This window comes from Neoarius graeffei, chromosome 12 (genome assembly GCF_027579695.1).
Source record: "Neoarius graeffei isolate fNeoGra1 chromosome 12, fNeoGra1.pri, whole genome shotgun sequence".
Classification (NCBI taxonomy): Eukaryota; Metazoa; Chordata; class Actinopteri; order Siluriformes; family Ariidae; genus Neoarius; species Neoarius graeffei.
Window position 1 is genome coordinate 42,246,470 of NC_083580.1, and position 138,438 is coordinate 42,384,907.

A 138,438-nucleotide genomic window follows, 5' to 3' on the forward strand; every position below is an offset into this window, starting at 1 on the left:
GTCTATGGCTACGTTTACATTACGTCGAATCAGCGGATCATCAGATTAACGTTCTTAAAACGATTCGCGTTTACACTAAAACCGTTAGCCGTGCACACAGCAACACCAATACACGGATACGCTCGGCTCCGCAGGCATCCTGCGCTCCAAATCACTCTGCCCTGAACAGCGAGTGCCCTCTGGAGGGTGCGCACTCCGGCCCTGCGCAGCTCACACAGCGCGCGAGTGAAGTGCACAAGCCGTGATTCGGGACTGAGCCGCTGTGTGTGTGATCCCAGCGCATATCACTTACTACTTGCAAGTGGAAGGATGGCAAGCCGAAAGACAATCATAACTACACAATGGGCAGTATTTGCATCAGTATTTGCAGTATTTTCATACTTTTATACTCTTTAATGAAAGGTGATACAAGGCGGAAGTCCGCGCCGTTTTTCAGCAGTCGCGTCACATGACCAACGGCAGCGAATCAGGAAGGTGGATGTCACAGTGACGTTGTCCAATGAGGATGCCAGCTAGAGCTCAGCACAGCGTATTCGCGTATCTCAATGTTTACACAGCACCGGACCAGATACGATCTAGATTGAATACGTGGACGCTGGCGGATTCCCGTTTCCCGGCTTTTCCAGGTGGTTTAATGTAAACGGACAGTGCATCCGCGAAGAAAACGAGACAGATACGGTCTAATGTAAACGTAGCCTATGTGTCAGCCCTGTGATGACCTGGCGACTTGTCCAGGGTGTACCCCGCCTTTCGCCCGTAGTCAGCTGGGATAGGCTCCAGCTTGCCTGCGACCCTGTAGAAGGATAAAGCGGCTAGAGATAATGAGATGAGATGAGATGAAGTAGCTTCATCTCACATTGAAAAAATGAGAAATCCAACCTTTAATTGAAATAAATTTATTCAGAGAAAAACAAATCCCTCGTCTATAAATAATTATTTTCAATAAAAACACGTGCCACTGTTGTTGAACACCCTGGAAGTTATAGTGAATACAGTGTCACTGAAATATGTTTCCCATTTAAATCATACATTTTTTAGTTGATTGGAGTGTGTAGGAGCTTTCAAGCTGCAATCCATGACTTCCTGATTAACTGGAGTACAAATATGAGGTGTGACAGAGGCCAAATTCACTTAGTCATCCGTCAGCATGGGGAAGATAAGAGAACACACAAACCAAATGAGGAAGAAGTGTGTTGACGTTCATAAGTTGTAAAAAAAAAAAATAATAATAATAAAAAGCTACTTATCTTAAAATGCCCATTTCCACTGTTAGGGAAATAATAATAAAAAAGAGGACACCAAGTGGAACGGTTACAAACTTGCCTGGAAGAGGACCTACGTTTATTGTGCTCTCATGTACAATGAGGAGGATGGTAAGAGAGGTAAATAAAAATCCCCAAGGGTCACTGTTGGTAAATTGCAAGAAAAAGTAAAATCTTGGCATTCCTAGTCTCCAAAACCACCATCAGATGTCACCTCCATGCCAACAGATTATTTGGAAGGTGTGCCAAAAAAATGTTTTCTGTCAGTTAACCACAAAGGTAAGCACCTAAAGTTGGAAAAACTCAATGACAATGTTGACTGTAACCATGTTCTATGGAAGCTAAAACTGGGTCGTCATTGGATCTTCCAGTAGAAAAATGAGCCAAAGCATATGTCCAAAACAACACAAAAATGGTTAGCTGACCACATAATCAAGCTTCTGCCATGGCCACCTTAGTCCTCTGACCTGAAACCCATTGAAAACCTGTGGAATGGGCTGAAGATGAAAGTGCACAAGAGAGGACCTTGGACCCTGGATGATCTGGAGAGATTCTGTAAAGAGGAATGGCCTCAGATGCCCTGCTCTGTATTCTCCAACCTTATAAAATGTTATATGATAAGACTCAGTGCTGTTTTACTGACAAAGGGAGGTTGTACAAAGTATTAAATGCAGGGGTGCCAATAATAGTGGCACATGCATTTTTGTTGAAAATAATTTCTTGATGAGGGATTTTTTTTTCTGAATAAATTTATTTCAATTAAATGTTGCTTTTTTCCCCTTTTTTTTTCAGTGTGAGATGAAGCTACTTCACCAAAAGGTGGATTTTTTTCCCCTGACCCTTTTCACTAATCTTTACAAGGGGTGCCAATAACTGTGGTGAGCACTGTACAGGTAGTCGTCGACTTATGACCGATCAACTTTACGACCATCTGGTTATGACTGGCAAGTGTTTCCCAGCTGAGCTAGCTGAACGCACGACAGTTTCCGTCCCAGCTCCCGGCAGCGCCTCTCGCCGCGTACAACAGCTTCCGCCCCAGCTCCAGGCACATGCGCAGTCTCTCTCGCGCTCCCTCACGCACTCCGTCATACAGTTTCCGCCCCAGCTCCAGGCACATGCGCAGTCTCTCTCGTGCTCTGTCATACAGTTTCCACCCCAGCTCCTGGTTTATGAAACGAACAAATCCTCCCGCCAGCCCGAGCGCTGCAACAGCTGATGACGTAGACGACCCACAGCCAAGCACCAGTGATGCCAGCAGTCACTAAATTTTGTATTTTGCTATGTTTTACATTTGTATTTTGGTATGTTTCAAACTAAAATGTTTTCTATTTTTCACACCTGTATTTTGTATTTTTTGTTTTGCACATATTAAACGAATTGTACTGTACGCAGTGTAGTATGCAGTGTTTGACTTAAACCAAATAATGAGCCAAGGTAATGAAATAAGAAAATGTTAATAAAATAAGACTTTAAGATGATTACAATATCATTACACATCACAATATACTTACGTTCATTTAACATAGGCCGACTTATGACCAGATCGGTTTACGACCGGTCAGTCGTAAACAAACGCAGTCGTAAGTTGACGACTACCTGTACTTTACTAGCTGCTCCTTACATGCTTGCTAATAGCTTAATTGAAGAGCATATATCACATACAACTAAAGCATTAGTTATTTAATCGAACAATTTGGTCTGTGTACACAAAAAAGTCCAATTTTTAAAGTTCAAGGAAAACCCGTTCGCCTCAGTTTGTGAAATTTGGATTCAGCTCATGTTGATTCACAGTTAGGGTTGCCAAATTGGGTTGGTGTAGTCAGTGTCATCTTTTCTATGTGTTAATGTCCCATTCATTTAGGTTGACACTGGTCTTGATCTTGGGAAGGCATGCAGTGATGCAAAATTTAAAAAAAATCCCCTCAAATACATTAAAACTAAAATAACAAACCTAATTTGAAAGTGTAATGAATAGAAAGTACAGATAGTTGTGTTAAATTTAGGGAGTAAAAGTACAAAGTTGTCAGAAAAGCAAATACTCAGATAAAGTACAGATATCTAAAAACTCTACTTAAGTACAGTAATGAAGTATTTGTACTTTGCACCTTCCCACCTCTGCTCAAGCATTGTAGAGTCCTTTGGGGTTTCCATTTCCACAATGGCTTGTACCTTTCTGGGATCAGATCTAATAACCTCCTGACTCAGAATGTGACCTAGATATTTCATTTCTCATATGCCAGTTCTCTTAGTTAAATCTTCAGTTCACATTTCTAGCACTTTCTAGTACTTGTCTCAGCCTGTTGTCATGTTCCTGTCTGTGTTTAACATATAGATTAACAGGTCATCTTTTTATGAGACCATGCCCTCAATGCCATCAAACAGCTGTGACACCTTCTGAATAAAATTATTTCAATTAAAGGCTGGATTTTTCTCTTTTTTCAGTCTGAGATGAAGCTACTTCACCAAATGGTGGATTTTTTCTAACCATTTTTACTAATCTTTACAAGGGTTGCCAATAATTGTGGCGGGCACTGTAGTGTCACAGGCCAAATGACTGTAGGAGCTGGCTAGACACAAAAAGCAGACTCATGTGCACAGGGGTTGAGAAGAAAGATCTTTAATCTTGAAATGTGAAGCACTGGGAGAGAACAGCAGCAGCCAGAAAAAATCTGAAATGGAGAAATGAGAGGAACAGGAGCGAACACCAAACAAGAAGCGTTGAGGTCCCAAACAAGCACAGAAGCAGAGGGAAAAAGGTCACAAAGTCCAGAGCATAACCCCACAGTGGGAAAAAGCTTGCAGCGCAAAAAGCAAAAGTAAAGAGTCCAGAACACATCCATGGTGAGAGAAAAAAGGCAGAGTAATCCAAAAGAGAGAGCAGAGTAATCCCCAAGCATGCAACAAAGTAGCAAAAATAGTCAGAAGTGAAACTAGACCCAAAACAGGCATAAACATGGCATAAGGCGAAGACAATCCTGCACTGACAGAATCTCCAAACAGTATAATATAGAGCTGTAGATGAGCTGATGAAAGACAGGTGTGCTGGCCGCAGTGCAGGGAAAGCTCAGAGAAAACCAAGGAGTGGAGTAAAAGACCAGATCAGGACCTAGACGTTCCTGGCTGGCTCATGACAGTAACATTCCCCCATGGATGCCTCCAGGCATCCCAGATGGGGCCTCTGGGTTCTTATGGTGGAAGTCCTTGAAGAGAGAGGGGTCCAGGATGAAGCGTGCAGGAACCCAACACCTCTCCTCCAGGCCATACCCCTTCCAGTCGACCAGGTACTGCAACCCCCAACCTCGTTGACAGGTCTTTAGCAGCTTCTTGACAGTATAGGCCTCACATCCATCAATGAACCTGGGGGGAGGGGTATTGGAGGGAGGGGAGAAAGGACTGGAGACCAAGGGTCTCAGTTGAGAGACATGGAAGGAAGGGTGAACACGACGCATGGACCTAGGTAACATCAGCCTGACAGTAGTAGGGTTAATAAATTTGGAAATGGGAAAAGAACCAACAAACCTGGGTGCCAGCTTCCAGGAGGGGATTTGAAGGGGAAGGTTGGAGGTAGATAACATAACCCTTTGTCCAGGATGATAGGCTGGGGCTGGTGTGCAGCATCGGTCCACCTTCCTCTTATATAATCAGCTGGAATGTAGCAGGTGATGCCTGGCACATGCCCACACCCTGCGACAGTGTGAAATGAAGGCTTGGGCAGAAGGGACAGATGCCTCCTCCTCTTGCTGGGGAAAAAGCGATGGCTCGTACCCGAGACAACACTGAAACAGGGTCAATCCAGTAGAGGATGAAGGGAGGCTGTTGTGTGCATATTCAATCCAAGGCAGGGCCTGGCTCCAGGAAGATGCATTGCCCAAGGTCAGGCACTGTAGGGCGACCTCTAAGCTCTGATTAATGTGCCCTGTCTGTCCATTAGTCTGAGGGTGGTAACCTGAGGAAAGACTAGAGGTGGCTCCAGTGAGTTTACAGAATTCCTTCCAAAAGTGAACAGAGAACTGAAGACCTCTGACACGATGTCCAGTGGCAGGCCGTGAATCCTGAAAACATTGTTAATAAGTAGTTCAGCAGTCTCTTTAGCAGATGGCAGCTTGGGGAGAGGGACAAAATGAGCTGCTTTAGAGAAATGATCAATAGTCAAGATACAGGTGTTACCCATGGAACTGGGGAGGCTGGTGACAAAATCCATGGCAATGTGGGACCAGGGACGATGAGGTACAGGTAGCAGTCTTAATAGTCCAGTCATGGGCTGGTTGTCAGTCTTGTTTCTGGAACACGTCACAGGCTGCCACAAAAGTCTTGACATCCTTCTGCATAGTTGGCCACCAGAAACATTGCCTGAGGATGAAGAGAGTTCGGGCCACTCCAGGGTGACAGGCGAGAAGTGATCTGTGCCTCCACTGAAGCATCTGGGAACATACACAACAGAGAACAAACAGAACATTAGATGGTCCATTACCTGGACCTGGATCATTGGCCAGAGCCTCCTGAACAACCTTCTTGATGTCAAACCAGGCAGCGGCCATTAGGCAGTGGGTGGGAAGGATAGGTTCAGCAGCGTCTTGATGAGAGTCAGGTGAGAACTGTCTGGAGAGGGCATCTGGCTTGGCATTCTTGGAGCCTGGTCTGAAGGAAAGCACAAAGTTAAAGTGTGAGAAGAATAAGAACCTCTTGATTTAGTGTGAGTTGAGTCGCTTAGCAGATTTGATGAACTCAAGATTCTTATGGTCAGTCCATATGATAAAAGGGGTCTCAGTCCCCTCTAATCAATGACTCCACTCCTCCAGGGCCAACTTGATGGCCAACAGTTCCTGATCTCCTATTCTACAGTTGCGCTCAGCTGGAGTCAACCAGTGGGAGAAAAATGTGCAGGGGTGCATCTTGCCATCCTTAGATGATCTCTGGGACAAGACTACCCCTACCCCCATGTCAGAGGCATCCACCTCCAGAACAAACTGAGCTATAGGGTCCAGGATGATAAGGACAAGTGTAGTGGAAAACTTGTTCTTGAGAGATGTGAATGCATTCTCAGCATTGTTGTTCCAGGGAAAGGGGTGCTTGGAGGATGTGAGCCCAGAAATGGGGGCAGCAATGGAGCTATAATTCCTTACAAATCTGCAATAAAAATTAGCAAACCCCAAGAAGTGTTGCAGCTCCTTGCGAGAGGAGGGAATGGGCCAATCTGAGACTGCCTTGACCTTGTCCAGGTCCACTTGGACCTTACCTGAGGAGATAATGAAACCCAGAAATAAGATTGTGCACTTATGGAACTCACATTTCTCAGCCTTAGTAAAAAGTTGGTTCTCCAGTAGCTGCTGCAGAATCTGTCTGACATGGGACTGGTGAGTCTCAAGTGTGGGAGAAAAAAATCAAGATATTATTGAGGTATATGAAGACAAACTGGTTGATGAAATCTCGAAAGTCATCGTTGACCACTGCTTGGAAGACAGCTGGTGCATTACCCAAATAGTAAGACCAGGTATTTGTAGTGCCCAGTGGGCATATTGAAGGCCAGCTTCCACTTGTCCCCCTGCCTAATGCAAACCAGATGACAGACATTGTAGCGATCCAGCTTGGAGAAAAATTGGGCCCCTCATAGCAGCTCAAAAGCTGTGGACATGAGAGGTAGCGAGTAATAGTTCTTGATGGTGATTTCATTTAAGCCTCGATAGTCAGTTCAAGGCCTGAGAGACTTGTCCTTCTTGACCATGAAGAAACAACCTGCTCTCGCCAGAGGTGATGAGGTACGAATGATGCCAGCTGCAAGAGACTCTGATATATATTTGTTCATGGCCTCTCTCTCAGGGGAAGAGAGGGAATAAATGTGACCCCTAGAGGGAGTAGTACCAGGAAGCAGATTTATAGTGCAATCATAAGGTCAATGAGGTGGAAGAGAGGTGGCCCGGGCCTTACTGAACACCTGACTAAGGTCCTGGTATTCTGCAGGGACATTGTAAAGGTTGATGGACTTGTCAAGACTGGAGACTTGGAGGGTGAGAGGAATCTTGGCAGAGGACAGGCAGGTGGCCAATTAGGGGGTGCTCCAAGAGAGGACTGTACTGTTACTCCAATTCAGATGGGGATTATATGGACACAACCAAGGAAGACCAAGAACAATAGACTCATGAGCATTATTAATGGTGAAGAAAAAGATAGATTCCACATGGTTCCCTGAGACCTTAAGAGTGAGCAGCTCTGTGATGTGGGAGACAGGACTGAGTTCGGTGTCACTGAGAGCCCTGGTGGCTAGATGGTAGTCTAACTTTTGTAGGCTGACACCCAGCTCCTCTGCAAAGGAAGTCCTGATGAAGCTTTGGTCTGCCCCAGAGTCAATGAGCACTTTAACCAGGTGAAAACTGTTCTGAAAGATGATCTTAGCAAGATGCACCAGCCTCTCGGCAGGAGAAAACTGTGTCAGTACACCCACCCGTATCCCTGCTGCTACTGGTGGGCGGGCCCTTTTAATGGGCAATGAGCAATGAAATGTCCAGGTTTGCCACAGTAAAAGCAGGAACTGGTCTCATGGTGGCACCTTCTCTCCTCGGGGGTGGCCTGGGTTCTGCCTAGCTGCATGGGTTCCAGTTCAGGGGAAGCAGCAGCTTCAGATGAGGAAACAGTGACCTGCAGTTCAAACCTGAGGCTCCTTCTCAGGTTTTATTGGTGTAACTGGGTATCCACCCAACTGGCTAGGTCCATGAGGCCATCCAGAGTCTCAGGGAGGTTGTGAGGGATGATTTCATCCACTATGGAGCTGTTTGGTCCACACAAAAAATTGCATCATAGAGGGTACTGGCATTCTAGTCCACAGTTGCTGCCAAGGTATGAAACATAGTTGTAAACCAGCTGGCTGCCTTTCTTGAGCCCCATTAGTCACCTACTTGCCTCCTTGCTCTTGGGCAACCATTGAAAACCTTTTGCATCTCTTCAGAGAATTCCTTGTAGCTAAAACAGCAGGGGGCCTGGCATTCCAAACTGCTGTTCCCCACTCCCAAGCCCTTCCAGTCAGCAGCGTGATAACATAGGCAACTCAAGAGCTCTCAAAAGGGAAAACAGAGGTCAGGAGTTCCATTGACAAGGAGCACTGAGAAAGGAATGAGTGGCAGGTCCCAGGCTTCCCATTGTAAGGCTGTGGGGCAGGCAGGCATGGCTCTCGGTGGGGTTGCAGAGTCAGAATGGCTGTTGGGACAATGGGTGAGCTGACTGGCACAGGTGCCGGTTGACCAGAGATTGCATTCTGAAGGTTCTCCATCTGAGAGGAGAGTTTCTGCATCACAGAGTCTGTGATGGCCATTATGCTCTGGTGGGCAGCCTTGATCTCCTGCTGATGGTAACCCAAAATAGAGCCTTGTTTGGCCAATGCTGCTCTGACCGCTTCCAAGTCTGCTGGGTCCATTCCTCTTGGCAGGATTGTTCTGTCACAGGCCAAATGGCTGTAGGAGCTGGCGAGATCCAAAAAGCAGACACAGGGTGGAGAAGAAAGATCTTTCATCTTGAAACATGAAGCACTGAGAGAGAGCAGCGACAGCCAGGAAAAATCTGAAATGAAGAAATGAGGGGAACGGGAGCTAGCACCAAAAAGGAAGCATTGAAGTCCCAGACAAGCATGGAAGCAGAGGAAAAAAGGTCACAAAGTCCAAAGCATAACCCTGCAATGGGAAAAAGCTTGGAGTGCAAAAAGAAAAAGTAGAGTCCAGAGCGCACCCACAGTGGGAGAAAGGCACTTCTAGTCCCAAAAACAAAAAGGCAGAGTAATCTAAAAGGGACAGAAGGGTAATCCCCAAGCACACAGCAAAGTAGCAAAAATAGAGCAAAAACTGGCATAAGGCAAAGACAATCCGACGCTGAATCTTCCATCCATCCATTATCTGTAGCGACTTATCCTGTTCTACATGGTCGCAGGCAAGCTGGAGCCTATCCCAGCTGACAATGGGTGAGAGGCAGGGTACACCCTGGACAAGTTGCCAGGTTATCACAGGGCTGACACAGAGACACACAACCATTCACACCTACGGTCAATTTGGAGCCACCACTTAACCTAACCTGTATGTCTTTGGACTGTGGGGGAAACTGGAGCACCCTGGAGGAAACCCATGCAGACATGGGGAGAACATGCAAACTCCACACAGAAAGGTCCTCGCTGGCTGCTGGGCTCAAAGCCAAGACTTTCTTGCTGTGAGGCAGCAGTGCTAAACACTACACCACCGTGCCACCCCATCGCTGAATCTTCAAGCGGTATAATATAGAGCCGTAGATGAGCTGATGAAAGACAGGTGTGCAGGCTGCAGCACGGGGAAAGCACAGAGAAAACCAGGAAGTGGAGTAAAAGACCAGATCAGGACCTAGACGTTCCCGGCTGGCTCATGACACTGTAGAATCTTTAACGATTCCTCCAGAAAGATAAATTGAAGAAAGAATACTGAGAAATAAATAACTACATTTACATGTAATGCTAACTTTTTCATGATAATTATTTTTACATCAATATGATAAGAATGTTTACATGATAATTCATTCATTCATTCATTCATTCATTCATTCAAGGTCAATAATCACTTTCATATGCACACACACACACACACACAAACTTGTTCACACCTGCCCACATGTTCCTGGAAGGAAACTGGAGAACCAGAAGTAAACCCACAAGAACACAGGGAGAGCACACAACAGTGATCTAAGATCAGGATCAAACCAGGACTGGCAATCAGCTACCTGTTGCACCACCATACCACTCATGTGTGATAATGTTGCATCCAAAATTAAGCCCAATGCAATCTAAAAGTCACATAGTAACCCGCCAGTAAAATGGACTTTAATTACAGTTACAGTTCATTTACACTTGGGTGACACAGGGATTTTCCACCATAACTTTTTTTTCTTTTTCTTGCACAATCATAGTGATCAGCTGCATGAATATTGTATTAAATTCCAATACATTCCTAGCACCATAAAGACATTTATGTCATTCCACTTCTTATCTCATGTTACATCCAGAATACATCCCAGCCATAACTGCAAAATAAGACTCTATGTTCTTCTTAGCCTCATTATTTGGTCTTGAGTTTGGGTTTGGGTGTAGGAGCAGACACAGGAGTTGGAGCTGGAAGAGGCGTTTTGACTAAAGACATCACAAGATCAACTCTGGAAAAAAAAAGACAGGATAAAAGACCATTAGAAAAAGACTCAAAGCTATAATTACTGTCAGAGGTGCTTCTACAAAGTCGTGAATAAAGGGTCTGGATATTTATCTAATTTAGAGATTTCAGTTTTTTAAAATTGATTTTTGATAAATTAGTTACGAAAAACGTCTGGTCACTTTGTCATTATGGGTTATTATGTATGGACTGATGGCAAAAAGTGCATTTAGTGTTTTTTAAAATTATATATATATATATATATATATATATATATATATATATATATATATATATATACACACTTTCTGACACTGCTGTACGTTTCTTAATTATATATAAAAGTGGACTGTTATGCTGATATTAATATGTCATACTTGATATGGAAAAAGAGCATATTTAGGGGTTACTTCAACATAGACCAAGACTGGCTTAGTTAGATAGATAGATAGATAGATAGATAGATAGATAGATAGATAGATAGATAGATAGATAGATAGACTGGGAGACATAGGCTTTCATTATATTTTTATAACAATACGCTTATAACTTGTTGATCAGGGAAAATAGTATAAATTTTAAAAAAAAATGTATTCCTTCAAAATAACCACAAAATATAATATTTTTACAGACCATTATTATAAATAAAATGTATCTGGTTATGTCCAAAGAATTATCACTCAAGTTTGACTGGTTGAGAACTAATTATATTTTATGAGGAATTTTTATGCACAAGAATTGTTTAAGTCAATGAAATGCCAAGAGCTTACATCTCTGTCGTTTTTGTCACCAATGATTGGACTGCACTGATAATCCTGTCAATCCGTTCCTGTCAAAATTATTGATAGTTATGTCACAAATAGCTTAAGACACTAAATTATTAATCATCTAATTTCCTCAAAATCTTACCTGCTGAAGTTTGTATGCCAGAGGCAGAGAGAATGCACAAATCACACCTGGAGAAAGCAAAGAAAACAAAACATTGTATGTATGTAACTCATCAGACAAGTGAATTTCTAATTCCTTAAAAATAAGAAGCTCTTACCAGCAATCACAAGAGTAAGACCATTGACTTTTACCCCAACATAGGTTAACAGGTACAGTAGAACAATAAACTAGAAAAAATATTTAGAACAGATTATAACTGTCATTTCTGAATTCAATGATGGTCCCATTATACAGACAGGTGAAGATTTAAAAATCAACATAAAGTGTTTTTCCTTTAATTTGTCATTTGTTTCTGCATCTGTTCTCTACAATATTTATATATGTGCATCTATTTTGCTTCTGGAACCTACTGGAGAACTATTTGATTTAGCATATAGCAAGATTTAAAACTACAACCACTGATACAGCACTTAGTGGCTAGCTAGTAACCAAGCTAATGTTTGGAACCCACTACCAAACATGAATGATTGCCAACTTGCTAGCAAATAAGGATGTTTATTAACTAGATAAAAGCATGGAATTTGCCTTTTTTAGCTGCCGTCACTGAAACTCTAGTCTGCATAGTTATCTAGCTATCATACCTAATTTGTCCAGCCAGCAACTGAGCATGAGTGAAATAAGTGTGTTTCTTGAACAATTAACAAAACCTTAGTGACAGAAATTAGGATAATGATATAAGGCTTATATCAGTAAAACAGATGTAGCTGCATGTTTGTCTCTCATCTCATGGATTCTTTGTTTGTTTGCTTGTTTGTTTACCCCGATACACAGAACTGCTTGGATGCCTTTTTGTCTATTTATGCTAATACTGCTGTCACACTTTAGTCTATTCTGTTCTGTTGAGTAATCATTCTGCATCTCTCATGCTCTTTAGAAATGTATTTAGCTGATAACAATCATAGCCAACTTGGCTAATTAAGTAGACTCGACCTAGTTTAACTAGTTTAGCAAAGTAATAACAACAGTACAAATAAGGAAAGATTGGCACTGACTGCTGTTATTTGTTTGTTTGTTTGTTTATATTGCTCTAGATATGTTTCAGCTTGATACATGTCAAACAAATGGAAAATGTGTCATTGTGGCAGCGGGGGCGTGGTGAAGCGCCGGTCTGTGACAGGAGAGCGGAGTCAGGGAAGGTAAGTGGCAGAATCACTTCACCTGAGAGCAATTAACCTGTGTTTGTGTGTCTTCCCAGTGACCGCGCCCTATATGAGGAGGGAGAGTGAGAGCGGAGGTAGCTCATCCCTGAACCAGACGCCGGTTGTGTGTGTGTCTGTTTGGATGAATGAATTATTGTTTAAACTGAAAAGTCTAGCAATAAACGCTATTTTGGAACCTGATCCCTGTCCTGCCGTCCTCTGTGCTCCACCCACACATAGGGAGTCCTACAGTGGTGCCGAAACCCAGGAAAAGTGGAGCACCAACCCAGCAGCCCCATGGAATCCTCCCCGTTCGCCGACCTGGTCCACGCCCTCGCCACGGCTCAGCAAAGCCAGCACCAGGCGCTCGTCACACTCCGAAAGGAACAAGAACGGCGCTTCGAAGCCCTGGTGCTGGCCCAGCAGGAAGATCGCAAGGCGTTCCGGCATCTCCTCGCGTCGGCGGGGCCCACCAGCGCTCCGGCCGCGGGCCCGTCTCCCCTCACTGTCACCAAGATGGGCCCGCAGGACGACCCCGAGGCGTTCCTCACGTTGTTTGAACAGGTCGCCGATGCCTCGGGGTGGCCGATGGAGCAGCGCGCGGCGCGCCTCCTCCCCCTGCTCACGGGAGAGGCACAGCTGGCCGCGCTACAGCTCCCTGCCGACCGCCGGCTGGCCTACGCGGACCTCCGCCGGGCCGTCCTCCAGCGCGTGGAGCGCACACAGGAACAACAGCGCCAGCGCTTCCACACGCTGCAATTGGAGGAAGTCGGCCGGCCGTTCGCGTTCGGCTAACAGCTCCGGGATGCCTGCTGGCGGTGGCTGAGGGCCGACGATCGCGACGCCGAGGGAATCGTCTACCAGGTGGTACTGGATCAGTTCATCGCCCGATTACCAGCAGGAACCGCGGAGTGGGTCCAGTGCCACCGCCCGGCGTCGCTGGATCAGGCAGTCGAGCTGGCGGAGGATCATCTGGTGGCTGTCCCAGCGGCAGGACAGCAGATGACATCTTCTCTTCTCTCCTCTTCTCTCTCTCTCTCTCCCCCTCCTCCTGTGTCCCGTCCTTGCCCCATTCCCCCACCGCGGAGGCGGGGGCCGGCACCACCCCAGCCGGCCCGCCGCACCCGCGGTGTCCTCCCGTTTCTCCCTTCTGTGTCTGTCTCTCCCCCACCTCAGGTGAGTGAGCCCCAGATCACCGGTGCAGAGGGAAAGCCCGGGCCGGTTTGCTGGCGCTGCGGGGAACCGGGCCACCTTCAACAGCAGTGCACAGCAATGGAAGTGGGCGCGGTGGTTCGGATCCCCGATGCACCAGAGGCCGCCCTCGATCGGGCCGGAGCGTATCGCATACCGGTGAGTATCCAAGGGGCTACATATCAGGCATTGGTGGATTCTGGTTGTAATCAGACCTCAATTCGCCAAAGCCTGGTTCAAAACGAGGCATTGGGGGGAGCACAAGGGGTGAAGGGTTTGTGTGTGCACGGGGATGTTCACCGCTACCCTTTGGTGTCGGTCCACATTATTTTCAGAGGGGAAAAATTTATAGTGAAGGCGGCGGTTAATCCTCGCCTTACCCACTCTTTAATTTTGGGGACGGATTGGCCGGGATTTCGGGGGTTAATGATGCGCCTAGTAGAGAGTGGGTCCTGCCAGTTGACAGGGGGAGGTCCCGGTGTCACTTTGGCGGGAGCAGCTGTCACAGAGCCGTCTACGTCATCTCTGCGTCAGAGTGAGGAGCCGCCGGCTCCTCCTCTCTCTATTGGGGAATCCCTCACGGATTTCCCATTAGAGCAGTCGCGAGACGAGACTCTGCGGCATGCATTTGACCAAGTGAGAGTAATCGATGGTCAAACGCTCCCACCGAACGCCACCCCGTCCTTCCCCTACTTCGCGATTTTGAAGGATAGATTATACCGAGTGATGCAGGACACTCAAACTAAAGAGCGAGTCACGCAGCTTTTGATTCCAAAGAGCCGCCAGGAATTGGTATTCCAGGCGGCTCACTTTAATCCCATGGCTGGACACTTGGGGCAGGATAAAACACTAGCCCGAATAATGGCCCGATTCTATTGGCCGGGGATTCGCGGCGATGTCCGTAGGTGGTGTACGGCATGCCGCGAATGCCAGTTAGTAAATCCAGCGGCCATTCCAAAAGCGCCTTTGCGCCCTCTACCGTTAATCGAGACCCTGTTTGAGAGAATTGGGATGGATCTCGTCGGGCCATTAGATCGGTCAGCACGAGGGTACCACTTTATATTAGTTCTGGTGGACTATGCAACGCGATACCCGGAAGCAGTGCCTCTGCGCAATATCTCAGCACGCAGTATTGCAGAGGCACTCTTCCACGTCATCTCCCGAGTTGGAATCCCAAAAGAGATTCTGACTGACCAAGGCACTACGTTTATGTCACGAACACTGCGCGAACTGTATGGGTTATTGGGGATTAAGCCGATCCGCACCAGCGTATATCACCCACAAACGGACGGTTTAGTGGAACGGTTCAACCGCACCCTCAAAAATATTATTAAGAAATTCGTAAGTGAGGACGCACGTAATTGGGATAAGTGGCTCGAACCCTTGCTGTTCTCAGTGCAAGAGGTCCCCCAAGCCTCCACAGGGTTCTCCCCGTTCGAATTATTATATGGGCGTAAGCCGCGCGGCATCCTGGACGTGCTGCGGGAAAATTGGGAGGAGGGACCTTCACAAAGTAAGAATGAAATTCAGTACGTTATGGACCTGCGCGCAAAACTCCACGCGCTCACCCACCTAACTCAGGAGAATTTGCAGCAGGCCCAGGAATGGCAAGCCTGCCTGTACAACAAGGGTACGCGCCTTAGAGAGTTCACACCGGGAGATAAAGTACTCATACTGCTGCCCATGTCGAGCTCCAAATTGATCGCCAAGTGGCAAGGGCCCTTTGAAGTCACACGGCGAGTCGGGGACGTCGACTATGAGGTGAGGCGAACAGACAGGGGTGGGGCGCTACAGATCTACCACCTCAATCTGCTGAAACTCTGGAACGAGGAGGTCCCCGTGGCGTTGGTCTCGGTAGTTCTGGAGAAGGCGGAGCTGGGGCCGGAGGTTCAAAAAGGGATATTGGCATCACGTACCTCTCCGGTCCCCTGTGGAGACCACCTCTCCCCGACCCAACTCACGGAGGTCGCCCAGTTGCAGGCCGAGTTTTCGGATGTGTTCTCGCCCCTGCCCGGTCGCACTAACCTCATAGAACACCACATAGAGACGCCCCCGGGGGTGGTAGTGCGTAGCTGCCCTTACAGGCTACCCGAACACAAAAAAAAGGTGGTTCGGGAAGAACTTCAGGCCATGCTCGAAATGGGCATCGTCGAGGAGTCCCACAGTGACTGGAGCAGCCTGGTGGTCTTGGTTCCCAAGGCCGACGGCTCGGTCCGGTTCTGTGTGGACTATAGAAAAGTCAACGCGGTGTCTAAATTCGACGCGTACCCAATGCCTCGTATTGATGAGCTGCTCGATTGACTAGGCACGGCTCGCTTTTACTCGACACTGGATTTGACGAAGGGATATTGGCAGATCCCCTTGACTCCATTATCCCGGGAGAAAACGGCCTTTTCCACACCGTTCGGCTTACACCAGTTCGTCACACTTCCATTTGGGCTGTTTGGGGTGCCCGCTACGTTTCAGCGGCTGATGGACAGGGTCCTCCGGCCCCACGCCACCTATGCAGCCGCGTATTTAGACGATATTATCATTTATAGTAATGACTGGCAGCGGCACCTGCAACACCTGAGGGCCGTCCTTAGGTCGCTGAGGCGGGCGGGACTCACTGCCAACCCAAAGAAGTGTGCGATTGGGCGGGTGGAAGTACGATATCTGGGCTTCCACTTGGGCAACGGGCAGGTGCGTCCCCAAATTAATAAGACAGCAGCGATTGCGGCCTGCCCGAGGCCCAAGACCAAAAAGGGGGTGAGACAGTTCCTGGGGCTGGCTGGCTACTATCGTAGGTTTATACCTAATTATTCGGACGTCACCAGCCCGCTGACTGACCTCACTAAAAAGGGGGCGCCAGATCCGGTCCAGTGGACGGAGCAGTGTCAGCGGGCTTTCTCTGAGGTAAAGGCTGCACTGTGTGGGGGGCCACTTTTACACTCCCCTGACTTCTCTCTCCCTTTTATGTTACAGACGGATGCGTCGGACAGAGGGCTGGGGGCCGTTTTGTCCCAGCAGGTGGAGGGGGAGGACCACCCGGTCCTTTACATCAGTCGGAAGCTGTCAGTGCGTGAGGGGCACTACAGCACGATTGAGAAGGAGTGCCTGGCGATCAAGTGGGCAGTCCTCGCCCTCCGTTACTACCTGCTGGGGCGCCCTTTCACCCTCTGTTCGGACCACGCGCCCCTCCAGTGGCTCCACCGCATGAAGGATGCCAACGCGCGGATCACCCGTTGGTATCTGGCACTCCAACCCTTCAACTTCAAGGTGGTCCACAGGCCGGGGGCGCAGATGGTCGTGGCGGACTTCCTCTCCCGTCAAGGGGGGGGAGGAGTTGGCTGCAGGCCGGACGGGCGCCCGGCCTGAGTCGGGCGGTGGGGGTATGTGGCAGCGGGGGCGTGGTCAAGCGCCGGTCTGTGACAGGAGGGCGGAGTCAGGGAAGGTAAGTGGCAGAATCACTTTACCTGAGAGCAATTAACCTGTGTTTGTGTGTCTTCCCAGTGACCGCGCCCTATATGAGGAGGGAGAGTGAGAGCGGAGGTAGCTCATCCCTGAACCAGACGCCGGTTGTGTGTGTGTCTGTTTGGATGAATGAATTATTGTTTAAACTGAAAAGTCTAGCAATAAACGCTATTTTGGAACCTGATCCCTGTCCTGCCGTCCTCTGTGCTCCACCCACACATAGGGAGTCCTACAGTCATGTATTTTGTATTTGAAATATTCTCTCCACAAAATGTTAAGTTCTTTAATTCTTCTTAAAGAATGTTAGTGGTTCATATCTGGTCTTTTAACCTAACTGAAAATATTTTTCATTTTTTTTAGATGTGTGTTAGCTTGATATATAACTATGCATATAGCATTAATGTTTTCATGCATTCAGACCTTCAGAGAGTCTATAATACTGTCAATGAAGAAGAGTCTTTTCAGCTCTGTGATTAAAGTAGCAATCAGGAGCACAATCTTCTCCACAACACGAACTGTAGTCTCATCTGTCAAAGTACTGTCCTCTTCCAAACAGGACCTTTTAAGCAATGCAGAAGAGGGAGAGAAAAATGACAAAAAGATATTTTGGAATTCATCCAAACTCTATTAAAGCCAAACAAAATCCAAAAAATAAACTCCTTTATACTGACAGATAATATTCATACAAAACATGTTTGAGTATTCATTTCTTCATATTTGTACCCATATACTGTGTACAGACTGTTTTCTTTTAAAATACAGTGGTGCTTGAAAGTTTGTGAACTCTTTAGAATTTTCTATATTTCTGCATAAATATGACCTAAAACATCATCAGATTTTCACACAAGTCCTAAAAGTAGATAAAGTGAACCCAGTTAAACAAATGAGAAAAAATATTATACTTCATCATTTATTTATTGAGGAAAATGATCCAATATTATATATATGTGAGTGGCAAAAGTATGTACTGTATGCCTCCAGGATTAGCAGTTAATTTGAAGGTGAAATTAGAATCAGGTGTTTTCAGTCAATGGGACGACAATCAGGTGTGAGTGGGCACCCTGTTTTATTTAAAGAACAGGGATCTATCAAAGTCTGATCTTCACAACACATGTTTGTGGAAGTATTATCATGGCACAAACAAAGGAGCTTTCTGAGGACCTCAGAAAAAGCATTGTTGATGCTCATCAGGCTGGAAAAGGTTACAAAACCATCTCTGAAGAGTTTGGACTCCACCAATCCACAGTCAGACAGATTGTGTACAAATGGAGGAAATTCAAGCCCTCCTCAGGAATGGTCGGCCAACAAAGATCACTCCAAGAGCAAGGTGTGTAATAGTCGGCGAGGTCACAAAGGACCCCAGGGTAACTTCTAAGCAACTGAAGCCCTCTCTCACATTGGTTAATGTTAATGTTCATGAGTCCACCATCAGAAGAACACTGAACAACAAACCAGTGCATGGCAGGATTGCAAAGAGAAAGCCATTGCTCTCCAAAAATAACATTGTTGTTCATCTGCAGTTTGCTAAAGATCACATGGACAAGCTAGAAGGCTATTGGAAAAATGTTTTGTGGACGGATGAGACCAATATAGAACTTTTTGGTTTAAATGAGAAGCGTTATGTTTGGAGAAGGGCGGCACGGTGGTGTAGTGGTTAGCGCTGTCGCCTCACAGCAAGAAGGTCCTGGGTTCGAGCCCCGGGGCCGGCGAGGGCCTTTCTGTGTGGAGTTTGCATGTTCTCCCCGTGTCCGCGTGGGTTTCCTCCGGGTGCTCCGGTTTCCCCCAAAGTCCAAAGACATGCAGGTTAGGTTGACTGGTGACTCTAAATTGACCGTAGGTGTGAATGTGAGTGTGAATGGTTGTCTGTGTCTATGTGTCAGCCCTGTGATGACCTGGCGACTTGTCCAGGGTGTACCCCGCCTTTCGCCCGTAGTCAGCTGGGATAGGCTCCAGCTTGCCTGCGACCCTGTAGAAGGATAAAGCGGCTAGAGATAATGAGATGAGATGAGATGTTTGGAGAAAGGAAAACACTGCATTCCAGCATAAGAACCTTATCCCATCTGTGAAACATGGTGGTGGTTGTATTATGGTTTGGGCCTGTTTTGCTGCATCTGGGCCAGGATGGCTTGCCATCATTGATGGAACAATGAATTCTGAATTATACCAGTGAATTCTAAAGGAAAATGTCAGGACATCTGTCCATGAACTGAATCTCAAGAGAAGGTGGGTCATGCAGCAAGACAATGACCCTAAGCACACAAGTCGTTCTACCAAAGAATGGTTAAAGAAGAATAAAGTTAATGTTTTGGGATGGCCAAGTCAAAGTCCTGACCTTAATCCAATCGAAATGTTGTGGAAGGACCTGAAGCGAGCAGTTCATGTGAGGAAACCCACCAACATCCCAGAGTTGAAGCTGTTCTGTATGGAGGAATGGGTTAAATTCCTCTAAGCTGGTGTGCAGGACTGATCAACAGTTACCGGAAATGTTTAGTTGCAGTTATTGCTGCACAAGGGGGTCACACCAGGTACTGAAAGCAAAGGTTCACATACTTTTGTCACTCACAGATATGTAATATTGGATCATTTTCCTCAATAAATAAATTACCAAGTATAATTTTTTGCCTCATTTGTTTAACTGGGTTCTGTTTATCTACTTTTAGGACTTGTGTGAAAATCTGATGATGTTTTAGGTCATATTTATGCAGAAATCTAGAAAATTCTAAAGGGTTCACAAACTTTCAAGCACCACTGTAAAATATCCCTGGACACTGTCATTTTACTTTCTCCAAGGTATAAATATTGTGCTATGAGTACAAATTATGCAAGAGAATCCAAGATTGTGACATAACTTACTCACCACATGACTTACTGAGGCCTAGAGCTAATGGAGACATTGATTTTAAATTGTTGGGTATAAAAGCATTTGGGTGTAAAAATGAGCCCAGTCATTACAAAGGGAAATCATTTTTGCCATCCTCAATCCTACAAAGGATGTCATTTTTACAAATGGAGATTACAAGCAGCGAAATGGCTGCATTTTATCGGCACTGGTCACACTGTGTACAAATTTCGTTTTAGCAGGCACAAAGTGGTTTGCAAAGATCACTTCATGGTGGAAAAGATTACAGAAATGGGAAGAAAAGAAAGGCAATTAGGTAAGTGATAATTCGACTCTTCCATAACTGTAATGCAATCTGTCAAATGCACTTGCACTTTATGCTTTCATGCATAAGATATCTAAATCCCAGACATAGCAGCCCTGTCAATAACTGCTGGCAGTTGGCAATTTTGCCACCTAAAAACGCTCTATCACTGGCTACTTAGTTTTTTCAAAAAAATATTTTTTTCTTTATTTTTATGTGACATCCTTTTGTTTGTTTTTATTCACGGAGAGAAAAGTGATGTTTTTAAATGGCGAAAATTGTGTTTGTACTGTACGATGACAACAGCTATTGTTTATTAGTATCTGTGTCAGTACCACATATGCGTTATCTAGCTGAGCTAGATTTACACTTCATAAAAGTGAAGTCTGTTGATTCTCGTATTTTGTTGTCAGTAAAAATCACATGGTTCCAGACAACTTCTGATTAGATGGCTCTGTGTTACTAAGGTAAACGGTGTACTAGTGGGTAAGCTACGTCACAAGCAGATATCCGGTTTCAGTGCAAATGGCCATACCCAGGGAAGCCTATTCTTAGCAATATTGCAACATTAAAATGGATAAATTGTTGTTATAAAGTTTTATTTTGAATTAAAAAGTGTGGGGGACACATCAGGGCACTTGCCATGATTGGCAAATGAAGTATGGACCAAGGGTTTTGTTTGGCTTTAAGTGCTATCACGGTTACAATACACTACAATTATACAATATACTAGAGTGTCTGAACTTAAGCAGATTTTTGGAACCTCATTTTCTCCAAATTTTGTCACAATCAATTTCTACATCTTAAATAATTATCTCTATTCCATAGCAGTGTTGAATTCTTGAATCTGAACAGAAGGTAATAGCTCATTCACAGGGACTTTTATGGTGGGTGTTTTTAACAAATAAAAATATTTGTAATCATTGATATGGTGATGTTTTCTGTGAGGTTCAATTTATTTAACATTTATATAAGGCCAGTGGCAGCACATTGTAACAGTCAGAGGTAAAGCTTCAAGTTTTTCAACATGGGAAAGTCTTCAGAACAGATGACTACACTTTCTGGTTTCTCAGTAATATGACAAGCTGCATTCTTATTACTTTCAAGAAAATGTGTTGGTACGATTGTTTATGGGTGTTAAAATGTAAGCGATAAAAGGCTATGCTATTGATTATATACTTACTGGAAGGGATTAGTTCCATCATTAAGACGGATCAGGTCCATTGTTTTGAAGAGGAGGCGTACAGGGAGGGTGAAGGCCATGATGCCCAGGCCCAGGTTGGACAACAGAGAGATGGCACTGAGCTGAAAAAGTGAGGCCAAGCCCACCACCAGCCCTGTGAACACCAGTCCTGTTTTTCCCACATTCCGCCAATACAACAGGTCCACAACTGATGAGAGTAAAATAACACATTCTGAATAACAAACAACATGCCAAATAAAGAAAAACAAGAATGCCATGACATATTGGTTTGTCTAAGTGAATAGTGTTCTGTCAAGTAAAGCAACACAATATATTGTTTGATAGAGATTAGTGCAATATTGATCTCTGGAATACCCAAATCTTAAAGTGTATCTTGACCTCCAGTTCTGAGCCTAACTCCACCCACTACATAATTCAGAAAAATGCTAAAAATTGGGCAAGGGTCGGGGGGGTCATAACTCCAATGATGAGACTCAATCGGCATATATCTGAACATGAGCGTGGTTTCACAGATTCCCACTCAAGGACAGGGGACTGGGGGAGGTGGGCCACCCACCTATGATTAGAGGGTGTATTATTATATAAATTTCATGGTGTAGAGAACTACCAAATGGTTGGCTCTATGCCAGCATTGGCATTAAACCAGTAGATGGCATTTTTCAATGCACAAAATGCTCATCTCATCTCATATCATTATCTCTAGCTGCTTTATCCTGTTCTACAGGGTCGCAGGCAAGCTGGAGCCTTTCCCAGCTGACTACGGGCGAAAGGCAGGGTACACCCTGGACAAGTCACCAGGTCATCACAGGGCTGACACATAGACACAGACAATCATTCACATTCACACCTATGGTCAATTTAGAGTCACCAGTTAACCTGACCTGCATGTCTTTGGACTGTGGGGGAAACCGGAGCACCCAGAGGAAACCCACGCGGAGAACATGCAAACTCCACACAGAAAGGCCCTCGTCAGCCATGGGGCTCGAACTCAGACCTTCTTGCTGTGAGGCGACAGCGCTAAACACTACACCACCGTGCCACCCACATAAAATGCTGATTTTTAAAAAATAAAAATGGTAATTCTGTCAATATTAACACTCGCAGTGATGTGTTTCATCACAGTACAGTCATACAATTTAGTTTACAGCTCAAAAAAGACTTTTAGGTGTGCATTACCTCTTTAAATTGTGAAAATGTGACTAGGATACCAAACAATAATTTGTGTGTGTGTGTGTGTGTGTGTGTGTGTGTGTGTGTGTTAGTTATCTGAGCATTTTGACCAATTGCAGAGCTCTCAGATATGCTCTTGAGGGTATTTTTAATCAAAAATGGCATTGACAGAGTAAAAATAGATGAAATTAGGCTAGGCCAACCTGGTTGATTTTCACATATTGCAAGGTACGGTATAATAACAAAAAACAAGAAGCAAGGTATAATAAAGAAAAACATGATTGCAATGTGATGTGTCCCAATATGAAGTGGGTTACCGTTGCCAGACAGAAGTTGATTATTTTCCTATAACAGCGCATCCCAAAGGCTGACAATTTTTTTAAATTTATTAAAGAACAACACATACATTTTTTCTAATATTGTTAAATTTACTGTCCACAAAACAAATTACTTCTTGTTATCATTATAGTACCTATAACCAGTTGTTTCCACACCAGCCTCTCTTTTTTCTCTGTCTTGAAGTTAATAAGGAAAAAAAAACACAGCTTGTCATTTTAATGAGAAACTGCAAAAAAGTGAAGTTCTTGTCCTGAAGGATTCGCCTTGATCAAAAACTTAAAGGAACAGTCCACCGTATTTCCATAATGAAATATGCTCTTATCTGAATTGAGACGAGCTGCTCCGTACCTGTCCGAGCTTTGTGCGACCTCCCAGTCAGTCAGACGCAGTCAGACGCGCTGTCACTCCTGTTAGCAATGTAGCTAGGCTCAGCATGGCCAATGGTATTTTTGGGGGCTGTAGTTAGATGCGACCATACTCTTCCGCGTTTTTCCTGTTTACATAGGTTTATGTGACCAGTGATATGAAACAAGTTCAGTTACACAAATTGAAACATAGCGATTTTCTATGCTATGGAAAGTCCGCACTATAATGACAGGCATACTAACACCTTCTGCGCGCTTCGGCAGCGCATTGATACGGAGCTCAGATATCAATGCGCTGCCGAAGCGCGCAGAAGGTGTTAGTACGCCTGTCATTATAGTGCGGACTTTCCATAGCATAGAAAATCGATACGTTTCAATTTGTGTAACTGAACTTGTTTCATATCACTGGTCATATAAACCTATGTAAACAGGAAAAACGCGGAAGAGTTTGGTCGCATCTAACTACAGCCCCAAAAAATACAGTTGGCCATGCTGAGCCTAGCTACATTGCTAACAGGAGTGACAGCGCGTCTGACTGACTGGGAGGTCGTGCAAAGCTCGGACAGGTACAGAGCAGCTCGTCTCAATTCAGATAAGAGCATATTTCATTATGGAATTACGGTGGACTGTTCCTTTAAAGTTACAGCTTTACTATTACTATTCACTGTTACACAGCTCCAACAATGAAGAATGTTATATACAGTTAGGTCCATAAATATTTGGGCAGAGGCAACATTTTTCTAATTTTGGTTCTGTACATTACCACAATGAATTGTGAACAAAACAATCCAGATGCAGTTGAATTTCAGACTTTCAGCTTTAATTCAGTGGGTTCAACAAAATGATTGCATAAAAATGTGAGGAACTAAAGCATTTTTTTAAACACAATCCCTTCATTTCAGGGGCTCAAAAGTAATTGGACAAATTAAATAATTGTAAATAAAATGTTCATTTCTAATACTTGGTTGAAAACCCTTTGTTGGCAATGACTGCCTGAAGTCTTGAACTCATGGACATCACCAGATGCTGTGTTTCCTCCTTTTTAATGCTCTGCCAGGCCTTTACTGCAGTGGTTTTCAGTTGCTGTTTGTTTGTGGGCCTTTCTGTCTGAAGTTTAGTCTTTAACAAGTGAAATGCATGCTCAATTGGGTTGAGATCAGGTGACTGACTTGGCCATTCAAGAATATTCCACTTCTTTGCTTTAATAAACTCCTGGGTTGCTTTGGCTTTATGTTTTGGGTCATTGTCCATCTGTATTATGAAACGCCGACCAATCAGTTTGGCTGGATTTGAGCACACAGTATGTCTCTGAATACCTCAGAATTCATCCGGCTGCTTCTGTCCTGTGTCACATCATCAATAAACACTAGTGACCCAGTGCCACTGGCAGCCATGCATGCCCAAGCCATCACACTGCCTCCGCCGTGTTTTACAGATGATGTGGTATGCTTTGGATCATGAGCTGTACCACGCCTTCACCATATTTTTTTCTTTCCATCATTCTGGTAGAGGTTGATCTTGGTTTCATCTGTCCAAAGAATGTTTTTCCAGAACTGTGCTGGCTTTTTTAGATGTTTTTTAGCAAAGTCCAATCTAGCCTTTTTATTCTTGAGGCTTATGAGTGGCTTGCACCGTGCAGTGAACCCTCTGTATTTACTTTCATGCAGTCTTCTCTTTATGGTAGATTTGGATATTGATACGCCTACCTCCTGGAGAGTGTTGTTCACTTGGTTGGCTGTTGTGAAGGGGTTTCTCTTCACCATGGAAATTATTCTGCGATCATCCACCACTGTTGTCTTCTGTGGGCGTCCAGGTCTTTTTGCATTGATGAGTTCACCAGTGCTTTCTTTCTTGCTCAGGATGTACCAAACTGTAGATTTTGCCACTCCTAATATTGTAGCAATTTCTTGGATGGGTTTTTTCTGTTTTCGCAGCTTAAGGATGGCTTGTTTCACCTGCATGGAGAGCTCCTTTGACCGCATGTTTTCTTCACAGCAAAATCTTCCAAATGCAAGCACCACACCTCAAATCAACTCCAGGCCTTTTATCTGCTTAATTGAGAATGACATAACGAAGGAATTTCCCACACCTGCCCATGAAATAGCCTTTGAGTCAATTGTCCAATTACTTTTGGTCCCTTTAAAAACAGGGTGGCACATGTTAAGGAGCTGAAACTCCTAAACCCTTCATCCAGTTTTAATGTGGATACCCTCAAATGAAAGCTGAAAGTCTGGACTTTGTGTCCATGTCCATTATATAACTATAACTTGAATATGTTTCAGTAAACAGGTAAAAAAAACAAAATTTGTGTCAGTGTCCAAATATATATGGACTTAACTGTAAATGTTTAATAAATACAATAACATATTAGAATAAAGACATTAATATAAATCTGTGATTTGCAGCTGCACTATTGTCAGAGCTGCTGTTAAATTAATCAACACCTTCTTGTCAGTAACAGCGCTGAAAACCTGAGTTTGGAGCAGCCTCCAAACATGGCTGCTCCAGACTACACTTCCCAAGTGCCACAGCACCCCTCATCACCAGAATTCTAACCTCAACACCTGTCTCTAATTTACTGGCAATCACCTTCCCTACATAAGCTCAGCTCTCACACTCTGCAAAGTATCATTCTGTGTCCCCATGCCTGACTTTACTGAATCGTTTGACTATCTGCCTGACTTCCTGTTATTGAACTCTGTTTATGTTTATTTCTGACTTTGTTCTCTCGCTTGATCTCTGATATTCTGTTTGCCAATCGACTGACCCTTGCCCGTCCCTGACTACATCTCCAGTTTCCCGATTTGGGTTTGCTTACAGTTTGTGACGCACCCGCTCTCCCCTGCGTTTGCATCCTTAAGTGCCTGCACCCTGACACCTCTGTTTAATCAGAATTGAGAATTACATAATAATAATAATAATGTATAAATAATCATAATATATTCTTTTTGTCCACATTTTGTAACTCTGCTGTCAAGCCATAGCTTCTTTGTGATGCTTAGAAAACATTACAATAATCTCAAATGAACAGTAGGATTGCTAAAATTTCTTCATGCCGTAGTACTTAAGATCGGTTCTCAAACCTCATATTAATGGTCTTATCATGCATGAAATTTCATCCTGAGACAAATCAAGGTAATTGAAAATTCAAAGGCAAAAAATGCTGGGATTGTACAATTGAATTATTATAGTGTTTACAAACAAACAAGCAAATGTAAAAGCTCTGTCTGTAGCGATACCTTAGCTGGTCTTGAGTACAATACTTCATTCTCAGCCACACAATTTCCAACAGCCCATATTTTCATGCATGTGGACAACTATAATTATACCATATAGCCTGTGTGTAGCATTAGCCCCAGTAGCACGTATATATCACATATAACAAGACAACAACAATAAATCAGCAGGTGCCTTTCTCACCTTTCTCATTCATAAGAGTGCAGAGGCACATGTTGCAGCAGCTCCGTGTAAAGTACCATTAATATCTCTGCACCTCATATTAAGTTAACAGATCCAAACAGCTGAAACTTGTGATTATTCAGCAAACAGGTGCAAATTTGTGCCATGGCAAGCACAGGTGAAAAGCTAGAGTGAGAGTTCAAACATGACCTCCTGGAAACTCACATATACAATAAAGAAGGTTTTCATTAAGACCCACAGCCTTCTAATGCAGCCCTTAATTCAGGGTAACATGGCTGGGCCAGATTAAATCACTCCAAGAAGTCATCTGATGGCACAGCCGAAACAACTCAAATAGAGGGTCTCACCTCCTTTACTCAAACGTTACATTCAAAAGAAGCACAGTATATCCAAGAGCCCAAGGCATAGAGGTAATCCATCCATCAGTTCCCTTCTGCTTACCAATATCCTGTAAGGAAGCCCATTGTGATGAACTGACCTGTCAGCAGTCTTACTGTATCTCCACTAAACACTGCTGTCAAAGTGCTGCCATACGCCCCTTCACCTGCTCCTACACTTGTAATCACAATAGCATCATATTATCCTCTATATATTATGCTCATTAAGTTCCCCTTCCTGAGTTGTGTGGATGTATCTCACCTTTGCTGGCCATTTCTGCTGTTTTCGCACCAAATCCCCTCTCACTCCTCAGACCCAACAGGCTTTTTTTGGCCACCCCAGCACTGTCAGCAGTAAAGAGCCAACCAGTCCTAATTATATCCCCCACCATTTGGACATCCCGACTTCACACACACACACACACCCACACCCACACCACATGCTGTTATACACAAAACCACTCCCTATTTCACTCTCCAGAGCCACTCAGAGTTTCAGGACTTCAACATGTGCTTGTGTGTAGGGAGAGCTCGAAGCTGTAGTTCTTTAACCTGCAATAATAACAGCTAATCAATGCTCTTCTAGAATTGTTGGTAAAAGATTAAATGTCATCCATTTATAATTAATGAACATTAAAATGGGTCTTGTTCTTTTCAGCAATGACTTGCACACTGGAATCACATGTATTTGTTTTCATTATATCCTTGCAAATGATGGGCTGTATTCAGAGTTAGAGACTTCTCAAGTTATGTTGATATTCAGTATGTGAGGAAAGTATTCAGAGTCAGGTTCCACAGGTACTTACGTTGATTTTATGGGTGGCTCATTTAGATGATTAAAATTAAATAAATCTTCCTTTTATGCCAAACCAACCCCAATGCCTCTGTAGAAAATATGTAGGCCTCATGTGTTGCCTGCTATTTCCAGCTGTGTTAATGTCCTATTAAGACAAATAAACAGAATTGAAATGAAAAGAAAAAAAATCCTAATCAAACCAAAGTTTGTATAAAGTATTGTTGATATTTTATGCTTGTTAGAGGTCCTTTAATCAATACAATGCAAATCAATATCAATAAATATCAAGGGCAATTCTCTAATAACAGTACAAGTGTTTCAATAACTTTTAATGGCAGTTGATTTGCAACATCATTATGATTCATGTATGTTTGAATAAATCCCTCGCTGGATGTGGTACAGAACATGGCAAACTGTGTATCTTGAATCTGTCACTGATGCCTCTTAGATGAAATATTAGTGACAGCTTAGTGCTTTGTTTTCATTTGTCTATAATTCTGAAAATGGCAAATGTTAAATAATCCTGTCATCCACTGGCTTTTTCTTATGGATTGCAAAAAACTGAGACTTCCTTTTCTTTAGTGACTATATGTATGATTGTTAAAAGCCAATGCCCTTTTATATTGGAAAGTCATTATTAGGATCTTGAATTATGTCCACACTATTGTTTGTTCAATTTAAAATTGTTTTTAATACATATCCACAATGCATGGTCTGCTACATGGCCTTCTGCTCTACAATAATAGAAAGAGTTCAAAAGAGAGACAGAGAAAAGGGAGAATAAAATTAAACCAGTGACAGATTGTGCATGCATGTGTAAAACAAGGAGGAGAACAGCAGGAAGGGATTGGAGGACAGAAATAACTCAGCCAATCAGAGGGACGATAGGCAAATAACAGGTTCGGGGAGAAGAGAGGGAAGGGAATAGCACTGAGAGACAGAGCAGGACGAAGAGAACAACAGAGCAATTTGTACAGAACGGTAAAGAATGAGGATAGGTTAGACTCCTAAGCACAGCCAGTGATGGATAGATTATCAAAGAGCAAGATTCCTGGATTCTATTATCTGCTGATGTTTGGAATAACAGGATCAGTCTTTAAGGCAGTCATGCTCTGAAGGCCTTCAGCAGCAAGGCTGCACACAACGGCCAAGGCACAGAGAGAAGCACAGGGGCGGAGGCTGGGTAACAGGGCCTGAGGATTTAGACACTGATCAAAGACACCATGAGAACATCCAGGAAGGGAAGTGTGGAAATGCCAGCTTTTGTCCGGCAGCTGGTGAAGGAGACGGAAAAACGAGTCACCTCTTTTTTTAAAGGGGGGCGTGGGGGAGGCGGAGGTGAGCCAGCTGAAGGTGAAGATGCTGGAGAGGAGGAGGGGGTCATCCCCAGTCCTTACCTTGAACGTCCTGTGCTGGACAAGTATTTTGAAAAGGGCTGTGCCTCCTGGGGCCTCACCTATGCTCTGGGCAGCATGCAAGGCTGGAGGGCCCACATGGAGGACTTCCATAATTACTTCCCCCAGCTGGGTGGAGAGCTCTCTCACTGGGGTTTCTTTGCAGTGTATGATGGCCACGCTGGCAGCACAGTGGCTCAGCACTGCTCACGAAACCTGCTGGAGCACATCCTAAGTACAGGTGAGTTAAAAGCTGTCTTACAACCCATTAGATTGCTTCATTTTTGTTAGCAGGGTGGACTGTTATGAGGTAAGATGTTGGATATGCCTTCTGATATCTGTGAGTCATTGGGAACATCAGCAGTATTTTAGTGCACTTCCTATGAATGATTACAGTAAACTGCATCACTCTTAGCAGAGGAATGTTGATGCATATGCTAACTGGCCTTGATAAGAAACTCAGGACCTTCAAAAGCTCATCATCAGCACAAATTTAATTGTGCAGTTTAGTCTCAACCATCTGATCAGTATCTCAAAGCATTACAGGGGCAGATCCAGGAAAATGGGAAAGGGGGTGTCAACCCATTAAGGCCGGGGGTCCAGGGACCGCCAGAGGCCCCCAGAAGCTCTGCAGTTTTTAAATGCCTGGAGATGTATTTGGAGCTATCAGAGACATGTTGTAAATTAAATCTCTTAAATAAAATTACCATATCAAAATATGTTTTAAAAGTAGGAACTTTCAAAACCATTTTATTAGTCACTGAAAATAATATTGGCATAGTTGCAGGTATATGTGTAGAACATAATTACAACTGAGGGCGGCACGGTGGTGTAGTAGTTAGTGCTGTCGCCTCACAGCAAGAAGGTCCGGTTTCGAGCCCTGTGGCTGGCGAGGGCCTTTCTGTGCGGAGTTTGCATGTTGTCCACGTGGGTTTCCTCTGGGTGCTCTGGTTTCCCCCACAGTCCAAAGACATGCAGGTTAGGTTAATTTTTTTTAAGATTTTTTTTTTTTTTGGGGGGGGGGGTTCACCTTTATTGGATAGGACAGTGTAGAGACAGGAAATGAGCAGGAAAGAGACAGAAAGATCAGGAAATGACCTCGGGTCGGAATCAAACCCGGCTCTGCAGATTTATGGTATAGCACCTTATCCACCTGAGCCACGATGCCACAAAACACCTTATATCAATAAATTATTACTATTTTAGCAACTGCAATCTGAGCTCCTGCTCAGGACATTCAATGTACCGTACATACAACCCTCATTTCATCTCATCTCATTATCTCTAGCCGCTTTATCCTGTTCTACAGGGTCGCAGGCAAGCTGGAGCCTATCCCAGCTGACTACGGGCAAAAGGCGGGGTACACCCTGGACAAGTCGCCAGGTCATCACAGGGCTGACACATAGACACAGACAACCGTTCACACTCACATTCACACCTACAGTCAATTTAGTGTCACCAGTTAACCTAACCTGCATGTCTTTGGACTGTGGGGGAAACCGGAGCACCCAGAGGAAACCCACGCAGACACGGGGAGAACATGCAAACTCTACACAGAAAGGCCCTCGCCAGCTGCTGGGCTCGAACCCGGACCTTCTTGCTGTGAGGCGACAGCGCTAACCACTACACCACCATGCCGCCCCCCCCAAGTACAAATTGTAAATAAAAACGGAATGCAATTATGTGGAAGTTTCAAAATTCCATATTTTATTCAGAATAGAACATAGATTACATATCAAATGTTTAAACTGAGAAAATGTATAATTTAAAGAGAAAAATGAGGTGATTTTAAATTTCATGACAACAACACATCTCAAAAAATTTGGACAAGGCCATGTTTACCACTGTGAGACATCCCCTTTTCTCTTTGCAACAGTCTATAAACGTCTGGGGACTGAGGAGAGAAGTTGCTCAAGTTTAGGGATAGGAATGTTAACCCATTCTTGTCTAATGTAGGATTCTAGTTGCTCAACTGTCTTAGGTCTTTTTTGTTGTATCTTCTGTTTTATGATGCGCCAAATGTTTTCTATGGGTGAAAGATCTGGACTGCAGGCTGGCCAGTTCAGTACCCGGACCCTTCTTCTATGCAGCCATGATGCTGTAATTGAAACAGCATGTGGTTTGGCATTGTCATGTTGGAAAATACAAGGACTTCCCTGAAAGAGACGTCATCTGGATGGGAGCATATATTGCTCTAGAACCTGGATATACCTTTCAGCATTGATGGTGTCTTTCCAGATGTGTAAGCTGCCCATGCCACATGCACTAATACAACCCCATACCATCAGAGATGCAGGCTTCTGAACTGAGCGCTGATAACAACTTGGGTCGTCCTTCTCCTCTTTAGTTCGAATGACACGGCATTCCTGATTTCCATAAAGAACTTCAAATTTTGATTCATCTGACCACAGAACAGTTTTCCACTTTGACACAGTCCATTCTAAATGAGCCTTGGCCCAGAGAAGACGTCTGCGCTTCTGGATCATGTTTAGATACAGCTTCTTCTTTGAACTATAGAGTTTTAGCTGGCAATGGCGGATAGCACGGAGAATTGTGTTCACAGATAATGTTCTCTGGAAATATTCCTGAGCCCATTTTGTGATTTCCAATACAGAAGCATGCCTGTATGTGATGCAGTGCCGTCTAAGGGCCCAAAGATCACGGGCACCCATTATGGTTTTCCGGCCTTGACCCTTACGCACAGAGATTCTTCCAGATTCTCTGAATCTTTTGATGATATTATGCACTGTAGATGATGATATGTTCAAACTCTTTGCAATTTTACACTGTCGAACTCCTTTCTGATATTGCTCCACTATTTGTCGGCGCACAATTAGGGGGATTGGTGATCCTCTTCCCATCTTTACTTCTGAGAGCCACTGCCACTCCAAGATGCTCTTTTTATACCCAGTCATGTTAATGACCTATTGCCAATTGACCTAATGAGTTGCAATTTGGTCCTCCAGCTGTTCCTTTTTTGTACCTTTAACTTTTCCAGCCTCTTATTGCCCCTGTCCCAACTTTTTTGAGATGTGTTGCTGTCATGAAATTTCAAATGAGCCAATATTTGGCATGAAATTTCAAAATGTCTCACTTTCGACATTTGATATGTTGTCTATATTCTATTGTGAATACAATATCAGTTTTTGAGATTTGTAAATTATTGCATTCCGTTTTTATTTATAATTTGTACTTTGTCCCAACTTTTTTGGACTCGGGGTTGTATAAGACAGTGAATATGCCCAGGTAAACTGAGGTAATGTAAGTGGCCACTTAAAGTTAGACGGCTTTTTGATTTCATAAAATCGTTGAAATTTAGTTCCCTCTAAAATTTGGTCATTGTGATGTTTGTTTATTTCTGTAATATCTCACAAAATATCAGGCCATTCTGTGTTTGGGAAGTTATTTAATTTGAGGGGATTCCCTAGCAACTAATATGCATGACATCGCTTGCTTTGCACAGTCAAGCAGACAGAGGAAGACTGTGGGCGAATGCGCAGGTGTACTTTCTTTTGGGTTTTACGGCAGCTGGCATCCAGTGTTTCATTACTGCCATCTACAGGTTTACCTTGACCGTGCACTAACAGTTGCATAATTAAGTTGCTAAAAGAACAGCTGATCACACCGAGGTGCTTGCTGACCACTGATATTTATTAGTTTGGTCCTGCATTTCCTTTCCTTCACAACATAACATCTTTTCTTCTTGCTTTCCATTATTGTAGTCAGTCTTCCACATTTCATTCGCATGCTCACATCCTCCATTTTTCTCTCCTGTTTCAAATTTTTATCCCACAATACCTTACATGAATGGGGAAAGCCCACCACATGATGCATGACGTAGTATCTTGAATTGAGCCATGTTGAAGCAGGAAAAATAGTGGAGACTTTAGGGCCACATGGCCCTAAATTCATTAATTTTTCTATTAAAAAACTTAATAAAATTGGAAGTCTGTGATTCAAATTCAGTAGCTTTTGGTCCATAAAACAAAAATAATTGGGTGTCAGGAAAAATTATTTTTATGACCTACACTTGAAAAATCTGAAAGGCAGTCTACCTTTAAGATAGAGCTTAATACTGAGATAACTATAAACAAAGACTGCAAGAGTTGCATGTCTATCATACAAAGTCAGTAACTGCAGTCTGAGCTCCTGAGTCTGACTGAGATCAGGCCCGGCGCCATGGGGGGGCGAAAGGGGGCGTCGCCCCCTCGTGGCTACAGCCCCGCCCCCTCAACGGAGACTCAGATCACTTAATTGTTTTCTTATGAAAATATAATGTATTATAGACGTATTAATAATTTGCATTTTCAAATATGAAATATTAAGTGGTTGCGCATTGCACAAAAATACATTTCACATAAATCACTACTAAAACTGGCACGGTAGAACAAATCTGATTGGTTGTTATGATTCTTACGTTGCAATCGTAGAATTCAACTGTATTAAGCTAGGATTATTTCAAAAAGCCTGAATTTAATATTAACCCTGTTTTAGACATATGTATCAATCCTAACTACTGGGGACTAGTTATTGTGGGTGTATGTGTGAAATGCTGACACAGCCGCGCACACACAGACCTGTGATAAGGACAAGGGGAGGGGTCGTGCGGGTGGGGGTTTTACATGTACACTTACAAGTGCACTGTCTCTGCAATATGCAGTCAGTTTACGGGAGTAGTCTTTCCCCCACCGAATTAAACGAATTCAATCACAATATTGTGAATCCATTTTCTTTCTTTGTAGGCTAAATTTATCTCCGTTTATGTTGGTGTATGTGTTCATATATGGTCCGCTTTGTGCGCAAATAGCGTAAGAATGTGTGTCGTTGACGTCACCCCCCATGCAGCGGGGGTGAAAATTCATCACTTCAGAGTGTTTAGTCCCCTACACGCCTAAACTGGGATCGCGGATTAAGTGGTTAGCGTTGACTCGGTGCGAGTCAGGAAGGCTATTACTGGTGCAGCCGCGGGGTCTGTTGATTTTTTTAAAATTATGATTTTGGCCACCGAGCCAAGTACCTTAGACTTGCATTGACATTTTGTTTTCATGCCGCGGAGCTATTTGTATGTGTAACGCGTGTCTGTGAGAAAATCGGAGGGGAGGGTTAACAGGTGGGCACGGGAGCTGATAAAGCGCAACTGCCCTGGTAATATGCCACATGATTTTCCCGGACTAAAGCAACCTTCGGGGCCGTGGTTTTGTGGTTGGCGCAGTTAATTGTTTGAAACACGTTGTCAGACCGCCATCACTACTACACACTATATGAAAAAATATTTGCCCCCTTGCGATTTCTAATTGCCCCCTTAGTAAACTGTTCCTGGCGCCGGGCCTGACTGAGATAACTATACAATGATTGTGTGAGCTGCATGTGAACAAGTCCTATAATAAGTCTTAGTTCCCAAGACTCAGGGGATTTCAAACAGATTTTCTTCAGACCCGTTGAAAAAAAAAAAATCAACATCCCTCACAGACCTATCCAGCCACTGTCGGAAAAATCAAAGTGAGGCTCACCCCCAAAATGGCACGTGTACCATGTACATACACAAGGTATAGTAACTACAGTGATACCCTATTAATGAATATGAGCAGTAGTCAGACAGCCGACGTGTGTGTATGTAGTAAACCTGCTGCAGCATCTTATTTTGCCTTGTGAGCATGCATATTAATGATACCATAAACATAAAAGGATGGTGCACACCCTTTACATGTAGTCTATAGTGCAGTCTGGGAATACAGTATGTTATTATATAGATGCATGAAGTTCCCATGCCCTGTTAAAATCCAACAGGACTCTCCCACCTTGCTTTTCACTGTGTAAGTGTCATGTGTGAATAAATCTAAGCTAGGACTTACTATTAAATATAAATTTATACCATAAACTCTTCAGCTCAATCCCACATAGAGATTTATTTTGTTTATGTTTTTAAACCTTATTAATTAAATAAAAAAAATGGCAGGAATATCTCTGTATCTGCAATACTAAAACTTTTTTTTGGATAAATCCGCACCAGCATTAACCACTGAGCCACCACTGTCAGTGTCACTACACAGAACCCACCCCCCCAGCCTTGACCTGTATAACTTTTATACAAATAGAGTTGGGCAAATTTCTACAAACTTTCAAGGATAAAAACATGTCATAATTTGAATATCTTAACTGTCACTTTCCTATTCTCTTTTGTCTTCTTAATGATGGACAACAGATAGGACATATACTAGGTTTCTTGTGGATGGTCTTCACTCATTACTTCAGGAATTTGTGAAATTATTGCTAATATTTATCTGCAAATGCATTATGCAAAATAACCTATTGCACTATGCTTCCTGACTCCTTCTTACAGGTAAGATCCGGGCAGAGGAAGATGTGGAGCAGGTCACAGAAGGCATAAGGGAAGGCTTCTTCCTTATGGACAAACACCTCCATGCAATGGCCTGCCGTGAAGGCTGGGAGCGTGGTGGCACCACTGTGGTCTCTACTGTGATCACTCCAAACCACATCTATTTTGCAAACTGCGGAGATTCACGGGCAGTTCTGTGCCGTGCCGGACGTGTGGCCTTTTCAACAGAAGACCACAAGCCATTCAGTCCTGGAGAGAAGGAACGCATTGAGAATGCTGGTGGCTCAGTCACTTTGCAACGTGTTAATGGCTCCCTGGCTGTCTCCAGAGCTCTTGGTGACTTCAGCTACAAGTCTGTTGAGTGGCGCCCAGCTAATGAGCAGATGGTCTCTCCAGAGCCAGAGATCTCAGTCATGGCGCGCTCACCAGCAGATGAGTTCATAGTTCTGGCATGTGATGGTGTTTGGGACACAATCAGCAATGAGGAGCTCTGTGCATTCATGCACAGTCGACTGCGAGTGTGTACGGATCTACGAGAGGTCTGCTCCCAGGTCATCGACCTTTGCCTCTATAAGGTAGGCCTGTACGAAATAACAGTAGAAAACAAACTGCTAGAAGTTCATCTATTAGACTTCATTTAAACCTATAAGTGGTTTACAGTTTCTCTCTCTAAATAATGTATGACTCCCACAAGACTTCTGTTTCACACTTGAGGACTGCAAGATGGGATTTTGCTAATGAATGCATTTAGAAACCAGCAACACCAATGCTTCATATTTTGTTGGCATGACTGTATTTAGAGCACCACAGAAGTCTGAACACCCACACTTACTCTTTCACAAGTCTATAGTGTCTTAGTCTGATTTGAGCTGGATGATTATGTAAGAGAAAGGATGACCTACTGGATATGAGAGCCTTTGAAGAAGCGTCAGTAAGCTCTATTTTGTGATGACAGTAGCACAGATTCAAATAAATCTGTAAGCCACAAATGGATGATCTACTTTTAGCCACAGGATGAAATTAGGACATTTAATGTAGTACAGTGTAATGTCAGGACACATGGCCAACAGTAAGCCTCACAAGCTCTGGGCACAGCCTGCATGTGAGTCACAGCATAAGAAATGATCACAGAAGCAGTAACCTATGGACATTCTTTCAGCCAAATGGTGTAATGATGTAATCTTAATGTCAAACACTAAGCCCATATACTGGAGTACTTTACTTGTTTTTTTCTTGTATGTGCATACTTATTACAAATTCTACACACAAATAGCATTTGTATAGAGTTAATTTCCTATTAAAAATAATTATGTGAATGCTACAAAAAAATTCAAGGACATAAATAATCATTTCCAGTTATATAGTATGTGAATTGTATTCATGAAACATGGATTACAATTAGAGGTGCAGAATTACAATTAATAATATTACATTTTATGGCATCAAACTGTTACATGGGTGGCACAATATAGTGAGTTGCATTGCTTTAGGTTCCCCAGTTTGAGCATGAGCTTAGGTTACTGTCAGCATGGATTTCTTCAGGGTTTTCTGGTTTCCTTCCATCATGCAAAAACATGCCAGTAAGTGGACTGGCTATGGTAAATTACTCCAGGTGAAGGGCTAACAAAGCTTTGGGCTTAGTTCTTCCATAGTATAACTTCTCTTTGTTGCTCCCCAGGGAAGTCTTGACAATATCAGCATCATAGTGGTGTGTTTCCCTGGTGCCCCCCAGTTTTCTCCTGAGGCACTGCACCAGGAAGCAGAATTAGAGGACTACTTGGAGTCAAAAGTTGCTGGTGTGTAATAAAGTCTATATAATTACACTTCCTTTTTATAATTAGACCCTTTTCTTTTCATTCATTTTAGATATTTCACCAGAGGTATTTCTCAGACAAAAATTAATCTTTCTTTAATAATAGAAGTCAAAAAAGGTTATCCTTATTAACTGAAAGCATGGAGTGGTGAAGAGACCACAACGATTAGCTGTATCACCCTGGATTCAGACCAGATGTGCAATGTAAACATCACACCAAGAGTCATGTCAAGCACTGACCTTAGTCCATTTACACTGGGCATGATTCAGCTGGTTTATGTATAAGCTACTCTCAGTAGAAAGAGCACACTGATTTTAATCTGTTTTAGCAACTCTAGCATTCCAGTAATAGTTCCATTGTTTTGTGAATGAGAGTAACTGTTTAATATTTAATAATTAATATTAATGTTAATTAATATTTAATAAATAACCCCCACCTATAATATATATATATATATATATATATATATATATATATATATATATATATATATATATATATATACACAAAAAATCAACAAAGTTATGTAGTGAGTAAAAATTAATTTATTAAAGTACTGACACCTGTTGAATAGATAGATAGATAGATAGATAGATAGATAGATAGATAGATAGATAGATAGATAGATAGATGGATGGATGGATGGATGGATGGATGGATGGGGTCCTTGAGACCAGTAGTGAAAATGTTTCTAATTTGCATTCTTTTCTAATTTAATACAAAAACTTTCATTACACATTATACTATTGACAACAACTTGAGTAGTAGATAAATAAATATTTGTAAATATACAGTTCTAGCATGTGGATTAATAGATACAAGCACCAAATGTTCCATATACAGTACTGCACAAACGTTCATTATGAGATCATGATCACAACCTATATAATGTTAATGTCATGGTATCAGTATTCAGTTCTAACTGCATCACTGAAAACTGATATGAATTCCTTCTGGACAGAAATCTTCGAGGAACTGAGTGGAAGAGGAGACGAGCCTGATCTCTTGTCAGTTTTGACGGTTCTGGCTTCAGCGGATATCCCTGGGTTACCACCAGGGGGTGGCCTCCAGAGCAAGTAAGGCAATTTGCAATTTTCCTGTCCGCAAAATATAATCAAGCAAGCAAAACATGTTTGCTATCTGATTTTACCATTTCAAAGTGAGAGTGTGTTACAAAGCCATGTGTTCTGTTCAGCCATGTTTATTCAACAACTTTCCATCCCCCCTTTACCACTAGGTGTCAGACTTAACATATCAATACACCTTACTTCTTAAGAAATACTGTAAACCACTGTCAAAGAAAAACTGAAGAACTGCGAACCTGTAAACACATAATGTCCATGGAATGAATTTTCATTAAAATCAGGAATCCCTATATACAACCCCAATTCCAAAAATGTTGTGACGCTGTGTAAACTGTAAATAAAAACAGAATGAGAAAATTTGCAAATCATGGAAACCCTATATTTAATTGAAAATAGTACAAAGACAACATATCATGTCAAGTCAAGTTTATTTGTATAGCGCTTTTAACAATAAACATTGTCGCAAAGCAGCTTTACAGAATTTGAAATACAGAATATCAAATGGGGCGGCACGGTGGTGTAGTGGTTAGCGCTGTCGCCTCACAGCAAGAAGGTCCTGGGTTCGAGCCCCGGGGCCGGCGAGGGCCTTTCTGTGTGGAGTTTGTATGTTCTCCCCGTGTCCGCGTGGGTTTCCTCCGGGTGCTCCGGTTTCCCCCACAGTCCAAAGACATGCAGGTTAGGTTAACTGGTGACTCTAAATTGACCGTAGGTATGAATGTGAGTGTGAATGGTTGTCTGTGTCTATGTGTCAGCCCTGTGATGACCTGGCGACTTGTCCAGGGTGTACCCCGCCTTTCGCCCGTAGTCAGCTGGGATAGGCTCCAGCTTGCCTGCGACCCTGTAGAAGGATAAAGCGGCTAGAGATAATGAGAATGAGAGATGAGAATATCAAATGTTGAAACTGAAATGTTATTGTTTTTTGAAAAATAGGCTCATTTTGAATTTGATGTCAGCAACACTTTTTTCAAAAAGTTGGGACGGGGCATGTTTACTACTGTGTTGCATCACTTCTACTTTTAACAACACTGTAAACGTTTGGGAACTGAGGAGACCAATTACTGTAGTTTTGAAAGAGAAATGTTGCCCCATTGCTCAACAGTTCAGGGTCTCCTTTGTCATATTTTGCGCTTCATCTCATCTCATTATCTCTAGCCGCTTTATCCTGTTCTACAGGGTCGCAGGCAAGCTGGAGCCTATCCCAGCTGACTACGGGCGAAAAGCAGGGTACACCCTGGACAAGTCGCCGGGTCATCACAGGGCTGACACATAGACACAGACAACCATTCACACTCACATTCACACCTATGGTCAATTTAGGTGGGGTTTACATTAGACCGTATCAGCAGATCATCAGATTAACGTTTTTAAAACGATTAGTGTGCACACAGCAACACCAATACACGGATATGCTCGGCTCCGCAGGCATTCTGCGCTCCAAATCACTCCGCCCTGAACAGCGAGTGCCCTCTGGAGGGTGCGCACTCCGGCCCTGCACAGCTCACAGAGCACGCGAGTGAAGTGCACAAGCAGTGATTCGGGACTGAGCCGCTGTGTGTGTGTGATCCCAGCGCATATCACTTACCACTTGCAAGTGGAAGGATGGCAAGCCTAAAGACAACCATAACTACACAATGGGCAGTATTTGCATCAGTATTTGCAGTATTTTCATACTTTTATACTCTTTAATGAAAGGTGATACAAGGCGGAAGTCAGCGCCGTTTTTCAGCAGTCGCGTCACATGACCAACGCCAGCGAATCAGGAAGGTGGATGTCACAGTGACGTTGTCCAATGACGACGCCAGCTAGAGCTCAGCACAGCGTATCCGCGTATTCTCAATGTTTACACAGCACCGGACCAGACACGATCTGGATTGAATACGTGGACCCTGGCCGATTCCCGTTTCCCGGCGTTTTAATGTAAACGGACAGTGCATCCGTGAAGAAAACGAGACAGATACGGTCTAATGTAAACTTGGCCTTAGAGTCACCAGTTAACCTAACCTGCAAGTCTTTGGACTGTGGGGGAAACCGGAGCACCCGGAGGAAACCCACGCGGACAACATGCAAACTCCACACAGAAAGGCCCTCACCGGCCACAGGGCTTGAACCTGGACCTTCTTGCTGTGAGGCGACAGCGCTAACCACTACACCACCGTGCCACCATTTTGCGCTTCATAATGCGTCAAATATTTTAAATGGGAGACAGGTCTGGACTGCAGGCAAGCCAGTTTAGCCAGTTTAATATGTGCAGAAAGCAAGTTGGTATTGTCTTGCTGAAAGAAGGAAGGCCTTCCCTGAAAAAGATTTTTGTCTGGATGGCAGCATATTGCTCTGAAATGTGTATACTGTATATCATTCAGCATTAAGAAGAAGAAGCCTTTGTCACATGTACACTCAAGCACAGAATTTTTTTGTCATTAACATTTTTATTTATTTTCATTTATGTTCATAATGCAATTACAAGAAACCAACAAACAGTAACAAAAACACACAAACAGGCAGCCATACAGAACCATCACAGCCCTCCCCCATTGCATACTGACTGATATACTGACACAATATACACAATGCCCTGCACCCCCTCTAGGAGTTTAAACCAATACTGTAATCAAAAGACATCCATGCTTGGCTATTTTTACTTGGGACATTCTGCACCCTTCCAATCATAAGTTCAAAGGCAGCCGTCTCTGACATAAGCTGAAGCCATTCCTTAACTTCTGGTCTATGTGGGCTCTTCCATTTACACAGAATAATTCTGGCAGCTACAATAAGACCTGTTATCATTAGCCCAACTTCAGCTTTCGTAAGGCCCTTAGGCATAAAAGACATCCCCTAACAGGCACATTTGTGGGGACTCCGGTAAAGATTGATTGAGCCAGCCCTCAAACTTTTGCAAAACTGCCTTCCAAAAGTGCATTATCAAGGGGCAATCCCATAATGCATGGAGAAGTGTCCCCACTTCCTTATTACACTTCCAGCATTTATTATCCTCGGTTAACCCCATTCTAAACAACTTATTAGGTGTATAATAATACCTATGTACAATTTTGTAGTGAATTAATTTATTTCTAGCATCCCTTGTAGCCCTTCCCACATCTGAAATAATGTCTTGCCATATGTCCTCATCAATATCCTTATCAAACTCTTTTTGCCATATTACCCTTAAGTTTTCACACAGTTTGGTTTGGATGCTTGACATTTTCTTATAAAATACAGAGGCAGAGTGTAATACATGTGGAGAATTAAGGAACTCCTGTACCACATTTTCTTTTCCATTTTCTCTCCTCAAACCAAAAACAGACCCCACAGTACTTCTCAATTGTAGATACCTCCAAAAATCCCCTTTGTCAATTAAATTGAACCGTTCTTTAAGATCCTCAAAAGACATAAATGACTGATCTCTATACAGATCTTGAACAGTGCGTACGCCTTTCACCAGCCATGTTTGCCATAGGAATACCTTTTTCCCGATACAAATTGAGGGATTATTCCATATCGAGGAGTAGCTTTGCTTATATTGTGAAATCCTCAACATCTTATGTACCCTTGCCCATGCCCATTGTGAATGTTTTAAAATTAAGTTCCCCCCTCCTGCCTGATTCTTCTGTGATAAAAGTTCCACAACGCCAGATGGGTATGCAAGTGCTTCTTTCATCTTAACCCATCTCGGATTGGAATCATAAGTACCCCAATGTCTTGCTTACTTGTTCATCTCAAATACTATATTATATAATTCCACATTTGAGAGTGCTAAACCACCAATATCTCGTGAGGCAAAAAGTTTCTTTAGCTTAATTCTGGTTTTTTTCCCATTCCATAAAAACTCTGTGATTAACTTGTTATATTGCTTAAACATCACATCAGGAATAACCACTGGTATCATCATAGAGATGTAGTTAAATTGTGTGGAAACAACCATTTTAATTATATTAATTTTTCCCCACAAGGTGAGGTTTATCAACCTCCATTTGTCCAAATTCATCTTAATCTTCTTAATTAAAAGGGACATATTAGTATCAATTATATTTCTTAAATCTGGGCACAATCTAATACCTAAATATTTCATTCCAGTTTGGACCCATTTAAACTGAAATGTGGTTATTGTGGCCTGATTGCATCCCTTACATATCAGCATACACTCAGATTTCTCCCAATTTATCTTATAGCCTGACAATGTAGAAAAAGACTCTATTATAGATGAGAGGTTGGGAACTGACAATAAAGGATCCTTAATAAGTAATAAAATATCGTCTGCATAGAGGAACGTTTCGTGTTTTTCTTGCCCATGCAGAATCCCTTTAATACTACTCTCGGTTCTTATTGCCATAGCCAGGGGTTCCAGAAATAATGTAAAGAGCAGGGGACTAAGAGGATCTCCCTGCTTAGTTCAACGTGAGAAGTTAAAGAAAGATAATATAATTCCATGCGTTATCACTGCTGCTCTTGGATTTGAATAAATGATATTCACCCATTTGATAAAGCCATCTCCACACCCAAATTTTTGAAGAGTGTAGTGCAGAAAGCTCCATTCCACCTTATCGAATGCTTTTAGGGTATCCAAAGATATAGTGACTATTGCTTTGCTTTTATTATGGTTAAGCTGCATGAGGTGCAATAGGCACCTAACATTATCAGTGGATGATCTCCCTTTAATGAAACCTACTTGATCAGGGTGTATTAGGTGTGGCAAAACTTTCTTTAGTCTAGTAGCCAGTACTTTTGTCAGAATTTTACAATCCACACTGATAAGACTGACCAGTATATAACTAGCTGGATCAGTAGGGTCTTTATCCTTTTTAACAATTAAAGAGATTAGAGCTTCATTAAATGTATTTGGCAATTTACCCACTGAGAAAGACTCTTCATATACTTGTGTCAAGATGAGAGCCAGCTAATAATATAATTATAAACCTCATAATATTCTGAAGGAAAACCATCCAAACCAGGTGATTTCCCGGCCCTCATTGATGCAATTGCAGTTTTGACTTCATCCACTGTTATAGGACGGTTCAACAACTCCTTCTGATCCTCTAACATTTCTGGCAGTTTAATCTTAGAGAAAAAGGCATCACATTTGTTTCTCCCTGGGTTGACCTCAGATTTGTATAACTGGTTATAGAAATTTGCAAACACTTTATTAATATCACTGTAAGAGTTTGAGCGGGTGGGTGGAGCACAGAAGTACGGCAGGCCAGAACTGAGTTGTCAAAACTCTTTATTGTGTTACTTTTCAGTCACACACAAACTCCCAGTCACCCAGTCACCCAGACACACACACACACACACACACACACACACACACACACATACATTAGTCGTCTGGTTCAGGAGAGAGCTCTCTTCCTCCTCTCTCTCCCTCCTTATATAGGGCGCGGTCACTGGGGAAGACACACAAACACAGGTTAATTGACGTCAGGTGCATTGATTCTGCCACTTACCTTCCCTGACTCCGCCCTCCGGTCACAGACCGATGCTTGACCACGCCCCTGCTGCCACATACCTCCACTGCCCGACTCAGGCCGGGCAGCTGTCCGGCCTGCAGCCGACTCCCCCTGACGGGAGAGGAAGTCCGCCACGACCATCTGCGCCCCCGGCCTGTGGATCAGCTTGAAGTTAAAGGGCTGGAGTGCCAGATGCCAATGGGTGATCCACATGTTGGCATCCCTCATGCGGTGGAGCCACTGGAGGGGTGTGTGGTCCAAACAGAGGGTGAAAGGGCGTCCCAGCAGGTAGTAGCGGAAGGCAAGGACCGCCCACTTGATGGCGAGGCACTCCTTCTCTATTGTGCTGTAGCACCCCTCACGCACTGACAGCTTCCTGCTCATGTACAGCACGGGGTGATCCTCCCCCTCCACCTCCTGGGACAAAACAGCCCCCAGCCCTCTGTCCGACGCATCCGTCTGCAACATAAAGGGGAGAGAAAAGTCAGGGGAGTGTAACAGTGGCCCCCCACACAGTGCAGCCTTCACCTCAGAGAAAGCCTGCTGGCATTGCTCCGTCCACTGGACCGGATCTGGTGCCCCCTTTTTAGTGAGATCAGTCAGCGGGCTGGTGGCGTCCGAATAATTAGGTATAAACCTACGATAATAGCCAGCCAGCCCCAGGAACTGTCTCACCCCCTTTTTGGTCTTGGGCCTTGGGCAGGCCGCAATCGCTGCCATCTTATTAATTTGGGGACGCACCTGCACATTGCCCAAGTGGAAGCCCAGATACCATACTTCCACCCGCCCAATCACACACTTCTTCGGGTTGGCCATGAGACCCGCTCGCCTCAGCGACCCAAGGACGGCCCTCAGGTGTTGTAGATGCCGTGGCCAGTCATTACTATAGATTATAATATCATCCAAGTATGCGGCCGCATAGGTGGCGTGGGGGCGGAGAACCCTGTCCATAAGCCGCTGAAACGTAGCGGGCACCCCAAACAGCCCAAAAGGAAGTGTGACGAATTGGTGTAAGCCAAACGGTGTGGAAAAGGCCGTTTTTTCTCGGGATAGTGGAGTCAAGGGGATCTGCCTTTGTCAAATCCAGTGTCGAATAAAAGCGAGCCGTGCCTAGTCGATCCAGCAACTCGTCAATACGAGGCATTGGGTACGCATCGAATTTAGGCACCACGTTGACTTTTCTATAGTCCACACAGAACTGGACCATCCCGTCGGCCTTGGGAACCAAGACCACCGGGCTGCTCCAGTCACTGTGGGACTCCTTGACGATGCCCATTTCGAGCATGGCCTCGAGTTCTTCCTGAACCACCTTTTTTTTGTGTTCAGGTAGCCTGTAAGGGTGGCTGTGCACTACCACCCCCGGGGGCATCTCAATTAGGTGTTCTATGAGGTGGGTGTGGCCGGGCAGGGGCGAGAACACTTCCGAAAATTCGGTCTGCAACTGGGCAACCTCCGTGAGTTGGGTCGGGGAGAGGTGGTCTCCACAGAGGACCGGAGAGGTACGCGATGTCAATGTTCCCTTTTGAACCTCCAGCCCCAGCTCCGCCTTCTCTGGAACCAACGACACCAACGCCACGGGGACCTCCTCGTTCCAGAGTTTGAGTAGGTTGAGGTGGTAAATCTGTCACACCCCACCCCTGTCCATTCACCTCACCTCATAGTCAACATCCCCGACTCACCATGTGACCTCAAAGGGTCCTTGCCACTTGGCGATCAATTTGGAGCTCAATGTGGGCAACAGTACGAGTACTTTATTTCCCAGTGAGAACTCCCTAAGGCGCGTACCCCTGTCGTACAGGCGGATTTGCCATTCTTGGGCCTGCCGCAAATTCTCCTGGGTTAGGTGTGTGAGTGTGTGGAGTTTTGCGCGCAGGTCAATAACATATTGGATTTCATTTTTGCTCAGTGAAGGTCCCTCCTCCCAATTTTCCTGCAGTACATCTAGGATGCCGCGCAGCTTACGCCCATATAATAATTCAAACGGGGAGATCCCTGTGGAGGCTTGGGGGACCTCTCGCACTGTGAATAACAGGGGTTCGAGCCATTTATCCCAATTGCATGTGTTCTCGCTTACGAATTTTTAAATTATATTCTTGAGTGTGCGGTTGAACCTTTTGACTAAACCTTCCGTTTGTGGGTGATAAACACTGGTGCGGATTGGCTTAATTCCCAATAACCCATACAGTTCGCTCAGTGTGCATGACATAAACGATGTGCCTTGATCAGTCAGAATCTCTTTGGGGATTCCGACTTGGGAGATGACGTGGAAGATTGCTTCCACAATACTGAGTTATTGTGAAGAGGCACTGCTTCCTGATATCGCGTTGCATAGTCCACCAGAACTAAAATAAAGCGATACCCTCGCGTTGACTGATCTAATGGCCAGATGAGATCCATCCCAATTCTTTCGAACGGGGTCTCGATTAATGGTAGAGGGCGCAAAGGCGCTTTTGGAATGGCCGCTGGATTTACTAGCTGGCATTCGCAGCATGCCGTACACCACCTACGGACATCGCCGCAAATCCCTGGCCAATAGAACCGGGCCAATATTCGGGCTAGTGTCTTATCCTGCCCCAAGTGTCCAGCCATGCGATTAAAGTGAGCTGCCTGGAATACCAATTCCCGGCGGCTCTTTGGGATCAAAAGTTGCGTGATCTGCTCTTTAGTCTGAGTGTCCTGCATCACTCGGTATAATCTCTCTTTCATAATAGAGAAATAGGGGAAGGACGGTGTGGCGTTTGGCTGGAGCGTTTGACCATCGATTACTCTCACTTGGTCAAACGCATGCCACAGAGTCTCATCTCGCGACTGTTCTAATGGGAAATCTGCAAGGGATTCCCCGAGAGAGGGAGGAGGAGCCTGCTGCTCCTCACTCTGACGCGGAGATGATGTAGACCGCTCTGTGACAGCTGCTCCCACCAATGCCACACCAGGATCTCCCCCTGCTGAACTATGGCAGGACCCACTCTTCACTAAATGAGTCATTAACTCCCCAAATCCTGGCCAATCAGTCCCCAAAATTATCGAGTGGGTAAGGCAAGGATTAACTGCCACCTTTACACTTAATTTCTCCCCTCGAAATAGAATGTGGACCGACACTAAAGGGTAGTTGTGAACATCCCCGTGCACACACAACACCTTCACCAATTGTGCTCTCCCCAATGCCTCGTCTTGCACCAGGCTTTGGTGGATTGAGGTCTGATTACAGCCAGAGTCCACCAAAGCCTGATATGTATCCCCTTGGACATTCACTGGTATGCGATACGCTCCGGCCCAATTGAGGGCGGTTCCTGGTGCGTCGGGGATCCGGACCACTGCGCCCACCTCCTTTGCCGAGCACTGATGCCGGAGGTGCCCCGGCTCCTCGCAGTGCCAGCAAACCGGCCCGGGCTCTCTCTCTGCACCGGCGCTCTGGGGCTCACTCACCTGAGGGGGGGAGAGACAAACACGGAAGCAGGAAACGGGAGGGCACCGCGGGTGCAGCGGGCTGGCTGTGAGGGAGCCGGCCCCCGCCTCCACAGTGGGGGAATGGGGCGAGGATGAGACACAGAAGGGGGGAAGAGAGAGAGAGGAGAGAAGCGAAGAGGGGATCTGTGATCCTGCCATGGGAACAGCTGCCAAATGATCCTCCACCAACTCGATGGCCTGATCCACTGATGCCGGGCAATGGCACTGGACCCACTCCGCTGTCCCTTTGGGAAGTTGTGCGATGAACTGCTCCAGTGCCACCAGATCGACGACTCCCTCGGCGTCACGGTTGTCAGCCCTCAGCCACCACCGGCAGGTGTCCCGGAGTTGTTGGCCAAATGCGAACGGGCGGCCAACCACCTCTTGGCGCAGAGCGCGGAAGCGCTGTCGATGTTGTTTGGGGGTGCGCCCCACACGCTGGAGGACAGCCCGGCGCAGGTCCGCGTAGACCAGCCGGCTGTCGGCGGGGAGCTGTAGCGCAGCCAGCTGCGCCTCACCCGTTAGCAGGGGGAGGAGGCGCGCCGCGCGCTGTTCCACCGGCCAGCCCGAGGCCTCTGCTGCTTGTTCGAATAGCACAAGGAAGGCCTCGGGGTCGTCGTGCGGGCCCATCTTCATTAGGGTGAGGTGGGGAGGGACTGTGGCGGTGGAGGTGGTGGACCCCGCCGACGCGAGGAGGTGCCAGAATGCCTGACAATCTTCCTGTTGCGCCAGCACCAGGGCCTCGAACCTTTGCTCTAGCTCCTTTCGGAGGGCAACCAATGCCTGGTGCTGGCTCTGTTGGGTCGTGGCGAGGGCGTGGACCAGGTCTACAAAGGGGGAGGACTACATGGGGCTGTTCTCCTCTGTGCTCCGTCCCGGGTTTCAGCACCACTGTAAGAGTTTGAGTGGGTGGGTGGAGCACAGAAGTACGGCAGGCCAGAACTGAGTTGTCAAAACTCTTTATTGTGTTACTTTTCAGTCACACACAAACTCCCAGTCACCCAGACACACACGCGTGCACACACACATTAGTTGTCTGGTTCGGGAGAGAGCTCTCTTCCTCCTCTCTCTCCCTCCTTATATAGGGCGCGGTCACTGGGGAAGACACACAAACACAGGTTAATTGACGTCAGGTGCAGTGATTCTGCCACTTACCTTCCCTGACTCCGCCCTCTGGTCACAGACCGATGCTTGGCCACGCCCCTGCTGCCACAATCACTTGTGTTAGTCATCAATTCCCCTTTCTTATTTTTAACAGCTGATATGGTATAACTGGCTTCTTTTTGGCGTAACTGTCTGGCCAACAACTTGCTAGATTTTTCCCCACTTTCATACTAAGCAGTTTTAAGCCTGAACAAAGTGTATTCTGCTTTTCTGTTATACATGTCGTTTATTTGGAATTTCAAGTCACACACTTGTTTTAGTAGTAAATCATTATGTTTCTCAGCCAATGCCTTCTCCAAATCTTTAAGTTGAGTTTCTAAGTCTTTAAGTCTTCGTATTTGCTCTCTTTTTTCCCACTAGATTGTGCTATAATCTTCCCCCTAATATAAGCTTTGAAAGCTTCCCAAACTGTCCCAATCCTATCTATTGAGCCTATGTTCTCCAAGAAAAAACCGCCAAGATCTTTTTCAATTTGTCTACAGAATACTGGGTCCTGGAACAAAGATACATTTAATCTCCACCTACTTCCTCTATTACCCTCTGACCCTATCAATAAGCCTAGGTGCACCACTGCATGATCAGTCATTGGTCCTACTGAGCAGTCGGTGACATTGTGTACAAGTTCTTTACTAATTAAAAAATAATCTATCCTGGAGTGCGATTTATGTTTATGAGAATAAAATGTATATTCTCTATCTTTGGGGTTAACAAGCCTCCATATATCTATCAGACCTATATCCTCTATCAGAAGCCCAATGGCCATTCTATCTTTTGGTACAATATTAGAAAAAGTGGTTTTGTCCAAAACTCCATCCAAAACTTGGTTGAAATCCCCAGCTATGATAACATGCCCTCTACCATCATTCCCAACTAGTTTGTTTATTTTATGAAAGAAACTTGGGTCTTCTGCATTAGGGACGTAAATATTGCATAACGTAACTTGCACTACATTAATTTTAGCTTGTAAATATATAACCCTTCCTTCTTTGTCCTTTTGCTCTTTTCCAAGAAGAAAATTCAGATTTTTGTGTACCAAAATAGCTACTCCATGCTTTTTACTAGAATATGAGCTATGAAATATCTGGCCCACCCAATCTCTCTTTAATTTAGCAGCCTCGGAATCAGTCACATGTGTCTCCTGAATAAAAGCTATATGGACTTGTTGAGATTTAAGGTATGACAAACATTTCTTCCACTTTATGGGATTTTGCAATCCATTCACATTCCAGGATACTATCCTCACACAGTTATTCATTAGTCTTAATTAAGAAATTGACTTTTTAATCTGGCATTGAGGTAAATATATGTGTGTCAGTAGCCCGTAAGAAATAAGAAAAACAAAATATAGCAATAGAGGGGGCACTGCCCAGCTGCCAATCCAAATTAACAAATATTCGTTCAAAAACCCTTGAGAACAGGGAACATAAAATATAACACCCCAACCACCTCTTCCTTCCCCTTTCTCTATCTTCAGAGACCCCCCACAAAACAGGCCCATGAGGCACGCTGAAGTGGTCATCATAAACCCCCCTCCCCCACCTCCTTCCCAAAGCATCAAAACATCATTCTTGACACTCCCAATGTGTCTTATTTTGATACTGACTAGGTTATAGGCAGGCTCAGAAAACATATAGTATGGTGCGGTAGATGTCAGGTTACGAGAACAAACAGATACCTGTATAGAAAACATGTCCTTAAGGTGTTACCTGCACTTCAAAGTTACTCATCTGCTGGCTCACGCTCAGGTGACCCATCCAATGATCTCTGTTGCCCCGTCTCTTTATTAAGAAAGTCCATCGCCTCTCTGTCATCCGTGAACTTCATTCTTTTCCCTCGCCATGTAAAGCACAGCTCCACTGGATAGGCTAAGGTGAATCGCACATCAAGTGTGTGTAGCCGACTCTGAACATCCTTGAACTTTCTCCTCTTCTCCGCCATCTCTCTCGTCATGTCCGGGAAGAATGACAGCTTACAGCCTCTCCAAATTACGTCTTCCTTATTTCTATATTTCTGCTTTGCGGCCCCCAACACTCTCTCCCACTCCAAGAAACTCAGAAACCGAATGATTATTGGTCTGGGCGGGCAGCCTTCTTCTGGCATTGGTATCGGGGCTTGGTGCACTCGTTGTAACTGTGACCCATCCAATTCGACCCCCAAAGCCTCAGAGATAATGGTTTTCACACATTCGGATGGTTTACCATCTTTCAGCTTTTCTTTCAAACCAATAAGTTGCAGATCCTGACGTGTCTCTATTAGCCACATCTTCCACAGCATAATGCAAGTCCTCACATTTCTTAGCTGTCTTATCCGCTTCTTGATGGAGCTGGTAACTCTCGTCCTCAAGTTGAAAGATTCGGCTTTCGGCTTCATTCAATCGGAGCAAAACACTATCCATATCTGTGCGTAACCCCATATTGGCATCTTTTATTTCTGATATATCTGCTTGCAGCGTTGTCAGAAGCTTTCCAACTCTTCCCATCTCCTTCATAGCTTTCTCCAGGGACTGCTGCATGGAAGCCAGAACATTTTCGCTTTCTCCTTTGCTAAGCTCCTGCTGTTGCTGTTAGCCTACTAGCGGCTGGTGTACTTGTGTTTTGCTTTGCCATTCTTGTCATCATTATGCAAAAGACACCGAACTTAAACACTATATACATAAGTATCAGTATCACAGTTATCAGTCAAGTATACAACGATTAAGCGTAATTATCTAGCAAATTTCGGGCAACTTTGGTGGGGTTGTAGGAGAGCTCCAACTATGTGACCATCTTGCTCAGTGATCCCACATGACTCCCACTCAAGCACAGACTTAAGCACACAGTAAAATGTTTCCTCTGCATTTTACCCATCTGAAGCAATGAACACACACATGCACACACAAGTGAGCAATGAGTACACAGACATACCCAGAGCACTGGGCAGCTATGCTACAGCGCCCAGGGAGCAGTTGGGGGTTAGGTGCTTTGCTCAAAGGCACTTCAGCCCAACCTTCAGGCCATGGCTGCCCCATGTTAACCTAATTGCATGTCTTTTGAACCGTGGGGGAAACCAGAGCCATGACAAACAGACAGACAGACCATGCAGACACAGGGAGAACATGCAAACTCCACACAGAAAGGCCCCCATCAGCCACTGGGCTCAAACCCTGTGAAGCAACAGTGCTAACTACTACACCACCATGCCACCCTAATGACAATGTCTTCCCAGATGTACAAGCTACCCATGTTATGTGCACTAATACATCCTCATACTATCACAGATGCTGGCTTTTGAACTGTGCACTGATAACAAGCTGGATAGTGCCTCTCCTCTTTAGCCTGGAGGATGTGGTGTCCATTATTTCTGAAAAGAATTTCTACTTTTGATTCGTCAGACCTCAAGACAATTTTCCACTTTGCCTTAGTCCATTGTAAAAGAGCTCAGGCCCAGAGAAGGTGGTGGTGTTTCTGGATATTGTTTATAAATGGTTTTAACTTGCATTTGTGGATGCAGTAATGAACTGTTTTCACAGACAGTGGTTTTCTGCAGTGCTCCTGTCCCCATACAGTGATTTCCACTACAGACACGTGTCTGTTTTTAATGCAGTGTTGCCTGAGGGCCTGAAGGTCACAGGCATCCAATGTCAGTTTTCAGCCTTGTCTCTTGCAGAGATTTCTCCAGATTCTCTGAATCTTTTAATGATATTATGTACCATAGATGATGTGATCTCCTAATTCTTTGCAATTTTATATTGAGGAACATTATTCTTAAATTCTTGCATGTTTGCCCATGCAGTCTTTCACAGAGTGGTGAAACCATCCCCATCCTTACTTTTGATCCTCTCTGGGATGTTCTTTTTATACCCAATTATGTTACTGACCTGTTGCCAATTAATCAAAGTAGTTTTTTCGCATTACACATCTTTTTCAGTATTTTGTTGCCCCGTCCCAAATTTTCTGAAATGTGTTGCTGACATCAAATTCAAAATGAGCATATATTTTTTCAACAAACAAGAACATTTGTTTCAACATTTGATATGTTGTCTTTGTACTATTTTCAATGAAATATAGGGTTTCCATGGATTGCAAATCTTCACATTCTGTTTTTATTTGTTTTACACAGTGTCCCAACTTTTTTGTAATTGGGGTTGAAGTCAGTGTCTTTAACTTATATCAGAACAAAACTTCCAAAACACTGAAAATAATCGCAAAACTTCAACACATTTCTATGTCCACACAATATCAATTCCTGCCACAGCAGTAATGACAATCAGTGTTGTTTTTGGCAGCCATTTTTGATTTAGTTTTAGTCTTAGTCTTTTGGACGAAATGCTTATTAGTTTTAGTCACATTTTAGTCAATTCCATCCTTGATAGTTTTGGTCTAGTTTTAGTCGACGAAAACTAAAAGGGTTTTAGTCCAGTTTTAGTCATTCATTTTAGTCGAAAAAATAATTACTTTAAAACATTAAATTAGGCCAATACAGAGATAGGAAATTGTAATCGAGGTTGACAGGTTGTGCATAACATACTCTCTACATAAACGCTGTCTAGTGTGCATGCTCTCTACATAAACGCTGTCTAGTGTGCATGCTCTCTACATAAACGCTGTCTAGTGTGTATACTCTCTACATAAACGCTGTCTAGTGTTCATGCTCTCTACATAAACGCTGTCTAGTGTGCATGCTCTCTACATAAACGCTGTCTAGTGTGCATGCTCTCTACATAAACGCTGTCTAGTGTGCATGCTCTCTACATAAACGCTGTCTAGTGTGCATGCTCTCTACATAAACGCTGTCTAGTGTGCATGCTCTCTACATAAACGCTGTCTAGTGTGCATGCTTTCTACATAAACGCTGTCTAGTGTGTATACTCTCTACATAAACGCTGTCTAGTGTTCATGCTCTCTACATAAACGCTGTCTAGTGTGCATGCTCTCTACATAAACGCTGTCTAGTGTGCATGCTCTCTACATAAATGCTGTCTAGTGTGCATGCTCTCTACATAAACGCTGTCTAGTGTGCATGCTCTCTACATAAACGCTGTCTAGTGTGCATGCTCTCTACATACACGCTGTCTAGTGTGCATGCTCCATTGTTCACAGACTCGTGTTTCTGCCTCCGTTTAACATGTCGCAATGCGTTGATAGAGCAGAAACATGTCATGATGAACACACAACTAGAAGATGACCACGCTGTCCGTTAATGTAAATATGATGGCTAAACATGCTGCTAACGTTAGAGTAGCCAGGTGTGCTGCTGCTCATTTAGCAACAGGTCTGAAAAGCTACATTTCCCCCCATATGTTTCACAGTAACTCAAATATGGGTCAATATATGACAAAGCATTCAGTTGCTGTCCCACCAAAAATCCCTGCAGGACAAGTTTTACTCATGACATGTTAATTTAATTTAAGTTAGCTTAACCAAGCCAATTTTAGCATGAAGCTAGCGGTCCCATTCATTTTCGCCAGGTCACGGTGTTTTGGAAAACTTCATAGGAAATTCATCACAGACTGATTGTTGAGTGACATTAACCAAAGCTAGCAAATGCATACATGATCTGTTAAGGACTTCTTGTAATGTTAACTTACCGTCGCAGAAATAGCAGCATGGTGAGCCTTTAGATGCCTCTTGAGGTTGGTTGTATTCTTGCCACGTAGTTTATAGCCACAGCGTGTACCTCTGTCTCCCACTACAAGGCATTCCGTTTTATTTTCTGCTGGATTATGTGTAAAGTATGTCCATAAATCATCATGTCTTTTCCGCTCACCAAGCCCTTGTGCTGGCGTTGCCGATGGTCCATGAACTGTGTATGGCTGCCCCGGTGTGCACTGTGCCCGGACATGCCTGGTGGTGGGCGTGGCCAAACAAGGACCAGATGCAGGTGCATTGCTGATATTTTCAGCATTTGGCAGATGGGTTGCATGCACCATTGGAGGAAATGCCATGCATTTTGATAGTCCTATAGCCAACCCACTAACATTTTCGTCTCGTCTCGTCTTGTCAATGAAAACAACAGATATATCACGTCATATTTTCGTGATCAAAGAGTTATGTTTAGCTTGTAACTGTCTCATTTTAGTTATGAAAAAAGGTGCATTAACAAAATCATTTCGTCATCGTTAATGAAAACAACACTGATGACAATATTTCCCAACATTGTAATAAGTACCCATACATTCAACTATTACCAACAAAAGTTATTTCTTTTTACTTTTTAGACTCTGTACCTAGCTGGAGTGTGAAATTGTCAGCCACTTACTGTGTGTTTGACCACTGTGTTGTTCTCTGTTTGCTGTCCAGTGTCATGACCATGTGTTTCTCCAGATTCCCCATTGGTGTTGAGAGTGGATGCTGGTGATGTTGTCACCTCTTCTGGTATCTCTCTTTCCCCGTTGTCTTTGTCATCCCATAATATATGCTTACACTTCGTTGTTAACAGTCAACCCTCCTTGTTTCTTCTTATAAATGAGCTGGGCATATCAGCTACATCCTTGGCCACCGCTGGATGCCATTGACCACTTGAGTGGTCTTGCACTCTCACCCTGTCACTTACATTGGCTAAGATTGGGGAGATCTTTCACCATCCTGTCATAGAAAGTTTTCTGTTTCTGTTTGAGCCTACTCAATCTTGTCCTCACTTCTTCTGTGTCTTTTAAAATCTGGGGCCTGATATGCTTTTTCTGAGCATGATATGGGTGCCTTCAAACATCTATCCATTGGCAATTGTGTTGGTGACCCACTCTGCCCTACTAGAGTATTGCGATATTCTAAAAATCGAATATATGGGTCATAGCTGTCCATGTCCACGTTGTCTATAATTGATTTAATAATTTGTACACTCTTTTGGTGGCACGGTGGTGTAGTGGTTAGCACTGTCGCCTCACAGCAAGATGGTCCTGGGTTCAAGCCCAGCGGCTGGCGGGGGCCTTTCTGTGTGGAGTTGGCATGTTCTCCCCCTGTCAGCGTGGGTTTCCTCCAGGTGCTCCGGTTTCCCCCACAGTTCAAAGACATGCAGTTAGGTTAACGTGGGGCAGCCTTGGGCTGAAGTCCCCTTGAGCAAGGTACTTAACCCCTGACTGCTCCCTGGGCGCTGTAGTGTGGCTGCCTACTGCTCTGGGGGGGTGCGTATGTTCACTGCTTCAGATGGGTTAAATGCAGAGGATGAATCTCACTGTGCTTGAAGTGTGCATGTGACAAATAAAGGTTTCTTCTTCTTCTCTTTTTAATGAGTACATTTGACTGAATGTCTGGTGAGACATTTGTGTATTTGAAGTTCTAGTCTTTACTGAACCTCTTGTAAAAATTGAGGTCCTTTATGTGATTTGATCTCATCTGGAATCTCATGTCTAGCTGGTATAGACTTTGTGATCTTAATCACAGTTGCTGCTTTGGTGTCTGAGCTGTGCCACCTACCAGTATTGTGTGTATTAGGCAGTTATTTTAAGAAAGTCCTTTCCATGTGAACAAATCTGTTCCCAATACCTACCATGGCTTCTGAGGTGTTTCATGAGGGATGAATGTTTCTTTCTTCTGTGTTTTTGAATGGTTGACATCAGAGGTGGAAAAAAACAGGTGCAGAAAGTAAAATCCCTGCCACATTTTTGCTCCAGCCAATTCAATGAACCAGCTGATCCTAATTACCACATCCCCTAAGCCAGGTTGATGAGCTAATTGGTGAAATCACCTGTGTTGAGAGCACAGGCAGAAGGAAAACCTAAGCAGGACTTTTACTTTGTCAATCCAGTTTTTCCACATCTGGTTGACATACTGTATGTTGCACCTTAACACCACTGCTTGCATATCTCTTGTCTTCTTGGGCCAGAATAGGACTTCCCTTCCTCTCATTTTGCATTTCTCAATCCCAAAGTGACCTGCATGTATAACTTTCTGCATTTATTTCCTCTGGGATAGTGGCATGATTATTTTGTCACTTTTCAAAGTCTATTTCACTTATATCTTCTCTATAGTTCCAGTACTCCCTCACCAGTGCAGGAACATCTTTTCTATCTCTTGGCCAACCTTATTTTGCCACTCTGAATGTGTGTTATCTTTTCATGTCTCCTTGCATATCCTTTCCATTTTATCTGCACTCACAGTGACATACTTTGTAATGAGATGAATATGCACCTTCACCTTTTCCTCCAACTTGTCACAAGAGTCTGAATTATCATTCATGATGTTGAGGAATACCTTGGATAGAGTATCAGCCATAAACATTTCTTTGCCCATGTTGTGGATAACATTCAGCTAGTAAGGCTGCAGTTTCAGGAGAAGCCTCTGTATCCTAAGTATACCACTTCCAATCAGCTTTTTGAAGACCAGTGGATTGTGATCTGTCTCAACATTGGTCTGTTTGCAAGATATGAATTGATTGAACCATCCAAATGCAATGGCAAGCATGTCTTGTTTGATTAGGGCATAGTTGATTTGCACCTTGGTTAGGGCTTTCTATGCATATGCAACCACTGCTCCTAAGATGCATCAAAACTGCTCCTAAGTCTGATATGGAGGCATCCACCGAAGCCTGACTGGTTGCTTGATATCATACAATCTGGGAGGCAAAGTGCGGTCTTTGCTTTCTCAGTAAGAGTTTGTTTGATTTTTTGTTGCTTCATCATGTTTTTCAGTCCAGTGCAACACAGTGTCCTTTTAATAGCAGTTTCTTCAGCTGTTTGATTATTAGATAGGCTGCAGAGGAAAGCTCTCTGCCTTTTAAACATTAATGACCTCTGTAAGGTTAGCATCTTCCCACTGGAGCACAGGAGGAACATCGCTTCAGTGTGTGTTTTCTACCATCACTACTTCCTGCAACTATCTGTTGAGCTGACCAGAATATTGCCTACGGGTGCACCCAGAGGAAGAGTAACTTGATCAACTGTGAGTGGCCACCCATATGCTGTGAACATACTAAAGTCTAACACCAAGCCTCCATCTCTCTTCCTATAATTCCTGGAAGAAGTAGGATGTGGAATTCTCTACTAGCATCTGTATTTCCCATTGCTCCAAATATGAATACATTTAATACAGCTACTAATGCATATATCTCATCTCATCTCATTATCTGTAGCCGCTTTATCCTGTTCTACAGGGTCGCAGGCAAGCTGGAGCCTATCCCAGCTGACTACGGGCGAAAGGCGGGGTACACCCTGGACAAGTCGCCAGGTCATCACAGGGCTGACACATAGACACAGACAACCATTCACACTCACATTCACACCTACGGTCAATTTAGAGTCACCAGTTAACCTAACCTGCATGTCTTTGGACTGTGGGGGAAACCGGAGCACCCGGAGGAAACCCATGCGGACACGGGGAGAACATGCAAATTCCACACAGAAAGGCCCTCACCGGCCACGGGGCTCGAACCCGAACCTTCTTGCTGTGAGGCGACAGCGCTAACCACTACACCACCGTGCCGCCCCGATTTAATTAAATAATATTGTTAAATTAATTAATCATTATTGCTTATTTGTGATGTAATAGTAATGTGCCTTGTGCCATAGTTCACTTTTCATCTAGTTTGATGGCTCAATCAGGCCCTTGAATCACTTACATTAAAAAAAAGCACAGCTAAATTCCTCCTTTGCATTTCACCCACCTGAAGCTGTAAACGCACGCGCGCGCACGCGCGCGCGCACACACACACACACACACACACACACACACACACACACACAGAGAGAGAGGGTGAGTGCAATGGGCATAATAAATAAATACATTTGTGGGTAAGTTATATGGATCTGTGATGCCTGCATGTTTCAGCTTTTGGATGTAACGCGATCTGCTGGTATAATACATTTTTAATTGTCACGACGTTTTCCGTATGTCACCATCTTGGTGTGATGCAGTTTCATAGTTATGCTAATTAGTTAAAGCGCCTTATATTTGGCTGTTTCCTTAGGGTCATACTGTTTACGTCAGGAGGTAGGAAAATGGTCCCAAAATGGAGAAAAGCGACCCTCAGCACATCAAAATGATCACATCTTGTCTGCATGAGATGTCTTGCTATGTTATAATATGTTATTGCAAGACATAGGAAAATGCCATGCACAATAAAAAAAAATTGAAAATTTCAGACAACTTTGCAGTCAGCACCTTTAATTGGCAAGTACTTTGTAACAAATAAATAATCCACTTGTACATGTAGTCAGTATTGATTAGATATGTACAGTGTACTTACCTCAACAACCCAATTGTATATAATGTTAGCTTATAGCTATTACAGTGCCCTCCATGCTTATTGGCACCCCTTGTAAATAATACTAAAAAGGTTTAAAGAAAATCCACCTTTTGCTAAAGTAGCTTCATCTCAGACTGAAAAACGGAGAGAAATCTAACCTTTAATTGAGGTAAATCTGGTCAGTGAAAAATAAATCCCTCAAGAAATAATTATTTAACAAAAACACATGTGCCACTATTATTGGCACCCCTGGAAATTGTAGTGAATACAATGTAACTAAAATGTTTCCCAGTTAAATTATACAATTTTTTTAGTTGATTGGAGTGTGTACAAACTTTCAAGCTGTAAACCATAATTTCCTGATTAACTGGGGTATAAATATGAGGTGACACAGAGGCCAAGTTTCCTTAGTCATCTATCAATATGGGAAAGATATGAAAACACACAAACCAAATGAGGGATCCTTCATAAGTCAGGGAATGGTTATATTTTAAAACAAAATTATTATTATTATTATTATTATTATTATTATCTCATCTCATCTCATTATCTCTAGCCGCTTTATCCTGTTCTACAGGGTCACAGGCAAGCTGGAGCCTATCCCAGCTGACTACGGGCGAAAGGCGGGGTACACCCTGGACAAGTCACCAGATCATCACAGGGCTGACACATAGACACAGACAACCATTCACACTCACGGTCAATTTAGAGTCGCCAGTTAACCTAGCCTGCATGTCTTTTGGACTGTGGGGGAAACCGGAGCACCCGGAGGAAACCCACATGGACACGGGGAGAACATGCAAACTTCGCACAGAAAGGCCCTCACCGGCTATGGGGCTCAAACCCGGACCTTCTTGCTATGAGGCGACAGTGCTAACCACTACACCACTGTGCCGCCCCTAATAATAATAATAATAATAGGGCGGCACGGTGGTGTAGTGGTTAGCGCTGTCGCCTCACAACAAGAAGGTCCGGGTTCGAGCCCCGTGGCCGGCGAGGGCCTTTCTGTGCAGAGTTTGCATGTTCTCCCCGTGTCCGCGTGGGTTTCCTCCGTGTGGGTTTCCTCCGGGTGCTCCGGTTTCCCCCACAGTCCAAAGACATGCAGGTCAGGTTAACTGGTGACTCTAAATTGACCGTAGATGTGAATGTGAGTGTGAATGGTTGTCTGTGTCTATGTGTCAGCCCTGTGATGACCTGGCGACTTGTCCAGGGTGTACCCCGCCTTTCGCCCGTAGTCAGCTGGGATAGGCTCCAGCTTGCCTGCGACCCTGTAGAACAGGATAAAACAGCTAGTGATAATGAGATGAGATGAGATGATAAAAAGACTACTCACCTGAAAATGCCCATTTCTAATGTTAGGGAAATAATAAAAAAGTGGACACCAACTGGAACTGTTACAAACTTGCCTGGAAGAGGACCCGAGTTTATTTTACCCCCATGTACAGTGAGGATGGAAAGTGAGGCAAAAAAAAAAAAAAATCCCCAAGGATCACTGTTGATGAATTACAAGAAAAAATAAAATCTTGGGGTTTCCAAGGCTCCAAAGCTACTATCAGATGCCATCTTCCTGCCAACAGATTATTTGGAAAGTATGCCAGAAAAAATGTCTTTTCTATCAGTTGAATACCTTCGAGATCCGTGACACAATCTTTAGCCACTGGGTCTTGTCCATCATTGCTCTACCCATTTTGCCAAGGAGTAGGCCAGTATCCCTAACTAAGGTGTCTGGATAGGTGAACAGTCTGGCTCCTCAGTTTGGGCAAGGCAGTCTCCAAAAAATGGTGTTGGAGATTACTTGAGTTTTCGCTCTGCAGCAGTGGCCAGCAAACTGGGCTCTTCTTTATGCCAAGGTAGTAGAGATCAGAGGGATTTCTCCATAGATCTAAGATTTCAGGGAGTGGTTTTTCCAAGAAAGTTTCCGTACCATCATCAATAGCTTGGTGTAAGTGCCATCAAGACATTTTTCCAGTTCCTTGTTGATGGTCTGGTCTATGTTTCTGCTCCATAGAGAAGGATACTCTCCACACAGGCTTGGAAGAAACTGAATTTAGTGGATGTAGAATGTCTACTTGCTAGATGTGATGTAGTTTATTGTATGCATTCCATGCCTAACTTTTCTGAGACAGGAAGTCCTTTCTGCTGTCAATGATAAGTGAGTGACCTCTTTCAGGTCAGTGCCACTCATTGTGAGAATGTGTTGATGGTCTGCATCTTCAGTGGTGGTCAAAAGTTCTGTCTTCTTGGTATTAAGGAAAAAGACCAACTTTTGCAGCAGCTTCCTCCAGAGATGAGAGAACTTCCTGTGCTGAAGTTAGGAGCTCAGGTATTAGAATGATGTCATTGGTGTAATCCACATCAATAAGGTATTTGGAGCTTTGTCTTCCTGATCTTTTACTGATAGTAAGACCCTTTGTGGGGATGGAATCAACTAATTGCCTTAAAATGTAGTCCACAAGTCAAAGTCTACTTTATTGTCAATACTGCAATATGTACAGGACATACAGAAGATTGAAATTGTATTACTCTCAAACCCATGGTGCAGCAATAAACATTAAACATTAAATAAACACTAAGTGTAAAATATGGCGGCACGGTGGTGTAGTGGTTAGCGCTGTCGCCTCACAGCAAGAAGGTCCTGGGTTTGAGCCCCGGGGCCGGCGAGGGCCTTTCTGTGTGGAGTTTGCATGTTCTCCCCGTGTCCGCGTGGGTTTCCTCCGGGTGCTCCGGTTTCCCCCACAGTCCAAAGACATGCAGGTTAGGTTAACTGGTGACTCTAAATTGACCGTAGGTGTGAATGGTTGTCTGTGTCTATGTGTCGGCCCTGTGATGACCTGGCGACTTGTCCAGGGTGTACCCCGCCTTTTGCCCGTAGTCAGCTGGGATAGGCTCCAGCTTGCCTGCGACCCTGTAGAAGGATAAAGCGGCTAGAGATAATGAGATGAGAAGTGTAAAATATATGACTAATACACACTAATCGTAAAGATAGAAAATATAAAGGTCCCTGATGTTTTTAATTTATTTTATTTGTCCTTTATTTTACCAGGTGATATCCCATTGAGATTTTAAATCTCTTTTGCAAGGGAGCCCTGGGAGTACATTGACATCAGAACAATAAAGTGACATACGTAGGCACCTAACAGATTAAAGTCTGTGGGTATGGCTAGTGCAATTATAAACAATAGTGCAAATTGGATGAGCTTATAGACTGCCTAAAGTGATGTGTGCATAACCAGTTCTTGATGATGGTAAAGTCCGGTATTGATGGGGGGGTCAGGATCCTGAGTTTGTATACTGATGGGGAGGGATGCAAGATCCAAAGTTTATGTGTGCAGGGGGCAAAAGGGGGGGGGGGGGCAGAGCAGGGAGAGAGTTGAGGATCCTGACAGCCTGGTGGATGGAGCTGTCCCTCAGTCTGCTGGTTCTAGCCTGGAGACTCCACAGTCTCCTCCCTGATGGCAGCAGGCTGAAGAAGCTGTGTAGTGGGTGGGTAGGATCACCTGCCATGCAAAGGGCTTTCCGAGTGAGGCGAGTCCTGTGTATGTCTTGGAGGGAGGGGAAAGAGGTGTCGACGATCTTCTCAGCTGCCCTCACGATGTGCTGGAGGGTCTTGCGGCAGGACGCGGTGCAGGCGCCATACCACACAGTGATACAGCTGGTCAGGATGCTCTCGATGGCACCTCTGTAAAAGGTGCACATGATGGGGGTTGGTGCTCTAGCTCTCCTCAGCTTGCGGAGGAAGTAGAGGTGCTGGTGAGCCTTCCTGTCCAGTGATGCTGTGTTGTTGTTCCAGGACAGGTCCTCTGAGAAGTGCACTCCCAGGAACTTGGTGCTGCTCATCCTCTCCACGGCAGTACCATTGATGGTCAGAGGAGCATGCTGGGTACGCATTTTCTTGAAGTCCACAACAATCTCCTTTGTCTTATCAGTGTTCAGAGAGAGATTGTTGTGTCTGCACCACAAGGCTAGGCGGCTCACCTCACTCCTGTAGTTTGTCTCATCATTGTTGCTGATGAGACCCACCACAGTCGTGTTGTCTGCAAACTTGATGAAGAGGCTAGAACTGTGCGACGATGTGCAGTTGTGTGTCAGCAGAGTGAATAGAAGGGGGCTCAGCACACATTCTTGGGGACCCCGTGTTCAGTGTGATGGTGCTGGATGTGTTACTGCTGACTCGTACTGCCTGTGGTCTCCTGGTCAGGAATTCTAACAGCCAGTTGCACAGTGAGGTGTTCAGCCCCAGCCTGTCCAGTTTGAAAATGAGCTGTTGGGGGATGATAGTGTTGAATGCTGAGCTGAAATCAATGAATAGCATTCTAACATAAGAGTCTTTTGTGTTTAGATGTGTGAGGGCTGTGTAGAGGGCAGTGGAGATGGCATCATTGGTCGAGCGATTGGACCGATATGCAAATTGGAAGGGGTTCAGGGAGTGGGGAAGGATAGACTTGATGTGTTGCATGACTAGCCATTCAAATCACTTCATAAGGATGGAGGTGAGTGCCACCAGATGGTAGTCATTGAAACAGGAGGGCGACGCCTTCTTCAGGACAGGGATGATGGTGGTGGCTTTGAAGCATGCAGGGACAATGGCCTGACTCAGCAAGATGTTAAAGATTTCTGTGAAGACAACTGCGAGTTCCCCTGCACAGTCCTTCAGCACACAACCAGGTATGTTGTCAGGACCAGGAGCTTTCCAAGTGTTGATCCTGCTGAATGATCTCCTCACACTGACCGGGGACAGCGTCAGCACCTGGTTGCCAGGAGGAGGAGAGGATTTCTGTGCAGGCGTGCTTTTGTATGCCTCAAACCAAGCGAAGAAGTCGTTCAGCTCATTCAGCATAGAAGTGGTGTTGTCGCAGGTCTGTGTGTGTGTGTGGGGGGGGGGCTTGTAATCTGTGATGGTCTGTATCCCCCACCACAGGCTCCGTGTATCTCTGCTGTCACTGAAGCGATGAGCTATCCTCCTGAAGTACTGCCTCTTAGCCCTTCTGATGCCCCAAGACAGGTTGTTTCTAGCTGTCCTCAGGTCCACCTGATCTCCTGCTGTGAAGGCAGTGTTCCTAGCTTTCAGGAGCTTATAGAACTCTCCTGTCAGCCTTGGCTTCTGATTGCCCTGAACAGTGATGGTCTTGAGGTCAGTTACATCATCAATACACTTGGTGATGTAGGCAGAGATAGTATCTGTGTACTCCTGAAGATCTGTGGTGTTGTTGTAAGTAGCAACTTTTTTAAACACATTCCAATTTGTGGTGTTAAAACAGTCCTGAAGTCCCAAAGACCCTTCTGGCCACACTCCTACCTGCTTGCGAACTGGTTTGATGACTTTGACCAGTGGTCTGTATGCTGGCATTAGCATAACAGTGATGTGGTCAGCGGCACCAATGTGGGGGAGGGGAAGGGCCTTGTAAGCTCCTCTCAGGGTGGTGTGGACTTGGTCCAATGTGTTGTTTCCCCGTATTGAAAAGTCTATCAGTGCGTTTACATGCACAGAGAAAATAAAATTTCTGCCATAGCTCGACTGAAATCGAAGTTCTAAATGCCATGGAAACACCTTAGCTCGGCTGAAATCGAACCGAACTGGATTTCTCGTAATTGAGCTACGCGACCTAGATTATGCGATTGTAGCCGAGCTACTTAGTGCATGTAAACCCTATCGAGCTACGTAGTCGAGCTACTTACTTCAGCACTGCCCCTTCCGGAAGTGACGAGTGACGAGACCACAAGCGGGAAACACAACAGCCTCGGTCGGCATGACAACAGTAGTAGAAACGTGCACTTCTGGAGCAATGAGGAGATAGAGTTCATGCTCATTCAGCTTAAGGAGTTGAATATATATATATATATATATATATATATATATATATATATATATATATATATATATCGATGTTGCTGTCCTCGTCGTCGTTCTTCTTGTGAACACAGAACTGATAACTTTGTTTATACTCTTGAATTGCTCTTCTTCATGACGACAACCGGAAGTGTACCAACACGATGGGGTGTGTAGCACCACCTGTGGTTCGGGTGCACAATGTACCTCACACAATAGCTCGATTTCCTTGTGTGCATGTAGGATTGGATTTCTCTGGCACCCCTGCTGGGACCCTTAGCTCGATTACCAACAGTAACTCGATTTGGATGTGCATGTAAACGCACTGTATGTGTTGATATGTCTTGGGAAACACACTCTTTGAATCTGCATGGTTGAAATTGCCAGCCAAGATGAGAAAAGCATCAGGGTGGGCTGTCTGCTGCTCACTGATGTGCTGATACAGTTCATTCAGTGCTTCACTCCTATTGTTGTTGTTGGAGCTCAGAGGGATATAAACAGCAATGATTAAAACGGCTGTAAATTCTCTCTGTAGATAGAATGGTCGGCCCTTAATAACCATAAACTCCACTAACGGTGAGCAGTGTTTGCAGACCACAGCAGCATCGTGACACCAGGCATCATTGATGTAAACACAGAGCCCCCCGCCACAGGTCTTACCTCCTTCAACGAGAGCTCTGTCCACTCAATAGCATGTTAGCCGCTCGAGCTGAATGGCATGGTCTGGGACGTTGTTGTTGAGCCATGTTTCCATAAACACAAAAACACAACAGTCTCTCACAGTCTTCTGAGTTGATTGTAGTAGGCGTATGTAGTCCAGCTTATTGTCCAAAGAGTGTACATTAGCCAGTACCATGGTGGGAATGGCCAGCTTGTGTGGGCTAGCTGCTAGCCTAGCTCGGATACCGCCACACTTACCTCTCTTCTGCTTCCTCTTGTGCCACTTGTGGTGCTTCCACTGTGGGCAAGATGAAGGAGTGGTGGTTGGTGATGGTGCTGGCCTCCTGAGCAGACCACAAACTTGTATCTCTTCTCTGTGTTCAGAGTTTAGCTCTAAAAATGTGGTTCTTCTGACATCAAGCAGGAACTCACAACTGTATGTGCGCTTAAAGACATGTAGACAAGATGAAGACATACAAAAACTCTGTGACTCACAGGACAAAAAACATGAAAATATTTTGTTGGGAGAGAGAGAAGCCGCAGCATGTTCACACACCACCATGAAGTTCTCCACGAACAATCACAAATAGGAATGGACCAATAGCATCTCCTTGGAGGATGCCCATAGTGGTTGTAAATTCCTTTGTAGGGCCATCTGAGGTGTTGACAAAACACAAAGGGCTGTCATACATCACTGCAGTGGCCTTTATTATCGGGTCTGGAATTCTATAGTTGCAGAGGATATGCATCATTGCTTCCCTATTGACACTGTTGAAGGCTTTACAGAAGTCCACAAATATGATGAAGGCTTTCCTCTTGGAGACTCTAACTTCTTCAATAATCCTTCTGAGGGCAAGTATCTGTGGTAGAGTGGATCTCCCTTATGAAAGCCATTTTGGTTCCTTCGAAGAACAGGTTCAACATGTGGTGATGTCTGAATTAGTAGGAGGGAGTTACGGTACATAAGCACCTGAAGTTTGCAAAACGCTACTTCTATGGTCTGACATAACAAAATGAAGCTTTTTGGCAATAAACACTCAAGGTGGGTTTGATGTAAAAAGAAGGATGGCAATAATGAAAAGAACCCTATCCCAACTGTAAAATATGGTGGAAATTCTATGATGTTTTGGGGCTATTTTACCTCCAAAGGCCCTGGAAGCCTCGTTAGGGTACATGGCATCATGGACTCCATGAAATACTAGGATATTTTAATTAAAAATCTGGGGCTTCCTCTGCCACAAAACTAAAACTGGATCATCACTGGATCTTCCAGCAGAACAATGATCCAAAGCATATGTCCAAATCAAGACAAAAATAGTCAGCTGACCACAGAACCAAGCTTCTGCCATGGCCATCTCAGTCCCCTGACCTAAAACCCATTGGAAACCTGTGGTATGGGCTGAAGAGGAGAGTGCACAAGACAGGGCCAAGGACCCTAGATGATCTGGAGAGATTGTGTAAAGAGGAATGGTCTTAGATGCCCTGCTCTGCATTCTCCAACCTTATAAAATGTTATAGAAGAATACTCTGTGCTCTTTTACCGGCAAAGTATTAAATGCAGGGGTGCCAATAATAGTGGCACATGCATTTTTGTTGAAAATAATTATTTCTTGATAGATTTGTTTTTCTCTGAATGAATTTATTTCAATTAAATGTTGCATTTTTCTCACTTTTTTCAGTGTGAGATGAAGCTACTTCACCAAAAGGTGGATTTTTTTCCTAACCCTTTTCTTTACTAATATTTCTTTACTAATCTTCACTAATTTTTACAAGGGGTGCTAATAATTGTGGTGAACACTGTACCTTACTTGCTGCTGCTTACATGCTTGCTAATAGCTTATTTGAAGTGCATATATATCACATAAAGCTAAAGCATTAGGTATTTAATTAAACAATTCTCCTCAAATGCATTAAAACTAAAGTAATGAACCTAATTTGAAAGTGTAATGTATAGAAAGTACAGATATTTGTGTTAAATGTAGGGAGTATAAGTAAAAAGCATTGTACAGTCCTTTGGGGTTTCCATTTCCATGATGGCTTACACTGCTGGGATCAGGTCTTAGTAACTCCTGACTCAGAATGTAACCTAAGTATACGGTATATGGCCCAGTCCCACAACACCGATAACTATAACTATACCTGAATTTATTTTGAGTCTGGAGCAATCATATCACAACTATAATCCTGACTATCAGTTGTTGGTTTTCTTGGGAAAATGTAGTGGTTGTATGCTGTTTGTGTGCACACCCAGTGCACTCAGAAGCACAGAATGGCTGACAGTGACAGAGATGAAGAGATAAAATCCTACAGTACATAAGTGACTGCTAATCTCAGACTCCTGGCACTTCTGCATGTAACAGACCCACTCGGACAGTCAGCAGCATGACAGACACAGCTATACACTGTACATACAATTGTTGTCAGAAGTTTACATGCAGTGACATGAATGTCATCTTGAATATGAATGTCATGGCAATATTTGGGCTTTCAATGATTTCTCTGAACTGTTCTTTTTCTGTGGCAGAATGATTGTACAGCATATATCTTAAAAAAACAACTAGAATTTGGTGCACAATTTTCTTTGGGTTTTCTGAAATCAACAGAGGGTCAAAAGTATACACACAGTGTCAAAAATTTACATACAGCACACCTAATATTTGGGTAAAATATTCGCAAGATTCACTTTGACCAAACATTTTTTTGTTTACCATGAACAAGCTTCTGGCAGAATTCTGGTTGGATATTTCATGACTCTTCATGGTAAAATTGGTAGAGTTTAATTTGTTTTTTTTCTTGGCATGGACTCGACTTATAAGCATGGTCCATATATGTTCAATAGGGTTGAAGTCAGGGCTTGTTTTAAGCTTAACATTAGCCTGCTTTATCCTCCACAACCAGCTCTGATGTGTGTTTGGGTTCATTGTCCTGTTGTGACTCCCAATCATGTTCAGTATTCCAATGGTTTGAGGTTATGCTGAAGAACTCTGAAGTAGTCCTCCTTCTTCATTATTCCAGCCACTTTGTGCAATAAACCAGTTCCACTGGCAGTAAAACAGCCCCAGAGCATGATCCTGCTACCACCACCCCCAGCTGGTACAGTGTTCCTCTGTACATCATGGTCATTGTGGCCAAACAACTCAATTTTTGTCTAATGTGACCATACAGCTTTCCTCCAGAAGGCTTTTTCTTTGTCCATGTGGTCAGTTGCAAACTTTAGTTAAAGCATATGTACAGAGCCATGGCCTCACTTTTGTTTATAAATGCCTTGAGACCTCAAGAATGGCACAGGAATCATTTTAAACGTTAACAATAAATCTAATATAGTAATTTTTACGATTAAAGTGATTTATATAGGTAGCGGTCTGAGTGAATGACCTTGACGTCTGTAACATCACAGCAGGAAGTCTATCGGTCTCATCGACATTTCCACTATACTAAAACACAGAGCTGACTGCAACCTCGATCCTCCATTTTGAGCTAATTTATCGCCATGCCACATAGATGTGTTGCTGGCTGGTACAGCAACATGACAGAAGGTGGATTTACGTTGCATTCATGGCCCAAGAATGTTCAAACTGCAAAGATTTGGACACGTTTTGCGAGAAGTTCACAGGCACATTGGGCGCCTATGAAATGGTCTCTCCTCTGCTCTGCACATTTTACTGAAGACTCATACGAAACCTCTGATCTGTTAAGGAGCTTTGGCTATAAGCCCGTATTGAAATAGGGTGCAGTACCAACAATTAAAGGAAAAGAAAACTACAAGAAAAGGAAAGTATTTATTTATTTATTTATTTATTTATTTTAAAGAAAAGTGAGTTCAATTGCACCAGTCCTCCAGGAGTGAGCCGAGGGTTGTTGCTAAAACCCGGGACGGGACATATCGCTCGGGCAGTGACCTCCCTGCAGTTGTTGCTAAAACTGGTGACATGCTTTTTCACCACGAGTTTTAGTAATTGCCTGAGCCAAGCAGTAATGGTGGACGACACAGTGTGAAGTGAATGAGTGGAGCAGCCGTCTTATTTCTAAACTGGATATTGCTGCCATCTTTCCCTTACGTGGAAGAAGTGAATGAACGGAGAACCGAACGAACAACTGAAAGTCAGATTGTTTCAAAAACAATCGGTCTTCAAGAAGTGAGAACACAGACGGGTAAGCTCCAACTCTCATTTGGATAAAAAAGTTGTTTATCTGCATTTAGATTAATACATGTAACTTGTATTGTGTGTTTAAGTTACCAGTATAAGATTATTTAATTTGCTTCAGAATGTGATTGTTTCAGTTCATCTGATTACTTAATTAGCCTTTTATGTTTTATCAGTGAAAATGCATGCATGTACATGTATGTTGCATAAGTTATAACACCTATCCTGTTTTAATGAGAGTCAACCCACAATCAATGAAGTCAAATCAGTCTTAGTTGAGCAAGTCGGTAACAGTATTTCTTACTTTCACCAAAAATTTTTTTATTTATATGACTTTGGTCTATAGCTGTCAAAGGCCTCGGCCTTAAAACCGGTTCCTGCTGTGATGTGATGCACTCAGGGCTGGCTGGCTTAGCGGGGCAGCTCGAATGCCAACTTTGTGGTCGATTTTTAACTCTCAAAAATATATATTTTTATTCCCATTTATGCAGCATACAAGAGTCAAGGATGAAGATACTATCCACTCAGAAATTTATTTAAAAATAAAGGCTCTGCGTATCTCCTTTAAGCTTGAAGGTGTCAATTTTGGAGCAGAGGGTTATTTCTTGGATAGTAGCCTCTTAGTCCATGGTGATATAAAACTCACTGAACCATAGACAGTGATCCATCAGCTTCCAGTTCATGGCAGGGCTGTGCCATGCTGGTTCCTGACCATCCGAACCAATTTCCTTTCAGCTGAGGGTGACAGTTTGGGTTTTCTGTTAGGACTGGGACTGTTTTGGCCTCTAGAGGCCGCTGTTATTTCCTGTTTTTTGTCTATGTTTGTTTTGGCCTCTAGAGGTCGCCACTGTGTCCTGTGTTTTGGGTTGGTGTTGATTGCCTGTTTTCATTAGTGTCACCTGTTTCCAATTTATTTTGTGTATTTATACCCCCTGAGTTCAGTCCTCTTGTCACAGTCTTTGTGCTGTTATGTTTAAGCTCCAGTTACCTCTGTTCCGATTTCCTCGTCCTTGTGTTCTTTGTATTTTTGCTTTCTTTTGGACTTTGTTTTTTAACTCTGTGAATCTTCTGAGCGTTTGGTATTTTTGCCTTTTCTAGTTTTTTTGGTTTTTGTATTGACTTTGAACTTTTGGATTTTTTATTTTTTCCCTTAAGATCTTCTGAGCGTTTTGGATTATACTTTTTGGATTTCTTGTAAATATTGTAAATAAACCTTTTGATACTTTTTCTACTCACGCCTCTGCATTTGAGTCATCCCCCTGGTGGCCTAGTGGGGGTTTGCTAGATTATCACACCAGTGAACCAGGTTCGAATCCCAGCAAAACCCTAACGTTTTCTTGAAGCAAAGTGGCTTGGCAAAGTGACTACACCTCACAATAACTTGCATACAATTGTTTGAACTGATCTTGGAATTTGCAGTTGTTTAGAAATGGCTCCAAGAGACATTCCGGAGTTGTGTATATCTGCAATCCTCTTTCTCAGATCTGCACTGAGCTCCTTGGACTTTCCCATTTTACTGTGTGTTGGTCAATCCAATGAGTGCTGTAAACAAACCCTTTTTATGAAGGCACAGAGAAACTACCAGCTGTAGTCAATCATTGTCACTAACAGGAAGTTAAGAGGTCTTAGCCTTGGCAAGATAAGAGACATTTTGGAAGTCTCAGCACCTCTGAATTAATAATCTGAGTGTATGTAAAGTTTTGACCATGTACTGTATGAATAATTTTGACCCTGTGTTGATTTCAGAAAACCCAAAATAAATTAAAACTTCTGCACCAAATTCATGGGCTTTTTCTATCAAAGAAATACTGTATGTTGTACAATCATTTCACCACAGAAAACGAACAGTTCGGAGAAATCATCAAAAGCCCAATATTGCCATGACATTCAGATCCAAGATGACATTCATATCACTATATGTACATAAGACACTTGCCTGTGTGTTTTGCTTTGAGAGTGCTAATAAATGAACCTTTAACACAAACAGGTAGCCTAAACTATGGCTGACATATTTTATCCTGTTTATGGTTGGCGTTCTCACCGCGAAAGAGAAACCAATTGAAACCGAAAGAGAGAAAATAATTATCATGCCGTTACCATGTGAATATTCTTTTGTGAATGTGTAAGTGGGCACTCAGCTCTCAGACTCAGGTGTGAGTAAGGTGATAAGTTTTATGTTTCATCTAATTTAGGTAATTTAAAAAATATATTATTTGGCAGTGGGCACATGGAAAGTGTATCAGACATGAGAACTTGTGCTGCAAATTGTTTTTTACATGATCCACAGATAGTATTTGTGGCGTAGTGTGTGTGTAGTGTGTATAGATGCATACTCTAAAATCTCAGTTTAAAATGGTTCAACATGACACTTCGTGCTCTAAATTTTTTTTTTAACATGATCTACAGCTGGTGCTGGGTAACAAAGAGAGTGTGTGGCATGGAGAAATGGAGATTTTAGAGTGTGCAACCACACATACTACACACACGACACACATTTTGCCACACACACACTTACCAGTCATACCCACTCTACTGCTGATGATTTTCCAGACGTCTTCCTTTTTGGCTGTATCTTTGTACAGCTCGTGCTTTTTGTCATAAAGCATGGGATTCTTTGACACTTCTATAATCAGCTTCTCCTCCATTGATGCAACAAGGATGTACAAAGATGCATGGGAAAAATATCACGTTCTCAGGCTATTGTAAACACATGTAAACAATTACCTAATTGGTCAGATGTTTTTGAATCAGGTTCAGGTCTGGAAAAATCGGTCCAGAAGCAGTCTCACTGATACCGATAAACCCAGGCCCAGGCTATAGGTATTGTTATCGGTCTGGTGTGACCACCAACCACATAAACTGCAGGGGACCAATTATTTATAGTTATCATTATAGTTGTAGTTATAGTTATCAGTGTTGTGGGACTGGGCCCTTAACCTCTCATATGCCAATTCTGCTTTTCTCTTAGATAAATCTTCAGTTTATATTTCTAGCACTTTCTTGTCTCAGCCTCTTGTCATGTTCCTATCTGTCTTTAGCAAATAGGTCAACAGGTCATCTATGTCTGAGACCATGCCCTCGATGCCTTCAAACAGCTATGAAACCCTTTTGTGAAACACCACCTGAATGCTGTTTATTCCAAAATAAAGACACAGACACCTGTATCTTCTAAATGGAGTATTGAAAGATATGATGGTGAGACATGATGATTCCTCAGTGAGAGGTATCTGCCAGTACCCACAGCTTGCATCCAGTGTGCTGAAGTATGCAAAGCCAGCTAGCTTACTCATGATCTCCTCTGTTGTTGGTATTTGGAAGTGTTGGTTGTCTCATTCATCTCATTATCTCATCTCATCATCTCTAGCCGCTTTATCCTGTTCTACAGGGTCGCAGGCAAGCTGGAGCCTATCCCAGCTAACTACAGGTGAAAGGCGGGGTACACCCTGGACAAGTCGCCAGGTCATCACAGGGCTAGTGTTGGTTGTGAATTGTGTTATTTAAGTCACTTGGGTCTAAGCATGTTCGCAGTTTGCTGTTGGGTTTTTCCAGTATTGTTAATGTGTTCGTTTGTCCACCTTTGAAATTACATTCAGTTTTTCCATTCTTTGTAGTTCCTTTTTGATTCTGTCTATCAACATGACTGGAACTTTTTGTGGGTAGCATCTGGTTTGATTTGTATGTGGTATGGCTGTTCAAGGTACTTCAGCACCTCAATCACATCTTTGTATTCCTCCATTACAGCAGAGTTGCTGTCTGGTGTCGCCACACTTCTTATGAGTGTCACTAGATTCATCCATACATACTCCTTAAGTCCTAGTATTGGACTGGCATTTTCTAAGTTCACAATCATGAAGTCTGTCCTTTTCGAGTGCATGGAATTTCACATTTTCCTGTCAAGGGTATCTTGTTACCACCATACTCTGATAAGGCCCTTTTGAGAGATCTGATATGAAAAGAGTATGTTTTTTTATCTTTCTTGCCAGTCTTGTAAGGATAATGTTAGCCTATGCTGCAGTATCTATTTTGACTTGTACTAGGTGACCTATAACCCCTTCAGACATAATGTGTACAATTGTACACATGAAGTTCCATAGCATTTTTCCTTGTGTCTGAAGGGGTTAATATCTAGTTATACATGCCAAGCCTCATCCTTTGTTTGATTGGAGACAGCAAAAATACTCAAGCTGTGCTGCTGTCAGATTCACTCCCTTCTTGAATTTAATTTCTATTTTTGCTCTGGCATACCCTTACAGAGTGATTTGCTTTTTTTTTTTTACAGTTGCTGCATACCTTCCCATACACTGGATATCATTGTCTGACATGTTTGTCCACAGAATTAGTAGTCAATCACATTATCTCTTTCATAGTTACTATTGCTGCTTTGCCCTCATCTTGCTCTCTTTTTTTTAAGAGTGGTGACTCACTCAGGTAATCCATGTTCATTCACTTTGGAGGCCTTTTTTCACTTCTGACAACATGTTACAATTTCAAAGTGAGAGCTGATATGGTTCAGGACACAGTGGATTTACTGTAATCTGAACTAAACTCCACTCTGTAGTAGGTTGCATGAGTCAAACAATAATTGAAATAAGTAGTAAACTAGCTCTTTTCAATAGTTAAAGCAAAAACTATTTCAATGTTTTGACATTTCAAGGCTGTATTATTTGTGCAGTACAGAATGCGCCAAAGCACACTTCAATAAACATGGATGAATAATAAATTATAAATAAATGGCATGTTACACTATTTAGGGATGTACCAATATTTAAAATGCATTCATGTGAAGACGCTGGCACCTCAGCTGAAATCACTGATTAACTGAAAGTGCAGCGTGGTGCAGCATGGTACAATTACAATGATAAAATCTTAACATATTGATGGATGAGTCAAGTATTCTGATGGCCATTCTTTTCAAGTGTAGAAGCTCAAATTATGAACTAATAATTAAATATATCTCATTACTTATTGTGCACTTTATGACATTTTGCATAACTGATATCTTACATATTGAATTTTGCAGACGAAACTGTATCATCTCTGCTTACTATCAGCAAAAGGAGGCCCGTAAAGCCAGATTAGCCCAGGTAACATTTTCGGTATTTTAAAATTTGAAAAGCAAACATGGAAAAACATGAAATTATTGCATTGACTGATAATTTTGCTTTTTTTCACAGGTTTTTATTACTGCCAATGGAAAAAATATTTTCAAACTTGAAATGAGTAAATATGTAGAAATACATTAATAAAATATTAATAATGTAATTAAAAAATAAATATTATAATTAAAAATAAATATATAAATTCTCTTATTTCATATTACAGTGTTCTCCACGATTACTGGCATCCCTTGTAAAGATCAGTAAAAAGGGTTAGAAAAAAATCCATCTTTAGGTGAAGTAGCTTCATCTCACAACGAAAAAATGAGGAAAAATCCAACCTTTAATTGAAATAAATGTATTCAGAGAAAAACAAATCCTTAATCAAGAAATAATTATTTTCAACAAAAACAGTACCCCTGCATTTACTACTTTGTCCAACTTGCCTTTGCCAGTAAAACAGCACTGATTCTTCATTTTATACAGCACTGAGACTCAACATTTTATACAGTTGGAGAATACAGAGCAGGGCATCTGAGACCTCTTTACAGAATCTCTCCAGGCTCCTTGGCCCTCTCTTGTGCATGCTCCTCTTCAGCTCACTCCACAGGTTTTCAGTGGGGGTTCAGCTCAGGGGACTGAGATGACCATGGCAGAAGCTTGATTCTGTGTTCAGCTAACCAATTTTATGTTGATTTGGACATATGCTCACTGCTATTTTACCGGCAAATGGAGGTTGTACAAAGTATTAAATGCAGGGGTGTCAATAATGGTGGCATGCGTGTTCTTGTTGAAAATAATTATTTCTTGATGAGGGATTTGTTTTTCTCTGAATAAATTTATTTCAATTAAAGGTTGGATTTGTCTCATTTTTTTTTCAGTGTGATATGAAGCTACTTCACCAAAAGGTGACTTCCCCCCCAAAACCTTTTTACTAATCTTTACAAGGGGTGCCAATAATTGTGGAGGGCACACTATATATGCCAATTTTTGGTACTGAATACTTTATTACAGTCAGACATGTTAAGAATATATTTGGAAATAACATGTACTCTGTGCTCACTTAAATAACAATATCATTTATTTTTTCAGGAACTTGGTTGTGCAGATTCCACTTAGCGTCATCTCCTAAACCCTTACTAAAGATGGATTCACATTTATATGCTGTGTGTCATCTGAAAAAGTCTTTGAGTGAGAAGTGGTTTTCTCTGACTGCAGTCACAACCTTTGCATTGCTTTTCTCTTTTTCAGGCGCGTGCGCGCACGTGTGTGTGGGTGGGGAGTTCTCAGGTAGAGGTTGCTAGAATGATTATTCCAAACCACTCACTTCTCAAGATAAAAAATAATGAATGTACTGTATATGTACTTAAGTTTCTGACTTATTTCCAGAATAATTTCCTATACATGATAAATATATTCAATGTAAAAAATGGCAACACTCAGGTAATTTGTAAAAACTTTAAAACAAAGACTTTTGGAGTTTTAATTAAATATATTGATGTTAAAATGATGGCTTTTATAGCATTGAGTCTCACTCAGCTGGTCATGTTCTGCATGTGAATGCTGCAGAAATATCACAAGCAGCCACATACAGTGAATTCTGTGAGATTTCTGAACATACAGACTCACATCAAAGACATTCATGAAGATCTTCAAATGTCTTTTCCTGTAATTTGATCTGATGTTTGCATGATCTGTATTGTGCTGCCTTACTGACCACTTATAATACCCATTAGATGGACAGAGTTAATATTGTTAATAGATTTCCAAATGTCTATTCAACAAATTTAATTTATTATTGTATAATGTTATGTGAAATGACCTTTGTGCATATTTTACACATCTTGTATATGGACAATGTTTGTGGTAATGTAAAGGTCAAATCCTCAAAAATAAAAGAATAAAACAGAATAGCTGGTTCATAAAATGTAGGTTTATTTGTCGCATCCATGGCCTTATATAGTATAAACTAGCACCTCACTCTTCATGTGTAAAGTTTAACAAGTGAAATACCCATTTTCTAAACTTTTAAGATGCATCTAGTCATTAACTTGTTTATATATATTTTTAAAGCAACAGTATGTAACTTTTAAGGGTTTAGAGAATTACGTAGTCACCTTTCTAGTAGTAATGTATTATTTCAAGCCATTCATTGTGGAACATTTTGTAATGTCAGTCGTGCTATGAGTTGTGAGTCAAGACACACTGCACAATACATTTTTAAGTAGTGTGCAAGGTCGTAGTGTCAATCTGCAAAGATGAATTTTAAAAAGCTAAATCTGACCCAATATTTCCAGTGTTTAATTAAGATTTTAGGCCTTCCAGAGCAACCCACAGCAGCATAACAATGTCATGCTTCAGATTTTTATTTCTTAAACAAATCAATAATGTGACTTCATTTTCAATGAAGTAATAAAAGTTGCATACAGGAACTTTGTTATAATTTATTAATTCACTTGACAATTCATTCTACTGTCCAGCAATACCCAAAGCAGTATCATCTGCCCTTCCCAAGAGCACAATAATGGGTTAGTCACATGTAGCATCCTGGAACCTTTGGTTTTCAACCCACTCATCAACCAGGACTATCCAATCTATCCTAGGATTCACACTGACGAAGTTTGGCTTTTGCTTCTCTTAGCAAGCCATCTGCCTTCTCAAAGAATTTAAGTTTGGTTTCCAGTAGAGCAACTTGGTCTGTATAAAAGGTAAATATAAATGTATCGTATCTTCACAGTGTCAGTAGTACACAGTTATCCCAGGGTTTCAAAATTCCATTCATGAGGACCCACTGACCGACACATCTCAAAGCTTTACTGGCTCAGAAAACACTTGATCCTCCTCAAAACATGACAGGGTGTGAAGTTAGAGGAAAATAATCAGCAACAGGTTAGTGCGATGCAAAGCAACACAAGTTACTATTACCACCCCAAAATTGATTATTTTCTGCAAACAGCAAATTGTGATGTTTTATTTCTCTTGCACCGCAGCAATTTTTCAAGGCTAACAATTTGTTACTTTTTATAAATTTATAGTTACATATAACATTGTTGAACATCTGTGAAACCATGTTGCCACTTATGTCTTAGCAGCTATAAATAGTTATTCCCTCACCAGCTTTTCATTTTTCTCTCAATTTGTTTCTAAGACAAAAAAACAACAACCCACATCTTGTCCTATTACTGTTAAACCACAAAGTATACACTTCTCTGTCCTGAAGACTTTTCTGTGTCTGAAAACGTCAAAGTTACACCTTTACCTTTAACTCTGACTATTATAAAGCTCTGACGCTGTGGAGACTCCTTCCATAAATGTTAAATAAACGGCTCCTTACAGAAAACTTCACCACATCAACAATTACACGCATTATAAACGTCCCAATATACAGTAGTGCTTGAAAGTTTGTGAACCCTTTAGAATTTTCTATATTTCTGCATATGACCTAAAACATCAGATTTTTACACAAGTCCTAAAAGTAGATAAAGAGAACCCAGTTAAACAAATGAGACAAAATTATTATACTTGGTCATTTATTTATTGAGGAAAATGATCCAATATTACATATCTGTGAGTGGCAAAAGTATGTGAACCTCAAGGATTAGCAGTTAGTTTGAAGGTGAAATTAGAGTCAGGTGTTTTCAATCAATGGGATGACAATCAGGTGTGAATGGGCACCCTGTTTTATTTAAAGAACAGGGATCTATCAAGTTTTTCCTTGCCACCGTTGCCACTGGCTTGTTCATTGGGGATAGATTAGGGATAAAATTGGCTCATGTCTTGGGTCATTCAGATTCTGTAAAGTTGCTTTGGGACAATGTCTATTGTTAAAAGCGCTATACAAACAAACTTGACTTGATCTATCAAAGTCTGATCTTCACAACACATGTTTGTAATCTGTGGTTGGCAGAAGAGAGCAACTGGACTTGCTTGAAGATTCTTGAAAACGTTTCACCTCTCATCCGAAAGGCTTCCTCAGTTCTGTCTGACTAATAGGGAGTATCAAGTATTTATCCTCTCATGGATCATCATAGAATCTGAATCAGAATTCTGATGGCTGCACTGTAGGTGGCTGATAAAAGATGCCTTAGACACCCACCTCTGTTCAGTGATGGTCGTTCCAGGTTGACAAAAATGAACGATCCTCTCTGGCTAAGATGTCTGCCAGTTTTCTGGAAGTCCTCTCATACTCCCGCACCAGTCGAAGGGATCTCATCCCAAAGTGCGTAGAAACATGTCTGTGAAGATTCTCAGTCATCCAGGTACATAGTAATCTGTGGTTGGTAGAAGAGAGCAACTGGACTTGCTTGAAGATTCTTGAAAACGTTTCACCTCATCCGAAAGGCTTCCTCAGTTCTGTCTGACTAATAGGGAGTATCAAGTATTTATCCTCTCATGGATCATCACAGAATCCGAATCAGAATTCTAATGGCTGCATTGTAGGTGGCTGATAAAAGATGTCTTAGACACCCACCTCTGTTCAGTGATGGTCATTCCAGGTTGACAAAAATGAACGATCCCCTCTGGCTAAGATGTCTGCCAGTTTTCTGGAAGTCCTCTCATACTCCCGCACCAGTCGAAGGGATCTCATCCCAAAGTGCGTAGAAACATGTCTGTGAAGATTCTCAGTCATCCAGGTACATAGTAATCTGTGGTTGGTAGAAGAGAGCAACTGGACTTGTTTGAAGATTCTTGAAAATGTTTCAAGAATTTATCCTCTCATGGATCATAATAGAATCAGAATTCTGATTCTATTATGATCCATGAGAGGATAAATACCTGATACTCCCTATTAGTCAGAACTGAGGAAGCCTTTCGGATGAGAGGTGAAATGTTTTCAAGAATCTTCAAACAAGTCCAGTTGCTCTCTTCTACCACCCACAGAAAATGATGATGATGATGATGATGAAGGGGGTCACACCAGATACTGAAAGCAAAGGTTCACATACTTTTGCTACTCACAGATATGTAATATTGGATCATTTTCCTCAATAAATAAATTACCAAGTATAATATTTTTGTCTCATTTGTTTAACTGGGTTCTCTTTATCTACTTTTAGGACTTGTGTGAAAATCTGATGATGTTTTAGGTCATATTTATGCAGAAATATAGAAAATTCTAAAGGGTTCACAAACTTTCAAGCACCACTGTAAGTTGTTACAATGAGCAGGGAAGAGTGGGGAGACTTGGAATAAGTTTTCAGCTTTTGAAGATTGTGTAAAAGTCTTTGCAGGTAGTGTCACATTCATTTTGCATTAGAGCAGGGGTGGCCAACCAGTTGGAGACCAAGAGCCACATTTTTTACTGTGTTACCGCAAAGAGCCACATCATACACATGGGCACACGAACATCACCCATCCCTTCCTCTCTCTCTCTCTCTCTCTCTCTCTCTCTCACACACACACACACCTCTGCTCAGCCAGATTAATAGTAAATGTCACACACCAACATATTTACTCCTACAGTACTAAGACCACAGGCTGAGGCCAGTAATTTTTAACAATGAACATTGTGTGCACTTACTATGCATGCTGCTTAGTGGGACTCATGGTCATTACCAAAAAAAAGCCACACCATACACATGACCGCACATGAACATCGCCCCTCCCTCACAGACGCTCACGCACTCATCTCTGCTCAGCCAGATTAATAGTAAATGTCACATGCCAACATGAGAGAAACTTACTCCTTCAGTCAGTACTAATACCACAGGCCAGTCATTTACAGCAATCAATATTGTGTGCACTTTACTATGCATGTTGCTTTGAAATGAGCTAATGATGACTGATATATAAGGCAGAATGGCTTGCCATTACGTTCAACAAAAAAGTATAAACTCTCCCACTCTGTTAAAAATGTCCTATGTTCGTCTTCATATTTTCGTTTTGCTGTGCATTTTTTCATTACCATTTTGAGAGGCTACTTGACACAAGATGCACCTTGCCCAAAATCTTAGCAATTATCTCACACACATGCGCATTTGACATGACCTGAAAATACCGTAATATACCCAAGCAAAGCGAAGATGCATTTGATGAAAATACCATACTGAACTCAAGCAAAGTGCACACGCACATAAAAAAAAACACAAACACAAACTTCGATATGAACGTAAGAGCCGCATGACACCGGGCAAAGAGCCGCATGCGGCTCGCGAGCCGCGGGTTGGCCACCCAAGCATTAGAGTGTATTTACTATACCCTTTTGCCACAACATTAGTTTCTCAGCTTGTCACATATACTGGCCTTCAGGCTTCATTTTTTCTGTCAGTATGTTTTACAGGGAGACATGACACATTGAGGGGAGATATGGGACATTATATTGGGAGACTTGGGACATAGTGGGGAGACATGGAACAAAAATAAAATACCTAGGCCTACATGTTTAATTTATATTTATTATCAAAACTTGTAACAGATGACTTGTATGAACACACAATGCTAATACAGCTATAGGTTGTATTCAGTCATGCGACTTTTGCTTGCGAGTTTACTTCCAGTGAATGACGTGGTTGTCAGGCAAACCAATTTAGCTGCCATGATGCAAAGAGCCAGTGAAACTGTCTCTGCCTATTTTCACAATTTAGAGACCAATTAGAGGTCAAGATACCTTCAGAAAGTTGCTCTTTTCAATGGGATAGATCATTACATGTTAGCATGGAAGGATTTTTCCTATGAGTTGGAAAATTATCCATCTGTTGAGTTCCCCAACATCTCAAACTACCTGGTGCTGCAGACATCTTTCTATATGGACAAATGGATGAAAACCTGCAAGAGCATGGAGGTGTAGAAGTTTCTACAGTATATGTGGCTGGGATAAAGATTGGGGGATCAAGACACACCACGATAAATCCTGTATTGTTTATTCATTATGTATAGTAGGCATGTTTGGGCTTTTTGTACGCATTTTTGCAATGATTGCTAGGACGCTACAAGTTTTAGTATTGGGTGTAGACAAACCACAGCCACTTGATTTTCAATCTTCCCTGCTCTTCTCTTCCAGGTAAATAATTCACAAAGATCAACAGAAACCCCTTTAAAGACCTGTATTGGTGAAACAGGATGGAGAAGTTATCACGGCTCACTGTAATTGCATGGCTAGGTAAGCAGTTTCATGCTGTTAACTTGTGAGCTTTGCTTTTGTGTTTACGTGGATCATCTTGATAATCTTACCTATCTACATCCTGATAAATAAAGTGAAAACATGCACATTAGTTTACAATATGGTGACCAAGATCAAACCGTAAACAAAAACGCATCTGAGGACTTATGCCATGTACACACGTAGCCGGGTATTTTTAAAACCGAACATTTCCCCCCCCTCCGTTTATAAAAATGTTTTATCCACACCACCTCGTCTTCAAAAAAAATCCCTTCCACACATAACCGAACATCTGCGTTTTCAATCACATTCATAAGCATTCCAAACCTGTAGATGGCATTATTTCCCCAAATCCTACCCCCTAATCACATCGCCTGTGCGCTTGGAGCAGTAGTTGGGCTTCTAAAATTAAACATGTAAATAGCACCTGCACAATAATTAACGCTTTCAAGGCACTACTCCGATCCATTACTCTTTAGCTAGCCGCACACTACGCCGATTTTCAGCGTACCGAGCCAACTGAAGTCGCGAGTCAGGCGTAAAGACTAGTTTTCGATGGTACCGACTCATCTCACAGCCGATTCGAAAAACTAATCGGGAGCCAGACTGATCGGCGAGAGTCGCTAGCAATAGCCAATCATATCTTTCGCATATAACACGTGACATCATTAAACACTATTTCTAGCGCGAGAAATACGTGTTGGTAGCACCTAATGCAGGTATATACTGTAATTCCATAGACTGAAGCTTTATCCATAGACACAGTGGGCTGGAAAGCCACTCTGCTCAAGTTGTGTGGCTGAATTCCAAATTGCTTTAACTCCCCTATATAAATGCACTATTTAAGGTTGGAAATAATAGCTCATGCAGCCTAGATAGTGCGCTACATATTCCATGTTGTGTCATTTGTAATTCAGCCTGTAGCATCTTCAAGTGTTGGATTTAACAGTAACTATATCCAATAGCCAATCACAAAGCTATTAAGTTGTCACATGTCGCTTCAATCGCGACTGCACTCGTCAACAGTCGGGGGATATGTGTGTGCCCTGTCGGGAGTCGGCTCTGAAATGGGTCGGTTCGGTACCGCGTGGATCGCCGTAGTGTGCGGCTAGCTTAAGTCCATGCTTAATCTGGCTTCTGCAGTAAACAAAGGTCGCACGTTTGACGTCAGGGCAGATTTGTTGTCATTTTTTTGGCGCAGATTGTGACATTCTAAAACGCAAAACTCCGGTTATCTCTGTCTACACGAAAAGGCATACACGGAGTTTTCAAAAATCTTCACTTTGCCCGGAGTTTTTTTAAATATTCGTTTTTGATGTGTTTTCATGTGGATGACAGGCCAAAACGTAGAAAAATATCTTCGATTTAGCAGATACCCGGCTACGTGTGGATGGGGTCTTAAGCGTCTCCTGAACTTCAAAACATCATGAAATAACGGAAAATGGCAAGAAAAGTGATTTGCAAATCTAAAGAAAATATATGAGGAATTTACAAACCTTTCACGAAGTGATCACTGCAAACTTGAGCATTCTTTGAGTCTGCTCCCTTCCATCGCAGCAAAAGGTTCAAGAGCCACCTTTCTCATCATCTTTTGGTAAAATTCTTTGTTCTTTCACCCTTTTTATCACTTCATGGGGAATCCAGAAGAAACTTTTATCAGTTTCATGGTTTGTTTGATTCAAGCAGCCCAAAACAACGCAAGCGTAGGGCATTTTAACGACTGGCAAGGCACTAATAACACTTTTTGAACAGTGAGCTTAGCTGACCACCACTTCATGTCTTGCATATCTAATGAGGCGGATGTGATGTCGGATGCAACCCACCTATAGAAAAATGTCAGTTTACCCAAACCTGACTTGACAAAACAGTTCCATTCTCAAGAAGGAATGAAATAAGCTTAATCCTCATACAGGTACCCTCCCACATCTCATCTCATCTCATTATCTGTAGCCGCTTTATCCTGTTCTACAGGGTCGCAGGCAAGCTGGAGCCTATCCCAGCTGACTACGGGCAAAAGGCAGGGTACACCCTGGACAAGTCGCCAGGTCATCACAGGGCTGACACATAGACACAGACAACCATTCACACTCACATTCACACCTACGGTCAATTTAGAGTCACCAGTTAACCTAACCTGCATGTCTTTGGACTGTGGGGGAAACTGGAGCACCCGGAGGAAACCCACGCAGACAACATGCAAATTCCGCATAGAAAGGCCCTCGCCGGCCACAGGGCTCGAACCCGGACCTTCTTGCTGTGAGGCGACAGCGCTAACCACTACACCACCGTGCCGCCCCCTCCCACATTCATCTCATCTCATTATCTCTAGCCGCTTTATCCTTCTACAGGGTCGCAGGCAAGCTGGAGCCTATCCCAGCTGACTATGGGCGAAAGGCGGGGTACACCCTGGACAAGTCGCCAGGTCATCACAGGGTTGACACATAGACACAGACAACCATTCACACTCACATTCACACCTACGGTCAATTTAGAGTCACCAGTTAACCTAACCTGCATGTCTTTGGACTGTGGGGGAAACCGGAGCACCCGGAGGAAACCCACGCGGACACGGGGAGAACATGCAAACTCCACACAGAAAGGCCCTCGCCGGCCCCGGGGCTCGAACCCAGGACCTTCTTGCTGTGAGGCGACAGCGCTAACCACTACACCACCGTGCCGCCCCTCCCCCTCCCACATTTTTTAACAAATTTTTTAAACAATTTTATTGTGGTTTCTTGTAAACCACAAGAAAATACCTGTAACCTGAACTGTCTTAGCTTTCCTCATCTGGCCATTTTGAAAAAAATCCTTACATGTTTTTCCTCCATAATTTAAGTTTAATAAATAATATTATATATGGTAACCCTAGGCTATATGGTTTAATTCCTAACATATCCGGAATTCACCAGCATACATTACACCATAGAATGGAGGTGGATTTCGAAGTAGAAAACACAAATTTTGCTTGACAAAAATATTTAACTGCACATACCTTGCTGCAGTGTCCAGCTTCATGACTCCAAAGGAAGTACAATGGTGCTTGAAAGTTTGTGAACCTTTAGAATTTTCTACATTTCTGCATAAATATGACCTAAAACATCATCAGATTTTCACACAAGTCCTAAAAGTAGATAAAGAGAACCCAGTTAAACAAATGAGACAAAAATTATTATACTTGGTGATTTATTTATTGAGGAAAATGATCCAATATTACATATCTGTGAGTGGCAAAAGTATGTGAACCTCTAGGATAAGCAATTAATTTGAAGGTGAAATTAGAGTCAGGTGTTTTCAATCAATGGGATGACAATCAGGTGTGAGTGGGCACCCTGTTTTATTTAAAGAACAGGGATCTATCAAAGTCTGATCTTCACAACACGTTTGTGGAAGTGTATCATGGCATGAACAAAGGAGATTTCTGAGGACCTCAGAAAAAGCGTTGTTGATGCTCATCAGGCTGGAAAAGGTTACAAAACCATCTCTAAAGAGTTTGGACTCCACCAATCCACAGTCAGACAGATTGTGTACAAATGGAGGAAATTCAAGATCATTGTTACCCTCCCCAGGAGTGGTCGACCAACAAAGATCACTCCAAGAGCAAGGCGTGTAATAGTCGGCAAGATCACAAAGGACCCCAGGGTAACTTCTAAGCAACTGAAGGCCTCTCTCAGATTGGCTAATGTTAATGTTAATGAGTCCACCATCAGGAGAACACTGAACAACAATGGTGTACATGGCATGGTTGCAAGGAGAAAGCCACTGCTCTCCAAAAAGAACATTGCTGCTCGTCTGCAGTTTGCTAAAGATCATGTGGACAAGCCAGGCTATTGGAAAAAATTTTTGTGTATGGATGAGACCAAAATAGAACTTTTTGGTTTAAATGAGAAGCATTATGTTTGGAGAAAGGAAAACACTGCATTCCAGCATAAGAGCCTTATCCCATCTGTGAAATATGGCGGTGTTAGTATCATGGTTTTGGCCTGTTTTGTTGCATCTGGGCCAGGACAGCTTGCCATCATTGATGGAACAATGAATTCTGAATTATACCAGCGAATTCTAAAGGAAAATGTCAGGGCATCTGTCCATGAACTGAATCTCAAGAGAAGGTGGGCAAGATAACGACCCTAAGCACACAAGTTGTTCTACCAAAGAATGGTTAAAGAAGGATAAAGTTAATGTTTTGGAATGGCCAAGTCAAAGTCCTGACCTTAATCCAATCAAAATGTTGTGGAAGGACCTGAAGCGAGCAGTTCATGTGAGGAAACCCACCAACATCCCAGAGTTGAAGCTGTTCTGTATGGAGGAATGGGCTAAAATTCCTCCAAGCTGGTGTGCAGGACTGATCAACAGTTACCGGAAATGTTTAGTTGCAGTTATTGCTGCACAAGGGGGTCACACCAGATACTGAAAGCAAAGGTTCACATACTTTTGCCTCTCACAGATATGTAATATTGGACATTTTCCTCAATAAATAAATAGCCAAGTATAATATTTTTGTCTCGTTTGTTTAACTGAGTTCTCTTTATCTACTTTTAGAACTTGTGTGAAAATCTGATGTTTTAGGCCATATTTATGCAAAAATATAGAAAATTCTAAAGGGTTCACACACTTTCAAGCACCACTGTATGTTACTTTAAGGGGCAACATCTAATTTCTGATGTAATCTAAAACCTGATTGGTTGAAATTAAGTTATGGGAATACAAACTAGTGGGGAGTTCCAGGTATTTAACCTCTAGTGGACCAAAAGCAAACCTAAGGAGAGTCGTTGAGGTCACATTGGTCGTTGACACTCTCAGGCCAGGTTTACATTAGACCATATCTGTCTCGTTTTCTTCGCGGATGCACTGTCCGTTTACATTAAAACGCCTGGAAACGCCGGGAAATGGGAATCCACCAGGGTCCACGTATTCAATCCAGATCGTGTCTGGTCCGGTGCTGTGTAAACATTGAGAATACGCGGATATGCTGTGCTGAGCTATAGCTGGCGTCGTCATTGGACAACGTCACTGTGACATCCACCTTCCTGATTCCCTGGCGTTGGTCATGTGACGTGACTGCTGAAAAACGGCGCGGACTTCCGCCTTGTATCACCTTTCCTTAAAGAGTATAAAAGTATGAAAATACTGCAAATACTGATGAAAATACTGCCCATTGTGTAGTTATGATTGTCTTTAGGCTTGCCATCCTTCCACTTGCAAGTGGTAAGTGACGCACATGCCCGATATGCACTGGGATCACACACACAGCAGCTCAGTCCCGAATCACTGCTCGTGCGCTTCACTCGCGAGCTCTGTGAGCTGCACAGGGCTGGAGTGCGCACCCTCCAGAGGGCACTCACTGTTCATGGCAGAGTGATTTGGAGCGCAGGATGCCTGCGGAGCCGAGCGTATCCGTGTATTGGCGTTGCTGTGTGCACGCGAATCGTGTATTGGCGTTGCTGTGTGCACGCTAATCGTTTTAAAAATGTTAATCTGATGATCCGCTGATACGGTCTAATGTAAACCCCACCTCAGTTATCCTGTAGGTGTTAGGGTCACTGGAGGCCAGGTGTGAATGGTATTAGCAGCCTAGAGGGTCGTTAGGGTGATCTGTGGGTCATTGGCTCTCTGTGCCATCATGTGAGTCATTGAAGTCATGAAGTCTTGCTCAGTGTGCACGCTGCAGTCCAAGAAGGCTAGGTTGTTTCCACAGACATCCTCCCGAGTGAACCTGATGTTGATATCCACTGCATTGATGTCTTCTGTGAATGCTTCCACCTCATGGGTTTTGAAACATTCATTGACCTGAAATAGATGGTGGTCAGGCAGAGGTCAAGTAGGGTGCAAATGTGGTCCATGGTGAGGTTTGTTCCATCCGGTAAGATGCTCTCTTGAAGAAGTCATTTCCTAACCGATTCAGCTGCTTCTGTGGTGGGAATGCAGGTAAAAAGAGAAGTGACATCGTAGGAAACCATGGTTTCATCTGAGTCTAGCTTAAGGTCTGCAACTGCAACTGACCACCGCCTATTTCCAGTTCAACAAATGTTTCTACAGACAGAAACATGGATGCACCATGGGCTCACCGGTGTCCCTTATAGTGGCCAATCTATACATGGAGGAAGTGGAAAACAAAGCCTTGACCAATTTTCAGGAGTTGTTCCCAGCCACTGGTTCAGGTATCTGGATGATACCTGGGCAAAATCAAAACCCATGAGGTGGAAGCCTTCACAGACCACATCAATACAGTGGATATCAACATCAAGTTCACTTGGGAGAACATCTCTGGAAACAACCTAACCTTTTTGGACTGCAGCATGCACATTGAACAAGACAGAAGCCTTAGCATCGAGGTCTACCGGAAACCCATACACACACAAACCAGTACCTAGTGTTTGACTCTCACACCCACTGGAACACAAATTGGGGGTCATTAGGACTTTACGTCACAAGGCTCAGAATATTCCTACAATGGTAGAGGGAAAACAGAAGGAGCAAAAACACATCAAGGAAATGCTTCAGAAGTGCGGGTATCCCAACTGGGCTTTCATCAAGACTGGAAAAAGAAACATAACGGACAGGGAAGAAAACAGCAACAAAATTGTCATTCCCTACATTTCTAGACTATCTGAGAAACTCAGGAGGATTTTCTACAAATACAACATCCCTGTACACTTCAGACCCAGTAACACCCTGAGGCAAAATTGGTCCACTCTAAGGACAGAATACCCAAACACAAACAGGACAACGTAGTGTATGCAATTCAATGCAGTGAGGAATGCACAGATCTGTACATTGGGGAAACGATACAACTGCTTCACAGGCACATGGCTCAACATAGGAGGGCTAGTTCCTCAGGCCAGGACTCTGCAGTCTATCTTCATCTCAATAACAAAGGACACTCGTTTCAGGACTGCAATGTACGCATTCTAGCCAGAGAAGACAGGTAGTTTGAAAGAGGAGTAAGGCCCTGTCCACACGGCAACGGATTCAGGTGACTCCGATACAGTTGCTTATCGTTTAGGCCTGGCGTCCACACGGCACTGGCGTTTTGGGTGCCCAAAACGCAATCTTTTTGAGAACGGGTTCCAGAGTGGAAAGATCTGGAAACGTTGCCATTGTGAAGTCGTCTGGATGAGTAGAATGGATTTGTTTACGATGATGTCATAACCACATGACTGTGAGTGCTTCACACCGGGTAGAAGTGTAACGAATATCACCAGGATATCACCAGGAAAAAGCCTTACAGAGCACTAGTGAGAGTGAAACACGAGCTTGGATATTATTATTATTATTATTATTATTATTATTATGTTCAGTGTTAGTTCACAGTAGTAATGCAAGAAGCAGAATAGTGACAGTAATAGTGAAGCAAAAACATGCAATTGTACAAACACTGCAGCTCTACAGCAAAATATTCATTTATGAAATGGTCTGATTCTTAACACCAGTAGTGCCAATGATCTTCTCATTGCGATGCGATGCGAGTTGTCAACAAATCCTATAACTTGGTTCATGAAACGCGCTTACAAAATATTTTCACTGTGAATATTTATTGTGTAATGGTGCAAAGTGAGAGAGAGAGAGAGAGAGAGAGAGAGAGAGAGACTCTGCCCTTAGGGCAGAGTCAATCCCACCAGCAAAATAGGGGAAAAAAAGGAGCGATCTCACCTCTTCAGATATTGGTTTTAGTCCTACAATACATTCCTCAAAAAGGGTGTAGAGGAGCAAATTAATCCATCAATGTGTAGCATTCAATTTATTCCGGACCATTAAAGACGCTGCCTTCCGCGTAGAATCATACGTCATCCTCGCCGCCATATTGGATAGGTCAAAGCGGAGAATAAAGATTCATGCGCTGCCTTTAACTGTACCAACAGGTTTACCGTCCAAACGAGATCACATGGGATTACCGTTCACAGGTGAGAAACAACAAATTAATCCATCAACGTGTAGTATTCAATTTATTCCGGACCATTAAAGACGCCGCCTTCCGCGTAGAATCATACGTCATCCTCGCCGCCATATTGGATAGGTCAAAGCGGAGAATAAAGATTAGCTGCGTTTAACTGTACCAACAGGTTTGCCGTCCAAATGAGATCACATGGGATTACCTTTCACAGGTGAGACTGGAAAAATACTTTTCATTGTATTTGGTCATTATAATGTAATTTTACGAACAGATTTTCCTGACTTTGTGGCTAATATGAAGTCTCGGGCATAATAGTTTATGCGCATGCGTCCTTACTTCTTCTATTGTTCTGGTGTCTCCGAAGGGACCGTCTTACAGTGCCCCTAGAGGTGTGGCATGTGTATTGCATCGTTTTCAGCAAGCGTTGCGTTGCCATATGGACCTGATATTTTACTGATCGTTGCCCATTTGGACGCGATCTATTTTTAAATAACATCTCACTGCCGTTGTCGTGTGGATGTAGCCTAAAAGAAGCCATCTTCTTGAACCTGAAACGACCATCACTGAGCAGAGGAGGTGGTCTGAGACACCACTTATGAGCCACCTACAATGCAGTCCTTGGCACACTTCCCAGAATACTGAATACACATCCACATGAAGACTCAGCTGACTTCAATGACTCACATGATGGTGGAGAGAGCCAACGACCCTAATGATCACCCTAATGACCCTCTAGACTGCTAATACTATTCACACCTGGCCTCCAGTAACCCTAACACCTACAGGATAACTTGAGAGTGTCAACGACCAATGTGACCTCAACGTGACCTCAATGTGACCTAAGGAGAGTTCCTTAGGTTTGCTTTTGGTCCACTAGAGGTTAAATACCTGGAACTCCCCACTCATCAGACAGAACTGAAGAAGGCTTTCGGATAAGAGGTGAAACATCTTCAAGAATTTCAAGCAAGTCCAGTTGCCTACTTTAGCACCTATGGTTTATGATGACCTGGATGACTTAACCTTCACAGACAACTTCTGAGTCAGTTTTGAGAATTCAATACTGTTGTGGTACAAACACTTTATAACATAATCAACCAACCAGCATTATCAAACTGTGGGATGCTGGATAATAATTTCGGGACTTGTATTCACGCAGTCGAAGAACACCTGACTGAACTAATTAAAATCTTGACATTTTAATAAAAGCTGCTAAAGATGTAGTAGAAGATGGTACTACTACTGCATCTTAGTTATTTATAATGAGTTAAAGGCTCACTGGTCTCTTATAAACTATCATTGTTATAAGGTGTGGGTTGGAGGAACATGGCTGTGATCACTACACTATCTCAACTTTCAGCCTCAAGGGGGCACCAGAGCATAATTCCTCATTTTACACTCCTGAATACGTCATGAGAATACTCTGTGTTTGGTAACATTACCCTGTTGATGCTGTTTGAACAATGGGGCCACCAGTGTTCCTCAGAGTGAAACAACAAACAAGGAAGGGAACATGTGCAAGCTGCACACAGGCTACAGAAGAAATACAGCATGCAAAATGCCCATGAATCAGTTTTCTGTGTTTTAAAGTGTTCATTCTGCAGATATATGGTACTAGTGGGTAAATTAGAAGCTATTTATAACATAGTACAACATAATATCTACAATATCTGCATGTTTTACATTCCATCTCTAAATATAATACAGCTCTATGTACATTTTTATCTTGGACTTAAATAATGTATAAAGTGTCTTTAAATTTTCTGAGAGTGGCACGATGGTGGCTCCACAGCTCTCGTAAATCAGTCTGTATTCCTGAAGGGTTGCTGAAGGAGCTCTCCAGAGGCCCAGTTTGATTACTCACAGTATAAACCAATCACTTCAGTTGTCCAAAGTGATTCTCGGATGAGCTGATACAATTGCAGTGCTTCAGTCTTTAGCGTTTCCACTCAGATCAGATGTGAAACTTTAATACGAGTCTTTTTTAAGTAGAAGACAATTGTTCACATGTACACCAACATCATGATCATGTAACACTAAGTGTGTCTGTGATGTGTTATAAATTAACTACTTACCTAATTAGACATATTTCTAACTTAGACAGGATCTGGACTTTAATACACATCCCAAAATGAGGACTTTTAATAATTTGATCTTACCTTTTAATACATATATATACTACCAGTCAAAGGCTTGGACACACCTACCCATTCATAGGTTTTACTCTATTTTGACTATTTTCTACGTTGTAGAACATTACTGAAGACATCAAATCTATGAAACAGCATATGAAAATATATGGAATTATGTGGTAAACCAAAAAAGTGCTAAAAAAATCCCACAAAAAATATGTTTCATATTTTAGATTCTTCAACGTAGCCACCTTGATGACGCTTTGCACACTATTGGCATTCTCTTAACCAGCTTCATGAGGTAGTCACCTGGAATGCTTTTCAGTTAACAGGTGTGCCTCCTCAAAAGTTAAATAGTGTAATTTCTTGTCTTCTTGTGTTTGAGATCAAACAGTAAATAATAAAAATACAGTAACTAACCATATTCTACAACTGTAGCAATCCATATTATGTAAAGAACTGCTCAATGAAGTAAAGGGAAAAAACAGTCCATCATTACTTTAAGACATGAAGTGTCTTTTAATTAATAAATATAAAGAAAAATATAAAGAATTAGGTGTGTCCAAAACTTTTACTAGTGTGTGTGTGTGTGTGTGTGTGTGTGTGTGTGTGTGTGTATATATATATATATATATATATATATATATATATATATATATATATAAAAAACATAGATCAAAATGTAGCATAACGTATGCATTAACGTAGATCAAAATGTAGTTGATTAGCCATGTTTTGATTTTTAGGTTTGCACTGGAGCTACATGTTGGTATTTTCCACCATTTATTCCTATAAATTAATTGCAAAATATTCACATACGTGTTTAAGTCAGGGGTTTCTCAACATTTTTGTAGCCAGGGATCCCTTTAACTGTAAAAGTAAATCCACAAACCCCATCAGTACAGATTTATTTCTTGAATATTATTTAAATGTGTACAATAATATTGTGTCTAATTATTGCAGCTTATTATAAGCAGAACACATTAGGTTCATGTTTACTGCTAGCCCTAAGTGCAATGGAATATGGAGGTTTGGAATAAACACATTAAATCCACATGATCAGTGAAATACCCTAATAACTATAAGAAGTCAGGAATAAATATAATAACCTTGATAATGGTGGGCTGTGATTTCCACCACTGTAACTAAATTAAAAGAAGAAGAAGAAGAAGAAGAAGAGGAAATCTCAGATCTCCTGGCTGTGTTACATGGACTCCTTCACTCTGAGGACCACTGCTTTAAATCACATAATTATGTAATGTCAATTTTAAACAAACTATTTTGGAAGACATCAGCTATAGTCTGCATTAACCCATTTACATTCAAAGTCGAATTATTATAGATATAATTTCCAGTTTTCTGGTACAATTCCACTTTCAAACTGGGTTGGGTCCAAGTAAATGGAATGGTGCCAAACTAAGGTAAGGAAATTTTTCAGTTTGTCAACTAATGTTCTCATGTTCAGCTCCATGGAAAGTCCCACTGTGTCCTAAAGCACATCAACAAATCTGTGTGCAATCACTGAGGAACTGGATGTTGTTTGTGGATATTTATACCAAAGTATTTAGGTGAAAATGTCTTTTTTTTTTTTTGCTACATTAGCCTAGCTCCAGTGCAAGACTAAAGACCTAACTGTCAAATATCAAACATATCTTGGATGATTGGTGTGAGGGGAAATTGTGTATGTTTAATTTTTCTTTCAAACAAGTAATGCTAAACGCTAATATATAGTAACTGGGTTTCATGAAACATATTTAACAGACTAAATATTGACTGAATAAAATTGTCTAAATTCAGTATTCCTCCTAAACCACTCCTCTAGCATCTAACAATGTTTAAATCTTTCTCTTTTCTATTCTGCCCATCCAAGAAAATGCACCAGACGATGCTGGATGCTATGATCCACTGTGACTGAACTACCTGTCGACACTCGTCTCTTGTAGGCGGTTATTCATGATAGCGAAGGCTCCCACTCCAACAGAAAAGCCATTCTGCCGAACATGGCTCTGTCTTGGGTTTCCATGAGCGGTCTCTGAGAGCTGCTTCTGCAGAATGGCCAGAGAAACCTTGTTGGCCATAAAGTCATTGACAGAGATCATTTCTCCTGAGAGTCTGTGCCCTGTGAGATAACCTCCATCTGGCCCCAGGCCAGGATCAGTCTCACTATCGCACACTGTTTCCACTGATGCATTAGTGAAGCGCTGCTTTCGCGCAGCCTCATTGGCGGGGGCTGGGTGTACAGCATTGCGCTTCTGTGCTCTCTGCCGGGCGTTTCCAGTTATGGGGTGCTGGCTGTGCCGCTGGCTGGGAAAGCAGCAACAGCAGCATGCTGAGCCTTGTCTTCTGTAGGTGCATCCTCGGCAGGGACACTGCAACCTGCTGCAGTCCAGCTTAGCCAGGATCCAGTTTAGGGTCTGCTTTATGATGATGGAAATTACATTAAAAAGTGAGTAGATGCAGCAGACACCCATAAGAATAAAAAGACAGTTCCCAAGTCGGTAAGCCTCTTGTGCCTTGTAGCTCTCCCTCTGGCTACTCACTAAGTCTCCAAAGCCAATTGTGCTGAAGGCCACGAAGCAGAAATAAAGAGAGTCAAAGTAATCCCAGTCTTCCATAGATGAGTACAGTGCTGAGGCACAGCAAGCAATTAGCAGTGCTGCAACCCCCAAAATGAGCATCACATAATAGACAGAGGGCTTCCAGCCTTCTAGGCTGTCATCCTCACTGTGAGCCTCCTCTCCACCCATGCCAGCACGCCGCAGCTGCCTCTCATGACACCAGCGCATGATGTATGCCAACATGGTGATGATGCGCTCCAGGAAAAGGTTAAAAAACAGGATGGTTGCTGCACAACCAATAAGTCCATAGAATATCAAAAACACTTTGCCACCTATCGTCATAGGTGTGGTCATGCCAAAACCTGCAAATAAGCAATGGATCAGCACTGCAGATATATATGGCTTTTTAAAGTAGCGATGTGTAATTTGTAGCACTCTCTGCTGCTTATATGGGGAATTTCAACTGCACTGAATTTTAATAAGTCTCAGCCCCACCATCAGCTAACCAACCTCACTCCTGTGTCAAAATCCCATTTGGCTTATTAGTTGCCTTTAAAGGAAAAGGGGTGGAGCAAAGTTAATTTCAGGGCAGAAAAAAATGTAAACAGAAGCCTGAAATGAAGGACACCCCCCGAACTGTTGCATACTAACACTGAAAATCACAGTTGTTTTTTTTATCTTTCAAAATATCTAACTGCATCTTAAAATGTGTAACTGTTCAACTCAGTCTTGGTGTTTGTCACTGAGAAAATATAGAAAATGAATGGGCATTAATGACGTGAGACTCAAAACAAAACTGACCTATTGTGGAAACCACAGTACCAACAAAGTAGAAAGCCCCGGAGAAGTCCCAGCGAGGTCTCAGAGCATCCACACGGATGCCCGTGACGAAGGCCTCCTCATAGTGCCTTAGCAAAGCCTGCAGGCTCTCCACACTCAACCTGTGCTGCTGGGTGAAGTTATCCAGCTGTTCCTCCCAGCGCTGGTGTGCCCGCAGCTCGGAAGGGCGCTCGAGGGCAGAGAACACCAGTGCCCCACAGAACAGGTACATCAGGATGAGCGCTGCCAACAGGCCAAAGCGAGCATTGTCCTCATTCAAGTGCAGTGGGAAGCAACAGCTGCTGCTGACATCCGGTCTGCAAGGCATGACTTAAGCATCAGCAGGAAATGACACGGCCAAGCAAGCATACACAGCCACAATGCCAGCATACGTATACATATGCACACATGTAAAAAGATACACACGAGGCTTGTCTACATGAAGGAGAAAAAAATAAGGATAGACTCAGAGAGTCTCTCCAGTCTGTACTCCACTTCCTCCTCTTCAGTGAGGCAGTAACAGAATATGATCAGTTCCTGAGGCTTCACGAGATGCCGTTCTGCAAACTGTGGAACATTAAGCTGCAGACCAAGTCCTGATTGCTATCTCCTGCCATGGCAGTGTCCAGCATTGATGCATTCCTCTTTAGGAAACAGTAATGGGTTCTTGATAAACCGTCCACCTCCTGCACCATCATCTCTGCAAGAAAAAAACATCAGTGACTGGGGTCTCCTGTGTAGTGACGTCATGTAGTAGTTAATAAGGACAGGGGTGGGTTGTTTTTTTTTTACTTATTTTAAAACATTTTTTAAAGATCCTGATAAATAGAATAATAATGTAGGATACTGTACCCATGACAAAATCATATGTTTTGAAAGTGCATATAAAAACAGTGGACACATATAATAAGGAGTAGTAACTATACATGTGAATAACTTTTATATTTGTATTCAATAAATGAAAATTATTTAAATTTTATAAACTTTCCAAACTGCTCCGGCGTTTTTAAAAACGAAAGGCAACATATTGCACCTACCTGATCACCGATTTATTGTCGGACTGTGAGAATTCTCTTACTAAAAAAACATCCTGACTGCAATCCGCGCATTTGAACTGACCTTTTTAAAATTATAAGATTTTTTTCCCCTCTCCCTTCAATATCGGTCTACAGGAGTCGTGACAGCGCTGGAGCTTCTGAGTATGGGACTGAAGTGGAGGACAGCGGCACAAGTGCGCGCCAAAGCAGGGTTGCCAAGTAGATTCAGTGCTCCAGACTTATAGTTTAATAACCTTGAAATGGTTTTAAGGAAAATGCATGTTTTATGTGCGTTCCGTCTCATAACAGGACAAAAAAAATTTTTTTGTTTAAATCATTTACATGACAGTCTCGTGCAGTTTAAGTTTCATGATGAATCCATGCCACATAGAACAGCTGTTGTTTATTTATTTATTATTTAGTTTTATTTATTCTTGAAATCATTGCAAAGTGTCCGACCTGGTCTGCCACCTAAATTCCCCAACCCAGGAAAAAAAAAACACTTTCTCACTCGCAACCCAGACATCATCAGCAAAAACATGAACAAAATCAATCTGGCAACCCTGCTTAAGTGAGCGGCAGAGATGGGGTCTGGAGTGAGGGGAGCTTTAAGTGGCAAAGGTTTTAGTAACCACCAGAGGTGGAAAGAGTACTAAAATATTATACTCAAGTACAAGTACTGTTACTCTGATGAAATTTTACTTAAGTACAAGTAAAGTTACCAGACAAAAAATCTACTCAAGTAAAAGTAAAAAGTAGATCATTTAAAATGTACTTTGAGTAAAAGTAAAACGTTACTTTTAACAATGGGTGTTTTCTGCCTCCATTGTGTTGTGCAAAAATGAAAAAGAAGAGGAAACAAGGATATATGTACATCTCAACCCAGATGTTTTATTTAAAGGAAGTGTATCAAATTGAATGCTTAGGATAATGCTGCATTAAAACTGAGACAAACAAAAAAGGTCAATACACACAGTCATGTCGCTTACATCGCCCTGACCACACAAAGCATTGTACACAAAATATGAAAGTGAAATGTTGCACCGAAATCTCGTAGCTTGCCTGTGTGCACTGTGTGTTATTGAACAATTCAATTCAAACATTATTTGTTTTGCTTAGTATTCCTTTCTGGCCTGTTGGATGTAGAATGGTAGGAGGACTGATCACGTCAGGTTGGCGAGCTAACTTGCTTGCATGATTAGCCAACCGAATAACAGACTAGTTACCGTTATGTTACAGTACCAACAGGTTGCTACTTCAACATTAGCAATGCCATCCACTATTTTTGGAATATAACCAGCCTATTGTTGGTTTTACTATGGAAAGGAAACATTATGATCAGGGGCGCAGATATGTTTTTTGAACTGGGAGGGACAAAAAACTGGGGGGGACAAAAAACTGGGGGGAACAAAGCTGCCAGCAAACCAACCCCAACCCCGATATGCCTGTCAAACTTGTTGTGGGTAACCATAGCAACCAAGCTCGAGCTCGCAACCTGTGCAGTCTGCGCAGCTCAACCAACCGAATATCAGTCTTTGTTTTGTTTTATGTGAGTTGTTGCAACTATGTATACACTGCTGTGCACCTCAATAAACTGAATGGTAATTAGTCTTTTGATTTTTCCGTGAGGTTTGCCTTATGCAAAGAAAGACAGCATAGACGTTTTTTCCTCCCTATAAGTGGGGGGGACCGAACGAGGTGAATTTAAATCTGGGTGGGACGAATCCCACCCGTCCCACCCTCTATCTGCACCCGTGATTAATGACAATACTTACCTCAACATGCTTGCGCAGATTAGACGTCGAATTTTTGTATGCCGCAATGGTTGTCTTCTTGGGCACACATAATCTGCATTGCATAATGAAACTGTCACCCCTTTTCTCTACGAAGCTGAAGTGATCACGTATGTAGGGCCAGGGGTGCACTTCATTACTGGAAGAAATTGCGTTTTCTGCAGGGTCGTCCACCACAGGTTCCTTGGTCTCCTCCATGTCTGCAGGGGCGCTTTATCAACACCCGTGGCCCAGGGGCTAGGCCCCTCATAGGCTACTTGTCAACCCTACCCTTACCGTTGGCCAGGAAAACACTCTTATTTTATTTGCAATACGTGTCAAGCATTTACAGTGTAAGCGCGTAATTAGCCTAGAAACCTACGATAGGTTACGTTTGGCTCAGCGTAGCTGCGCAAGGCCCACGCTCACATCGCTCAACACATCCGACCACAGAGGGAGAGAAGAATGCGCGCATTATTATTACAGAGCCGGTTCTGATTATTACCACGGACAGGACAGTGATACTGCGTAACTTTCATGCAGGGGCACGGCCAGAGATAACCACACAAGCGCGCGTGCACTAATGTAGACCTATGTGTTGTAAACATAAAACACACACACCTACAGACAAGTCCTTTTAAAAAATAAAATACATAAAAATAGCTCGGCGGCATGAAAACAAACATTCACTGCAAGACAAGGTGCCCTAGAATCGCCATCAGTTTTTAATATCTATATGGACTTTGTTGTCAGGATTGCACAGCATGAGATATCAAAACTGTACCCAGATACAGGCTTCAAGTTCAGATATTGCATTCCAAATGAGGTATCCACAAGAGAAATGCGTACGAAAGCACGAGCATCAGGAGAGGGTTGCATAACAGAGATTCTATATGCAGATGATCAGGCCATACTCGCTGGATCCATCGAGGAGCTTCAGAATATTCTTCAGTTGTATGATAAGACCTACACCCGCTTTGGTTTACAAATATCATATGTCAAAACAGAAACAATGGCTTTTAACATCAATGAGGATATCAAATGTAAACCAAGTATCATTTCCCTTGGCGGCACTAATATTAAAAACATCCGCACCTTTAAATATCTTGGTTATAATGTCAGCAACTGTGATGAATCCTCACACTTCCTGCATGCTAGGATAAGTGCTGCATTCATGAAATGGAATGAACTGAAACACGTTCTAACCGACCACCGAATACTACTAAAAATCCGTATAAAGTTCCTAGTGGCATGCGTTCGATCTCGCCTCCTGTACAGCACACAGGCATGGCAACTATCATCCAGTGAAATTCACAAAATTGAGGTAGTGTGGCACAGCTTCCTAAGGAAAATGATTAAAGGTGGATATAAACGAAATTGCCCCTGACCAAAAGAACACTACAAATGAAGATATAGACTGGAGCTACAAGATGTCCAATGCTGACCTCCGGAAACTGACAGGAACCCAGGATATAAAACTATCCTGCTACGTACAACAACTAAAATATATTGCTCACGTTTGCCGGATGGGCAATAACCAAGTGCAAAAGCAGCTCCTGTTTGACAAAAATGGTTACAAATGGACGAAATGGGAAAATCTGCTGGGCATAGACACCCAACAGATAAGACGTATGATGATGGACAAATCAAACTTTGAGCAACTGCTGCAACTGCTACAGCAGAAGCACCCCTAAAGAGTTTAACTTTTGACAGGGGAACATGATGATGATGATGAAGGTACTTGGCTCGGCGGCCACATGAAACGTAAACACCATGGACAGCGGCCAAACTCATAACTCTACAGACCGAAATACACGAAACCGAGTCCTACTAGGGTCTATTTTACCGATCTATGTTCAAGCATCATGCAAGTCTTCCTTCTCCTTGAATAAGACCGTGCATTCAACTGCCTTTTTGACATGACTGCATCGAAATACCACTTGCAACAATATTTCACGCACTCCATCAAGAAAAAAGTTAAACATGATGAACACGGGCATGCTGTTTTGAGCATACGATTTTTTAAAAAGAAACTAGCTACATCAAAGTCCTTCAATAAACCCATCCTTTAGCGCAAATGAGCTTAACCTAGTTCAAAGCATGACGCTAGCAGTAGCTGCATAAGGCAAAATCATGTGGGCCTTTCGTCAACAAGCCACGGCGGGCAAACATTAATAATCAAGCGTCCTTACCTTAAAACATTGTCTTGACCACAGAACTTCTCAAGTATTTCACTTAAATCCACACGGGTTAACAACACACCCAACACAGCTAGCAAGAAATGTGAATCTGCGCTAGCTTTGTATTGCTATTCCCCTCAGTATGCTTACTCTGTCTGCTGCCCGAACTGTGAACATTATAGGCTACAATCTTTTCATCAATTTCTTCAGTAGATGCCGTTTTAGACATTTTATTATCCCCATCGAAATATGCTATTATACTAACAGGATTATAACTCAAATCACACGACACGTATTCAAATCACAACTGATTTATTTTACTGTTGGACAGATCATAGCATATCTAGCCTAGCTGCACATAGCCTAGCTGCTGATAACTGATAAGTAGCTGATATTCTGAACAGATTGGTGATCCTTACCTTAAAAAAGTCTGTGACTTTAGGCAACGATTCTATCATTACCTGCATCTCTCTTTTTTTTTCCTTTTATGCGCCCCACTAACATGTGAACGCTTCATCTTTCAAAGCCTCTAAATTTGTGTCTCAGTAGTCTGCAGTCTTTGGTGCGCTTTCGTGCGTGACGTTACATTTTGTTACATTTTATTCTGGTACAGTTGTGGGTGTTCGTTTCGCGAACCACATCCACCATGTCTCTTACAGCAGGCTACTGTGGCTCATTTATTTCTAACCTTATTTCTATCCGTACATTAATGTAGGCCCACAATTCCGACAGTTTATTATTTTATTAATATTACAAGGCCCCTGATTGGCTGTGGCCCAGGGGCTTGAGCCCCCCGAAGCCCCCCCCCCCCCTAAAGCGCCGGTGCATGTCCGCCATCGTCTGTGTGAGACTCTCGCGCGCGACAACTGTCCTTCCCGTGATTCATTTCCAGAACGCATTTCCCCTTCTCCATTTTAGCCTTTTTTTATTTTTTATTTATTTATTTTTTTACTCAGTACGGTTGTGATGTAAAATGTACTGAAGTACACTACTTAAAAGAAAACATACTTAAGTAAAAGTAAAAGTACACTCTTTAAAAATTACTTGAAAAAGTATAAGTACACAAAAAAGCTACTCAAGTACAGTAAGGCGAGTAATGTAATTTGTTACTTTCCACCTCTGGTATCCACCCTATTATATTCAAAATTCAAGAGTTTATTGTCATTTCCTTGGACAGCCAAAGTACAGTACTGCTCCAAACAATGGCAAATGAACATAGTAGTGAAGGCCCTTGTTGTAAGAAAAGTGCACTTCTGGATAAAATTATGGCTGTCTGCACACCGTCAGTTCAGACCATAAGGTATGATAAAATTGATGGAAGCACCATGCAATACCTCTGTCGTGGCCATGTTATTGTAATCCAAGATGGCTGCACAATATAGACTTTTTTGATTTCATATTGACTTGTTCACAATCTAGAGTTTTCATGATCCAGTGTTACCTTTAAAAGGTTTGGCACAGCTGTTTGATGACAGGGTCACACCATAACAGAAATATTAAGCTGATATTCAGAGAACGGTTGTCATCATTACATATGTTTCTGATGGCAGAGTTCTTAAATGTCTTAATTGTCATGGTCATTGATCATCAACCAGGGGCGGAGCTAAGGGGTGGCCGGGGGGGGCCTGGCCACCCCAGGGCACGCCTTGGCCCCGCCCTGGCCACCCCAGGGCCGGACAATAAAATTTATAAAACCGATATGTCCCATGAAATGTTAGTTCCGCCCGCTGGATTTTTGTTCCACCTATTTGGTTTCTGCGGGGATGCATATTACCGTAGCACATAAACATTTCGCGCATTCAAGCAGCAGGTGGTATCAGATAGTCATGCTCTAGTCCAACAACACAACAACCTACGAACTACCTGAACGTGCGATTAATTTGGGATGTAAGTTATTCATCTCTTATACTCTCTTCAAGTTTTCTCACTTTGTAGACATACAGTTACAATTCTGTCCTCAGACAATTCAGAGTTCCAGAAATCTCCCGAGTTTCCAGAAATCTCCACTCTGCCCGGGTGTAAAGGTTCACTAGATGTGGGTGGAGCACAGAGGACGGCAGGACAGAGACTGAGTTCGCAAAACTCTTTTATTTGCACTTTTCAGTGGAAGCGTTTCTCTCTCAGCCACACACGCACGCACACACATTCCGGTCCTCGGGTTGTGGAGAGAGCTCCTCTGCTCTCGCTCTCCCTCCTTAAATAGCCCGGTTTACTGGGGAGAACACACACAAAACATAGATTAATCACACTCAGGTGAAGCGATTCTGCCACTTACCTTCCCCGACTCCGCCCTCCTGTCACAGACCGGCGCTTGACCACGCCCCCGCTGCCACACCGGGGTTTTCGAAAGTATCCGTTTTCAGTGACTGAAACCTTCGTTTACATGTAAATGCAACCGTATAGACCAGGGGTTTTCAAAGTGTGGGAGAGTCAGCCCCCCCCTCGGGGAGCAAATAAACAACAGCGCCCCCCCTTACAATTTTTGTTGTTGCTATACTTAATGTTCCATTCGTATTTAAAAAATAATGGTTGTTGTACACATTATTTTTTTCTTTTTCACATTTTAAACATCTGTGCTTTTTAAAACATCTTGTTTTACACGTTTTAAACATCCCATAGCATCGTTAGCTAGCACCTCTTGGCAGACAACACACTGTGGCAGTGGAGCATCTTCAGATCCAGTCCATGAAAATCCAAACTTTAAATAATCGTGGTCATACTTCCTTCTTTTTCCAGTCCCCCAGGATTCCGCGGGCCTTTTTTGTGATTGTTGTGGGCTAAAATGTCTGATGTTGCGGGGGGTTTTCCAAAAAAATTGCGATGAAAGTTGCGGTGTTTTTTAGGTTTTTGTTGCGATTACATTGCGGGAGGAAGTGAAAGTTGCGAGAAATTGTTGCAATTTTCTCTTTTTGTGATTAAAATTGAGTGATATGTTAAATATTAAGTTATTACTGAAAAACTATTGATTAAAAAACAAAGAGAAATGGTCCTATAAACAACTTTACCAATATAAAAGATTACCAGGACTACAAAAATGCAGAAAAATAGGCTTTACTTATCCAAATGCACCTGTTGGTTCAAAAGTTAAAGTGCATAGAACCTCACAGCACAACATGAAGTTACCTTAAAATATAATATAAATGCCTTAGCTTTTATGTAAGAAAAAAAAAACCTATTAATACTAGTACTGTGTGCAGGCAGTCTCTCCTGAAGACTAAATTAAACAATTATAAACTAATAAAATAAATGGCTCAGGCTTCATAGAAGAAAAAAAAACAATTTGAACAGAATCTCACAGTATGATGCTGAAGCTACCTAAACAATGGAAAATAAAATACCATTTTGGCAAAAATGTTGGCATCCATTAACTTCTTGTATTAAGTAAAAAAAAAATAAAGTGCACACAGTCCTTCACTGTAAACATAACACACTTTCAGTGTTGCCAGATACTGCTGACGTTTTCCAGTCCAAAATATGTTCAAAACCTGCCAAAATGCACCTGAAATCGTCCAATCTGGCAACACGACGCGCATGCTGCTTCTCTTGAACACACGGAAGTAAGGCAGAAGGTAGTTTGTCGACGTCACCTCAAGACGACGCCAACGATTGGTCAAATTTGCGGGAAAGTTGCGGTGATTGGATATAATTGCAACACCGCCCTGAATTCGCGGGGATTGGTTGAATTTGCGCTGAAGTTGCAAATCGCAACATCCTGGAGGCTCTGTTTTTTTTGCTTGGCCCAGACTTTGTCTCCTCACTCTCTGTAGCTTTAGGTACTAAAAACCGATCCATTTTGTCTCTCACGTTGCGCCCCCCCTGAAGAACTCTGGCGCCCCCCAGGGGGGGCGCGCCCCACACTTTGAAAAGCCCTGGTATAGACAAATATGCGTCTTTATAGATATTTGGCTACAGTGGGATTTGTGCTGTGTGCAGACAGATACGAGATAGATATAGAGAAAATATAGAGATGTTGTGTGATGTTTATATTAATGTGTGTGAGATGGTGTGTGTTACTGGTGGGAGTACACATTGATTAATAATTGGGTCATTCCATGCCAAATCAACAAATATCTGACAAATTTATGCTCAACCATCTCAGATTTCAATGAAATTTGGAGGGCTCAGAGATACTATTAAAAGAAGTTAATCCCCAAAATTTGAGCTTCCTATCGCCAACAGTTTCAGAGATACAGGCATTTTAATTTTTCGATTTTTTTGCATTTTGCTCAAAACATACATATTTCAAAGTGTAATATAATCTTTATTATGCAAGATAGAAACCTAAAATTTTGCACAGAGAGACTCAATGTCTTGTACTACAAGCTTCAACTTAGAATTTCAATGGTCATTGTATATTAGATGGTGATTTTAACAAGGAAATTTAAAAGACAAATTTGCATTTTTTGCATTTTTAATTCATTCTGGAAGCTTGCCTGTGGCAGTAATGCTTAAACTAAGAATGTTATTCAAATCTACACAGAAATATCTACCAATTTCAGTTTTACCAAGTCTCCACTATTCCTAGTTTGTCTGTAATAGGGTTTTGAAATTCGCCGATGTCTAAAACATGTCATTTTCAGTAGCAAGAAATCCAATGTGGGATAGCAGTTAGGAACTTGTAAATTTTTTTTCAGTAATCCCCAAGACCCATATTTTATATTTCCAAATTTTTGTTCTGTGTCTCTCAAGTATTTTTAAACTACAGGGGTTTAAAAAATCCATTTTCACCAAATTCGAATTTTTGATATATTTTCATATAACTGATATTTGAGGGTTAATAAATGCTTCAATAAGGCTCAAGTAGGTTAGGAGACATGTTTCTTCCTCAATTTTAAATAAAATTTCAATTAATGCTCAGTATTAATTATTTGTAAATTGATTTTAATCTAAGACTGTGTAACATTAGCAATCAATGACCAGCTATTGTGTACCAGTCAACAGCCTTATCAATAACTTATCAATATCAACACAGCACAATAGGTGACCTTTGATACCAGAACAGGTGGCTCATATCTTATAGTTTTAGAGTCTGTAAACTGCATACTTGTTCAGATAACATTATATTGCTTGGATTATATTAAATACATTGTAATACAGAGCACTGAGAAAATTTACCAATGTTATTAACTGAATGTGTTTCTTTGCAAGGATTGGATATTTTGAATAGTTGACTAGGGAATTTAATTTGCTTTCAATTTGAGATCAGTATAAATGAGTTTGTTCTTAGACATCTAAAAATCTAGAAATGGCTGAACTTCCTCCCTGTTCTATAGGAATTGGACTAAAGAAAGATTCTGACTGCCATAAACTAACATACAACAGAAATTGTAAGTTAAATACACTCTCTCAGTATAGTTTGGAGCAAATTTCATTAATTAAACAGAGAACTGAACTTGAGAACACTCACTCATACACAACACTTATGCAACCCTGTCTATCTCACTCTCACACGCACACAATTTGTGCACTACATTTCTATATTTACATGTAACATTCATACACTCTCAACACAGACACACAACTCATGCACTAAATTTTTATATTTACAGTAAATGTAACACTCATGCACTGTCTTAACACACTCACTCATACGGTATATGAACACGTACTTCACTCTCTTAACACACACTATGTCTTTCTCTCACTCACTATAAGATACAACTCATGCACTCTCAACACTCACTCTCTCTTACACACACACACACACACACACACACACACACACCACTCATGCATGATGCACTACATTTCTATATTTACATGTAACACACTCACTGGTATACACAACACTCGTGCACTCTCAACACACACAACACTCATGCACTCTGAACATACACTCTCACATACACACAACTTATGCACTTCATTTTTGTATTTACATGTAACATATCTTCACACACACACACACACACACACACACACACACACACACCACTCATGCACTACACTTCATCTATGTCATGTGTTCCATCAGTGTAACACTTTCACTCACTCACACGCACGCGCACACACACACACACACACACACACACACACACACACATTTTGTAACTCAACACATTTAGTTTGTACAGTACTTACAATAGACAATATCACAACATGTTGTAAGTGTTTACATATGTTGTGTGTATGAGTTAAGTATACAAGTATTTTCCTTTTCCTGAGCAAAGCACTCTTTATTCAAGCCTGAATAATATTCTTACTACTTCCCAGGTGCCTGGGACAGGTGATCTTTTAGTTTTTACTTTTGCATTTTAGTAGTGATCGTTAAAATCCTGATGCTTAACTAGAGTAAACAAGTTGGATGGTTTCTTTGTTTTGCAGATGCTTTGTTACATAAATAAATTAATACATTAATTTCTGACCTCTTGGCTCACATGGGTTTTGTTCATGAGTTAGGCACCAGATATGCCACTAGATACATCAGAATACAGGAAATCAAATCTAGCTAATTCAAAATTTCCTGGGGGAGGACCCCCAGAACCCCCCCCCCCTTATTTAGTCACAGCATGGCCACCCCTTGTATATCCTTGGCCCCCCTTTGGCCACCCCATGTAAAAAATCCTGGCTACGCCACTGTCATCAACTGATTTGTTTCATGGCCTGAATTAAATTTTTTGTTATGAAAATCAGAAAGAACCTCCAGCATTATCCAGTCAAGGAAAATTAAGATCAGGCAAGAAGTCAGACATTCTAGAAAGTTTAGAAATCCCAAAGACAGCAGAACCTTCTAATGTCACTGTCACGGTACTTGATGCAGCAGTTATTGTGCATATGGTTCATCCTACAAAAGCATCAACTTTTGATGAATATGTGACTCAGCATTTTATGCCTTTCATATACTCCACTATTCAGGGTGATGTTCAGAGGCTGGACATAGTGTGGGATACCTATCCAGAATGTAGTTTAAAATTACAAGCTCAGGAAAAGCAAGGCTTGGGTAGAATGATGGCTCATACAATTGTCAGAGGAACAACACCCATACCTTTCAGCTGGAAACATTTCCTACAGAACTGTGATAGCAAAATCTGTCTCTTTTCATTTCCTGAGTGATGCAGTTGTTGAAGCATCAGCCAACATCCCCCAGGTAGTACTGTACTCTACCAAAGATGACATTGTGGTGGTAAATGCCATTCATGGAAAATGCCAAAAAGATCTGGAAAATATCTCACCATGCAACCGTGAGGAAGCTGATGGAAGAATTATCCTTCATCTGGCTGATGATTCACAACATGGGCATCAAAAGGCCATGGTACAGACTGTTGATAGTGACATAGTTGTCATCAGCATCAGTATGTTTGAACAGCTTGAACTTCAGGAACTATGGATTGAGTTTGGTACAGGAAAATCTCACAGATACATACCAGTGCATGCCATTGTTCAAAATCTGGGGCCACTAAAATCTTGTGCTTTGCCACTTTTTCACTCCTACACGGGATGTGACACCACATCCTCATTCTTAGGTATTGGCAAGAAGACTGCATGGGCTACTTGGAAAACATTCCCTGAAATCACAGATACTATGATTCATCTAATGAAAAATCCACAGGATATGGCCTTGGATAGTGTTCATATGCAGCGTTTTGAGAGATTCACTGTCATGGTGTACTGTAAGAATTACAGTGCAACAGGTGTCAATGAGGCACGCCAACAGCTATTCTCCCAAGGAACTCAAACATTGGAAATGATACCCCCCACACAGCAAGCATTGTTCCAGCATATTTTGAGGGCTCTGTACCAATCTGCCATAATTTGGATGCAGGCTCTGAAATGACTGCAGAATGTTCCAAGCACAGCTGATTAGGGACAGTATAAAGATGACAAAAACAAAGTGTGGTTGCCATTTTGGACAGAATTACCTGATGCAAGCAAGGCTTGTGCTTTGCTGTTTCATTGTGGTTGCTTGAAAGAATGTAGGGGTAACTGCAAATGCTCTAAAGCAAGCCTGCATTGTACACTTCTCTGCCATTGCCAGGGTGGTTGTGTCAATAATGATACTCTGTAACTATGGGTTTTGCCATACTAGTCTTTGTACCCGTCTGCTCTTATAAATGCCAATGATTTGTACAACTTGAATAAAAATATTCATTGCTTCAGAAAAATGTGTCAATCTTGTAAAATTGCTGCCTGCTTGTTCTTCTCCCAAATCATGCACATAAGGTATTTTGTAATACATTTTAAAATGTTGTCTAATCAGGATCAAATATTAAATGATATCTAAAATTTTGAAACATTGGCAAAAAAATTGGCTTGAGGTGTTTGATCTTGTATCTGGCAGTCACAGTTCAGACGTTGCATGGCCATAAATATTTGGCTCAGTATATTCACAAACTGTTTTAAAACCCTTGTCATCAGACTAAGTCCACTTAAAACCTACATTTATGCTTTAAACTTATTTAAATTAGATTTTTAAAAAAAAAAAAAAAGCAGAATTATGCACTTTTCTCTTTGTCAAAGGTGACCCTCTGGGTTTTGTCCACAGTGGCCACCAGAATGATGGAGGAAAGTGCTTCCATCGTTTTCCCCCCCCATTCCTTACAGCATAAGGTACATTGGGTCAAAGAGCCAATATTTTTATCAAGTAGTGCATTTTATTTATTTTTTTTTTTTGGGGGGGGGACCTGTGTGCACTACGGGACCTCACTATAGGTAAGGAAGAAAAAAAAAGAGTAGCTCTATGCTGAAAATAGAAAAATAGAATAACCTACTGTCTATCCACACAGAAAATAGCTGCTTCTTTCAGACTTGTAGCACAGCCCTGTTGAATCATCTGAAAATATTTCTGGCTGTAATTCAAACTACAGGTTTATATTAATGCATTATTTTTTAAATACACTTGTTCTAATAAGTTATCATTTCTCATTCATACGAACTTGTATGGCAGGTGATTAGCATAATGATAATAATAAAGGATTATAAAGTGTTGTTAAAGAAAAAAAAGCATAATTTCTGGAAAAGAAAAAAGCCTTCAGGACAGAGGAGTTTACACTTTGTAGTTTCTCTGTAACATAACAAGCCACATTGTATTCTGTGTTATTAACTTGAGAGAAAAGGAGTGGCTGATGAGGGAACATCTGTGCATAAGTAAGAACAGTAACTAACTAGTTTTATGGAAATTCCACAACATTTAATATAACAACCCAGTAAAATGTGTGTTTCTTACAAAAATCACACCCGTCCACATGCATGCACTCACAGTGAGTGCTATTCTGTAATCCTATTACTCTCGATTAAACACAAAACACTTTTTAAGTAAACTGCCATTGAAACAACCCTGAGAACCCCCAAAAGGGATCTTCTGAAAATCTCTTTCCCACATGTTCAGTCTTGTGTAATTGTTTTCAAGGGTTCTTAAAAGGTATTCATAAAATAAAAAAAAAAAAAACATCCTTCACATCCTCCCTTCTATGTTTTTATTTATCAGGGCCTTAATAACAATTCTGTAGTCCTCTCCAAATTCTATAAACAAAGAAATGGTAACTTTAGGTGACAAAAGAAAAACAAATTTCAATATGTAGTCATTATTTCTACAATTGTTAAGGAGGGTAATTAGCAGCTATGCATTACTAATGAAATGCACAAGATTAGTTCATCATCAAGAAGTGTGACTACCTCTGTAAAAGCAGAACTTTTGGCATTTTGGTATTCTAGAGCACTCAGATGTGTGTCTACATTGTACCAAGAAGAAAGGACATTAACCATGACCGCAGGGAAGCAACTGTTGCTGCTCATTAAGTCAAGTCAAGTCAAGTTTATTTGTATAGCGTTTTTAACAATAAACATTGTCGCAAAGCAGCTTTACACAATTTGAACGACTTAAAACATGAGCTAATTTTATCCCTAATCTATCCCCAATAGAGATCTTGCATGTGACATCACAGCCGATCCAGATTGTAACAGATGCCATCTTGTCGGTCAAATGCCATATTTCCGCCTTCTACTTCATTCTGGTTCTACTTCTGCTTCTACGTCTACCTTTTCTTCTGGAAAACCCTACTATATACAATTCTACTACAGCGGCTGCGGCTACAAGCTCTCCCTACCTGTGCACATTTTTTATGTTTTTTGTGTGTATTTTTGCGTGTTGCTCATCTGTACCGGACTTCAATATCCACTACAACCGTATGGACTTACTGGACATTGGTTTCCAGCAAAAAATGACGGTTTGTAGCGATTTCCATCGCATGCACAACATTCCGGACGAGATAGCAAGACCAGCGGGGTCTCCGTGGATTGTTATCGGGTCTGGCAGGCGAAGAAGGCGACATCAGGAGCGGAAGCAAAAGTGAGGCTTCAGGCAGAGCCGGCCTGTTGACTAAGCTCAGAAAACAGCCACTCAAATCTCCACTGCCAAGCCTCTACCTCTCCAATGCCAGATCCATGGTAAACAAGACGGACAATTTGGAATTACAGCTGGAATTTCTATTCTATAATCGGCTGGTCAGTGCTATACTAGATTCTACTGATATAGCTAGTATCAGTACTAGTAATACTTAAATGACTTACCCGTCCAATGAGGATTGTTATTTTCTTGTTTACAAGATGCCACATCTGAGGGGGGTTGACAAATCCTGAATTTCTGTAAAGATAACTGTCCAGAGATTTATAAGCACGCAGTGCTTCACCACTGAACAGCGAGGGAAAGTTAATGAGGTAATTATACACGTCTGGGTATTCCACCTCTGGCAGTTCCATATCTACTGACATGATCGTGAAAACTACGTCCGGTAAGCCATAAGGGTCACTAATCTGTAGGTCGTTTATTTTAGACATATATCTAATTATCCGTTCATTAGAAAAATGAGCCGTGTAGTCCGTCGGTTGAAATTGATCCATTTTGTACATGAGTAGAGCAGTATTCAGCGGTGTTTTTTACCGACAAGATGGCGGCTGTGTACTTTCCGGTCACGTGACTGCAAGATCTCTATGAGCAAGCCTGTGGCGATGGTGGCAAGGAAAAACTCCCTCAGACGACATGAGGAAGAAACCTCAGGAGGAACCAGACTCAAAAGGGAACCCATCCTCATTTGGGCAACAACAGACAGCATGACTATAATATTAACAGTTTTAACAAGAAGTCAGTTTTATTGATGTTATAAACTCTTCATTGATGGGAACTTGAGTGCAAAACTGTTCATGACAACTGCAGTCCTAAAGTTAGCAAGTCAACTGTAGTCCTCAGCCATAAAAGCATTACTGTAAGAGTCCAGAGCGTCCTCCAAGTGTGACTTTCAACTATCCTCATGGGGCTGTCCTCCACAAGAGTGATGCGATGAGACTCCAACCAGACACAGGGCACCAGGATGGATCAGGCAGGTCCGAGGAGCAGAAGAGGTCAGCATATCGATCCCAGGACCAACATGTAACTCAGAGGGACAGATTTGGGGGGGGGGAGGGGGAGAGGGAGAGAAAACACAGGTTGTTAGGTATGCCCAATGTCACCTGAATAAGTAGGAACAGTATACATATTGCACTGAGTACAAGCAGGGACTCCGGCAACTAACTATGACAGCATAACTAAAAGGGGAGAGCCAGAAGGTAACACAGGCATGAGGGAGCCCCAGGACATAAAGCAGCCAGCCACTACACTGTCAACAAACTCGAGTGAGCAAGCGAGTGGGGACTGACAGCATCCATACATCCCAGTTTACCAAAACACTCTATGTCTGAGGACCCTCCAGATCTACACCTTTACCTCATAAACACCATTAACACAAGGCTTGACTAAACATATATGTTTTCAGCTTAGACTTAAACACTGAGACTGTGTCTGATTCCCGAACACTACTTGGAAGGCTGTTCCATAACTGTGGGGCTTTGTAAGAAAAGGCTCTGCCCCCTGATGTAGCCTTCACTATACGCGGTACCAGCAGATAGTCTGCACCTTTTGATCTAAGTAGGCGTGGCGGGTCATAGAGGAGCAGAAGTTCACTCAGGTACTGTGGTGCGAGACCATTTAGTGCATTAAAGGTCAATAATAGTACTTTATAATCAATACGAAATTTGATTGGGAGCCAATGCAGTGTGGATAAGACAGGGGTGATGTGGTCATATTTTCTAGTTCTAGTAAGGACTCTTGCTGCTGCATTTTGAACTAACTGGAGCTTGTTTATGCACTTATTGGAACATCCAGACAGTAAGGCATTACAGTAATCCAACCTGAAGGTAACGAAAGCATGAACTAGTTTTTCCACGTCACGTAGTGACATTAAATTTCTTATCTTAGTAATATTTCTGAGATGAAAGAAAGCTATCTGGGTAATGTTATCAATGTGAGTTTCGAATGAAAGACTGGAGTCAATAATCACGCCGAGGTCTTTTACTGCTGCACGTGAAGAAACAGAAAGGTCATCCAGAGTTATTGTGTAATCAGAAAACTTACTTCTAGCTGCATGTGGTCCTAGTACAAGCGCTTCAGTCTTGTCAGAGCTAAGCAGAAGGAAGTTAATAAGCATCCAGTGTCTAATGTCCTTTACACATTCCTCAATTCTATTAAGCTGGTGTCTCATCAGGTTTTGCAGAAACATACAACTGTGTCATCAGCATAACAGTGGAAACTAATACAATGTTTACAAATAATATCACCCAGAGGTAACATATATAAAGAAAAAAGCAGTGGACCCAAGACAGAACCTTGTGGAACACCAAACTTCACCTCAGTACGTCTAGAAATATCACCATTTATATCAACATACTGATAGTGATCAGTTAAATAAGACCTGAGCCAGGAGAGGGCTGTTCCCTTAACTCCCACAACATTTTCTAGTCTATCCAGGAGAATGGAATGATCAATGGTATCAAATGATGCACTAAGGTCAAGCAACACAAACAGCAAGACCCAGCCCTGATCAGACGCCAACAGTAGGTCGTTTACTACTTTAACCAAAGCTGTCTCTGTGCTATGATTAGGTCTAAATCCTGACTGATACATTTCATGGATGTTATTCCTATGTAAATATGAGTATAACTGCTGTGCTACAGCTTTTTCAAGGATCTTGGAGATAAAGGGGAGGTTTGATATTGGTCGATAATTGGACAGCTGACAGGGATCAAGGTCAGGTTTTTTAATCAGGGGTTTGATAACTGCTAGTTTAAAGGATTTGGGTACATAGCCAATCGTAAGAGAAGAATTTATTATTTTTAGAAGCGGTTCAATTACTTCAGGTATTATCTGTTTGAATAGATGTGTAGGTAAGGGATCTAGTACGCAAGTTGAGGCTTTTGATGCCGAGATTAATGAAAGTAATTCAGTTTCTTTTAGGGGAGTAAAACATTCGAATTGATGATCTGATACAGTTATATTGTTAACTACAGGGTCACTTACATTGTCTGACCTTAAATTAGTAGTTTGAATTTTTTGTCGGATATTCTCAATTTTGTCATTAAAAAAATTCATGAAATCGTTGCTACTACATACTGCAGGTGTGCATGTGTCTATAGTGGACTTATTCCTGGTTAATTTTGCTACAGTATTAAATAGGAATCTAGGATTATTTTTGTTATCTTCTATTAGGGAGGAGAGATATGTTTATCTCGCAGCACTAAGAGCTTTTCTATATTTCAGGAAGCTCTCCTTCCAAGCTAATTTGAACACTACCAATTTTGTTTGACGCCATTTACGTTCCAATTTCCGAGTGGTCTGTTTTAATGTGCGAGTGTCATCATTATACCAGGGTGCTAATTTTTTGTCTCTGACCATTTTCCTTTTAAGAGGAGCTACATTATCTAAGGTATGGCGGAATATTGACTCTAAGCATTCAGTTGCCTGATCAAGTTCTGCAGGGGCTGACAGTGACCCAATCAAATTTGATAACTCTGGGAGATCATTTATAAAGCTCTGTGCAGTAGTTGACGCGAATGTACGTTTAATACAGTAGTAGGTGAGGTGCATATATTATTACTCAGACATAGTTTGAATGAGATGAGATCCCAGGTCATCAATCTGGGAAAGGTTATATAGCCAGCTCCAAACTATTTGAAATTTACCATTCTACAGTGATAAGGATTGTTCACAAACAGAGAACCTTCAAGACAGTCACCAATCTTTCCAGGAATGGGAATTCCACCAAATTTAGTCCAAGGTCAGACTATTTAATGCTTAGCGATATATCATGTGACCTACAGCCCTCTGTAGACACATTAAAAGTTTATGTTAATGCATTGTCAGAAACAGGGGTACAGTAAGAGTCCATTTCTATTCCCCAAAGTACAATCTACACTAATGTAAGGCTCATTATTAGACCTCAAGGTCTTTTTTAGGGCCAAAAAAGTACATGTTCCCAATAAGTATAGAAAGGTTACAAATAAGTATCTTAGAGGGTATTGCCCCAGTGACAAACTGACGTACCCCTAAAGGTAGAATAATGTACTTTATTTTCTGAGAGTGTGACAGCACAAAGAAAAAGACTGAACAAGTATGGCTTTCATGGAAGGTTGGCTTCCCTTTAGACCTTTGGGCTGATGAGACCAAGGTAGAGGTCATTATGCACAGTGTCACCTCAGCCTTTTGAGATAGTGTGGTAGGATCTTAATAGAGCTGTGCATAAACAAATGTCCTCAAACATTAATGAACTGAATTAATGTTATAGAGTGGGCCAAAACTTCTCCAAAATTATATGAGAGAATGATAAACTCCTACAGAAAACATTTACTTCAAGTTATTGTTGGTACAGGTGGTTCTACATATTACTGAATTATAGGGTATACATATTTTTCCCACATGGTTTCTTTACGTTTCATGAAAATAATGACTACATATTGAAATCATGTGTGTTATTTTGCTGTCACCTGAGGTTATTTGTTTGTTTATAGAAGTTGGTGAGGACCATACAATTGTTATTTAAGCCCTGATAAATAAAAAATGGAATTGAAAGAAGGTGTACTTTCTTCTTCCCATTACTGTACAATGTGTATGCTTATTAAGGGTTCTTTGACAACTAAAGTGTTTCTGCTTGGTACCCTTTCCAATAGTGAACAACTCTTGCAGGCTCCATTCCTTAGGGGTCTTTTGGGGTTCTTATTGCAACTACACTCACCGGCCACTTGATTAGGTACACTCAAACAACTGTGGTTTTATGCAGTTATCTAATCAGCCACTCTCTTGACAGCAGCACAATGCATAAAATCATACAGATACAAATCAAGAGCTTCAGTTAATGTTCACTTCAAACATTAGAACAGGAAAAACTGTGATATCTGTGACTTTCACTGTGGCATGGGTATTGGTGGTAGATGGACTGGTTTTCACAAACAACAGTCTCTAGAGTGGGCAGCACGGTGGTGTAGTGGTTAGCGCTGTCACCTCACAGCAAGAAGGTCTGGGTTCGAGCCCCGTGGCCAGCGAGGGCCTTTCTGTGCGAAGTTTGCATGTTCTCCCCGTGTCTGTGTGGGTTTCCTCCGGGTGCCCCGGTTTCCCCCACAGTCCAAAGACATGCAGGTTAGGTTAACTGGTGACTCTAAATTGACCGTAGGTGTGAATGTGAGTGTGAATGGTTGTCTGTGTCTATGTGTCAGCCTTGTGATGACCTGGCGACTTGTCCAGGGTGTACCTGTGACCCTGTAGAACAGGATAAAGCATATAATGAGATGAGATGAGTCTCTAGAGTTTACACAGAATGGTGCAAAAAGGGAAAAACATTGAGTGAGCAACAGTTCTGTGGGTGGAAATGCCTTGTTGATAAGCAAGGTCAGAGGAAAATGGGCAGATTGGTTCGAGCTACCAGGAAGGATATAGTAATACATAGTAACTCTTTACAGCCATGTAATGCATGTGGGCAATTCCATGTAAATGTCAACCTCACCATGCAAAAATAAAGCAACATGTAATACATCAAAACCACTCCCAGAGATATCACCTAGGCCTGTATTTTACAGATGTGAATAAGTTGAACCAATTTGTAACCAACCTAATATGTCACTGTCAGTCTTTCTTTCTTATAATGTAAAACCCAAGCTAAAATCAACTTTGATCATGTACAATTCTATATTATTGCCACAAGCCACAGAAATGTATGCTAAAATCCACAAAACAGCAAAACAATAGCCATCCTAAATATTATTTAAGAACTTTGATAGTTTTAGCTGATATTTAGAGAGTTTTTCAAAGGGTTATGGTGGTTAAATTGCTGATTTTCTAAACATATGCCATGTCTATTTCAGACGCGTCACATCCATAACGGAATTTCGTCACATCCATAACGCTGACTTTTCCTTCCGAAACTCTGCATGAAATACAAAATATTTTAAACAAAGATTTTTTAATATTCACCTTGGACCCCTCTATCAAATGGATATCTCCATTTCGACATTAGGTTTACGATTTCACAGAGTTTGATAAAAATGTACAGTCACCCAAGAAAAGTGATACTTTTTCTGTCACATCCATAACGCATCTTTTATTGGCGTTTTCTGGCATGCCCTAGATGTACTATGGGAATTGTTCTTGTTCTATCACTTCTCCAGTATGGTACAGCCTTAAAATATGCAACACCTGTTTAAATACTGGGAGACAATAAAACATGCACTGGGTCATTTGTTGCCATTTTGAGTTCAAGTGTCACGTCCATAACGCTGGAATTGCTCATTACAGGCATTTAGCAGATGCTTTCATCTACTGTAGAGCGACATACAACGAGCACACACACATACCAAGCACCTAGGGAGCAGCTGGGGATTAGATGCCTTGCTCAAGGGCACGTCAGCCATGGATTTTGGTCCTGGTCATCGATCCAACGACCCTTTGCACCCAAGGCTGCTTCTCTAACCTTTAGGCCATGGCTACTCTGGTCATGTTAAGAGACAGTCATGTTTCCGGAACCTTTGTAACAAGGTTCCTGCTGGTGGAAAAAAAAAAACATATATATATAATCTTGTTTTTCATCTGGGCCTGGTGGAACCATCAAGAAAGATGAATAGCGGCCCAATGCAAAAGCATACAGTTACATTGCAAAAGATAAATGCAAAAAAACATTAAAAAACAAAACAAAAACAGGGACAGACAACAAGCAAGACATTGTTCATAAGGTGGTCATGGTAAGCCAGAAGACCTACACTGAGCCCTACTGGGAAAAAAAATAATAAAACAGCACCTGGATGTTTGCCCGCAGTTTAAAGCATATACGCAGAGCCATGGCCTCACTTTCGTTTATAAATGCCTTGAGACCTCAAGAATGGCACAGGAATAGTTTTAAGCGTTAACAATAAATCTAATATAGTAATTTTTATGATTAAAGTGATTTATATAGGTAGCGGTCTGAGTTACTGACCTTGACGTCCATAACGTCACAGCAGGAAGTCTATCGGTCTCATCGCCACTTCCGCTATACTAAAACACAGAGCTGACTGCAACTCCGATCCTCCGTTTTGAGCTAATTTATTGCCATGCCAGATGTGTTTTTGGCCGGTACAGCAACATGACAGAAGCTGGATTTACATTGCATTCATGGCCCAAGAATGTTCAAACTGCAAAGATTTGGACGCATTTTGCGAGAAGTTCACGGGCTCATTGGGCGGCTATGAAGTGGTCTCTCCTCTGCTCTGCACATTTTACTGAAGACTCATACGAGACCTCTGATCTGTTGAGGAGCAATGGCTATTAGCCCATATTGAAAGAGAGTGCAGTATCAACAATTAAAGGAAAAGAAAACTACAAGAAAAGGAAAGTTTTTTTTAAAAAGGAAAGTGAGTTCAGTTGCACCAGTCCTCCCAGAGTGAGCCGAGGGTTGTCGCTAAAACCCGGGACGGAATGGAACGGGACATATCGCTCGGGCAGTGACCTCCCTGCAGTTGTTGCTAAAACCGGTGACATCCTGTTCCGTCCCGGGTTTTAGTAATTGCCTGAGCCAAGCAGTAATGGCGGACTACACAGTATGAAGAAAAGTGAATGAGTGGAGCAACCGTCTTATTTCTAAACTGGATATTGCTGCCATCTCGCCCTTATGTGGAAGAAGTGAATGAACGGAGAACTGAACGAACAACTGAAAGTCAGATTGTTTCAAAAACAATCGGCCACAAGATCGGCTTCGAGAAGCGAGAATACAGACGGGTAAGCTGCGACTCTCATTTGGATTAAAAAAAAGTTGTTTACCTGCATTTAGATTGATACATGTAACTTGTATTGTGTGTTTAAGTTACCGGTATAAGATTATTTAATTTGCTTCAGAATGTGATTGTCTCAGTTCATCTGATTATTTAATTAGCCTTTTACATTTTATCAGTGAAAATGCATGCATGTACATTGCATAAGTTATAACACCTATCCTGTTTTAATGAGAGTCAACCCACAATCAATGAAGTCAAATCAGTCTTAGTTGAGCAAGTCGGTAACGGTATTTCTTACTTTCACCATAAATTTTAATTTATATGACTTTGGTCTATAGTTGTAAAAGGCCTCGGCCTTAAAACCGGTTCCTGCTGTGACGTCACACACTCAGGGCTGGCTGGCTCAGCGGGGCAGCTCGAATGCCAACTTTGCGGTCGATTTTTAACTCTCAAAAATATATATTTTTTATTCCCATTTATGCAGCATACAAGAGTCAAGGATGGAGATACTATCCACTCAGAAATGTATTTAAAAATAAAGGCTCTGCGTATCTCCTTTAAGGGTCCGGACCCTGTAGGCTAAGGTTCACAGGTCACCATGTCCCAGACAGCTATGAACTCCAATCAATACCATGATAACCAGATGAAACAGAAATGTGAACACAAAAAAGACGTTTTAAAAACCCTGATCCAGGAGGTATGCATTTGCTGCTGAAATAATGCTTAAATAGTCTTCTTGGGACCTTTCCTTCCATGAATGTGCAGTTGCAATATACAGTGGTGCTTGAAAGTTTGTGAACCCTTTAGAATTTTCTATATTTCTGCATAAATATGACCTAAAACATCATCAGATTTTCACACAAGTCCTAAAAGTAGATAAAGAGAACCCAGTTAAACAAATGAGACAAAAATATTATACTTGGTCATTTATTTATTGAGGAAAATGATCCAATATTACATATCTGTGAGTGGCAAAAGTATGTGAACCTCTAGGATTAGCAGTTAATTTGAAGGTGAAATTAGAGTCAGGTGTTTTCAATCAATGGGATGACGATCAGGTGTGAGGGGGCACCCTGTTTTATTGAAAGAACAGGGATCTATCAAAGTCTGATCTTCACAACACATGTTTGTGGAAGTGCATCATGGCACGAACAAAGGAGATTTCTGAGGACCTCAGAAAAAGCATTGTTGATGCCCATCAGGCTGGAAAAGGTTACAAAACCATCTCTAAAGAGTTTGGACTCCACCAATCCACAGTCAGACAGATTGTGTACAAATGGAGGAAATTCAAGATCATTGTTACCCTCCCCAGGAGTGGTCGACCAACAAAGATCACTCCAAGAGCAAGGCGTGTAATAGTCGGTGAGGTCACAAAGGACCCCAGGGTAACTTCTAAGCAACTGAAGGCCTCTCTCATATTGGCTAATGTTAATGTTCATGAGTCCACCATCAGGAAAACACTGAACAACAATGGTGTGCATGGCAGGGTTGCAAGGAGAAAGCCACTGCTCTCCAAAAACAACATTGCTGCTCATCTGCAGTTTGCCAAAGATCACGTGGACAAGCCAGAAGGCTATTGGAGAAATGTTTTGTGGATGGATGAGACCAAAATAGAACTTTTTGGTTTAAATGAAAAGTATTATGTTTGGAGAAAGGAAAACGCTGCATTCCAGCATAAGAACCTTATCCCATCTGTGAAACATGGTGGTGGTAGTATCATGGTTTGGGCCTGTTTTGCTGCATCTGGGCCAGGACGGCTTGCCATCATTGATGGAACAATGAATTCTGAATTATACCAGCGAATTCTAAAGGAAAGTGTCAGGACATCTGTCCATGAACTGAATCTCAAGAGAAGGTGGGTCATGCAGCAAGACAACGACCCTAAGAACACAAGTCGTTCTACCAAAGAATGGTTAAAGAAGAATAAAGCTAATGTTTTGGAATGGGCAAGTCAAAGTCCTGACCTTAATCCAATCAAAATGTTGTGGAAGGACCTGAAGCGAGCAGTTCATGTGAGGAAACCCACCAACATCCCAGAGTTGAAGCTGTTCTGTATGGAGGAACGGGCTAAAATTCCTCCAAGCTGGTGTACAGGACTGATCAACAGTTACCGCAAACATTTAGTTGCAGTTATTCCTGCACAAGGGGGTCACACCAGATACTGAAAGCAAAGGTTCACATACTTTTGCCACTCACAGATATGTAATATTGGATCATTTTCTTCAATAAATAAATGACCAAGTATAATATTTTTGTCTCATTTGTTTAACTGGGTTCTCTTTATCTACTTTTAGGACTTGTGTGAAAATCTGATGATGTTTTAGGTCATATTTATGCAGAAATATAGAAAATTCTAAAGGGTTCACAAACTTTCAAGCACCACTGTACACTCTTAACTCTTAAGTGTTGTATTATCCCTTTGGAAGAACCAGTAGAGGTCCTAAACTGTTTCCTTATCACAAAGCGTTCTAAAAGGGAAGACAAGAACATTCAATTATCCAGTGGGTCTTTAAAGAACCTTTACAGAAACTTTTTTTAATCTGAGAGTGTAAAAAAAAAAAGGATTTTGAGTGAGGTAGACTTGCATTACATGTTTATCATAAAGGGTTAAAAATAAAACCCTTCCATCTAAAAACCATTGAAGGATGCATTTCTTCTAAATTATGAAGGCTCCATTAGAAACCTTATTGAAATTAGGTTTCAAGAGTCTTTGCAACAAGGCTTCTGCAAGCACTTTTAATGGTTATGTTGAATGAATGAATCTGAACAGTCCTAAAATATTGTCCAGGAACCCTATAAAGGTGGAAATGCTGGCATTCAGCTGATAACATTCTCTACTAAAAGCCAAGCACTTTTTAATTTCCCTGCAACTCAATGACTTCACCTCAATTGCAGAATGTGGAGATGGCTATTAGATGATGCTTTGTTGTGTCTCCCTCAGTACACTGACATGAAGACATTTCTTTCTTTGACGTTTCCAGGCTGAGAAAAACCCAAACCGATGGTGAAGGACTGTTGTTGCATGTCTATTGTGGTCAGACTGGCAGGGACTGCACTGCTTTGTTCTCTCTGACCAGTCACACGTTGCCTTTCATCTTGAGCACTGACAGCTCATAAGATACTATCCATCATTAGAGAACTGTCCTTTGCCAATAAGTGCCCAGGTGCAGCTGAGACACCATATCAAAGAGTTTACTATTCTAAGCTTGTTCTTTCCATCTTGCAGGGTGTACTTATTTTATACCTCCCCACTGTCAAGCTGCAGATACATTTCCAATCACTGGAAAAGCATTGTGGCTAATCAGCTGCTCAGGCCAAGCGCTCAACACTGCCTTTAAAGTCATCAAGGGATCTGAGATGGGAATCTGCATAATGGGATTCATCGCAGGTGCTGTTTGATGAATACAATGATGAAGCAAAGCTTATTACAGACTCTCCCTGCTTCTTATTTCTCTCCCTTCCTACGCCACCTGTTTTTTCCTCTCCTCTTATTTACATCTTATAAATGCATTAAATTGGCCAAAAATCAAACATATACAATTTTCCATTTTCTTCAGTCCATTCAGTTTCTGATGGTTCTTTAGTTTTGCATTGCAGTTGTGAAACTACTCAAGTTAACAAGTAACATCACTCAAATTTTTGTACATCAGTACATATTTACAGAATACTCAACAATATTGTGTCATATTGTGCAAAATGAGATTGCGGTTACCACTTGAAGTCAATTATTTCCTATAAAAGCACATTCCCAAGTGTTTTATTCCTCTTATACGACAGCAAATATTTTCTACATTCAATGTTGTGAAATATCTGCAAAACAAGCTAGCTATTGTTATCTATATATTGCAAGCTACTTGTTACTATAGCAGCTATAAACAGATATTCCCTCACCAGCCTCTCTGTTTCACCTCTCTTGAAGTTTATAAAACAAAAATGCAGCTTGTCATGTTAGTGAGAAACCACAAAGCATAAACTTTCCCATAGCAGAAAACGTAAGGCTAAGGCTTTACCTCTGACTGTTACAAAACTCTGACACTAAAGACTTCTTCCATAAATGTTAATGAAGGGTTTTCTTACAGAAAACTTCATATCAAAAATTACACATTTCTGTTCATTAAATAAACACTTTGTTTGTAAAGCTTATATCCTGTAGTACACCCCCACACAAACAAATCCTTGTTAATGGACAGTTGCTATAGAAACAAGAGTGCTCGGAGAGCACAATATCCCCCACTGGCAACCCTGCCACAACTCTGGTAAAATGTGACTGAATTATCGACATATAACAAAGAATCCTGTCAAGTTTCATGAAATTCCTCCAAAAATTGTGGGAGGAGTTGATTTCAGAAGGTGAGTACCCTTCCCGGGAAGGACGGACATCGCCATGACGTAATCCTCCTTTGGGCCGTTTGGCCAGCGGGGGATAAAAATTGTGAGGGAAGCTGATTTCAGAAAGCAAGCATACCTTGATGAAATTGCCAAAGTACAAGATTGTTAATAATCAAGAGCATAACTCTGGTAAAATCTGCCCAAATTAAACGAAATTTCAATATGCGTATAACTGTCATATAACAAAGCCTTTTGCCAGGTTTGGTGAAATTCATCCACAGATTGTGAGAGGAGTTGATTTCAGAAGAACATACACCCTCACGAAATTGTCAAACTACAAGTTATTTAATCAAGGGTCAAAACTTAAAATTTTTCACAAATGAAATTAAATCACAATATGTATCTTATCGTCATATAACAAGGCCTTTTGCCAAGATTTGAGAAATTCATCCAAAAATTGTGAGAGGAGTTGATGTCAGAAGGCAAGTACACCTTCATAAAATTGTGAAAGTACAAGGTTGTTAATCAAAGGCCACAACTCTGGTAAAATGCAACCGAATTGAACAAAATAATAATGTGTGTACTGCCGACATATAACAATGCCTTTTGCCAAGTTTGGTGAATTTCCTCCAAAAATTCAGAGAGGAGTTGATTTCAGAAGGAAAACACAATCTCATTAAATTGTCAAATTATAATTTTATTAATCCAGGGCTGTACCTCTGGTAAAATGTGACCGAATTTAATGAAATTACAGTATGCATAATACCAACAAGCAACAAAGAATCCTGCCAAGTTTCGTGAAATTCCTCCAAAAATTAAGAGGAGTTGATTTCAGAAGGTGAGCACCCTTTCTGGGTCGGATATCGCCACGACATAAATCCCCCTTCCGGCCTTTCGGCCGCGGGGAGGGGAATAACAAAGTATTAGAACAAGCACATTTTGCAGCTGCACTGCTGTCAGAGAAAAATAAAACACTGACCAATCAGAATCCAGAATTTAACAGTGCTGTGGTATAAATTAATAAAAATAACCTTAAGAGTTTACAAAGATATTTTGAAAAACCGTGCAAATCAATACATGGAAAAAAGCTTTGAATGTAACATCAGAACAGACTTTATTCAGTTCACTTTAATCATTTGTGTAAATGTAGCAAATGTATCATCAAGTCTAAACAAATAAAGTGATTAAAAATGAAATTCAAGTAGTAATAATTAATACATAAAATATATTTAGTAAAATCCTTTAAAAAGGACAAATTTCACAAGTGTAAGGCAGGGTAGGGAAGCGAGACAGAGATCATAGTATTTGTGTGTTCAGAGGAGAGGTGAGGAGTCTAAAGCCTGCACTCTGGAGGCAAACAGAAGCACATTCTTCTCCACCTCAGCGTTCAGCTCCCGCTCAGAGGCTCTAGGGTTCTGCTTTATGAAATCTGCCACACTCTGGATGCATTCATTCTGTCAAGACATATGATTAAATGTCAACATCACTCCATATCTGATACTGGTGAGTCTAGGGACATGCTTTTCCAGGCTTTATCATTTTTAAGAAACTGGTTAAATCCTTTTGATAGAATTAACTTGAGTGCACATTTGTGAGGGAAAATTGGCACTGCAGCTTTTCAGAAAAGCTCACAGGCATTAGTATAGAGCAAGTGACAGGTGAGTATTATTGTGCCGTAAAATATAAGAATCAATTAAGTTCCAATATGCAAACACAGGTCATACCAAAAGTGGGCAGAGCACAATGGGCACAGAGGATGGCCCCATATGGACAGTCAAAAGTCGTATTTGGAAGATGGCTCTGGACACATACAATAATTACATTTATGTCTGAGGACTACAGTCGACTTGCTAACTTTAGGACTGCAGTTGTCAAACAGTTTTGCACTCAAGTTTCCATCAATGAATAGTTTACAACTTCAACAAAACAGACTTCATGTTAAAACTATAATGAATTTCCTGGTTTCACAGTTACACTTTGTGACTATATAGGACACAGTTATAAAAAAAGAGTGTTATTTATAATGACACTATCTGTTATCACCAAATGAGGATGGGTTCCCTATTTAATCTGATTCTTTTCGAGGATTCTTCATGTCGCCTGAGGGAGTTTTTCCTTGCCACTACTGCCACAGGCTTGCTCATTGGGGATAAATTAGGGATAAAATTAGCTCATGTTTAAAGTCTTTAACTTTCTGTAAAGCTGCTTTATGACAATGTCTATTGTTAAGAGAGTTATACAAATAAACTTAACTTGACATTGGCGCATTTAAAATTTCACATCACACTGACAGGTGAAGTGAATTACACTGGTGAAAGTAATTCACTTCACACTGACAGGTGAAGTGAATTACATTGATTATGTCATTACAATGGCACCTGTTAAGCAGTGGGATATATTAGGCAGCAAGAGAACAGTCAGTTCTTGAAACTGACATGTTGGAAGTAGGAAAAATGGGCAACCATAAGGATCTGAGCGATTCAGACAAGGGCCAAATTGTGATGGTGAGATGACTGGGTCTGAGTATCTCCAAAATAGCATATCTTGTGGGGTGTTCCCATATGCAGTGATTGGTACCTACCAAAAGTGGTCCAAAGGAGGACAACCAGTGAACCAGCAACAGGGTCATGGATGTCAAAAGCTCACTGATTCGCAAGGGGCATGAAGGCTAGCCCATATGGTCCAATCCCACAGAGGACCTACTGTAGCACAAACTGCTGAAAAAGTTAATGCTGACACCATTCTGTTTTAGCCAGCATAAAATTTGTTCTTTATCTGTTAATTTCTGTTAACCTGATTATTTTTATGATACTACCCCATCAAACAATATAAAATTACTTCTCAAAATATTATGGTATTCAAAATAAGGCTTTTAAGCCAAAAAAGACTAAAACAGTGCCATGTGCAGATGTACTCAATTTTCCATTAAATTATATTAAAATAAATTAGTACCAATCTGATAGAGTGTTGGCAGCATGTCAATACTGATCTGAAACGCTAGTTAAATATTGGGTGAAAATTTTCCATCTGATCCACTGGTGTATTTTTGTATTTCCAAGTAGAACCTCTTCTTGGAAGATGGCAGCACGCATAGATGCAGTGGTTCAGTGCTCTCACTTTCAGTGTTTTGTTTGGTTGTTTGTGTATGCATTGTTTCTTGTTTTAACTATATTATGTCGGACTAACAACATCTATAATCGGCACGATCTCCTAAAAATAGGAGTTTTGAGCGAGAGGAGTGTTACAGCAGAGTTTCTCCGCTCACACAACATTCTGGACGAGATAATGAGGAGTCCTGGCTCTCTGTGGATCACCATCCCTGCGAGAGGGAAGCGGAGGCGGCACAGGGAAAGAAAGCAGAAGCAAGGCTGCAGGCCCGGCACGCTAAAGAGGCTACGGAAGCAACCACACAGACCACCGCTTCCCAGCCTTTTCCTCAGCAATGTAAGATCACTCACTAATAAAATAGACGAACTTAGGCTTCAGGCAGCCTCAAACAATTTAATTAAGGACAGTGGCGTGCTACTCCTCACTGAGACCTGGCTACACTCATCCATCCTGGATTCTGCTATCGAGCTAGCAGGCTACACAGCACAGCGCCATGACAGGACCAGCGACTCCGGTAAGAACAAAGGAGGGGGACTGTGTGTGTGTACATCCATAGCAACTGGTGTACCAACACAGCGACGGTAGCCAGCTACTGCTCCGCAGACCTGGAGTACATGACTTAAATGCCGGCCGTTTTACCTTCCTAGGGAGTTTACTGGGGTCATGATGACTGCGGTGTACATTCCACCAGATGCTAATGCGAACTCGGCTCTCTGACTTTTACATAGCAGCGTTAGCTTACAGCAGAGCATGTATCCGGATGCTGTGCACATCATAGTGGGGGACTTTAACCATGTAGATTTAAAAACAGTGATCCCCAAACTCCACCAGCATGTAGAGTGTGCTACCAGAGGAGCTAACACACTGGACAAGGTCTACACAAACATTAAGTGGGGCTTCAGGGCCAGACCACTACCACACTTGGGCCAGTCAGACCACATGTCCCTGCTACTAACCCCTGCATACACTCCCCTCCGGAAAACTGCACTTACCACCATCAAGACTGTTAAAACCTGGCCTGATGGAGCCTGTCAGCAGCTGCAGAACTGCTTTAATAGCACTGACTGGGACACTTTTGAGCATGAGGACCTGGAGGTGTTCACTGACACTGTCCTGTGCTATATAAAGAACTGCGTAGACATGGTCACAGTGGACAAACGCATCTGGGTCTATCCCCATCAGAAACCCTGGATGACTAGGGAGGTACAGCAGCTGCTAAAGGACAGAAACACCGCCTTCAGGTCTGGAGACAGGGCTGTCTACAGCACGGCCCAAGCCAACCTGAAGAGAGGCATCAGGAAGGCCAAGGAGGACTACAGGAGGAGGATCAACAACCACCTGGACAGCAACAACAGCAGGCAAGTGTGGCAGGCAGTCCAACACCTCGTCAATTATAGGCCAGTCCTCGGGGCTGCTGAGGGTGACGCCTCACTGGCAGAGGAGCTGAATCTCTTTGCTCGTTTTGAGGTAGAGTCATCAGAAGCAGCTATGCCACTACCAGCAGCAACTTAACCCTCACAGTGGAAGAACATGAGGTGAGGCGCACACTGAGGGTGGTTAACCCAAGGAAGGCAGCGGGCCCTGACGGCATCTCTGGGCACATGCTGAAAGACTATGCAGACCAGCTTGCTGGGATCTTTACTAAAATTTTCAATAGGTCCTTGTCCCAGTCTACAGTCCCACCCTGCCTGAAGACCTCCACCATAGTTCCTTTACCCAAAAAACCCTTCATCACCAGCCTCAACGACTACCAGCCAGTAGCACTTACACCAGTGGTGATGAAGTACTTTGAAAAACTGTCAAGGAGTCACATAATAACATTTCTAACCCCCACCTCTGATCCACATCAATATGCATACAAGGCCAATAGGCCTACGGAGGCCGCTGTAGCCACAGTTCTCCACACGGCGCTGACCCACCTGGAGCAGCAGGGGAGCTATGTTCAACTTCTTTTGTGAACTACAGCTCAGCGTTTAACATCATCCTCCCACATAGACTACTGTGCAAACTGCTGAACATGGGACTACCTAACTCAATATGTCTCTGGATCAAGGGCTTCTTGTCAGAGCGCACACAGAGGATCAGAGTAGGCCCCCACATCTCTACAGCTCTCAGCCTCAGCACTGGCTCCCCTCAGGGCTGTGTGCTGAGCCCCCTGCTTTACAACCTCTATACATCTGACTGCACTCCTGTTCACTCGAGCAACACATTCGTCAAATTTGCCGACGACACCACAGTGGTGGGGAGTATCTCGGGGGTCGATGAGTCCGCCTACCCGGATGAGGTGGAGTGGCTGACCGTGTGGTGCAGAGACAACAACCTGCTCCTAAACACTACTAAAACAAAGGAGCTGGTCATCGACTTCAGAAAGGACAAAACGGACATACAACCCATAATCACTGGCGGGGTCTGTGTGGAAAGGTCTGTATGGAAAGGGTCATGGACTTCCACTTCCTGGGAGTTCACATTGAGGAGAAACTGACCTGGGGTGTGAATAACAGAGTGCCGGTAAAGAAGGCACAGCAGAGACTCTACTATCTGAGGGCCCTCAGAAAGAACAACATCAACCAGAGACTGCTAGTGTCCTTCTTCCACGCCACCATAGAGAGCATTCTCACTTACTGCCTCTGTGTGTGGTATGCCAACTGCACTGTGGCAAACAAGAGGGAGCTCCAGAGGGTCATCTAAATGGCCAAGAAAATCATCGGGTGCCTTCTACCCACTCTGGAGGAGCTACACGGTTCCTGCTGCCTCAGGAAAGTTGATAACATCCTAAAGGACACATATCACCCCAGTCACACACTGTTTGAGCTACTATCATCAGGAAGACAGTATAGGGCCATCAAAGCTAGAACAAATAGACTCAAGAACAGCTTCTACCCAACTGCCATACAAGCTCTAAATTCAACACGTCAGGTCAGGGTTCACTAACCTGCTCTTAGTGTCTATGTCTTTTTATACTGTGCAATAAGGGACCTGTGCAATAAGGGATTTGTGCAATGTTTCCAGTTGAACGTAGTGCGTGTTTGAGATTGGTTTTAAGTTTTAGGTTGTTGGGGTTTTTTTAAATATTAGTTTATTAGTTTACTTGTTGTCTCTGTGAGTTTGACTGTTTTTATAATTTTATATAGTTTAAGTTTTAGCTTCATTTAAATCCTTTTATTAGTTTGTTTTGCACTGATGAGGATTGTACTCCAGTTTCGTTGTACATGTTACAATGACAAAGATATTCTATTGTTATATTCACTGGCATGACAAGTTTATTTGAACACCAGACACAAAACATGCCATTGCATTTGTGATGCTTCACAAAACAAGTCAGTGTTATTAGCCAATACCCAGACCCATGCTCTCAGTATTGTATTTAAATTAAAAAAAAAAAAAAAAAAAAGCATTGTCCTATCCATGTATACTTATTATACGTTATTGTTCTTACTCGGGTAGCACAGCGGTACCAAGGATAGCAGTGCTGCTGCACAGGTTCACCCCCAATTCGTTCCTGAGCTCAAATTACCATCTGTGTGGAATTTCACACGTTATCCCTGTGTCTCTGTGGATTTCATCTGGTTTCTTCGGATTCCTTCCATCTCCAAAAAAATGCCAACATGAGGGAGTGTGTGAATGTGGTGCTCTGTACGTATTCCCACCTCATACCCAGTGTCCCCTGGACAGATTGTGGACCCATCATCACTGACCAGGATAAAGCGCTTACTGAAGATGAATGAATTAATGCTCTTGAACTGTAATATATCTCTGACACACACACAATTGCAATCAGAAATATTCAACCCCCCAAAGATTTTAAGGATTTATCAATTAAAGTTTTTTCAAAGAGCAAGATTCTGCTTTGGATGACTTCTTTAAGAGTTGAGTGATACATAAAATCAACACAGAAAATGCATGATGTATGTGTGTGTAACAGTATATAGTGTTAAGACAGCCATGTCACAATTATTCAACCCCTATATAATATTGTTGTTTTTAAAGCTTTCTGACGGTTTTTATGGCCTAAAGTGGAGTTGAAACATAATTAAGCCTTTGGGAACTCTATAATGATCCTTCATTTGCTTTAGCTGTGATGCATGTATAAACCCCACCCATGAAAGTATTCAAGGTCAGCTGCAATCATGGGAAAGACAAAGGAGCTTCCACAAAAGCTGAGAGAGGATATCATTTCATCACACCTCAAGGGCCTTGGGTATAAGAAGACTTCCAAAAAATTTAACATTCCAAGAAACACCATTGGGAGCATTATAAGGAAGTTTAAAACTTATGGAACAGCTGCAAACCTGCCTGGCCATGGAAGAAAGCCCAAAATTTCATCAAGGGCCCTTAGCCACTTAGTCAGGACAACTAAGAAAAACCCTCATGTGAGTACAAGACACCTACAGGATGACATGATGAAGGCTAGTACAAGTGCTTCAGTGGCAACGATAAGACGTGCACTTGACCACAAGGAACATCAAAAGTCGACTAGAATATGCCAGGAGGAATTTGGATAAGACTACAGAGTTTTGGGAGACAGTTCTATGGACTAATGAAACCAAACTGGAACTGTTTGGACATATGGACCAGCGGTATGTCTGGCGTGCGAAAGGCCAGGCTTATGGCCAGAATACCACCACCATCCCCAGTCAAGCATGGAGGTGGGTCATTGATGACATGGGGCTGTTTTTCTGCAGCAGGAATTTGATCGTATACCTGGCATCATGGATTCCCAAAAATACCAGGCCATTTTAAAGAGGAATGTGATGCCTTCTGTTGACAAATTAAACCTTGGTGATCAATGGACTTTCCAGCAAGACAATGATCCCAAGCACACCTCCAAGTCAACCAAAGCTTGGTTGAGAAAAAAGATCTTGGAACGTCCTGGAGTGGCCTTCTCAGTCACCAGATTTAAATAAGATTGAAAATCTTTGGTGGGATTTAAAGAAGGCAGTTGCAGCATGGAAGCCATCAAACATCACGGAGCTAGATGCTTTTGCACATGAAGAATGGGCAAAGACTCCAATCGAGAGGTGTAAGAAGCTTGTCAGCACTTACCAAAAATGTTTGTTAGAAGTTATAAAAGCTAAAGGATGCTCCACAAAGTACTGAAGCTGGGGGTTGAATAATAGTGCACGTGTTAAAAGATTTACATTTTCATTTGAACTTCAAAGTTAAGTCAACTTCTGTTGTCAAAATAACTCAAATATATGTATCAATAAATATTTTTTGTTGTTTAATGAGTTTTTTTGTCATTTATTGTCATTATCTTTCATCCACATCACTATACAGGTAGTCGTCGACTTACGACCTATGCAACTTACAACCAATCGATTTTACGACCGTCTGGTTATGACTGGCAAGTGTTTCCCAGCTGAGCTAGCTGAGCGTACAACAGTTTCCACCTCAGCTCCAGGCACACGTGCAGTCTCTCTCACGCTCCCTCGTGCACTCCGTCATACAGTTTCTGCCCCAGCTCCTGGTTTATGAAACGAGCAAATCCTCCCGCCAGCCCGAGCGCTGCAACAGCTGATGATGATGTAGACGACCCACAGCCAAGCACCAGTGATGCCAGCGGTCACTAAGTTTTGTATTTTGCTATGTTTTACATTGGTAATTTGGTATGTTTCAAACTCAAATATTTTCTATTTTTCACACCTGTATTTCATATTTTTTGTTTTGCACATATTAAACGAATTGTACTGTATGCAGTGTAGTATGCAGTGTTTGACTTAAACCAAATAATGAGCCAAGGTAATGAAATAAGAAAAATGTTGATAAAATAAGACTTTAAGATGATTACAATATCATTACACATCACAACATACTTGTCAGCCCTGTGATGACCTGGCGACTTGTCCAGGGTGTACCCCACCTTTCGCCCGTAGTCAGCTGGGATAGGCTCCAGCTTGCCTGCGACCCTGTAGAAGGATAAAGCGGCTAGAGATAATGAGATGAGATCACAACATACTTACGTTCATTTAACATAGGCCGACTTATGACCAGCTCAGTTTACGACCGGTCAGTCGTAACCAAACGCAGTCGTAAGTCGACGACTACCTGTAATGTCTTTTGAGGTGAGGGGGTTGAATATTTCTGATTGCAACTACAGTATATAAACACACACACACACACACACACACACACACACACACACACAGCAACCATAATGTGATTGACAGAAACACCTCACCCGGTAAGCATCCACTTTTCCTTGACCCAATAACCTATTCAGGACTTCTCGGGCCACCTGCATGCCAGTCACAGCTGTGAGGAACTGTTTACACTCCACACTGTCAGTCCTCAGCCAGCCAAGCAGAGCTAACTGAATTTAACACACAATACACAGATTTACAGTTAAGAAGCCAGTATTATCACAAGCAATTGCATTCTTCTGCTGGGAGAGTCACACAGAGTAACAGCATTACATGAGTATGTTCCATGTTTGCAACTACCGGTATATTATGGGTTGTTTTACAGTCAGGGTACGCAAGCTAAAAATCACATTTAACACTTATCTTCAATATCAAAAGGCTTGACTAAATAAATTTGGTTGTTTATTGTAGCCCTGTGATAACTCTATTTACCATGCAAAAAAAAAAAATTTGGTGATAACGTTATTTTTAGTGAATGTATGGCAATATGTGTCATATTTAGCAAAATTACTTGTGTCATTTAGAAAAAGTGCTTTTTTGACCACAGGTAGCTCCAAAAGGGATGCACTTACATCATTCTTTATACCATAAAACAAATATTTGGTTCCATATCATTGGAAACATAGTTAAATTTTAATGTTGAATGCAAGTAAGTTTTCAGACTATTTTGATCAAACTAGTATGTAATTGTGTCAAAAAATGTCCTCTCCGAGACAGCTAATTTTTCAATATAAAATAACATATCTAAAATGATTATTTTCATCCTAAAATGTGGTCAAGATATTGGGACATAAATATTAGAGACAACTAACACAAAGCTTACAGCCTTATATTTAAAAGCACTATGGAAGTAGTGGATTCTGAATTGTCAAAAAAAAAAAAAAGTCCTCTCCGAGAATCACTTCATTTGTTTCTCCCATCTTATAGCAGATTACACAAAGCTACCATACACATATGTCAAAAAATGACCTGAAATCTGTTCTTTAACTTGTCCTTCACTTAAAAACTGGTACAAGAACCAGTTTGAATCAATTTGAATTTTGGACCCCTGTGACACAAACTGTACCCTGATTGTAAAACAACCCTTATTATAGGACTTGTAGTAATGCCTACAGATTTGGAGGTAATACAGTACATTAATGAAACAGTATGCTTAATTATGAATAAAATGCATAAACATTTATTCTTTTACAATTTACTCTTTACTATTAATATAACTGATATGGGCATTTGCAACAAAGTAGTTCTGTAGGCCTGAAACGTGGAGAGAAAGAAGCAAAACTAATTAATTTGTATAAAAATGTTAGTTTTATTTCAAGCCTATTACAACTTTGTTATAGCTATTTGATTTTAACGTTTTATTATACTACTGTTTCGTTGTAATACAGTTTATACTGTTGGCTTCATTATGACTAACCTGCTGAATTAACTGAGCGTCTGTCATCTCGCTGCTTGAGCTTGTCTTTCTCGACTCCGCCATTTTGTCTCGCCTGTGTTAAGAAATCAGTGTATAATAAATAATTCCTTTTTAAATTTCTTTACGGTATAAAAAAACAAAAACCTGAAAAAAAAAATAATTTGTTCCTCCTATTTCAACTCCTTCTATCTCACTTCCTATTTACACTGACTGCTTTCTCTGTTGGTGAGTTTTAATGGCCTCTGTCAGGCATCAGCGCCCCCGAGTGGTTCAACTCTATCAGTGCATTATAACGCGGATTTAAAGCTGTAGTATGATATGATTAGTCTGGTTAACACCAGACCATATCACAAGTGAAATATGAAATCTGTCTTTTCAGATCGGAACGATTGTGCAAAGCAGCATGGGATTTCCCAGGCTATGATATGATATGATATGATTAGATTAGATTAGAACTTTATTGATCCCTTTGGGAGGGTTCCCTCAGGGAAATTAAGACTCCAGCAGCATCATTACAGGATAAACAGAGAATAGAAAATTGAGAAAAAACTTCTAGATAAATAAAATTAAATTAAGTATTTACATATACAAATATAGGCGGCACGGTGGTGTAGTGGTTAGCGCTGTCACCTCACAGCAAGAAGGTCCAGGTTCGAGCCCCGGGGCCGGAGAGGGCCTTTCTGTGTGGAGTTTGCATGTTCTCCCCGTGTCCGCGTGGGTTTCCTCCGGGTGCTCCGGTTTCCCCCACAGTCCAAAGACATGCAGGTTAGGTTAACTGGTGACTCTAAATTGACCGTAGGTGTGAATGGGAGTGTGAATGGTTGTCTATGTGTCAGCCCTGTGATGACCTGGCGACTTGTCCAGGGTGTACCCCGCCTTTCGCCCATAGTCGGCTGGGATAGGCTCCAGCTTGCCTGCGACCCTGTAGAACAGGATAAAGCAGCTAGAGATAATGAGATGAGATATACAAATATAAAAATAATAAGATATGGGGAAGGGGCCAGCAGGAGAGATATTGCACATTATATTGCACATTGTCCGGTATTGTTTATTGTCAGGCTAGGCTACTGCCCCTTCCCGTCCTCTGTCCTCCTGTTACCCCTCCTCCCCCCCAGAGAGGAGTTGTACAGTCTGATGGCATGAGGGACAAAGGAGTTTTTGAGTCTGTTCGTCCTGCACTTGGGAAGGAGCATTCTATCACTGAACAGGCTCTTCTGGTTGCTGATGACGGTGTGCAGAGGGTGACTGGCATCGTCCATGATGTTCAATAGTTTGTCCATAGTATAAAAACAACTTTATCATATACTGCTCTGCAGAAAGAAAGAAAGAAGTAAAGAAAGAAAGAAAGAAAGAAAGAAAGAAAGAAAGAAAGAAAGAAAGAAAGAAAGAAAATCACGCACTCTAATATTTGGTTGAACCGCCTTTAGCTTTGATCACAGCATGCATTCGCCATGGCATTGTTTCAGTAAATGTATGCAATGTCACAACATTTATTTCAGTCCAGAGTTGTATTAATTTTTTACAGTTATTTTGTGTTGAGGCTGGGAGAGTTGAACCACTGCGTAAAGTCTTCTCCAGCACATCCCAAAGGTTCTCAATCAGGTTAAGGCCGGGACTCTCATCTCATCTCATCTCATCTCATTATCTGTAGCCGCTTTATCCTGTTCTACAGGGTCGCAGGCAAGCTGGAGCCTATCCCAGCTGACTACGGGCGAAAGGCGGGGTACACCCTGGACAAGTCGCCAGGTCATCACAGGGCTGACACACAAACAACCATTCACGCTCACATTCACACCTACGGTCAATTTAGAATCACCAGTTAACCTAACCTGCATGTCTTTGGACTGTGGGGGAAACCGGAGCACCCGGAGGAAACCCACGCGGACACGGGGAGAACATGCAAACTCCGCACAGAAAGGCCCTCGCCGGCCACGGGGCTCAAACCCGGACCTTCTTGCTGTGAGGCGACAGCGCTAACCACTACACCACCGTGCCGCCTGGCCGGGACTCTCATCTCATCTCATCTCATCTCATCTCATCTCATCTCATTATCTCTAGCCGCTTTATCCTTCTACAGGGTCGCAGGCAAGCTGGAGCCTATCCCAGCTGACTACGGGCGAAAGGCGGGGTACACCCTGGACAAGTCGCCAGGTCATCACAGGGCTGACACATAGACACAGACAACCATTCACACTCACATTCACACCTACGGTCAATTTAGAGTCACCAGTTAACCTAACCTGCATGTCTTTGGACTGTGGGGGAAACCGGAGCACCCGGAGGAAACCCACGCGGACACGGGGAGAACATGCAAACTCCACACAGAAAGGCCCTCGCCGGCCACGGGGCTCGAACCCGGACCTTCTTGCTGTGAGGCGACAGCGCTAACCACTACACCACCGTGCCGCCTGGCCGGGACTCTGTCGTGGCCAATTCATGTGTGAAAATGATTCCTCATGCTTCCTAAGCCACTCTTTCACAATCTGAGCCCTAGTTTTATGCCCATGCCATCAGGGAAGAAAAAATCCATTGATGTGATAACCTGGTCATTCACTACATTCAGGTCATCAGCTTACTTAATGTTATTGCCCCATAACGCTGCTGAGCCTCAATCTGACAAACTGAAGCAACCACAGATTATAACAGTGAGGCTTGTACAGTGGCCACTATGCATGATGGGTGCATTGCTTCTTGTGATTACTTTCTTACTCTGACACACCCATCACTCAAGAATAGGGTAAATCTGGACTTCTCAAACTCCCTGACCTTTTACCATTGCTCCAGAGTCCAATCTTTATGCTCCCTATCAAACTGAAGCTTTTTCTCCTCATTAGTTTCACAAACAAGTGGTTTTCTTTATGGCCGCACACATGTTTAGTACCAATCCTGTGAGTTCTCATCACATCGTGAGTGTGGAAATGCTCTTAATTTCACTATTAAACATAGCCATGAGTTCTACTGTCGATGTTTTTAATTTTATTTATTTATTTATTTTAATTTAAGTGATCTCTGATCCTGGTCAGTCAAGCTTTTTCCAACCACATTTTTTCCATGAAGTTGATGCTTCACCACTATCCTTTGAGGTTTTAATAATGTGTTAGACAGTTCTTAATCCAATTCCAGTCATTTCAGCACTCTCCGATATGTTTATTTAAGAAATGACATGTTACTCACTGTGTCTGTCAGGGTTAAAAGAATTGTTGCCAGCTGAAACACATTAATCACTGCAGTAATTTTCCAATCAAAGGCTCTTATGTATTTGCTTATTTAAATCCAAATGGTAACTTTTTTTTTTCCTTTTTGGCCAAGCAGTGTATTTGCTTATATCCCACAATTCCAAAAAAAGTTGGAACACTGTGTTAAACATAAATAAAAACAGAATGTGAAGATTTGCAAATCACTGAAACCCTATATTTCACTGAAAATAGTACAAAGACAACATATCAAATGTTGAAACTGAGAAATTTTATTTTTATTTATTTTTGAAAAATGTATGGTCATTTTTTAATTTGATGTGAGCAAGATGTTTCAGAAAAGTTGGGACGGGGCAACAAAGACTGAAAGTTGTGTAATGCTAAAAAAAAATAAAATAATAAATTAATAATAATAATAATAGGGCAGCACGGTGGTGTAGTGGTTAGCGCTGTCGCCTCACAGCAAGAAGGTCCGGGTTCGAGCCCCGTGGCTGGCGAGGGCCTTTCTGTGCGGAGTTTGCATGTTCTCCCCGTGTCCGCTTGGGTTTCCTCCGGGTGCTCCGGTTTCCCCCACAGTCCAAAGACATGCAGGTTAGGTTAACTGGTGACTCTAAATTGACCGTAGGTGTGAATGTTTGTGTCTGTGTGTCAGCCCTGTGATGACCTAGCGACTTGTCCAGGGTGTACCCCACCTTTCGCCCGTAGTCAGCTGGGATAGGCTCCAGCTTGCCTGCGACCCTGTAGAACAGGATAAAGCGGCTAGAGATAATGAGATGAGATGAATAATAATAATAATAATAGGTTAAGTGGCAACCAGAGCTGTCAGTGCAGGAAGCTGTATTTGTTATGATACCAGTGCTCACTGTCGTGTTTACAGTGTCTTGCAAAAGTATTCCATCCCCTTGGTGTTTGTCCTGTTTTATCACATTGCAAACTGGAATTAAAATAAATTTTTGGGGGGATTAGCACTATTTGACTGACAAAACATGCCTATCATTTTAAAGGTGCAATTTAAAAAAAAAATTGTGACACAATAAGATGAAAAAAGAGAAATCAGGAATGCTAGTTTATCATAACGTATAGCTGCAAACAGGTCAATTTGTAGGTTTAAAATGACTGACTTTACACTCATACCAGCACCACATACACACTATAGCCCTTTTTACACAGATGTTCCATAATATTAGCGTAAAGAAGGTACCTCCATATTTAGTGATTTACACTCAACTAACTAAAGCCGGCATGAAGCCGCGCCAGCGTGTCTTTTTCCATTACAAGCTGGTGTTCCGCAAACAGAGGTGTGATGTGACACAATGGAACATCAGCGTCTAGGGTGACGTGCCTACGTGTTGGAAATATGAATACCCCAACCATACACTTCAACTGAACTGAGTTTTGAGGTACTTTTGGTAGCCATGCACATTTATACACAAGCCAAGTTTCTGAACATCATATTCAACATGTAATGGCCTAATAGTTAGAGAAGCAGCTTTGGGACCAAAATGTTGCTTATTTGATTCACTGGCCCAGCAGGAATGGCTCAAGTGCCCTTGAGCAAGGCACCTAACCCCCAATTACTGCTCTGGGTATGTTATATATTGCTCTGGATAACAGTGTCTGCTAAATGCCATTAATGTAATGATTTCCATTAAATAATGCATGTTTAAGGGAAGTAATAGTCTCAATATATGGACCACAACATGTTTGTGTCCTATAGTCAGGCCAGCTTTTCGGGGGGGACTTTTCAGGCTTGCAAACAGGAACAAGGACAGACACAGAGAGACAGAGAGAGATCAAGGTAATGAGGAAGAGAGGACTAGAGCGACTCATGCAAGCAATAAGTTTGTGTGATCAAAAATATGTTGGAAGAGAAAGTGAAGAGAAGTAGGAAGCAATTTGAGGCAGAAAGGCACACAGACCTAATGCCGCTTTTCCACTACAAACGCGGCTGAGTCGTGCCATGCCGAGTCGAGCTGAGTCGAGCTGAGCGGGGCTGTTGGAGTTGCATTTCGACTACAACCGCGCTGAACCGTGCTGGCTGGAAGTGGGTGGACGCATTGGGTGGAGTTAGCGAAAGTGGGTGGACGTCACGTGATGTCGTTAAGCAGCGCAAACAGTGACATCAGTGACAGTGGCGGAACAAGTCAGAGCCGGGCCGGGGGCGGGGCAAATGACCGGGCCCTTTATTAAAGCTTATCATAACATCAT

General features: G+C 42.3%; 3 protein-coding genes across 3 annotated transcripts; 1 reads left to right on the forward strand and 2 right to left on the reverse strand.

Moving 5' to 3' along the window:
- Positions 1 to 10,142: 10,142 nt before the first annotated feature.
- rtn2b (reticulon 2b) lies at positions 10,143 to 27,484 on the reverse strand. The gene is made up of 7 exons (XM_060935038.1): positions 27,420 to 27,484; positions 21,466 to 21,673; positions 17,560 to 17,698; positions 11,454 to 11,523; positions 11,318 to 11,364; positions 11,179 to 11,237; positions 10,143 to 10,415 (listed from the first exon to the last, which is right to left on the reverse strand). Exons 1-7 carry the CDS (start codon positions 27,430 to 27,432, stop codon positions 10,322 to 10,324), a joined length of 630 nt encoding a protein of 209 aa, XP_060791021.1. The 5' UTR covers positions 27,433 to 27,484; the 3' UTR covers positions 10,143 to 10,321.
- Positions 27,485 to 28,900: 1,416 nt separating this feature from the next.
- ppm1nb (protein phosphatase, Mg2+/Mn2+ dependent, 1Nb (putative)) lies at positions 28,901 to 76,257 on the forward strand. Its single transcript, XM_060935039.1, has 6 exons — positions 28,901 to 29,588; positions 35,688 to 36,259; positions 37,363 to 37,480; positions 38,460 to 38,574; positions 74,446 to 74,509; positions 75,614 to 76,257. Exons 1-6 carry the CDS (start codon positions 29,177 to 29,179, stop codon positions 75,638 to 75,640), a joined length of 1,308 nt encoding a protein of 435 aa, XP_060791022.1. The 5' UTR covers positions 28,901 to 29,176; the 3' UTR covers positions 75,641 to 76,257.
- A 17,296-nt stretch (positions 76,258 to 93,553) lies between these two features.
- Positions 93,554 to 95,342, reverse strand: kcnk12l (potassium channel, subfamily K, member 12 like). The gene is made up of 2 exons (XM_060935040.1): positions 94,997 to 95,342; positions 93,554 to 94,557 (listed from the first exon to the last, which is right to left on the reverse strand). The coding sequence occupies exons 1-2, from the start codon at positions 95,340 to 95,342 to the stop codon at positions 93,554 to 93,556; spliced, it is 1,350 nt and encodes a 449-aa protein (XP_060791023.1).
- Between the last annotated feature and the right edge of the window lie 43,096 nt (positions 95,343 to 138,438).

Coding starts and splice junctions, on each gene's coding strand:
- rtn2b (XM_060935038.1), bottom strand. Junction 11,524..17,559: donor GTATTATAGACTCTCTGAAG/GTCTGAATGCAT, acceptor TATTTTTTCTAG/TTTATTGTTCTACTGTACCT. Junction 10,416..11,178: donor GTGACAAAAACGACAGAGAT/GTAAGCTCTTGG, acceptor TTTTTTTTCCAG/AGTTGATCTTGTGATGTCTT.
- ppm1nb (XM_060935039.1), top strand. CDS start 29,177: ATGAGAACATCCAGGAAGGGAAGTGTGGAAATGCCAGCTTTTGTCCGG. Junction 36,260..37,362: donor TCGACCTTTGCCTCTATAAG/GTAGGCCTGTAC, acceptor GTTGCTCCCCAG/GGAAGTCTTGACAATATCAG. Junction 38,575..74,445: donor GGGGGTGGCCTCCAGAGCAA/GTAAGGCAATTT, acceptor TGAATTTTGCAG/ACGAAACTGTATCATCTCTG.
- kcnk12l (XM_060935040.1), bottom strand. CDS start 95,342: ATGCCTTGCAGACCGGATGTCAGCAGCAGCTGTTGCTTCCCACTGCAC. Junction 94,558..94,996: donor TACTGTGGTTTCCACAATAG/GTCAGTTTTGTT, acceptor GCTTATTTGCAG/GTTTTGGCATGACCACACCT.